We start from the raw sequence: 115631 nt of genomic DNA, 5'->3' as shown, positions 1-115631 counted from the left end.
TGCATCCTAATACTTTAACATAGATCAGTGACAGTGACAAACACTTAAGAGCACTGGCTACATGTACACAGAGGGAGTCGTGTAATGTAACTGAAAAAGTTCAGGTGAGATGATGGAAGACCGTGAGTGGTAGATCTTCCCCTTCAGTTGGGAATGTGGTTTCTTTGCTGGAGTTACTAGTGCCATATAGTGGAAAGATTTATTTGACCATAGTATGCAAGATACAGTCAAGGAGGGAGAGACTGGAGTCAGATTTGATAAGAAATTTGATTTCCCTCCCCCAGTAGTTCAGAAATTTTCACAAAGCAGCTTGGATGCTTTGGATAGGAAAAACAATTAACAAAGTTTCGACATAACTCAGGAACAAACTACAAATTAAGGTGTTTTTTTTTTTCTTTTCTATCTCCTCCAAATATATAGATGCTTTTGCCTCTCTTGCATTCATTTTACCCTTTTCTAGGACCAGTGCCTTGGTTTTCTTTCAGGAAAAGTACCCCTTCACTACTTAGTCCATTGGTTCAAATGGGGTTGAATAGGCTCCAGGAAAGGTTTGCGACTTAACCTAGGTCAATTCTGACACTGTCAGACTTAAAGAGATAAAAGTTTTCCGCTACCATTGCTGACTTCAAAGATGAGGTAAGTCCAGAGTTGCATGGGAAAATGACTGCCTCAGTGCCTGACAGAATAAAGCTCACACAAAGAGCAGAAATGAGGGGAGAGAGGGACAAACACCTGATGATTGCTTTTGTCTCTCTGGCTCTCCATATATTTTTTAGATATTTAAACCAATACTTTTCCTGTCTTTTACTTAAGACAGTTTCAATTGGATTTCTGCCACTATAGCCAGAAAAGCCCTATTTGATAGAAGGTTCTACCTATGATGTCTATGCCAGAAGTTACTGGAACATTTTTAATAAACTTTAAAAAATTATAGCATAATAAGCATTTTTAAATAGTGCATATATCTTGAGTATGTAGTTTAGTGGATTTACCCAGAGTGAACACATCCAGTGTGAAAACATTACCTGACCCACAAGAAGTTCTCTTCACACCCCTTCCTGACCTCCTTACTACCCCTTCCCCCTTTGACTTTCAACTCCACAAATTGGGTTTTTTGTTTTCTAGATTTTATAGTATTTATTCATTCTATTGAATGAATAGACATTATTTCCTGAATGGGATTATTACAAATAATACTTCCATGAGCATTCTGGTACTTGTCTTCTAGTGTGTGCATATATGTTTTGGCGGGGGAGGGGGGGGATATTCCTAGGGATGGAATTGCTGATCCATAGGTTATACATGTGTTCAGCTTTAATAGATACTGTCAATCAGTTATCCAAAACTACTCTAGCAATTTGTGAGGGTTCCAGTTGCTCCATCTTCTTGCTTAAGCTTGGTAATTGTTTCTCTTTCGTCTTTTGAGTTTAGTCATTCTGTTGGGTATGATGATCTCTCATGGTTTCGTGGTTCCCTACAGGCTGTCATATAGTTACTAGCATTAGAATATTTCCCTTTTGAAGAATATGTTTCTTTTGCCTATCTTAGAGGGGCTGGGGATGGGGGGTGGGGGATATTATCTGCCTTGTTTTCATGACCTGAATGATTCTTTATATATTCTGGGTAGGAGTTGTCTTTTGTCTTTGTAAGCAACCTCTCTTCCTCAATGGCTTGCCTTTTCCCTCTCACTCATAATGGTATCTTTTAATGAACAGAGGTCTTGCATTGTTATAAAGTTAAACAATCAAAAGTTAAAATTTAAAGTTCACTTCCTCACTTGCACTAGACATTTGAAGTGCTCAACAGCCGCATGTATCTAGCAGCTACCATATAGGAAAGTGCAGATTTATAGAACACTTCTGTTGCAGAAAGTTCTGGACAACACTCTTCTAGAAGCATTATTGTTTACTTTTCACAATTAGATTTACCATGCATCTGGAATGAATTTTTCTATGTAGTATAATATGGAGATGAAGATTTATTGTTTCCCATCTGGGCATCAAATAGGACTCATCAGTGAATGAAAACTTTGTTCAAAGTAAAACCATAATGAATACCATTGAACATCCACCAGGAATGGCAAAAATGTTTAGACACACTACCGAGTGTTGGTGAGGATGTGGAGCCAAGGTAAGTCATATATGCTACCAGTGGCAGATGACTGGTACAACAATTTAGTTTTACCTAGGAATATTGATGCTGCACCTTATCTATAACTTGTGTTCTTCCACAGATGAACCAGCAATTTTCATAATAGTGTTTTTCATCAAGCTGGAAACAGCCTCAAATGTCTATCAGTAGTAAGTGAATCTGGTATGTATATATACACAATACAGTGAAAACACTAGAGCTATAGGATGAATATAGTGTGAATATATACAATTATGAATTTCAGAGTATTGTAAGTAACAAAAAGTAATTATCATAGTTTAAAAAAAAAAAAAAAGCAAAATAGCGGCTCCTGGGTGACTCAGTTGGTTAAGTCTTAGATTTCAGCTCAGGTCATAATCTCACAGTTTGTGAGTTTGAGCACCATTTCAGGCTCTGCTGACAGTGCGGAGCCTGCTTCGGATCCTCTATGTCCCTCTGTCTCTCTGTCCCTCCGCAGCTTGCATGCACGTGTTCTTTCTCTCTCTCTTTCAAAAATAAACGTTTAAAAAAATTAAAAAACAAAACAAGCAAGGCGTGCCAAGGTGGCTCAGTCAGTTAGTGTCCAACTCTTGGTTTCAGCTCAGGTCACGATCTCACAGTTTGTGAGCTTGCAGAACCCGCATCAGGTTCTGCACTGACAGCTCAGGGTATGCTTAGGATTGTCTCTCTCTTTCTCTCTGCCCCTCCCCCACTTGCTCTCTTTCTGTCAAAAAAATAAACTTTAAAAAATTTAAAAAAAAAAAGCAAAATTATACTGTGTAGAGATACTTGGGTAGGTAATAAAACTAAGAAAAAACAAGGAAATGATGGTTAAAGTCAAGATTTGTGATACAGGAGGGGTACACATGGGGCTTCTAGATATTGACAATATTTCATTTCTTGATGTGGATGGTTGTTACTTGGCTGTTTGCTCTATTCTTTCAATTGTAAATATGTTTTATATAATCTGTATGCATAATACATCTCACAGTAAACACTTTTGTAAAAAATTTCTAATATATGAATCAGAGGAACTATTGGCCATCCTGGTTAATCTTAGTCATTTTTACAGGAAGAGTCTATATAGATGTTGCTTAATCGAATGGCTTATGCACAGGGCTGCAGTATTTGATAATGTATTATTTGGGCTAGTATGAATAAGAGATTCATTAAATTTTTTACTAGATATGTTCTTTTAAATATGTAAGTTCCAAAACAGTATACTTAAATTTTGTGAATTGATGAATAGCTGTTCCTCAAACTCAATTTTTTTTTCTCAATTTTTTTTTAAAATTTGTTTTTACATTTATTTATTTTTGAGAAACAGAGTGAGACAAAGCGTGAGCAGGGGAGGGGCAGAGAGAGAGGGAGACACAGAATCTAAAGCAGGCTCCAGGCTCTGAGCAAGAGGTCAGCACAGAGCCTGATGCGGGGCTCGAACCCACGAACTGTGAGATCATGACCTGAGCCGAAAGTCGGACGCTCAACCGACTGAGCCACCCAGGCGCCTCTCTCAATTTTTAACAATACATAAATAACTCAAGATGTTTTCATTTTCCTTCTCCCTCCTCCTGTTTACTCTTACTCCAATCATACCAAATACATAGTACTGTTTCATGATAACTGTGCCTTCTCACAGACTTGTTGCTTTGTCTAGAACTCTACCTATATTTCTACATATTTTTATTTATTTAAAAAAAATTTTTTTAACATTTATTTATGTTTGAGAGAGACAGAGCACAAGCAGTGGAGGGGCAGAGAGAGAGGGAGATACAGAATCCAAAGCAGGCTCCAGGCTCCGACCACAGAGCCTGATGCAGGGCTCGAAACCAAGAACTGTGAGATCATGACCTGAGCTGAAGTCTGATGCTTAACCGACTGAGCCACCCGGGAGCCCCACTACATAACAACTTTTTTTTTTTTTTTATTAAAAAAAATTTTTTTTTTTTAACGTTTATTTATTTTTGAGACAGACCATGAACAGGGGAGGGGCAGAGAGAGAGGGAGACACAGAATCTGAAACAGGCTCCAGGCTCTGAGCGGTCAGCACAGAGCCCGATGCGGGGCTCGAACTCACGGACCGTGAGATCATGACCTGAGCCGAAGTCGAACACTTAACCGACTGAGCCACCCAGGCTCCCCCATAACTTCTTTTTAAAACTAACCTGAGGTGGCATTGCCTCCAGAAAGGCTCTCTTAATACCCCTCATCACTTCAACAACACCTCTGTTTCCTTCACGTGCTGTGCATTATAGTATGATGATAGGATGTTAGTTGTCTGAGGACAAAGATCTAAACTCAACTTTATATGCCTAGTGCCTACTATAATGCAAAGTTTTTGTTTCATATACCTTAAGCATTTCTTAAAATCAGAATTTTAAAACTGGAATGACCTAACATCTAACATAACCCCTGCAATTTAAAATGTCTGTAAGGCACAGGGCACCTGAGTGGCTCAGTCATTTGAGCATCTGACTCTTGATTTCAGCTTAGGTCATGATCTCACGGTTTGTGAGTTCGAGCCCTACTTAGGGCACTGCTTGGTATTCCCTCTCCCTCTCTCCCTCTGCCCTTCTGGAGCATGTGTGCACTCTCTCTCTCAAAATAAATAAACTTAAGAAAACTTTTTTTTTTTTAATGTCTTTAAGGCATCATGTTTAAGAGCTGAGACTTGGAGGTCTAGGGTCTACTATTTATTAGCTGCATAACCTTGGACGACAAGTTTAAGTTCTCTAAGCTTCAGTCTCTTCATTTGTAAAATGGGGATAATAAAAGTGTGTCTTTCTTAAGACTGATATAAAGATTACTTGAAACAGTGCATATAATGCTGTGCCTGATATTAGTAAGCACACAGTAAATATTCATAATCAGTTATGTTATGACAACCCATGAGGAGTTGGGGCCAGTGAAGTTGAGTGACTTATATAAGGTTACTTAGTTTGGTGGTTGCTGAGAAGAACTTGAGCCCTGTCTCCTCAATCCTATCTGGTTCTTTCCACCAGTGCAGGAAAGTTTTTTGCTTTTGGCAAAATATATGACACCTATCATACTTATGATGAAGGGAAAATAGGCCAGATGAATGACATGAAATATGATATGTTTTCATGTATCTAGCAAATTGAGGCCTTTTGCCAGATGTACTAGATTCTTGTTCATTGTGTTAAGAAGATAAAGTCTAAAAGAAGAAATAAGGAATGATTAACAGGAAAGGTTGTGGGTTGGGAAAAAGTTTAGAAATATACTTTATCACTGAAGTGTCTCCCGTGGAAGATGCTTTCTTTTTCCAAGCCCTGACCATCCCATTATACTGCTAATCCCTTTCCTCACTTTGTCACTTAAGAAAATATGATGGCTTTTTAGGCTATAATTTTAACTATTAATGCAAATTGATACTCTCCCCTTTTGATTATCCCTTCCCTAACTAGTCAATCCATTAAGTGGTACTCTGAAAGGTAAAAGCTCTCATGGCCCAGAGCTGGGGGTCACTCCAACACAACAAAGAAAAGAACTATGTAGGAGTGGCCTACACTTTGTGTCAGACCAAATGAGGGTGAGGGGTAATTGTGCAGAGAGGAGACCCCTGCAAGAGGTTGAGTCCAGGTATGGTGGGGAAGGCATCCACTGAGTGGGTGGCAGTGGTGACTGCCCAATAAGCATTGTCAGCCTGAGCAAGGTGAGAAAGACATTAGTCCAGAGGACATCCCATCATGAGGTGTCAGAACTTGAATGGGATAAGGAGAGCAGCAGCAGTAGAATATTGCTCATGTTCAGGGATACTGATCAAATAAGTAAATATATTCAGGAAAATGGGAGCCATTGTTTCTCATTGTCCTAGAAAGACTTATAAATACAGAGAAAACTAGAGAGAACTTTGCAGTGTTGGGTTAGAGTTGGAAATACTGGGTGTGAACTCATAGTTTTCACAGTACAGATCAAGAAATAATTATGGATGCAAATGTGTGTGCACAGATATACACACATTTACACACATACTTTCATTCTGTCCAATGAGAGGACTTGGGATCAGTGACAAGCCATTAGTAGTGATCAGGCCTACCCCCTAAATCTTGGTTTCTAAATACATTCTTCACTAAAAGGAACCAGGGCTTCTTAGAGAAAAAGCTGTGGCAGGGCAAGTACAAGACGATCCTGGAACATCTTACTCCAGAAAGTAAGGAAGTGTTCTAAATGATAGGCACATGTCATAAGGATAGGAGCCAGCTTGCCAGGACTCTCACTGGCTAAATGTGGGATAATTTGAGCATCAAAATTAATGATTATAGTCCACCAAACAAAATAAGAATCCATGAAAAATAAATGAATAAATGTTAGAAGAGGAAGAGGATATTTGCACAGTCTCAGAGTTACTTACTCCCTACAAAATATTAATTACAAAAGAAAATAAACTTTACAGTGGAAAATCTGGTAGACACCACCTTATTTGGGTAACTGATGTTAACATCACTAATATGGGACAGATCAAATTGTGTTTCACCCGATAGAGGAGCATCCGGTGAAGATAGAGAAGCATGAGCACCATTCCTGTGATATTTGCCAAAAATACTTAGCCTGAATCTAATCATGAGAAATCAATCATCATCAAACATCAAACTGAGGGACATTCTGCCAAATATCTGACTTATAATCTTCAGAAGTATTGAGGTCATGAAAGTCAAGGGAAGACTGGGAAACTTCCAGCCTAAAGGAAACAAAAGAGGCATGAAACTAAATGAAAACTGTGATTCTGGACTGGATCCTTTTGCTAAGAGGATGTCATTAAATGAGGCCTGAGACTAAATGGCACTAATGTATCAATGTCACTTCCCTGATTTTGATGGTTGTAATGTGGTTATGTAGGAGAATGTCCTTATTTATTGAAAATACATCCCTCATGATTTTCATTTTTGAATTTAGATCTATGTATGTAGGTTTCTATGGATGATTTTAAAGATAGCATGCGAATAACCTTTGGCCTGGAATCAGAAAGCCTAGGTGCACATTTTGTCCTGGAACTTGTCAGCTGTGAACTTGGGCAAATTAATTAACTTCTTTGAGCCTCAGGCTCCTCATCTGCAACACTAGGGAAATAACAGCTGCCACCCAGAGCTCTGATGATCATGTGAAATGATAGATGTGAAAATACATTATAAACTAAAGTTCTGCACAAAACACAAAGAATTGTCATAATTTAGCTTTACCGAAATTTAGTATTTCTAATTGTAGGTAGTTTCGATACTAAATATTTGCAAATGACATGCAGTAGTGTTTGGGAATTGTATAAATGTTTTGTACAGTTAAGACTGAGATTAAAAAAAAATTTTTTTTAATGTTTATTTTTGGGAGAGAGAAAGAGAGTGTGTGTGTGTGTGTGTGTGTGTGTGTGTGTGTGTGCAAGGGAGGGGCAGAGAGAGAGAGGGAGACACAGAATCTGAAGCAGACTCCAGGCTCTGAGCTGTCAGCACAGAGCCCAATGTGGGCTCGAACTCACAAACCACGAGATCAAGACCTGAGCTGAAGTCAGATGCTCAACCAGCTGAGCCACCCAGATGCCCAAGATTAAGATTTTTTTTTTTTTAATGTGTATTTTTGAGAGACAGAGCAAAAGCACGGGGAGGGGCAGAGAGAGAGGGAGACAGAAGATCCAAAATCAGACTCTGTGCTGATAGCAGAGAGCCCAACATGGGGGCTCAAACTCACAAGCCTCGAGACCATGACCTGAACCAAAGTCAGATGCTTAACTGAGTCATGCAGGGACCCTAAGATTAAGATTTTTATCTTAACCTTAAAAGTTTGTAAGTTTTGTTTCTATTGTGAGACAAAACAAATCTATATATCGTAATGTGAAAAGTTATTACAGTTGACAGTTCACAACATAATGCATTTGCTGACATCTCACATTTAACTTGGACCATTTACAACTAAACTGCCTAAATGAATACAGGGGCATGCTATGAATCTTTAAGAGGAGACTACTTTTATACAAATAAAATGTAGTTTAGTTCTGGGGTTCCTGACTGGCTCAATTGGAAGAGCATGTGACTTGATCTCGGGGTTGTGAGTTTGAGCCCTACATTGGGTATAGAGATTACTTAAATAAAACTTAAAAAAAATTAGTTGTGCCACTAAAGTTTTAAAATAATTATGTTTCATGTAAAAAAGAACAGTGAGAAATTTCATATTACCACTGTTGACAGAAGTGAGGAAGAAATTTACTTAATTGTAATATTTATTTATTTATCTTTGAGAAAGAGAAAGGCAGTGAGTGAGCAGGGAAGGGGCAGAGAGAGAGGATCCCAAGCAACCTCTGTGCTGTCCGTGTGGAGTCCGATGTGGGGCTCAATCTCACAAACTGTGAGATCATGACCTGAGCTGAAATCAAGAATCACACACTTAACTGACTGAGCCACCCAGGTATTCCAGAATATGCTTAATTTTTGCTGTAGGTAATGTGGGAGGTGAAGTAAAGATGAGGGGGAAGAAATACCATTTGTATATAACTCAACCATAATCTAGAATTTGAAACACCTCGCTGATATGTCCAACACACAAAGTATCCTGAAATTTTGTTCGTGAGTTAAATCATATTTACACTTGATCTTAGCCAAAGGCCGAGAAGCAATAATCAAATCATATTTTAAATAACATTGGAGAAATAACTAAATTCTTAAGTCCCTAATTTTATCTTTTAAAATATGCATTTTCCATATATCAACTTTTCTTAAAATAAGGTGTACCTGTAGATTAGAGTTTGAATAAGAATCATGTTTCTTTTTCAAATACCTTTTTTTTCTTTTTAAGATTTTATTCTTGGGGTATCTGGGTGGCTCAGTCAGTTAGATGTCCAGCTTTGGCTCAGGTCATGATCTCATGGTTCGTGAGTTTGAGCCACTGCATTGGGCTCTCTGCTGTCAGCAGCACAGGGCCCTCTTTGGATTCTCTGTCCTCCTTTCTGCCCCTCCCCCATGTGCAGTCTCTGTCTCTCTCTCTCTCTCTCTCAAAAAAAAAAAAAAACAAAACATTAAAAAAAGATTTTATTTTTAAGTAATCTCTACACATACCGTGGGACTCAAACTCACAACCCTGAGATCAAGAGTCTCATGCTCTACTGACTGACCCAGATAGGCACTCCCAAAATGACATTTTTTTACAAAAGAAAAAAAAAAACAAAAACCAGAAATGCTGTTATTTGCTTATAGTATTTTAGGTATTTTAGCATAAAGGTGAGATAACTTTTCCTCCCCAAATATTTGTTGTTTGGGCTGTCACTGGTTACTAACTCTTAGAAATAAATTACTATAATTGGAGTCTTCAATTTTAGAATTGAAGGACTGCTATAATCTATTCTTTCCCATAAATGATAAGATTTAGCAGACATTAAAACTTTTTTCTGATGAGGTATTCAAACAAATACAGAGTTTCCAAATTGGAGTTGGCCAGTGAAGACAACCTATTGTGATGGCTTGAAACAAAACAAAACAAAACACTAAAGACGAACTTGCACTGGTGTTAGAGCAATTTGGCATGGATATTGTGATGTGTAGGTAAGAGAAACACCATCTGAAATTCCAACTGAAATATATTGTGAATTATTTTTTTTAAAGTCTTCTCTTGAAAAGGTGAGTTGTTTTGAAACACCTAATTTAGAAATACTAAGTAGATCCCAGTTATATGAATCCAAAGGAGAGACAATATTTAAGATTCCATCCTAAAACGTTTATCTTTTCCATTGTGGTAAATGCCCACTAAAACAACTGAGAGGAGTATTGTTTCATTCTAGCAGAGGAAATAACCTCACCTTCATTTAGAAACTTCCAGAACCCGGGGCACCTGGGTGGCTCAATCGGTTAAGTGTCCAACTTTGGCTCAGGTCATGATCTCACGGTTTGTGAGTTTGACGCCCGCATCGGGGCTCTGTGCTGATGGCTCGGAGCCTGGAGGCTGCTTTGGATTCTGTCTCCCTCTCTCTCTGCCTCTCCCCTGCTCATAATCTGTCTCTCAAGAATACATAAAACATTTTTAAAAATTTAATAAAAAAAGAAATTTTCAGAGCCCAAAAAGAGCAGAGAAATTAGGTAGATCACCAGGTTTGCTCTGCCTGTACTGTGGTTACCTAAACCTTAAAATATTGTTGTCATTAAAATTTAGAGAAAGGTAAGCAATGAAGGGGAAGTAAGAAAAGAAAAAGTTAAGAGATTTGAAATACTCCATCCATGGAACTAATCATGACAAATTTTAATAAAGATCATTTACTTATCTCTGATACTGGAAAAAAAAAGTCAAAAACTAAAATATTTCATGTGAACCAGAACAGCTTTCTACAGTTTAGGGATATTCTCTGTTGTAATGTTTCTTTTTCCCACACTTGGATTTACTAGCATCCTTCTCAAATAAGCACTTTATAAGCTCAACTTTTTTTTTTTAATTTTTTTTTTAAACATTTATTCATTTTTGAGACAGAGAGAGACAGAGCATGAACGGGGGAAGGTCAGAGAGAGAGGGAGACACAGAATCCGAAACAGGCTCCAGGCTCTGAGCTGTCAGCACAGAGCCCGACGCGGGGCTCGAACTCACAGACCGCGAGATCATGACCTGAGCCGAAGTCGGACGTCCAACTGACTGAGCCACCCAGGCGCCCCTAAGCTCAACTTTTTAGTTAAGAGCCTTTTGTGTAACTCACCTTGTGTTTTATTATTTTTTTTTAATGTTTATTATTGAAGAGATTGTGCACATGCACAGGAGAGAGGCAGAGAGAGAGGGAGACCAAGGATCTGAAGGGAGCTCTGCGCTGACAGCAGAGAGCCCCATGCAGGGCTTGAACTCATGAACCATGAGATCATGACCTGAGCTGAAGTCAGATGTTTAGCTGACTGAGCCACTCAGGTGCCCCTCACCTTGTGTGAGTTCCATGATGACTTTAAACTATGTATCTCTTCCCACTTAGCATAAGACTATTTTGCTTTTATTGCATTACTTATGGGATAACAGGTTGCAACATAGTCTCTCTGAGGAAACTACTGCTTCTCTTCCCCACCCTTCCCTAACCAAAAAAAAAAAAAAAAAAAGAAAAAAGAGATGGTGGAAAATGTCCTCTGGTTACTGCTATTTAATGAAGACAACCATTCTGAACAATTCTGGTGTCTTAAGCATCAGTTGTTGATTTATGAGTAAAGAGACTTGCTAAGAAAGGAACCAGGCTTCAGTTGTATGATTTTGTAGCTAAGCACTAAGATATGTGTAAGAACACCACAGTGAAGCCATTGCATTCCATAGTTTTAAGCTTTGCTTTGACAGTGAACGCCAAATCAATTATACAAGTAGAACATATCAGGTCACTCTTTCCTACTTACCAGGGAGAATATGATCCTAATTCTAGAAGAATAATCTCCCTTTTAAGGCTTGGGGGGTGGGGTGGATAAGTTAAATGGAAATTCATATTTAAGCTTAAATTTTGAGATTAGTGTCATCAAATTAACAAGCCTAGTAAAAAGGATGGTGAGGAGTGATTCATCTCACCAAAGAGCTTTTTTTGCCTTATTTTGAGATTTCATTATTTGATTCGATTTTCACGATTTGATTTTGGAGCTATTGTATAGACTTTGTGCTTGTCAGGTTCTTGCATCCATCTCCAGATGGGGCAGCCAGGGCAATGAATTTAGGTTACAAGTCATATGCAGTCTGCACAACAAATGGAACGAATTTTAAATGGGTTAAGTTTTCTGGAAGAGTGATGAATTCTTTGGCTTCATTACTTATCAATATAGGAAACAACTTTAATCAGTTGAATTGCCTCCATGCCTTTGTCTTGTGTCTTGCCTATTTCTTGGGTATTTCTTACTAATAAAATCACAGCAAAAAAAAAAAAAAAAATTAACATCAGTACTTAACTTTACAATTCAATTCCATTTTTATTTTTACTTTTATGTAAATACTACATTAAATGTAAAAGATCTTTAAAAGATTGTTTTAAAGTCCATCTCCCTACTTCTACGTTTTCCTTTAAAAAAAATCCACAGTAGTACTGATAAATAGGGATCAAGGAAATGCAAACTATGCAGAACAGAGATTTTTTTTTTTTTTTTTTTTTAAGTCCAGTGAAGTCTGACAACATTTCAAAATGCCTATATAATTCCCTCAATACCTGGCTTGGCCAACTCTAATTCTGTTTGAAAAAGTGCTTTTTAAAAAATAATATCTTTGAAGCATGTATAAGTGTGTGTGGGATGGAAAGAATCCATATCTGAATATCTTTATAAAGTAGTTCTTAAAATTTGCAAAGCTATTTACCACTGAGTACGCTGCCACTTATACAATCCCTCTCCTTTCAGCTTGAAAGAAAGCAAAGAAAATGGAAATACGGTAGCATGAAGGAAGGAAAGAGTGAAGATAATGAAGGTAGGTCAGTGAGGGACATTTTTTAATCCCTCTTCTCTTTTCCTCTAATATTTCGGGAAACTTCTCAGCAGCTCACATCTATAAGGAAAATATCCCGCCGAGAAAGGCAAAGAATCAGAAATAGGATGTAGGGGGAACACAGGAAGATGGCTGGGGCAGAGATTGTTGGGGAAAGGAAGCCAAGAGAGGAAGATCTATAATTGGATAAAACCAGGCCTCTGCTATATGGGTCTTCTTTCTATAAGGTTAGAATCAAATTTGATTTATATAGAGGAGTGAAGTAATATGGGGCTAGATGAGTGAGTCCTTTTATCATTGACTAGGCTTTATTCCCTTTAAGATTTTGATGAGGAAATCTTATACAAGGTGAATTTGCTTCTTTACTTACACATCTGAGAGTCACAAGCCACAAAAGGTCAAGTTTACTTGATATGTATTAAAGGCTTTATGTGAAATGAAAAGCTACTGATTTAACTGACCCTTTTCCAATCAGCCTTACTTAGTTTAGACTCAATCTTGGGAAATTATCTGGAGGACTCACAGTCCTGATTGTCACCAGGAAGGGTTGGGGGAGTTCCATTTAAGGCTAACCCAAAGTCTCCAATTACTTCTGGACTAAGGATGACCTTGGTTATAGTCAGGGTGCCAGACCTATATATCCTATAAGCAAGAATTGGACTTATCCTCTTCACAGAGCAAAGTAACCCAGTCATTTGAAACAGAGCTTAAACCAGATAGTTAACTGAGCACTGAAGATGCATTTGTCAGTATCCATCTTCAAAGCAGTTCATGGCCAAGCCACAGTGACTGATGAAATAGGCCAGATTTGCCTGTGGAATGTTATCCTGAATGTTTAGCTGGCAGAGACAGGAAGATGGCAATGAAGCGCAGCAGACGCTGAACACTGACCCATAAAGGAAGGTGTGTGGCTACAGTAGTGTCATAGGAAAAGGAGAAGGTGACAGAACATGTGTAGCAGTTATACCCTTATAATAACATACATACACATTTGAGTAGGTAGAATTTGTTAATGTAAGAAAAATTAAAGGAAATTCATATAGTTTGGAATGGGCCCAAAGTATTGGAATAGAGATAAGGATACACTGAAACAACAGTATACACAGACACACATGCTCACATGTATACATTATTTTTCAGTTTAGTTTCTACATCTTCCTCTCCTGACTCCACAGCAGCACACAGGTTAAAGGGTTCTAGTAGATTCCAGCTACAGAATTCTATGCTATTCAGAAAATATATGGCTAGCAAAACAGCATCCCTGTTTTCTCCTACGTGGTTTATGCATTCATGACAGTGAAACCTTTAGAAGCAAATGGATGTCACGATGATAATAACAAGAAATGATACATGAGACTTTTACAAACTTGATTCTAAACCTAATCCTAACTGACTAGATGGTGGTTTTCATCACCTCCATACACACCCTCGCACATCCAAAATAGTCCAGTTCAGCTGTGTCACAGAGCTAACGTAATATGTCGGGGAGATTTCACAGAAAGAAGTAGTTGGAGGCCATTACAGTCTGGGCACCATAGTCTTTGGGACTGTCTCTCCATGAAGAAGGCCCTTCCATTGTCAGGCTTAGCTGGAAACTCTGACTCAGAGGGGAGAAGGCGAGGCATGACTAGTCAGAACCAGAGGAGAGGTTGTTGGGAAGCCATTTTCCTCTCATTGAAGTGTTTTATATGGCGTTCAAGTGGACGTCCCCATAGGGAATTTCTGTTGGTGTTTCGGGAGTGATACCTTTAATGATACGCTGTTGAGAAGAAAATATGATGTTATAAACATTCTTATAATTTAACAGTATTGCAAAAATATTTCAACCTTAGTATTGAAACATTTAAATAGCATGTTAATGGCATTTAATAGTAAGTTGGAATAGTCTCATTGACTTTCCTTAAGAAAGAAATTCCCAGGGTGCCTGGGTGGCTCAGTTGGTTAAGTGTCTAACTCTTGATATCAGCTCAGGTCATGATCTCATGGTTCATGAGTTGAGTCCCATGTCGGGCTCTGCGCCTGACAGTGTGGAGCCTACTTGAGATTCTGTCTCACCCTTTCTGCCCCTCTCCCACTTTCTCTCTCTCTTCAAAATAAATAAACATTAAATTTTTTTTTAAACAAAGGAATTCCCAATTTGCTCTCAAGTATAGATAAAAATGATATATTCAGGGAGCAACTGGCTGACTCAGTCGGAAAGCATGCAACTCTTGGTCTTGGAATCTTAAGTTTGAGACCCATGTTGGGTATAGAGATCACATACATACATACATACATACATACATAAAACTTTAAAAAATGACATATTCAGGAACTATAACCGTCTGTAAACTAAGAATATCACTGTAACACTAATGGGAGAAAATAATGAGCTTTCAATAGAACCCTCCACTGGCCTATAACATGCTTTTGATGACCTGGGTAAGGGCATCTTTTTCTCTGGACAGAGGAGGCCTGCTGTGGCCACACAGGGCCTGGGGAGCAGAGTGAGTGCTGGCCTCTGTCCCCCAGCTCCCTCACCCCTCAGCCAGCCTCCTTGTGCCCGGCATATACACCCCAGGCATGGTGCACAGTGCCAGCAGTCACTGTAATGGCTGGGCTGTTACTGATTTAATGAATCTACCTGTGAAGGAGTACTGGTTAATTCATACAAGGGTACAGATTATCATAACTAAGTTGAAAAAGATGTGACCACTTAAGTCATTACTCCTAAAGCAAACTCATGTTGACATAGAACTCACTATAGGGAAAAGGTTGAGAGTCTTTAGCTTAGAAACAGCTGAAGTACACAGAAGCTTTAAGACAGATCTAAAATATGTTTGGGCTTGGGTATGAAATATACAGCCCACCTTTTAAAACTTACCATCAAGGTGACATGAAGCAGCTCAGGGTTGTGAAGAAGGAAAAACAGCACCACTTCAGAGGCTTAGAAAAATCTTTACTGAGTGGCTTAGTAAAATTTTTGATGGCCAAAAGTCTGTATGTATAGGAAGTGGGCAAAATTGGATCTGAAAGTAGTTTTTGATTTACGGATTTTAGGTGAAGCTCTGCTTCTCGTCCTTTAGATTTTGGGTTGAAAAAGTATGTAGTCCCCTCTGATCTTTTTTTCTTTTTTGAGTATAGTTGATACACAATGTTACATTAGTTTCAGTCCTTCAATCTTTTTTATTCTTATTTATTTATTGAGAGAGAGAGAGAGAGAGAGAGAAAGAGAGAGAGAGAGAGAGAATGCACACAAGCAGGTGAGGGGCAGCGGGAGAGAGAAAGAATCTCAAGAAGGCTCCACATGGAGCCCGACGGGGGTGGGGAGCAAGGGGCTCCATCTCAGGACCATGGGATCATGACCTGAGCCCAAATCAAGAGTGGGGCACCTAACTGACTGAGCCAACCAGGCACCCCCCGATTCAATCTTTTTATTTCCTGGTTCTGGGAGTTCTTTAAGGAGCAGGGCCTATAGAATCCAAACAGTTCTAGCCGCACCATTAATGAAATTAATAAAATTATGTATTTTGTGTTTCTAATGACCTTACCATTCAAGCATTGAAATCTCTCACTAGAAATCCCCTTAAAAAGGAGTTGCTCCAGTCCTCATCAGCTACCAGGACGTGTCAAGCCATAGAAAGTGAAGTTTCACAAACCATCCTTCCCCACAGACGAGTATGTAAATCATAACTGATTAAACAGAATTATGTCTTGGTAATTTGGAACTGGACACAGATAATTCTAACTACTCTTTAAAAATTTTTTTTAATTATTGTGAGAGAGAGAGTGCAAGTCGGGTAGAGAGAGAGGGAGGGAAAGAATCCCAAGCAGGCTCTGCACTGTCAGCACAGAACCCAACACGGGGCTCGAACTCACAAACAGTGAGATCATGACCTGAGCTGAGATTGAAGTCTGTTGTTTAACGAACTGAGCCATCCAGGTGCCCCAATAATTCTAACTACCTTAAGTGGAGCTATGTTGTGCAGGGAGAGAAGGTGTATGGTGTATACTAAGGTGCTTGGTAGAATGGTGGAATGAACAGCATTGTAAAGTAGAATTTTGGCTTTTGTATTCTAGTCCCTAGCCACCCATTCTGCTGCCCTTCTGGTTGCTGATATCCCAAAATGCCAGGTCTGCTTTTTGCCATAATTTGGCAGCATTCTAGTTGCTGGACTACCATTGCTCTCAAAACTTGCCAGGCCCTGGCCTTTTACAAGATGATAATCTAAGAAAACGGATCACTATTGACGTCTTCATGAATGCTTACTTATTAGGGGACATCTTCCCAGGATCTTTGTGTAGTTTACTGGAGGTTTTTACAACAATGACCTAATCTAGTTGAATGACTCCAAACTTGAGACTTCCAGGATGCAGGTGCATATGCTGTCCTCCAAATTCCAGGTGAACAAGTGGTAGACTTTCCACATAAAGTCCAACTTTTGATCTGCCTAGGGTCCTAAAGAGTTAAGAAATTTACCTTTCTCTTAGTCTTTTTTTTTTTTTTCTTAACTATACCAAAATTGCATATGAGGCCTCCCTTATAGGTAGAATGTTATGGACCAAGGTATTTTGGTAGCATAATGAGATAATATACATGAAGACGCTTTGAAAAATATACAATCTTATATAAACTGTAAGGTTCTATGATTAAAATTAATTTTATCATTTTTTTTAAGTAGGCTCCACCCCTACGTGGGGCTTGAACTCACAACCCTGAGATCAAGTCACAACCCTGAGATCAAGAGTCAGATGCTCTACCAACTGAGCCTCCCAGGTGTCCCTAAAATTTTAGAGCACATTATTCATTACTGTATTAATATTACTATAATGGTAAGTTGTTTTTACTCTAATGCCTTAAGCTAAAACTACTACATCCTTATTTAGTGATGATTTTCAAAATAGCACTCGTCATACTGCTGTTAGAAAAATGGCCATGGACATTTTCCACCATCATCTCTACTTAAAATTCACATACTGCTTCAGACATGACAGATCTGATGTCCATGCCCAATGGCAAGCAGAAGGCAGAGGAGTCATCTGATGAGTATAGAATGCTATACACACCTCAAGCTGTGTGCTGTGGCGCATGCAAATAACCAGCTCACTCTTTTGCCACTGTATCTGAGGCTTATGGAGATGCCTTTTAAGGTGACAGAGGCAGCCGTCACAGGTCTACACCATGGTGTAGGTGAGCTTCATGTGGTGGACTCATCTCTTTCGAACAGAGCATAACAAGAAGACCCTTTTCTCCCAAAACGATTTAACTACTCTGAACACACACACTAGCACCTACCTCTTTAAATGTCCCTGGAGTGATGATCAGCCGATACGTTATATATGTGGGGATGCAGATAAAAGACGAGGTTCCTATGCAGTAACCCAGGACGATACTCCACTGAGGATAATTATATTGGAAAAGTCGTAGCTGTGGTGGGCTCATCAAAAAACTGCAAATGATGAACTAAAACAGAAATACCAAAAAACATTCAAAATCTTAACAATATCCGTGCAGACAGGGACAGTTCTGATACCATGAACACCAAATGCTAAGGCTGAGATCCTCTTGGGAAATTCCCCAGATGTGATCTATCCTGCACTGAGCTCTGACACATGGGATCCACAAATTTCTGTGCCTAAGCAGCAACAATAAAACAGGTGCTTCTATTGATTTTCCTTTCCACCCCCCACCTTAACCCTTAGAGCAGGGACACCAAGCCTCAGAAAGTTGTTTCTGGGGGAATTACAGCAACCCCTTCAGGGCAAAGGGGAAGAGGCCAGTATCTACTAAGAGTGGTTTGGGGCCTGTCCTCCCAGACAGTGAAGACTAAACTGGATGACCTCTCCACGGCTCCTGCCAGTCCTAAGGCTTCATACTTCTCTGCTTTATTCTCTTTTCCTCCTTCATTTCTCAGCTGTGATTATTTTTGGTCAGATGGAAGTTAGCTTTGTCCAGGAGAGATACTAAGGTTCTCAAGTCCTGTAGAGGACTTGGGCTCCTGGGTACACGTTCCTACTTTTCCCTTTTCTTGAGCTCTCTGCTTTCTGCATTGAGCACCTCAGCCTGGGGTTTCAACAAGGATGGCTTGAGGCATCTGAACAGTGGGTGCCCACCTGCCCCAGGCCCTCATCGCGAAAGGAATAATGGAAGGAAAAAGTAGCTTAATATACTTTTTACTTGAAAACTCAGTGAAAATTTCTCCCAAGAAAAGTTCTACAGTGTGTTCCCAACACTCCGTTTATAAGTTTTCTTATTTCAGTTTGGTTTCCAGAGAGAGCGTAAATATCAGTTTTTGCCCAGTAACCACTGGGCCGAAATCGTTATTGCTCTTGATTTAATTTTATTTTATTACTTCATAGTCATAAAGAAGACAGTAATGTAAATTGTGTGGTTAAACATCTATTTGTATCTTTTTTTCTTTGTCTGCAGGTAATAAAATGGGAAGCTGTTAAACACATATCCATCTTTCCAACAGTGTTGTCCTAAGTCCAGGAGGAAGCTTTCAAAACAGGAGCCTGGCCAATTACAAACCTTTCTCTGGACTTACTCTCCTCACCCCAGACCCAGCTACTAAGGAAGCCAGTTTTGGAACATGGAAAGATGGATTGGATGCAGTTAGGAGCCCTGATCTCATCTTGATGTCAGGTGTGTGAAATCCAGCACAGTTCAGAGGGGCCTCAAGCTCTTGGGGCAGAGCCAGTAAGTGTTGCTCCAGACACACCTTTGCAGGGCCCTCTCTCCTTGCTCATATATAATATTTTCTCTTTTTGTAACTTGGCCTCAGTGAAAAAGAATATTTTTAGTAAGCTACTCATTGTTTACTGAAAGCAGCCTTAAAAAACCCAGGGCAAGGGCTCTGTTAAGTAAACCCAGAAGTGGAAGACAGACTTGCCTCCTCTTAATTGGGCACTGGAGCACTTGCCTTTAGAGGAAGTGAGTAAAGCAAACATCACAGGAATTATGAGTGATGTGCCTGAACACAGATCTGTGCAGGGGTTCTGCTGGGCACAGAAACTCACTGACTGTACACCAAGTATTCACCCAGTCTGTTAGACGACCAGAGGTTCAGAGAAATTAAAAGTACTAAGAACCCAGAGCCAGGACTAGGGTGGAACATGTGAGGCACTCACCTTGGGCACAACATGTAAGTAAATTTTAGCAATCAAGAAATAATACTATGGTGCAATAGTTTAAATAGACAAGATCTGACAGGGCCAGATTAGGGTAGGGTGGGTGAAGTGAGACATGCAAGCACAGGGTCAGATCTTGTGTTTATTTAAAATGAAATCTGTTGATTAGGGACTTTTTTTTTTTTTAATGTTTATTCATGAGAGGGAGAGAGACAGAGCATGAGCCGGAGAGGGGCAGAGAGAGGGAGACACAGAATCTGAAGCAGGTTCCAGACTCTGAGCTGTCAACACAGAGCCCCAACGCGGGGCTCAAACTCACAAACTGTGAGATAATGACCTGAGCTGAAGTCAGATGCTTAACCGACTGAGCCATCCAGGTACCCCAAATGGAGACTTTTTTTGCATTAATTTTGGTTTTTTAGAAAATATTACATTAAAATGGTCTTTATCTTGATTACTGAGTTTTTCGGCACCTCCCCCGCTGAATTTTATGCCTGTGGTGAGTGCCTCACTTGCCTCTCCCAAATCTCAGCTCTGGACATCATCTCCTCACTGTGTAGGAAATACTAAAGTAAACAAACAGACATGGCTTCTTCCCTCAAGGAAATAATGCAATGTCTCCAATTGCTTTGAAAAACAAATGAAAGGATTTAAGTAGATTATCTAAAAGCATTGGTAATAATATAAATTAATAATCCACTTATGTCAGAGTTTATGCTTCTAGTAATGGCAGGCTAGGTGGTTCATGCCAACACCCTCACTGAAAACAACTGAAACTTCTGACTTAAAAAAAAAGAAATATATATATATATATGTTTTTTTTTTTTTTTCAACTTTTTTTTTTTTATTTATTTTTGGGACAGAGAGAGACAGAGCATGAACGGGGGAGGGGCAGAGAGAGAGGGAGACACAGAATCGGAAACAGGCTCCAGGCTCCGAGCCATCGGCCCAGAGCCTGACGCGGGGCTCGAACTCACGGACCGCGAGATCGTGACCTGGCTGAAGTCGGACGCTTAACCGACTGCACCACCCAGGCGCCCCAATATATATATATGTTTTTAATCTACCAAAAAGCACCAGTGAGCTGATAAGGTAATAAGGAACTACCAGGCCAAGATCTAGGGGAACATACCAGAGCCGCTGGGCCCTGAGAATTATCTGCTGCCTGGGACAATAGTTGGCTTTGGTTTTTAGAAAACTTCAGGGTCCAGGGGAATGGAAGTCAAGAAGGGATCCTGGGGTAGAGAGAGACACAGGCAGCATCACAGAGGCAAGAATGAACATTCATCTTCTATGTTACTGTCCAGATGTATGGGTATAAAATGCCAAACAAAGGACTGCCCAGAGAAAGTCAAAAGAGAATACAAAATGGTTTTTTGTTTTGTTTTTGTTTTTAAAGACAGGAAGTAACAGCTATATGCCAAAGGCAGAGATGTCCCAGACACTCCTAACAAGCTGGAGCTGGATGGAAGGACCAGTCCAACAAACTTTCTTGGCTCTAAAAGATTTTAAAATTTCCTCCAAAATAAAGTTACAGATAAATGAAAGAACTGGAGAGTAATTTGTGCTGATGTGCACAGAGTCACTTTACCCCACACTACCTCAGAGCACACTGGGGATGTCAGCAGGGCACTTATCCTCCTTTGAGCAAGTTACCTCCTTCAGAGGGATGCCAGGAGGAAAAGCAGAGGCACGTGCTATAAGGAAGGAGTGAGTGCTGAATGCATCCTGGCAAGTAGGTAACCCTTGGAACTGAATGTTCTCACCCAGGTCCTTTAGCAATAAATGTATTCTACTTCTGACTCAGGTCCATGCTTGAGGACTTGCAGGGGTATTTTTAAGAAAATGAGCCACCTGGGTGGCTCAATGGGTTAAGCGTCTGACTTTGGCTCAGGTCCTGATCTCACAGGTTCGTGGGTTTGAGCCCCACATCAGGCTCTGTGCTGATGGCTCAGGGCCTGGAGCCTGCTTCAGGTTCTGTGTCTCCCTCTCTCTGTGTCCCTCCCCCGCTCGCATTCAGTCTCAATCTCTCTCTCTCTCTCTCTCTCTCTCTCTCAAAAATACATAAACATTGAAAAAAAAAATGAATACAAAATTACAAGGACCCCTCCCAGGACCTTCAAGAGCAGCTCAGTAAATCTTTCCCAGGTCTTGAACAGGTCTTACTTGTCATGTGACCTGGGACCCTTTAAGGCTTCAATTTCCTTAAATGTAAAATGGGGCATTAGAACTATTACTACTTCATAGAATTGCTGTAAGGATTAATAGAGCAATGGGTGTAAGTTTAGCACAAAGTCTGGCCTGGCACTTAATGTTCAATAAATGTTATTTATCATTATCACTGAGTTGGGGAATGATATAATACATGCAGCAGGGACCGAAGCCCAGACTCCTCTACAGTGTTAGAAGTCAGAAAAGGGGGCGGGGAAGTGTGGGGAGCACAGTGACTGGGAGGGGGCATCAGAGGGGCTTCTAGAGTGCTGGTTGTGTTTTTGTTAGCACAGTTTTGGCTACAAAAGTGTGCTCCATTATAAAATTTCAATGAGATGTACATTTAAGATTGGCACACTTTTCCATGTATCTGTTACACTTCAATAAAATTTACTTTTTATAAGTGTTTGAGTGGGCCATTCTTCAGGGCCAGAAGGAGAGGGAAATGACAACTCACCAGGAGAAACAGAGGGCTGATGGCTACCCAGCAGATCTTCCAAAACCATCCAGGGCTGAAGCCAAGCATTTCTTTCACATCACTGCAAAACTGAGTGATGCCTAAAATCACCCAAAAGAAAAAGAGATTGACTGAGGGAGGACATAGGCTGTTCTGTCCCTTGATTCTCAGAGACAGTAGCAGCTCTGGAATTTCTCCACAGCAGGAGCTCAGGGGCACCCATCTAGTCTGAAAGTGGGACAGAGGACTTGTCATAAAACTGCATTTGATAGCAAGCAACTTTCTTTCTACACAGAGTGGGAGTGGGAGGATAGGTGGACATTTGGGGGGGACCTAAAACCCCCCCCACTGGTGCCTCCCCACTTGGGACCCACACTGCTTTTCTAAGATCTCAGCATATATTTGATTTTACTGTAGAAAAGAATTTTCTAGGAGGGGCGCCTGGGTGGCTCAGTTGGTTAAATGTCCCCCCTTGGCTCAGGTCGTGATCTCACGGTTTGTGAGTTTGAGCCGCCCCTCATCGGGCTCTGTGGTCTCAGTTCAGAGCCTGGGGTCTGCTTCAGTTTTTGTGTCTCCCTCTCTCTCTGCCCCTCCCCCACTCATGCTCTGTCTCTGTCTCTCAAAAAATGAATAAATGGTAAAAAAAAAAAAAAAAAAAAAAAAAAAAAAATTTCTAGGAATTGTGAACCCATTTGACAGAGGCTGACTTCAACCCTTTGTTGGAAACTTCCAAGAGAAAATTTTAACCACGTATTGCCCATCTCCTATGCCAGATCAAGAGCAAGGTTCTTCCATAAAAAGTATGTGAAAGTGAGTATTGGTAAGACATCGAGAGGGGCAAGGCAGTTGCTTCCCTGAGAGACCCAGCAATACCTGGGGCAGGTCTACTGCAATTCACATACTCTGAATCACTGAGGAGGTAGGGAGGGCTTCTGTTTTAAAAACTGGCCTCATGTTTAAAAACTGGGCTGGAAATTTGGGGCCTCCCCTTCTTCATATTATGTGTAACAACAAACATGCCAAAGCTGTTTTGTTACCATAGAAATTAGAGGGAAAAGTCAATACATTTTCAGAATAAAATAATCATTTCTTAATTTTATAAAGATGAAGAGTGGTATCTCTGAACCTGGTTTCCTTCATGTCAACTCCTAGGTTACCCCCACCCCCACCCATGGATTCTTAGAACCCATGTTAGCCCACTCTCTGTGCTCCTGCTAGTTTCACCCTTATCAGAATCCATCCCAGGATCAGAGGGGGTGAAGTGGGGATTTCACCAAGGCAGATAATACAAACAGGAACATTCTTGCCTCTTCTCTGGAAAATAATCTCTTGAACTCTATCTCAGGGCTTTGCAGGGAGCTCTTGCTTGCAAAATTTAAACTTGGGGCTACTCTATAAAACAGTGGGATATTGTATACTCTACAAATGCACTCACTATGCACTAGTCCATTGTTCAATTCTTAGACACAATCAGTATTTGAAGCCTCCACTATGGATGAGCTATATGGAACTGCTTCAGCCTGTCTCCACTGGGTGAACATTTACACTCAGAAGGAAAAAAAAAAAAAAAAAATCCTCCCAAGAGTAAGGGGAATCAGTGTGGAGGAAATGGTGACCTGTTTCTGAAGAAGGCACTCCACTGAGGTTATTTTACAGACCCACTGGGAGGTGACGTACCCTGCCCTGACTTTCTTCAATGAAATCAGCCCTTCTCTACTCTGGTGGCTGCAGGCTGGTGTAGATCATGAGTGTGGAAGGAAGCATCTTACCGTAAAACCAATAGACAGCAACTGCTTCTATAAGTACAACGGTGAGCACTGCAGGGCCTGTGGCATATTCCTCCAGCAGCTTTACCACGTACGCCCCTCCCTGGAAACGACATCATGATCCTGAGTGCGGGCCCTCTGAGGCACTACCTTCTCTTTACGATTAAAGCCAAAAGCAGCTTCTTAACTTAGGATAATTCTAGAAAAGTCCCACCTTGGACCTAATATAAATATCCCAGAGCCTGCCTCTTGGACTGACCCTCACTGTATGGGCCAGATTTCATCCCATCAGACGCCTCTTCCTGTCCTATGGAGCACTCTCTCCTTGGTTTTTATCCCACTAAGTTTTAAGAGACAAACTCAAGAGAGCCCCTGGATCTTTTTTTCAACTTTCTTCAATTTACTGAATACCTACTGTGTACTCTACCCTAAAGAATCCTCGTCCCTCAGGGCGCCTGGGTGGCAAGTGACCAACTCTTGATTTTGGCTCAGGTCATGGTCTCACGGTTCATGAATTTGAGCCTGAGGTCACTGCCACTGACAGTGCAGAGCCTACTTGGAATTCTCCCTCTCTTTCTCTCTCTCTCTGCCCCTCCCATGGACTCACTCTCTCTCTCTAAGTAAAATAAATTTTTAAAAAACCTAAAAAAAAAAGAATCTTGGTCCCTGAAGACTGAACCTGGGAGAGTTTGTAATACCAGACCCACTGAACACAGTGGCCATGGGTTTGCCTTCTATCTTAACTCACAAATCCTTTGGATCCTCCTCAGGGCCCCACCACCCTGACAAAGCTACCAGAGCCACTGGGGTCATAGCTTGAAGATTCAGATCTTCAAAATCTGCCTTATGTCGGGAGGACACAAGCCTAGGATGCCTGTGGGCCCTGATTACATTTTACAATATGTGCTTCAGCTACAAAAAAGAAAAAAAAAAAATCATAGGAGAGAGGGTCTGACTTCCTCACCACTGCAAATTCCCTGGAGGAGACAGGGTGACATGACAAACATGAGATGCCAGCCTTCAGATATTCTGCATATGAGGACATCACGGCAATAATCCCATGAAAGCAGCCCTAAAGACTGGAAGAACAAATCTTAGTTTTTCTCCAGATACCCTGCCAAGCCTGAAATCTAAATTGGGTCTAATGTAAAATGCTAAGACCTCCAGATACCATGCACAGATTCTACAAACAGATGCTGCCAGAAACAACTTTTCTTCTTATCCTTGGTGACATTTTAACAGCAGTGACAACCCCTCTTACTTTAGCCCCAAAGCCAGGGCACCATGTGGGGTGGAAGGAAAGGAATAGCTTCTTGTGCTGTTCCACTGCCCCGGGGTAGGCTGGCTCACAGCTGAGGGCCGTGGTACTCACAAAAGTCAGGGTGACGAGGGATCCGAAGAAGCAGGTAATGACCACGCCAAGCACAAACCACTCTCGGCGCTCGGACCAGATGTGCGGAAACTCATCTATCACAGCTGTGATCACCCCCTCCAAGCCTGCAAACTGAAAGGGACACACAAGCAGTCACAGGGGAAGCTCAGGACAAGTCTGTCACCTTTGAGGACAGTGAACAGGAGGGAGTGACCGTCAAGCTGGTCATGACCAGTTCCCCACCATACACCAGACCTCACTGGAAATATATTACCCTGTTTCACAATCTCATTTAGAACCCAACCCTAATGACATCAAGGAAAGAAAATATAGGACCTGGACAGGACTTCTTTATGTGATGTCTCTTGGGGTAGACGCTGGTTGCACCAGAAAGGCCAACTCAAAGCTGAGACTCATTCCACCCTAATGAGTACAAGGTGCTGAGCCGAATGTGGGGCAGCAGGGTACTGAGACAAAAGAGTGACCTTGCTCTCACCTTAAATACTGCCATCTGGTTAAGGGACGGTGCCCAGTAATAACAGGTCACATATGCTGAGCCCTGGCCTGTGCAGACACCTTACCCTCATTAGCCCATTATGACCCTCTAACACACTAGAGGGCCGTGAGCACCAGCAGTGAGGACTGAACAGGGGCTGAGAAAGCACCGGGAGGGAGCAGCCAAGACCGCCTGGGGTGGCCAGGATGTGAGGGGTGGGGGATAGGTGCAGCTCCCCCTCCCTCCTGCTCCCCTTCCCCCCTCCCCTTCCTCCCGCTCCCCATTCCCCTCCTCCTGTTCCTCTTCCTCCTCCTTAGAGCCAGGTTTCCCTCTCCATCCACTCACGGTGCTGTCCAGGCCCAGTGTGATTAGCATCAGGAAGAAGATGATGGCAAAGAATGTGGACGCTGGCATGTTGGCTATGGCTTCTGCATATGTGATGAAGAGGAGGCTGGGGCCTGAGATAGAGAGGGAGAGAGGAGGAGGTAGTCCCTGGGACCTGCTCTGCAAAGATGTCTCAGGGGAAAACTCAGCCATACCAGCAATTATAATTCTTTTTTTATTTTTTATGTTTGTTTATTTCAAGAGAGAGAGGGGAAGGAACAGAGAGAAGGAGAGACAGAATCTCAAGAAGGCTCTGAACCACCAGTGCAGAGCCTGATGTGGGGCTTGAACTCAAAACTGCGAGATCATGACCCAAGATCAAGAGGCGGACGCTTAACGGACTGAGCCACACAGGCGCCCCAACAATTACAATTCTTGTCACAAGACCTTACATGTGAATTAGGCTTGGACACCCACCAAATACTTCCTCACACTCCACACCAGCTCACCAACCCATGCTGACATCCTGGGAGGCAGGCAGGGAATAGTATCCATCTTGGAAAGTGTGAACTCTCAACTAATGTGGGGAATGGAAACAAACCCAAGACCCTAAGACTAACAAAACTGCACACAAGAGTAAGTTTCCACCATATAACAACTCAGAGCTTTTTTCAGGGCCAGGACTGATATCTCTAACATTTCACAACATTTAGCTCTCTCTGATCGCTTTAGCTCCAAAACAGTCGGAGACGTGAAACTGAAGAGTCATAGAAGCTTTGGAATAAAGGCCTCCCGCTATTTTAAAGTCCCTTTTGATAGTGTGAGGGACTTGTCCTCAACCTCTCACGAGCTAGATAGGGGTGCCTTAGTTTGGGGTACAGGCATGATCAGAACTATGCATCAGGCCAGAGACAGAAGCATGTTGGCAAGCATGTTGGGATTCCATCCAGGAGATCCCACTGCCACTTTTTCAATATCTGTCACTCCTTTTCCATGAAAGCCTCATAATACAATAGAGTGACTGTGTCATCTACATTTTATTTTTCTCCAAGGGGAAATTCTAAGGATCATTTGCTTACTAGACTTGTACCCATCACTGGACCCAAACCTACTGGTTTAAAAAGCCCTCAGCTAAGTCATATTTCAAGCCTATGTGTGTTGAAGGCCCCAGAACTGGGTGCCAGGGGAGCTACCCCATCCCCACCAGGGTGGAGTACATGGGAGGCAATAAGTTTCCCTAAAACTTTGGAAAAATTTTAAAGGAACACTTAGAAATAATTTAAAAGTTAGATATTTGTAAAGATCCATGGAGCAGCCAAGCAGTTCAGTGAAGAGTAAGGGACGTAAATGGAACCCACATTCCCACCTGCATCTTTAGCCACCTCAGACACCTCTTCGTTCCTCATCTCTGCCATATACCCGAGCACCGTGAAGATGACAAATCCGGAAACGAAGCTCGTCATGCAGTTCACCCCACTGGTCACCAGGGCATCTCTGGAGCAGAAAACCCAAATGAACCTCAGTTCACCAAGCAGAGGGTCTAAAGAGCATCTGTCACCAGCCAAGGCAAGGACGAGCAGGCTGAGTTCACAGGGACCTCAGGCCAATCCTGGTGTCCCCTCCGCCCCTCCCAGGCCCAGCTTCTCAGACGGGAAGGTGGCTCGAAGCACAAGCTGCCGTTACCACCATGCACAGCATGGCAGAGCAGCAGGTCAGGACTGGTTTGAAGAGATGGTGCTGTTGTGAACGGGAATAACACAGACCTTTTTATTTCAAACAAGAATTGCTCGGAAACAGGGCCTGGATTGGAGTGGGAGCCAGGAGGGGGCCTTGGCCTCACATTTGTGAAGCCCTCAGATTCAGACTTTTGAAATTATGTGCAAATGAGGTTACAAGAGTGTCACAGAGATATCCTGACACTTTTAAATTAAAAAAAAATTTTTAACACTTACTTACTTTTGAGAGACATAGAGCCCCAGTGGGGGAGGGGCAGAGAGAGACGGAGACACAGAATCCGGAGCAGGCTCCAGGCTCTGAGCTGGGGCCCGACTTGGGGCTCAAACTCACAAACCATGAGCCAAAGTCAGATGCCACTGAGGTGCCCCAATATGTTGACACTTTTAAAAGAACACCTCATCATACAACTTCAGGCAGGGGTCCCAATGCAATGCCACATTGCTTAGGGTACTTGTGAATTCCTTTTTAAGAATAAAAGAATTCATTAATTATCTTATGAACAAGCACAATTAGAGTGCTGGACACTGCCATCTGTGGTGGAACATTAAAAAAAAAGTTAACTCTAAAGATGATGAGTGGGGGCGCCTGGGTGGCTCAGTCAGTTGAGCATCTGACTCTTGGTTTTGGCTCAGGTCATGATCTCACAGTTTGTGGGATGGAGCCCTGTGTCAGGCTCTGCACTGACAGCATGGAGCCTGCTTGGGATTCTCTCTCCCTCTCACTCTACTCCCCTGCTCATCTCTCTCTCTCTCAAAAAAAGTAAATAAACATTAAAAAATAAATAAATAAAGATGATGAGTGATACTGAAATCATAATTGGTACAACACTCACTGTTTAGTCCAAATTTCTGATTTTGCCCCCAAAATTATGGCATTTTGTATTGGTCAAAATAGTCCAATCATCATACTTTTGTGCATATGTACATAAGGAAATTATCACATTACAACTGTTGTTCAACACATTAATAAGTGAAATCTAAATATTTAATATATGTTGCAATTTTTGTAAACCTGCTTTGGCATTTCTTTATTTTTTTTTGATATACAGAGACTTAAAAAACGGAAGTGGCCTGGGGCTCCTCTCAATCTCTGAATGGTCTGGGTGAGGCTTCGACCCCAGGGGGTGCTCTGGCCACAAGGGAACTGGTCAGGGATCTGTGACACACCTGAGCCCAGCCAGGCTTGAAGCCATTAGTTCTATCCCCTTCCTCCTGGCCAGCTGACTTATGCTCACCCCACTTTCAGGCTTTACTTGGGGTGGGGGGCAGATACTCACTGATAACAGTTGTTGTTGAATTTGTTGTAGCTAGCGAAAGCTAGTAAGACCCCAAAGCCAGGACCAAGAGAGAAGAAGATCTGTGCGGCAGCATCCACCCACACCTGGAAGGCAGCAGAGGTGGGGGTGAGGGCTGGGCCCCGGGCCTGTACTCTGGCTTCCAGCTGGCTACGTGCAAAGTGAAAACCCAGCTCTCAAAGCTCATGCCAGGGATGACCACATACCAAGTGCCAACAAATGTGGTTTCTCCTCCTAACATTGAAGCACAAACCAATCTACTGGTCTCAACTCTATTTTTCATGCTTCTATTTCTGACTTAAAGCACGACTGCAGACTTGCCATTGAACCCAAATTTCAATAGTTGTCCCTACTCGGGGGGACTAGCTTCAGTTAGTAAAATGACAGACAGGGGCACATCGTTTTCCTCATGATCTTACCCCTGTCTCCAGGAGTTTCTGCCAGTTGGGTTTCAAGTAGAAGAGAATACCCCTCCAGGCTCCGGGGAGGGTGGCGCCTCTTACCAGCAGGACTGAAAGGATGATGTAAGGGAAGGTGGCTGTCACCCACACCACCTGTAAAGAAAGGGGTAGAAACACAGGTTGTCAGCATGTGGTTGTTTGTATCTTTTATTCTCGAAAATCTCCAAGGAAGGAGATGTACCTCTTCTTTTCTGTAACTATAGAAGGCAGGGTGGCGTTGCAGAAATATCAGCAGCTTTAGAATCAGTCAGTGATCTGATTCACAGCTTGCCAATACCACCACAAACCCACTTCCCAGCCGTCATATGGGAAAACACCTAGCAAAAGATGATAAAGTAGCCAGTGTACATAAAGCACTGATCATGGCTCATCATGGGTTTTCAATAAATTATTGTCACTATTAATAATTGTGACACTACCAGTGGGTTAAAAGAATTTTTTAAAAATCACATAATGGTTCCTGGGATTGGCCCGTTTCTGGAAATTTTTTTTAACACATATCCGGTAAAGAGAAACTGAGCATCATAAATTGTGTTTGGTGTTGAAGGAAACATTGTCCCTCTGTCTATAGCGGTCCAGGCTACTGAGTTCTGAGTTTGAATCCTCTGGAGCCCCTTGGCAGGCCTGGGTCAGCAGCCAGAGTCCTCCTCACCTTGCCAGACGTTTTGACACCTTTCCAGATGCTGAAGTAGATCACAGTGAAGATCAGCATGATGCAGAGAGCGAGCTGCCAGCTGATGCCCCCCAGGTCCTGAAGTCCCTTAGACCGATGGATCTGCAGGATGTGGCGCCTGGAGACAGCGAGAAAGAAAGGCCCATGAAACGGCCTGAGCAGTAAGCTGAGGATACCACCTGCAACACCTCCAGGGGGGGCCAGAGAAGAAACAGACACCACACTGCAAGGACCAAGCAGTCGCTAGGCCTCAGGAAGTGCTGGGTCTGCGGGTCCTGATGGACAGGGCAGTACATTCAGCCCACAGACCCTAGAAGAGCACGCAGCTCCCAAGGCAGACTTCCAGGCTGGGGCAGCATCTGTATGTGTGGGTAGCATCTTCTCCACCCCAAAATTACTCTCTCCTGGGCCACAGCTGCCTGAAATTCCAGCATTAAAGAATACTACCCACCCCAGGCATCTTCTTCCAAAGGATAGATTCCACTTGTGAAGTGAACACATGAAACCAGAAACCCTGGATGGTTTTAAACTATTGAAGCAACGGGAGGCTCTGATTCCATGACAACAGAATGAGAGCAGGGCCCAGGAGGAAGGGCGGTTTTGACACAGGCGAGTAAGTTTGTAATGTGAATGAAGGAATCACCCTGGGCACATTGGGACCGCCTGGCCTGGCACATCAGGAAGGAGGGGGCAGGGTTGCTTGGGTCTGTTATATGTCCGACTCTTGGTTTCGGCTCAGGTCATGATCTCACAGTGGAGCCCACATCGGGCTCTGTGCTGAGTGTGCATTCTGTCTCTCTCACTCTCCCTCTGCCCCTCCCCTGTGCTCACTTTCTCTCTCTCTCTCTCTCTCAAAATAAATAAATAGGGGTGCCTGGGTAGCTCAGTCTATTTTGTGTCCGACTCTTGGTTTCCTCTCAGGTCATGATCTCATGGCTCATTGGTTCAAGCCCCAAGTCAGACTCTGTGCTGACAGCGTGGATCCTGCTTGGGATTCTCTGTCTCCCTCTCTATCTGCCCCTCCCCTGCTCTCTCTCTCCCCCTCTCTCTTTCAAAATAAACATTTAAAAATCAACAAACATTTAAAAAAGCGTTTAAAAAAAGCAAAAAAAAGAAAGGAGGGGGATATCACAAAGGGCCAGATTAGGGAGCACTCAAAGCAGAGTCTCCCAGCTCCAAACCTGCCAGGGGCGCCCTGCCACTCCCTCACTTACATTTACTCACCCTGCCCTAAGAGCTTCATCCCTCAGAAATCTGTCAGGAAAGAGGTGAAGCGCCCCTGGCCCCTGCCTCCCTCCTAAGAGGCCAACCCCCAGGGGTGTGGCCTGCTTCTAACAGACCACCCCCTCACTTACATGCACTTACGTGTAAAATTCTTCTGCAGGGGACGTTGAGTGGAGCGTCCAGGTGACGTTGTCCTCGGAGAAGTAGTTGGTGCAGTTGCCAGTGTTCCACGAGTTCTTGCAGCTGGTCCAGGGCAGCTGGTCCGTGAAGGAGGAGATGAGGTAGTAGAGCGCCCAGGCCATGATGGTGTTGTAGTAGGAAGCGATGTAGAAGGCAATGATGCAGATGGCATACCCGATCCCTGGGAGAGACGGGAAGGGAGGCCAAGTCTCAAGGACAGCCCAACGGTGAAAGATGGCCCCGGGTCACCGGAGGGCCCTGCGGCTCAGGTGAGGGAGAAAGGTGGGGCTGCCATTCACTTCATTCCCCAAGACTCTGGGAGGCCGCAGAAAGGTGGCAATGTGGTAAATTCCTTAGATGTTTTTTGCAAGATTATACATTTTAGAAACTAGGTGCGTGTGCTGTTAATGCTTTAAACGTTTTTTTCTATTTCGTTTGCCTGAAAAAATATTTTTATTTCAGTGTAGTTGACACACAATGTTACATTAGTTTCAGATGTACAACAGAATGACTGGACAAGTCTGTATGTTATACTGTGCCCAGCACAAGTGTAGCTGCCGCCTGTCACCACACGACGCGATTACAGCACCGTTGCCTGTACTCCCTATGCTGTGCCTTTTATCCCTGTGACTTACTCTTTCTGTAACTGGAAGCCTGTATCTCCCACTCCCCTTCACCCATTTGGCCCATCCCCCCACCCCCTTTCCTTCTGGCAACCATCAGTTTATTCTCTTTACTTACAGGTCTGTTAGGTTTACTTTTGTTTATTTATAAGTTTACTTTTATTTATTGATAAGTAAAATGTTTACTTTACTTTTATTATTTTTTTAAGTTTATTTTTTTTAGTAATCTCTACATCCAATGTGGGGCTGGAACTCATGACCCCGAGATCAAGTGTCACATGCTCCACCAGACACCCAGGTTTATTTTTTTTATATAACATTTTTGAAAGTTTATTTATTTATTTTGAGAGAGAGAGCACGCACGTGAGCAGGGGAGGGGCAGAGAGAGAGGGTGAGAGAGAGAATCCCAAGCAGGTTCCACATAGAGAGCCCCATGTGGGGCTCAAACTCACGAACCATGAGATCACAACCTGAGCCGAAACCAAGAGTCACTTAACTGACTGAGTCACCCAGGTGACCCCTCCAGGTATACTTTTAATTGCCATTTATTGTTTCCCTTTAACAATCTCATACCACTTAAATAGTCAAAAACTTCATTACTCAACTTATCTCCCAGAGATACCTGAAGGCCTAATTGATTCCAGAAGAGGGTCCCTAGCTTCCATATGTGGACAGAAATCACCTCTGCCCTGCAGGACCCACTCATACACCCACCCACTTAAGCCTTCCAGTTACCTTTGAAAATTGGGCAGATTTTCCTCCATATCGAAATGCATCCGTTTCGGTGGTATTGGCCTAGTGCGAGCTCCATGTAGAAGAGCGGGATCCCCCCAAAAACAGCCATGATGGTGTAGGGTAGGAGGAACGCTCCTGCGACAGATGAAAGACAATTTTATTCCCTGCCCACGTCCCTCCCAGGACAGCCCTACTGACTGGGCTCACACCAAGATTCACAGGGCCACCTGAGGCTCGAGTGTCATGAAGCCACGGTGTGCCGAGGGACCTCACATTGTGCCCCCCACCCCCCTGCTCTTAGTGCTCTACCAGAGCGCCACAGTGAACGGGGGTTTCAGGGAGTGCACGAAGGAGGCAGAGAGTGCGTGGAAAGGAAGCTGGACTTGGGACTCAACAGACCAGGTCCCAGAATTAGTCCCACTTCTAACCACCGGGAGGACCCTGAGCCACCTCTCCCCTCTGAACCTTTATTTTCCCTCCCCTATAAAAATGACAGAGTCGAGGGGTGCCTGGGTGGCTCAGTCAGTTGAGAGTCCGATTTCGGCTCAGGTCATGATGTCACGGTTTGTGAGTTTGAGCCCCGTATCGGACTCTGTGCTGACAGCTCAGAGCCTGGAGCCTGCTTCAGATTCTGTGTCTCCCTCTCTCTGCCCCACCTCCATTCACACTCTCTCTGTGTGTGTCTCTCTTTCTCAAAAGTAAATAAAAACATTAAAAAAATTTTTTTTTAAATGACAGGGTTCAGGTGGGCTGAGCTTCCCCAATCCAGCCACACGTAATAATCATCGGTGAGCTTAAGAACACACACCCACCATCCCCCTGAAGCAGAAATTCCAGATATGGTGTAAGACAAAAACTCTTAAGCTGCTCAAGTGATTCTGATGCAGCTGGTACACAGAGCGGAGTTCGAGACCCTTGGGACAGAACACCCATGACAACCCGTACAACAGTGGCAACAATCACCAAATTAGTATTTTTGTTCATCCGTACGTACTATCCCTGGCTCCAGATACTTGCTATTGATATTTGGTTGTAATTCCATAATTCTGCTGTGCCGGAATGCTCCCCTCCGGGCCACCTTTACAGATGTGGCTGAAAAGGGTAGTTCGTCACAGAATGAGGAAGTGTGGGGTTGTTGTGTCACTGGAGATGCTGGTGTATCTTGGTTCTCATGGCTGACGCAGAATGTGGAAAACCTAGGTGGCGACTGCTCACCTGCAGCCTGAGTTTTAGCCCACAGGGTGGGTCAGCGGTGATTTTCCCTGATAATGTTCTCTCCCGTAAAGTGCTCTGAACTCAGAAACCTGAAGTCAGTGCAACTCAGAAAGGTCCCACCTGACTTAGAATCATGCTGGGTAAATCTGGCTTGAGAATAAGAACCACGTTGTGTTCTCAGGATGGCATCTGTCCAGCTTTATAGTGGGGAATTGATGTAGAAGAAACGTCACCAGTGACCCAACCCCTTATATAAAGCTCAGGCTAAAGGTGAGCCCTTGCAGGCTGGAGATAAGGTGACTCCAACTTCTGCTCCTCCCAGGCAGGGGGTGCTGGCCTTCCCCAGCCCCCACCCCACCCCTCACCCCTGAACTGCCTTTACAGCTGCAAGGACCAAGGTCCTTAAAAAATGTGGCAAATCCTGGCCACTCTGCATCAGGCCATCGGAAATGAGGAAGGACACTAATGAATTCTCCCCCAAACCTTGTTTTAGCTGCCCTACCAAATCAGAGTCCAGAGCTTCTGTCAAAATTAAGATTGACTGATTTGACCTCCATTTCTCGTCCTTTTCCCACTTTGATAGCAAGTCCATTGTCAACACAGAGGCCCCATACCTACTCACTCTTTTCCACTCTCCTCTTTGGGGCTCCCATATCCATGCCTCCAGTCAGCTACTGGTTTTGATAATCTACAAGTTAACTGCTCTGAAGGTAGAAGGAGGAATAAGAAGTAGTCTCTAGCCTCAAAAATGCAGCACAAAAATGTAGACATATCCATGTATGATTTAGGTTAGCAGCAATGCCATGCTGTGGCTGGGTTCAGCTCTAGATCATGCTCAGATTCTAACTCCAGACTCTGGACCTGGGCTGACACCCTTCTCTGACCCGGGAGGGCCTGGGACCCTGGAGCCACTTCCCAACGTTTCCTTACACAGACGTAACCTCTCTGGACTCGCTGCAAGTGTGCAGCTTGGATGATGCAGGGATGAGAAGGGGGCTCTGCCACAAACGACGCACTAAGGAGGCTGAAAGCCTGGCGAGGTTGGGTTTGGGAGAGCTTTTACCCAACTTCATAACCCAGAGAGCCCCAGACATGCTGACTTAGCATTTTGGCTTCCTGGGGACTTGTCTTTTGGACTAGCTTGAAAGTCTGAGCAATCATGTTCCCAGATTCCTCAGTTAAGACAGAAAAGACATGATTTCTGTTCTGGCCTCCCAAGAGGATTTACAGACCATCCCTCGGACACAGCCTCTGCTCGTAGCCCATGATACTGACCCCCTCCATTCTGGTAACATATGTAAGGAAAGCGCCAGACGTTGCCCAGGTCCACGGCATAGCCAATGACCGAGAGGAGGAAATCCATCTTCTTGCCCCAGGTCTCCCGTTCCCCTCGATGAGCCTCAGCCACTAGGGAGGTGGTGGCAGCCGGAATGGAGTGCTGAGTGTCATCTTCTGCACCAGGGCTTGGAACTGCTGAGTACCCATTGGAGATTTGGCCAGACTCCACCTTATCCTCGGGGACAGGCACACCCTTCTGTAGAACTCCATTTTCCTGACAATCGTCTTTATCCTTACAGGCTGACAGCTCCTTCTGGGAATTTAAGGGCGTGGTATCCATCCTGCTGGCTAGGAGATGATACTGACACCCATCTGCCGAGGACCCGAACCGAATCCTCAGTGCTCAGATGCGTGGGTCTCCTCAGAGCTTTATACCAATGGGATTGAGAGCTCTGTTGGAAAGGCACAGACAGCACGGAATTATGCATTTTACTCATCTTTGGTATTAACATCAACAAACATCTTAAACCGCATTAACCAATGGGATTACAAATGCCTCTGTCAAGCATGAAACGTTCTGTCTGCTGTAGGATAGTCAATAAAATCAACTACAGTTTTCAACCTACATGAGGTATCAAAGCACAATCAAGTAATTTGGGAAGGAAAAACCAAAACAACAAAACAAACAAAATATACAGCAAGTCACCAAGGTCTTGCACAGGCTCTATTTAAGAACAAAGTACTGACATCACTGAGGGGCTGGAATTGCATCCTGGGGTTTACCAGTAACTCGGAAGAGTGTGAGAAGAGGGCTTGCTTCGACAAAGCTTCGCAGAGCACTTACCTTGTCCTGGACGCGGCGCTGGGAAAAGAATAACAAAGAAAGAAGAGGTTTTTGCCTGCAAATAGGTTAGGACAATCTTCTCCGTCTTTTAAGCTGAACATGCCATATGTTTTATATAAATTGTAAGTATGACTTTGAAAGGAAAAGAGCAAAGGCACGAGGTGAAAAGGCCACCCTGTGGGAGGCACCACTAGCTCCTTAGCTCTGGGCTTGTTCACTCTTCCTGCAGCCCAGCTCTTAGAGATGCCAGCTGCTTCTGGCTGTGTCCAGTCCATCAGCGCTCCGCTGTTCACGTTGTGCCTCTACAAGTCCGACAGGCTTGAAGCGGCGCCACTGCTCACCATTTATTCTGCCTGCCTCTCCTAAGGTGAGTCCACCTGTTACTTCGAAGCCGTGGGCAGGTGGGATCACTTCTCCCCTAGGCCGGAAGAGCCAGGGAGAACAGCATGCAGGGTAGAGATGCCAGCATGACTGGTGTCTCTGTCCCCAAGCGCCTCGGTGGAGAGGGCTGGCCGGGAACTCTGCACCACCATGTCCCTGCCCGGGGCCGAGGTGTAGAGAAGTCAGCTCGGCAATCCAGATCGAGGCCTCACACGTCAAACATGGGGTAGAAATCTGAGCCCTTTTGGACTTTAAACCTATGACCTGTTATAAAGTAGTACGGAGCCAAGACCTTCCATCTAACTTCATTTCATCTGGGCCTGAACGTTTCAAGCTCTTGAAATGGTCTGGGACTTGAAACACATTTCTGCTTAGCTCAGGTCACTTTCTACCTTTCTAGATGCCTGGTATCACTATTCACAACTGAAAAGATCTGATATTACCCCTTCAGAGCCAACAGTTGGAGGATGGCTAGAAATTGGTAACTAATAAAAATGGCTGAGTATGTCTCCTACCTACTTGGGGCTTTCAGGGACTAGAACTTAACTATCCACATGTGGGAACGTGAAGACGAAAATGCAGTGAAAAATTAGAACACAAAGTAGTAGATTCACACCGATGACGACATACCTAAATACTGGCAAGGATTAGAAATGAACACGAGAGGATGCAAGTAATTAGCGTTTTGTGTTCATTGGGTTCTTTTTTCTGTAAAGTAGAAAATTTTAAAGGGATTGATTGTTGCCAAAAATATTACAGCAACAAGAGAGAAACCAGCTCCATAGATCTAGGGTGTGTGTGTGTGTGTGGATGTGGGTGGGTGTCTTGGGTTCTCCCCTATCCAGCTACTCGGTCCCTACCCCCTGACCCTATCCGGGGCTCACAGATGCAAACACCACTCACCGAAGAACATGAATTTCTGACCAAGAGTGTTCTAGGTAAAACCCCATTTGGCTCATCTTGACGCTGTTCTCCAGCCTCTCCCTGTCCGCTTCTCTGGACTTTTAAAATTAACCACACATTCTCTCATCCACCATAAGTAACCATGTATCAGGCTGAGGGATTTTTTTGAAGGTTCATTTTTTTCCCCAGGTCCCCTGGTTGGCTCAGTTATTTAAGCATCCAGCTCTTGGTTTTGGCTCAGGTCATGATCTTACAGTTCATCAGATCAAGCCCCACATCAGGCTCTGCACTGACAGTGTGGAGCCTGCTTGAGATTTTCCCTCTACCTCTCTTTCTGCCCTTCCCCACTTCCGTCCCCCCACCCCTCTCTCTCTCAAAAATAAATAAGTAAATAAACTTATTTAAAAAAATAAAGTTCTTGGGGCACCTGGGTGGCTCAGTCGGTTAAGTGTCTAACTTTGGCTCACGTCATGATCTCACGGTCCGTGGGTTCGAGCCCGCATTGGGCTCTGTGCTGACAGCTCAGAGCCTGGAGACTGCTTTGGATGCTGTGTCTCCCTCTCTCTCTGCTCTTCCCCCACTCATGCTCTGTCTCTGTCTCAAAAATAAATAAACATTAAAAAATTTTTTTAATAAAAAAATAAAATAAATTAAAGTTCTTTTTTTTTCAAGAGAAAGATGATGAGGTGTCAGTGTATTTAAACACACAGCTAAATTAAACCTGAACTTTGTGGTCCCTGGCTGTGTTGTTTGAAGAAGGTCTCTGTACTTCCCTTTGGCCTATATCAATGATGTGTTCTCCACATTAAATACTGAAGAACTTGAAGATCAGATGACAGAGATAAAGAACTTTACCATGTGCAGCCAGATGATACTCAACAAACAAAGCCAGCCCATCACTGAGATTCCTTTTTCCCCCAACTTCAAAATTGTACCCCAAATTTTCTGCAGGAACTTCTTCCTATCTTTAATACTCCTCTAGTTTCAATGCTCCTCTAGTTTAAACTGCCACTCATGGCACCTGGCCGGCTCAGTCGGTGGAGTGTGTGACTCTTGATCTTGGGGTCATGAGTTTGAGCCCTACCGTTGGGTGTAGAGGTTACTTAAAACAAAACAAAACAAAAAACTGCAGCTCAAAGATCTTCCTCTGGCGCATCCACCACGGTCTATGGGACGGAAACATCACCCATCTCCGAAGAATACAGTGGCAGAGGGAATACACACTTTGCCATCCTAGCAACTCTGTCGCCTTTCTGATGTGAGAGTCAAGTGATTTGTTCTAGATTTCATGTAATCTCTCCCTTGGGGCATTCTGCAGGGGAGCTGGAAGATGTGTGTGTGTTAGTGAACTTTTTTGGACAATGTATGTTCTTCAGTACCTTCCCCTAAGGCAACCAATCTTGATTTCTTGGCATCTGTCATGAGCAGCTTCTAGACAAATAACGTGCTCTCTATTTTTGTTCTGAGCATTACAAAGATCTTGTTTCCTGAAATATCCCCCCGCACTTTTTTTTAATTGCATCAACAGCCTGAAATGGTTCAAGTTGTAAGAAAGCCTGTTAAGAGCGATCCATGACTTCAGGTGGTCTCTCTGTCCACCCAGCTCTGCTTTCTAGGGTTCTTCTATTGTGCTTGCACCCCCAATCACTTATGTGCAAACATAAGTTACAGCCACCCAAAGCCACCAGACAGGTGGGAGATGCACATCTCCTTTTCTTCAATTCATTCCTCTGCCTCTCCCAATTGGAAGAAGCTCCTCCCAGTTACTCACCCAGTTGGCCAGGAGAAGATGGCCTGGCCTGGACCCCCTTCTGCCTGCAGGATGCTCCTACTTGTGGGTCCCACTCTCCCTTCCTACTTTTCTGATTCGACAGAGCACTGGCCACCCTTTTCTACTGAGATCAGCAGGTAACAGTTGAGAGCAAGCCACCCGGGAACACAGAAGTAAGAGTTAAGAATATTGGTTTCTAAGAATGTTCCCTTAAAAGCTTTCTTTTTACAAGATATTTTTATCCTGCTGGGTAGAGATTGCAAACGAGGTCAATATGACAGCTGTGACCTCCACTCAGTAGCCTTTGAGTTTCTCCGTGGCCAGAAAAAGCCCCAGAAGCCCTTCCTCTGCACCTCGAATGTGTGCCCTTGTGCCAGGCTGAGCAGGTGACAGGCTGTGGGTGGTGCCACATAACCCCAGTCCTCAGTGGGATGACAACCTCACATGCAGGACTCTCATCCCCATCTCTGCACACGGGCAGCACAACGGTGTCATTGACAGGCTGGCAGTCAACTTTCTGCTCACACCCCGCTTCCTCCCAGCCTAGAGGGGGGGCTAATTCACTCCACCTCCCCAACTCTACCCCAGTATAAAAGGGATTGTTTCCATTTAAACTTCTTCTGATCAAATCTCTATTCCTCTTTTCACAAACTCTGTCTCTGTAGCCAGGGGAACCAGTATGTGAACAAGTGTGTAATTATAGTGATTAGTCATGAAACCACCCAGACCTTTGGAAATGTCCATGACCCTACTTGTCTGTTTGACATACATCAGCACATTCTAAGCAGAAACACTATAGAAATGTTGTACTTTGACTTCACTTGTGGAGATCAAAGTGAGTTCATTTCTCAGGACGCTCAGTTTTCATTTCCAAAAACAAAACAAAACAAAACAAAACCCAATGTGAATTATGGGTTTACCACTGAGATAAGATTAATTATAGGTCATATAGCCAAGTGGCAATTTGCATTCACTATTCAGAGAGAGAGTCTGAAGTTCCCAAGACACCTCCCGAGGGTGACAGGAAAGCTCTGGTGTCTATTTATACGAGGGTGACAGGAAAGCTCTGGGCCGGCATGGAGCCGGGCCCTCTGCCACACAGCAACACTAATTCTACAAAGACACACCGTGTGCCTAGTACATGCTAGGCTCTTCGAGGCAAGGCAGCCACTGTCCTGCCTTCACGGAGCTCACGGCACAAGGCCAAAATCTGACTGTGGGAGAAACGGTACTTCTGTCTAAGGAGGGAGAGGCGGGCGCTGCTCCACAGTGCTGCTGTGCACCCTTCTGTAAACAGAGGTTTCTGCCGACCTGATGCAGCATGTTGAGATGCCTCACACTGCCAGCTCCAAGGTGCCCTCAGATTTTCAAAGCCCTTCTTTTGCTCCTTTGTGCAGCTTCTGTCCCAGAACCCCAGACTGTAGTCAGTTCTGGCTCACAGTCTCCACACTGTAAGACGGTGGTTTGTATTTGTATCTGCAGGGACTCCTGGCTCACCTTACAAACAAAACAGACTTCAGGATGTGAATGGAGACAGCAGGGAAAACCTGCTTGTTTCTGGACAAAGGGGGTAGACATGAACTCCACTATCCCAACCAAAGAATTCCTTATGTGAGACAGTCGGACAGTTTAATTTTCTGGAGAGGAATTAAATAGTCTAAAACCAGGGTGCCTGGGTGGCTCAGTTGGTTAAGCCTCCGACTTTGGCTCAGGTCATGATCTTGCGGTTCATGAGTTCAAGCCCCACATCAGGCCGTCTGCTCTCAGAGCAGAGCCTGGAGCCTGCTTCAGATTCTGTGTGTGTGTGTGTGTGTCTCTCTCTGCCCCTACCCTGCTGGCACTCTGTCTCTCTCTCTCTCTCTCTCTCAAAAATAAACATTTAATAAATAGTCTAAAATCCTTAGGGCTGTTTGAGCCAGTTACCATGAGAAAGGACAAGGGTCTCTGTCCAGAACTTTCCCTGCCTGGGACAGAGTAGCTGTGAACTTCTCTTTAATAAAAGAAATGGATTTGGCATAGGTAGGCATAAATAGCCCTCCTTTAGTGAACATGAGTGGCTGAGCCTAGACTAACCACCGTCATGAGGCATCACATAACATTTCTTGTGTCCACACCTCATGGCTCTCCTGTGGAATCCGCAGTGGAATCCCAGATCCACCACTTACTGGCAATGTGACTTGGGGCAGGTCACTTAACCTCTCTGAGCTTTCATTTCCTTATGTGTAAAAGCAGGCCATTAAAATTCTCACTTCCTAAAGGCTGTTGTGGGAAATGAGGTACGACAAATGTTTAACTTAGTGTCCAGTGCATGGAAAGCATCAATAAATGAGAGTGAATTGATGGTCACAATGCCACCACATATATGCAACCCATTTTACTTTTCAGCTTCACACCCCAGTCAAGGGAACTGAGGCCCAAAGGCTAAGTGACTCCTAGCCCACAGCACAATGGAAGGAAAGGCTTCCGGCCCCTTCCACGCCTCCCTGGTTTGTGCTTGCTCCTCTCCATCAGTTACTCTCCTTGGGGTCTCTGGGAAACTGGCAAACAGCAGATTCTTAGGCTGCTGTCCCAGAGATTATAATTCAAGAGATCCATGTGGGTGCTGCATGCTTTACAAGCACCCAGGTTATCAGGGGCAGGTGGGCCACCGAGCATGCCCAGTGCATCCCTACCCTGCACCCTTGCTCCCCCCCAATTATGCTGCATCCCTTGAGGCCTGGCTTAAGTTTCTATCTACACCCTCCATGAAGCATTGCTTACCACCCCAGCCCAATTACTGCACAATTACCAATGTGTCGTTTATCGATGGTTGTTATGGACCATTAGTTATCCTTCTATGTCTATTTACTTTGTATGCCCCGGAACCAGGGGCCATGGCTTACACATCTCTGTGCTCAAATACTCGCTGACTGGTGTGCGCACTGTGCAGCTCCCAGCGAGGAGGCGCTATTTCAGGTTTCCTGGGCGCAGGCCCTAGGGAGCCACAGCCTCCATGCCGGCAGTTTTGAGCCTCAGGAGAGACACTCCTCTTTCTTGCCCCTCTGGGGCCCATTCTCAGGGGCCTTGCCCCTCCTCACCCATCAGGAAGATATGCTGTGCATCTTGGGGGCAGAAGGAAGACTGTCACAACAATCGTTTTAATGGACTATGGACCAGAAAAGACTGACATGTCTGGGATTAAAGAAGAGCCTGGGTTGTGCTTTTAGACTTTGAAACAAGTACTAGCAGGCACGCCCGTCAACGGTCTGTGTTCCAAACACTCACTTGTGTCTTGCTTGTTTGGAACTTGCAATGTATTTTCTACCTACAGAAATAAATCTTGTTAAGTGGTGGTTAGCCTCCTGAACTAGCTTACAAAATCCTAGTTTAACTGTCAAATACTGAAACACCTAAAATGTAAGCTATGGAACACAGCCCTGCCAAGTCTTACAGAATGGGGTGGGGGGACAGTGAAAGTGATTACGAATTACTGGTCATCTATCACCTATCTATCTTTTTAAAAATTTAATTAAAACAATTTTTTAATGTTTATTTATTTTTGAGGGAGAGAGAGACAGGGCATGAGTGAGGAAGGGGCAGAGAGAGAGAGAGAGAGACAGACAGACAGACAGACAGACAGCAGACAGAATCTGAAGTAGGCTCCAGGCTCTGAGCTGTCAGCACAGAGCCCAATGTGGGGCTTGAACCCACAAACCTCAAGATCATGACCTGAGCTGAAGTCAGATGCTTAACTTTTTTTTTTTTTTTTTTAATTTTGAGAGAGAGAGAGAGAGCCATGGAAAGGGACAGGGGACAGGGAGAGAGAATCCACACTCACTGCAGAGCCTGATGCGGGGCTTGATCCCAGAACTCTGGGATCACGACCTGAGCCAAAATCAAGTCAGATGCTCAGTCGACTGAACCACCCAGGCGCCCCGATCATCTTTCTTAACATTCTTTCTGATTCTTAAGAAACTCTAAATGTAAGGACAGGACAAGGAAGTACAGAGACTCCCATGCAGATTCTGTGGAGGTGTCTTTCAGGCTCCTTTATTAGAGCTGTAGAAGGTGATGACACAATTTTGTTATTACATTTACCTTCACAATTTACAACTTCTTGTGGAAAACAAAATTGCTGCCACTGTGTTGCAGTGTGACCTAGGCTGGGAAAGGAGTTGGGAAACTCAAACAGGTGATGTGGTTAGGAGGGATTAGGAGTGTTGCTGACACCTTTATTGTTGTCATAATGCCATTTATGCAATAAGTAGAAATCAAGATTAAAAAAACATTTCCAAACACAGGTTTTCTCTTCCTTGATATGAAGTCTTGCGTTAAAACTACTTTCATGTAAAACAGACATGATTAGACCCACAAAGAGAGCCAAGAGAGAGACTGGCGGGAAAGAGACAAAACCAGCCCCAGGGAGGGGGTATTATGAAAGGAGGGTGGATTTACCTGTGGCAGCTGAACGAAGTGGAGAGAGAAGGCAGGAGAAAGGGATCTGAAGTGGAATTAAGTACAGTGTGAGTGATGGAGGCAAGAGGGAAGGAAGAGCTGGGCCCATTTCTTTGGGTGGGGCAGGGAGCGGCGGTGGGGGGGACACACAGGGGAGAGACATGGGGTCAAGCAGCAGAGCAGAGGGGGCCGTAGAGGCCACAAGATGTTTGTGACTCAGGTAACGCTGCTTGAAGGGGCCTTTACTCTTAGGTCAAGAAGTTCTGAAATGCGCTTTACAATGTGTCACACACAGTTTGGATTCATGAAAATCCGTTCAGCATTACACAGCACTGATCCAGTCCTCAGATGCACTGAGATGAGGGCAAGAGGTTCCAAACCCTAGGAGTTTGTGGTTTCAAGACGTGACCCTCTGCACTTCCCTTACTACTGAGATAGTAAGGGAAACTTAAATATGGGCTGTATAATTTGCAATGACATCTATGGAGCTAGAGTGTATTTGATAAGCAATATGATTTCACTCCTCTGTGAAATTGAAGAAACACAACAGATGAACATATGCAAAGGCGGGGAAAGAGAAGAGAGGGAAGCAAAACAGAAGAGACCCAAATACAGAGAACAAACTGAGGGTTGCTGGAGGGGTGTTGAGTAGGGGATGGACTAAATGGGGGATGGGCATTAAGGAGGGCACTTGTGAGGAGCACTGGGTGTTGTATGTAAGTGATGAATCACTAAATCCTACACCTGAAACCAATATTACTCTATATGTTAACTACCTAGAATTTAAGTAAAAACTTGAAAAAAAAAGAGGAAAAAAATAAACTGAAATTAAAATAAATAAATAAAGACTATATATTTGATAAAAATATATTATCAACGTTGTTTCCCAAATGTGATAATAATGGGGCTCTGCTTATGTAGAAGAATCTCCTTGTCCTTAGCAGACAAGAGAGGACATATTTAGATGTCTGCAAATTCTCAGAGATTCAACCAAAAAATTATATAATATACAGATCGTATAATTATTACATGAATTATATCACATATTACAGAAAGTGTATTGAACTATATTACACATGCAAAAATTAGAGAGCGTGCATGCACAAATGTGACAATATGTTAATAGCTGGTGACTCTGGGTGAAGTTTCACTGGACCATTTCCCTGACTTTTCAGTTGAAGTTTTTCAACTGGGGGGAGGAAAGAAGTTCTAGCCCTGGGAGGGCTGGGGAACCTCTGGTCAGTCAAACCTCCCTGCGGGCCGGGCTGGAGCACCCAGAATAGCTTATCTCCACTCTCCCGGCAGTGCCTACCCGCCCCTTTCCTCCGGCCCAGCTCCTTTCCTCTGAAGCGAGGAAAAGAGCCAGCTAACTTGATTAGTGTTTAAAAACAACACACCCAGGGGGAAAGGAGAGAACAGAAGTACAGGAGACTCAAGTTCCTGGATGGGCTTGAATAAGCCACGGGGGACCTGGAGCACCTCCAGCTCTGCCCCTCCCTAAATTCGAGGGAGTCCCTTAGTTAGAGGGAAAAAGTCTGTTTAGTTTATTTTCATTCAGCAGCTTAGTAGTAACGGAAAAAAAATGTTCTTTTTCTTTGAATAGGCCCAGAAAAATCACACAAAACTGCAAGAAGGCAAAGGTCTGCTGACTTGCTCCCTCCTATCCAGCCCACCTACCAGCCACCCCACCCCCCACTCCCCTCTGGCACAGCACACAACTGACTTTTCCAGATTTGCCACTTGGCCTTGTCACAACCTCCCCCAGGCACCCACCTCACCTCTTCCCTCCCTATCTCAAAAAAGGACATAAAGAACTGGACCTCAGGATCCCGGGAGACCTCCCCCATGCCATCAACCACCTGGCAGTGCCTGGGGCCCAGGCCACTGGGCTGGCTCTGGGACATTGCCTCCTTGTCTACACATTGCTGGGGTTCATCTCTGTTCTGCAGGCTAGGGGGCTCTGGGGTTAATGAAAGGATATCCACTCCTAGCTTTTAAAATGCCTATGGCTTAGGGGCACCTGGCTGGCTCAGCTGGTGGGGTGTGTGACTCTTGATCTTGGGGTTGTGAGCCCCGCAATGGGCGTAGGGATTATTTAAACATTCACTCTTAGGGGCGCCTGGGTGGCTCAGTTGGTTGAGCATCCGACTTTAGCTCAGGTCATGATTTCTCGGTTTGTGAGTTTGAGCCCCACATCAGGCTTGCTGCTATGGTCATCCTGTCAGCCCACAGCCAGCCTCAGATCCTCTGTCCCCCTCTCTCTGCCCCTCCCCCGCTTGCACTCTCTCAAAAATAAACATTTAAAAAATAAATAAGATCTTAAAGATAAAAATCAAATAAATTAATTTTTAAAAAAGCCTATGATTAAATACCCACTAACAAGTACCCTAGGCCCAAGGTTGGGGTGGCAGCAAGGAAGCTGCTGCCAGGTGCCAGGGGAGCCAACAGGAAGGAGAAAATGAGGCAGACTGCCCCACACTGGCCTTCTCTCTACTCATTCTGTCACCACATAGATACAGGGCTGAGGAATCACTCGCTTGCCTTAAAAACATGCTATTGACATCAGTAAATGAGCATTCATCCTCCCATTCACCAACAGCCAACGGAGGTCAAGCTTGAGGGAATGTCCCTGCACAGAGACATTCCTCAGAGATGGTTTCTGCAAGCGGGCCCAAGTCAGTACCATGAGCTCTGCCTAGAAATAAGGGGGCCGTGTCAGCCTGTGGTGGGTCTTGTGCCCACCCCAGAAAAGCAGTTCACCATCTGCCTAGGTTTCTTCTCAAGGCTGGTTTCATCTATTTTCCAGCTGGGTCCCTCCTAGGATGAATTTTCTTTCCTTAGCGTGCCTGTTAAGGTTAAGCCCAGAAACGGATTCACCACAGGCGTGGGGTGAGTCAGTTTCACTTGCCCCAGGAATGGAGACATGGGGTGACTTATTGTATCTTTGACTCCACACCCAAGCCTGTTACTGTTACATGGGATACCGCAAACCTCAGAGGCGTACAGCCGACTGTCCACAGCTCCGTGACTGGAAAGAAAATCGGCACAGCCCAAATCTGTACTGCCGAGAAGCTGTCTCCACCACACCGCGCCCTGGGCGTATTGCAAAAGGGAGGTGGGGAGCTGGGAAACTGTGGCTTGTTTGTCATTGAGGTCTGGGACTTGGCTGGTGCACGGCAGCATGTGCCTTAGAGTGAAACCTGAGGTGTCCCCAGTGGGCCCCGATTTGACTGCAACATCTGGGTAGAGTCCCAGCACTCCGGGCATTTCCCACTATCGTTTCAAGTCCTGTTTGCTTAAAGCAGAGAGATTAGGGTCACAGTCACAGAATGAGTTGGAGGGGACTCAGACCTCATGTTAGGCAGGGCGCCCCCTCCAGCCCCTCACTTAGAGCCGAGGACTGTGACACCCAGAAGGGTTGATCTTCGTCAGGAAGCACGAAGTCTGAGGTACCTCCTTGGACAGAAAAATTACCGCATAATTTTCCCTTTGGCTACACAGACATCTTTCTTTAAAAAGTCAAATCATGACCATATCCCACTGATTCATTAAAGCCAAATGAAAATTAAACGTCTTCAGGCAGCCCTGCCTTTGTTCTCTCAAATAAAACCATTTGATGACTATGAAGGAGAAGGACCGGCCACTTAGTGACTGAATTTCTGGAATTACCTGTGTTTCTCTTTGGAAGGGAACATCAGGGATGTTTCTGCAAGCCTGCCATTGGAGACAACCGCCTCCAGCCAAGCACCCCTCTTCCGAGGCCACATCGCCCATTAGTGAACTCTTTGACATGCCTCTCCAGGTTTCATCAAAATGCTCAGACGACTCTAAAAAGCCCCCAAAGAGGAATTTCTGAGGTTTTGCTAAGTCCGTTAAAACTGCAACATTATTCTGTCTTCATCCTCACCCCTCTGCCCACCCTCAGTGTATGTTTCTTAAGAGGCTGAAAGAAACAGGTTTGAGTATCTGTGCTGCTGTTACATTCCTGAAATGTCCCACATGGATCACCAAAGTGCTGAGGGGACTTTTGATTAATTGCGAAGCAGTCTCAATCCGCTCTTATTCAGCTTTCGTGAAAAAACAAAACAAAACAAAACAAAAAAACCATGCACGAAAAGGCTTGCTTAATTTGCAAAAGCCCCTTAAGAACCAGACTCTCATAGGCGCCCGGAAGCAGCCACCCCCACCCCAGGTAGGAAAACCACCTTTGGGCATCAGTGGCCACACAAAAGCAAGGAATGCGACAGAGTCAAAGCTGTGTGTTTCCCTCCACTCCTAAAAACCCTAACACTAATGCTGCCATAGTGCCCCTCCGTTTAATTAAACACAAATCCCAACGTTGCTTTCTTAGACATTTTTCCTATGTAACTGAAGGCAAAACACATTAAATATTTGATCTAGTCTTACCATGATGAGAGCTAGCAGGCTCATAAATAATCCATTGACCTGGTTCATTTTTCTGAGCAAAAATGATCACAAAAATACATATACACAAGCGTTTGCAAAGTCTGACTCTTAGAAATTCTACCCCTCTCAAGTTCTTCAGAACCCCAGCGGAAAAAGAAATTCTTTATGCAAAAGACCCAAAAAGGAAACTGCTCCTCGGGGTTCTTTAGCTCCAGAGAGTGTTTTCACTTAGTTAAATGTACAGTTATTTTTTTTTTTTTAAAGCAATTGATGGTTACACCTTTCAACCATGTAAAACAGCTCGTTGGCGGTTGAGTTTCCCATAAATTCTGAATGGCCTGTGAGCTGTCTGAGCGTGCATCAGCTCTGCCAGTTAAACAACCCAAGCGCAGGGAGACTCATCCCACTTAAGAGTCATTCAGAGATTTCTCTAGATGTTTGGGCATTTATGTCAACCAGAACTCACCCTGCCGAAATGCCTTTGCACAAAGCCACCTGCACACCACAGCGGTAAGTAAGGATCAAACAGAAGCCGTGGGTTCAAACTAAAGCAACTTTTCCCAACGCGCAGGACAGCACTTAGCTTAATATGGTCTTTACAGGGTCTTGCTCTGGTGCTCAGGACATCAAAACAGCCGCCTGCGTCCGTAGACAAAGGAGCCCTCCAGGTCCCCTCGTCCGCTCGGCGCTCGCTAGTCCCGGGCGCGCCGGCTATTCCCACCCGTCCTCCCCGCAAGGGCAGCGGCAGGGCAAGGAGCCCACCGCGCGGCGCACGCCCTCGCCCTCGCCCCGGGAGGCACCGCGGGCTGGCTTGCGAGTTCGCAGAGAGGAAAGGCGAACCCACCTGCCGGGAGACCGTGGGGAGGCTGGTCCGGGGCTCTCCGAGGCGGGGCAACCCTCGCGCCCTCGAGGCACCGGGGGCGCCGCTGCCTGTACTGGAGCTGGCGCCCAAGCGGCCGTATTTGTACTCTCGTTCTCTCACATGGTCTGATCTCTAGATATCCGCCGCCAAAGAGCTCTTTAAGAATTTTTGCGTCACTTTGAGCCGCAGAAACTTTACGGGTGTCCCCGGTCGTGCCTCGGCCTCCCACCTGGGGTAGGGGTGGCCGCCCGGGGGCTCGCCGAGGGTGGGGGGCTGCGCCGTACGGGGGAGGGGCAGCAGGGGGCGGGGCCCCGGGGGACGTGAGGGGGACACGCTTCCTAGGGGGACGGTGCTCTAGGAGGCGGGGAAACCCTGGGGTGGTGGGGGGCTGGCAGAAGGCGGAGCAGAGCAGAGATTCCCAACTTGCTGGCTCTAACCTTTCGGGGGAGGGGGCTGCTCCACAACCGACAGGTGTATTTCCTTCCTCACCAACTTCTCCCCGAACTGGGTTTAGGTTTCTGTTCAAAGTCACTTATTCAGCAATCTTTCTAGACCACGGACACCTCCCCATCACCCACGTCCCGAATCCTGCTCTGTTTTTCTTTCCTAGGACTTGCACCTGGCATTCCCGAGTTTATCTGGCTCCACTGTGGGATGTGCGCTTGGCCAGAAAGGCCCTTGTCTAATTTCTGGCTATCTCCAAGAACCCCAGCAGTGCCCAGCCTGGTGGCTCACACTAAATCCTGGCAGACAGAATGAATGAATTCTTTCTCGTTTTGCTAACCCGCCACACATCAGAGCTGTCTCAGAACAGATAGTATGGGTGGTGATCTGCAGAAGTGGATATGCCTGTGGTGTTGCTGGGGTGGATAAATTACTACAATATCTTAATTATCTCAAGAGGTTCAACAGGAGCTTATTGTTTTGAATCATATTAATATACTCCTTTGATAACTTTTTTTTTTTTTTTTTAAGTTTAAAAATGAATTTCAGGGGTGATGGGTGGCTCAGTTGGTTAAGCCTCCAACTTCAGCTCTGGTCATGATCTTGCTTTGTGGGTTTGAGCCCTACATCAGGCTCTGTGCTAACAGCTCAGCCAGAGACTAGAGCCTGCTTCAGTTTCTGTGTCTCCCTCTCCCTCTGCTCCTCATCCCCCTCTCAAAAATAAATAAAACAAAAAAAATTTTTTTAAATGAATTTCATGTTATTGGCTGTATTGTCTTTTCAGCAAAATTATATTTTACATTTGAAAAGAATAGACGGAGTACTTGCTTTGGGATGTCCCTGAGGAAGAGATGAGAGGGGAGGGGAAACCACCTCCCTCCTCCCAAAGGGGGCCAGGGATGGGGCAGAGTAGAAGGAAGAAAGGAATTACAAGCTTGCAGCCCCTATGTGCATGGAGGGACTGAACCCACAAAGCAGAGCACGCACTGAGCTGAGTGGAGCCTCCTCCCAAAGGGGGCCAGGGATGGGGCAGAGTAGAAGGAAGAAAGGAATTACAAGCTTGCAGCCCCTATGTGCATGGAGGGACTGAACCCACAAAGCAGAGCACGCACTGAGCTGAGTGGAGCCAGTGTCAGCGGGAGCAGGCGGGGTCCCCAACCTGGGAGGAATCAGTGTGAGGCTTTGGTGCCACCTAGACGTCAGGGTGGCGATTGCAAGGGGCCGGGGCTGCTCTGGTGAGCCAGCTGGCATCCAGGGCGGCAGAGCCAGGCTGGTGATTCCTGCGCAAGATTGGGAATTTCACCTCAGGCCAAATCCCCAGGAGGCAGGGGCCCATGTGAGCACCTCCCCCTTTCAGATGAACAAGTTGATGCACCCAGGGCTCTGCTTGGCCTTCTTAAACTCATGTGTAAGCACAGTATGAACAAGGGGCTACACAAAAGTAGGGCGCCCGTCTGAAGAGGGGGAGAGGCAGAGCTAAGGAAGGAGGAGACCAAGAGTGGGACCACAGGCTGTAGGAAGCAGTGGGGGTGCCTTCAGCCTTTGGCTAAGGCTCTACCCGATCTGTCCTCCACCTTGGTTCCAACGTGGCTTTTTAAGACCACTTGATAGTCTCGCGATCCTGTTGACCCCACCACTCCTGGCCTTTTTTCTAGATCCTAATACCCATTTCTGCTCAGCCACTCCAGGCCCCTCTTGGTACTGCCTTCTTTGGTGCTATACTGGCCTAGAGAGTGGGAATCCCATGGATCTGGGTTAAATCTCGGCTCTGACCCTCTACTGCCTGTGTGGGTTTTTTCCCATGCAGGGTAAGTTCCTTTACCTCAACCTTCTGGCCTTTGAGTCCCTGGTCTGTAAAATAGGGATTCTGTGAGTGGTGGGCACCGCCCACTGGGGGGTGTGAAGGGGGGAAGGATCCCTCCCACTGTGCACTTCTCCTCCCCAGGGAGACTTCCCCCATCTCCTCTCTGGCCTTGGACCACCTTGGACCACCCAGGCCTAACGTCTCTCCTCTTGCTCCCTGCCTGAGGGTGCTACCAGAAAAAGCTATTAGACTTATACAGACTGCACCCTTTCCTCGTTCCTTCACTGCCTCCCTGGCAGAGTCCATACAAAATGTCCCAGATGGTCCATCTTCTCTCTAAACACGTGCTTTCTCTTCCTCTTGTCTCTGTGGGTGCCACCAATGAAACATCACTTAGCCTCAGCTGCCCCACCTTCACCTCAACGAATCTGAATCCAGCCCCTCTCTCTTCCCTAAAGCGAACTCTTCCCTGTCCTGCTTCTCACCCTCACTGCCACAACTGCCCAGTCATCCCCAGAAGCTGACACTCCCCTGTGAAGATCCCCCAGTTCTGGCACCCTATTCCCTCTGCCTGTGGAGCTCCACTCCACTGCCCATCCTCCTTCCACATCAGGGCGAGTGGACAGATGTCATGGTCTATTGCCAAGCCAGGGCAGCCTGTACCCTTCCCCATCGTCCATCTCCATCACACAGCACCTTCCTGACCTGGGCACCTGCTCCATGCCAGGCAGAGGAAGACAGGAGCTGTGCCCTTCGGAGTCAGGCAGGAGGTCTGTGCTGAACACAGGAGGCAGCAGGGAGACTGGAATGGGAGAGGCATGAGGAAAGCGGTGTTTCAGGGAAGGATCCCATGGCTCCTCCAACCTGGGCTAGAGGACCAGCGGGGCAATGGGGGTGCTGGAGGCAGACAGGTTCCTTAGCAAGTAAGGAGTGAGGCCGGGAGGCACTAGTACAGACAGGGAGGAGGTGGAAGTGAGAAATCAGGAGAACCTGTGAAGCCCAGCCACTGGTTACCCTGTTGCCAAAGCGATGGGGCTGTCAAAGACTCCGTGAACCTGAGTGAACTTGGGTGGCTGGGTGAGGAGCCCTGCCAGGCAATTGTGGTTCAGCAAGAATTTCTCTTACTTCCGCTAGCACTAGCCTAGAGATAGCGGGGGCTCCACAGAATAAACACAGCCCCCTCTCCCTCCCCACACATAAACACTGCTACCAAGAAGACCCACTTTCTGGGTGTCTCAAGGCTCAGCAAACCGTTCTCCTGTGGAGCCAGACCAGAAGAAACCCTGTAAGTCCAATCCTCTCCCTCCAGAACGCCAAGTGCCCTCTGTGTGCCCTGCTCTGTTCTGGTTAACACAGTAACGGAAGATGAGGCCCACCCCTTCTTGTGGGCCTTTCCCCAGCCTTTCTAGCCTTTATGGTGTCTGTCTGCTCCATCCCTTCCAAAGCACCCCACCCCTTGATTTTTCAGGGAGGTGACACAGTTTTGGAGACTCTGTTCATGTTCAAGCATGTGCAGAAGACAGCACCTGCAGGGCAGGATTTGCTGCTACTGTGAACCCCCAGAGGGCTGGGCAGGCATTCCCCTGCACCAGGGCCTCCTGGATCCAGATGAAACAAGGAAAGAGGATGGGAGGGGCAGCCCCATCCGGAGTGCCAGGAGGGTGACCTCGCCAGGGCTCGGGCAGGAGTGGAAGGCTGTGTCAGGCTCAGTCCTGATAAAGATGCTTTGGTCACCTTTCCTGGCCCCATTCTCTTTCATTCCTTTTGAGCCTCCTGCCTTTGCTAAACCACCCTCTTCCCCCACAGTTTACAGTGATGGTGACTACCCCATGCTCTATCTGTAATATCTTTGAAGCAGGGTTTTGATGTTTACTTCCTTCCTACAGAATTTCCTCCTCTGACTGGGGACACCCTTAGCCGGGGCCACATTCTGGAGGACAGCTGTTTTTTCGCCTTCTACCTTGGCAGAGAAGTGTCAGTCGGGAGAAGGGTGGAGTCCCAAGGGAGGGCCCCCACAGCCCTGTGTGCACCTGGGATATAGCCCTTTGACCTCTCCGACATGCCCACCTCTGAGGCTCTGAGTTCCCAAGGGAAGGGCCTTTCTACCTCTCTCCATGTCTCAGCACACAGGAGGACCCGCGAGCACAGGTGCTGCCAGTGAATGACAAGGAAATGCTTTTTACTCTTGACAGACTCGGAAGTGCCATTAAAACCAGGGCCCTGGCAGCTGGCAAGGAAATCCTGACACACCCAACAACAGAGTGCCCCCCAGCTGGTGGAAAGGGTGAGGCAGATTTGTCTGGGCTGTTTGGGGAGGTTCACAAGATTTATTGTTTAACGAGAAAAAAAGCAAACCACCGAACAGGTGTTACTCAGTTTGCCGAGCAGGGGGAAGCTGATGAGGTACATTGAAATCTAAGTATATACCAGTGAAAAAGAAGAACAGGAGGAGGGGGAGAAAAGAGAGAAGGAAGGAAGAAAAAAGACAGACAGAAAGAACACAGGAAGACATTCTAGAAGCCCCAAGCCTTATCACAGAGCAGGGCAGAACCTGAAGGCTTTCTCAGGGGCGCGGCTGCACCTCACCGGGTATAGACGGTAACTTCCAGGCCAAGTTACTCAGCGCCATTGTACTTTAGTCTGTTCCCTCAGGAAGGGGGCATCTATTTGCACTAATTTACTAGCAAGGATGCGGTGAGCCAAGAAGTGAAGTTTAGGGCTTCTCTCAGGATTAGATGAAGAGGGACAGAATTGTTTTTAGAACTCCTGTCCTGTGCATCAACCCCATGAGGTCAGTCCTCTCGCCTGGAGTCCTACTGTCAGTGCCCCTTTGCCAGCTCACGATTATGAAACACTCACCCTTCCTTTGGCTTTTCTTCCCTTCCAGGAGCTTCAAGATAATGTGTGCCTCTTTGTAGTGGGAGGTTTCCCCTCAGTCTCCTCTTGGTGTGCTCATCACCCTCATCCTTGAGGTCTGTGGTCACTGTGGTTTTAATTTAAAACCAGTCAGTATTTCTTTTCTTTCTCCAACTTCAAGCCCTTTTATAACTGTTCTGGCACTTACTAGAAGAAAGACCTCATTCATAGAAAGTCACCTTCTTTTTCCACTGGCTCATGTATATCCATCTTACTGTCCCAGCAAAATGATACACTCCTAGAGGGGAGGGAACTGTTTGGACCCCAGACGGCCAGGCACAATACTGGACATGGAGAGGCTCTGTCAGAAGTAGTTATTAATAAAAGCTACCATTTATGGAACATCTATCATCTACCAGAGTCATTCTACACATTGTCTTTTGTCCTTCTCCTACTGTAGGTAATACACAGCAAAACTCTTTGGCTGCATTTTGCTATAAATGGTTTTAAAAATAAATGACAGACTCCCTCCTTTTCAAGTTGTGAGTCTGCATATTTAATACATTTTAAAAACTTTTTAATTAAATTTTTTAAAGTGTATTTATTTTGAGAGAGTGACAGAGGAGGGGGAGGGGTAGAGAGAGAGGGAGAGAGAGAATCCCAAGCAGCCTCTGCACTGTCAGCACAGAGCCCTATGCAGGGCTCAAACCCACGAACTGTGAGATCATGACCTGAGTTGAAACCAAGAGTCGGACACTTAACTGACTGAGCTGCCCAGGTGCCCTTCATATTTAATACATTTAAAAATGATTTTTCAATAAAAGTGCTATGGATACTGAGGCTCAAAGAGGCTCAGTAACTTGTCCATGGTTATACAGACTCCAAGCAGCAAAACCAGCCTGCCTGTCTGAGTCCAAAAGCCCTGCACATCCCACTGTGCTGGGCTGGTTTGAAATGAGGAAGGTACAAGCAGTGAGAAAAGCAAACTAAACTGTGTGGGTTTTCCTTCTTTTTTCGACTCCCCTTAAGTAAGTCACCTTCATGAAGTCTGGACCTTTCTGTTAAGCACTAAAATGAGGGTCACAGAGGCTTTGTTCTCCTGCTACTCGTCCCTATTGAGCAAGTTACAGGAAAGGAGACTTCAGATCTATGTATAAACTTTTAATTGAGCATTGCTGTCTGAATGTAGGGCACTTTCAATCAGCCAGCCAATCAGTATTTACCGTGAGCCAGGCTTGTGAACACTGCGGTGAGCAAGACAAAGCCCCTGCCCTTGGGGAGCTGACAGTGAGTATTGACTTTGGGGAAAACAGACAAATACATATAAATAAATAGGATAATTTCAGAAAGTGGTAAGTGCGGTGAGGAAAACAGACCCCAGTCACGGTAGAGAGGGATGGGTGTGGAAAAGGTAGAGGCAGTCAGGGGGTGGGGTGGGGGGAAGCTGGCTACCTAAGTGAGGTGCTCAGCCATGACCTGAGTCATGAGAAGCCAGCCATGCAAAGACCTGCGGGAAGAGCTTTAGGAAGAGGGAACAGCAAAGAGGCGGGAGTGAACTTGGTGTGTTGGAGGGACAAAGGAAGAAGAGAGCAGTTAGCAGGAGCAGAGCAAACAAGAAGGAAAGGGAGGAAGTTGAGACTGCGGAGGTAGGCATAGGCCATAAGACTCCTGTCACTGAACGTTCCAAGTAAAACTCCAAGGATTTCTTAACTGTTTTGGACAAGTTTGGATGAGTTAACGTTTATGGTCCCCGGCCAGGTGAGATGCAGGGAGGCTAAGCTGTAAGTCAAACACATGCTGGTAGTTCCCACCATATGCCTACCCTGCCTCAGCTCCCTGTTCTGCTGAACTGCAGCTGATTTTAAAAAATAAAATAAAAATGGAGCACATGGGTGGCTCAATTGGTTAAGCATCTGACTCTTGATTTCGGTTCAGGTCATGATCTTGCACTTTGTGAGACTGAGCCCGTGTTGGGCTCTGCGTTGACAGTGCAGACGTGTTTGAGATTCTCTCTCTGCCCTGCCCCTGCTCACATTGTTTCTCTCTCTGTCTCTCAAAACAAACAAACAAACAAACAAACAAACAAAAAAATAACTTTGAAAAAACAAAAATACCGTCATGGGGCAGCCTGAGAAATGGTTCCAGAGAGTGCTCCGTCACATCAAGAGGAGTTATGGAACTAGAGGTTTTCTTTTTCTTTTTTCTTGGAACTAGAGTTGTTCTAGAGGAGTAAGCAAAGTGAAAAAGAGCAGTTAGTATTCAAACTGCACTGAGAGAGAGGAGCACAGATGGGCTCACCACCTCCACAGTCCTGTTCCCAAATAACTGCAGCGGGTAGGAATTGAACATTTGCTCCCTCCCTTTCTTCTTTTCCCTTTGTGGTAATGCAGAGAAGGCTAGGGGTTTGAAAAGGGAAACAAAGACTCTGGCTGGTTTATTCCTAGTTTTCAATCAAATTGTATCACAGGCCACAGGGAGGAAGAGTCAGCGTCAAGAGCAGCAACAATGGTTCAGACAAGTTGTCCTAAACATGGGAATGCTCATCTGGAATTACTTAGAGAAGTCCCACTTGACCGAGGCCTACGGCTGGAGTCAGCAGCAATGCTCACACACACCATGTGACTGAAGGAATTAGAGCACAAGGGCCCTGGCTCTGCCAGCAGCAAATTAAAATTAAGCTGCTCTTTAAGGACAAGCTGGATCAAGCAGATGGGTCCTCAACCACATCCTGAAGGCATGTCTCATTATCAGGTCTTGGCTTCTTGGAAGTGTAGGGTCAGCATGACTCTACATGTCTCCAGAGTCATCCTGGCTGGCAAAGACTTTCCAGAGGTCAGAGTATCAGTTAAAGAGTTCCCAGTCACACCTTCCTATTTCTGTGCTCAGTGGTCACCCAAACATTAGCAAGTTCCTCCAATTCAGGTCTCTGGTTAAACCTTTGGCTCATTTCCCTTTATCTCCAGCAGAGAAGACATATGCAATGCTGTTTGTTCCACCCCACTTGATCCTGATTTTATTTGGGAAATCGCTTTTATTAAATATGTTGTTATGAAGATTATTCTTTTATATATTGCAGATTTGGTTTATAATTTGTTTAGGACTTTTGCATCTATGCTTATGGGTGTGATTCACATGTAATTTTTTCTCTTACTATCCTTGACAGAGTTATGCCAATCTCATAAAATGATGCTTTATGCCATAAAATACTTCTTTACGTCTTTCCTTTTGGGCTAATCAAGATTCCCCAGAGAAGATTTCCAATCTCCTGGGCGCTAGAGTTCTAGGAGTCCAAGATGGCAGAGAACATTCAGAATGTAACTACTCACTTAATCCCCTTATGGTACTTTCATCCTCAGTTATGTTTCTGACTTCCAGACCATAAACCGTTTTTCTCTCTTGAGAATAAATCTTGAATGGGCTGAGAGAGCAAGGGAGGGACAGTCACCAGCTGCCCAAAGTAGGGAGGGGATCTAACAGACACACCCAACCTTCAGTAACCCTTCTTTCACTCCCAATTCCCTTAATGGTCATCTGGAACTACCATATTGGGGAATTACACAATGTAAATTGGTTTGCTTAGCACTGGCTGTCTCCACCATTGGCTCAGGATTCAACTTTTTCAGCTCTGCTAAATTGTTCAGTGCCTCTGTGGGCTTTCCAGCTTATTGTTTCTCCTCTTCTGTTGCTCCCAAGTTGTGGATTTAGGTCTTCTAAACAAATCCCTCTACTGTCACATTTAACAAAGTTAAGTGTATCTTCTAGTTTTTAAATATCTGCAGTATCTATCATGGTATCTTCCTTTTGATTTCTTGTGTATGTGTTTTAATTAGTCTTGCCAAGATCTGTTAATTTGTTTGTTTTTTTTGTTAAGACTTAACTTACAGCTTTGTTGATCCTATCTTTAATTTCTGCACATTTTTTTAATGTTTACTTTTTGAGACAGCACAAGTTGGGGAGGGATACAGAGAGGGGGGACAGAGGACCTGAAGTGGGCTCTGTAATGACAGCAGCAAGCCCGAAGTGGGGCTCAAACCCACAAACCGTGAGATGACCTGAGCTGAAGTTGGACGCTCAAGCGACTGAGCAACCCAGGTTCCCCAATTTCTGCACACACATTTTATTTCCTTCTATTTTTAGATTTTGCAGTTCTAATTTCTTGACATAGATGCTTAGCTCAATTCTCAGTCTTTCTTCCATTCTAATAAAATTTTAATACTATAAAATTTAAGTACTATTTTAGCTGTATCTGTCATTTTGATATGCAGTATTTATCATTGTTTAGGTTAAATTTCCTTTATGATTTCTTATTGGACCTAGGAGCTAATTTCTAAACATATAGGAACCTTCTAGTTATCTCTTTAGTTTCTAACTTAACTGCTTGGAAATTTGGTGAGGTTGACTCTACTTTCCAGCGTATAGTTAATTTTTGAAAAAGTTCCATGTGTGCTCAAAAAGAATGGACAGTTATTCGATGCAGTGTTCTAAATAGATGTCCATTACACCAACCTTACTAAATGCTTAAACCTTTCACTTGAGTTTTTGGTTACTTGACCTATCAACAATTAAAATCTTCCATTATAATACTGGCTTATTTTTCCATATAGGTATGTTTTTGCTTTATATTTTTTGAGGTTATTAGGTACATACTAATTTATAATTTAGAATCTTCATATTTTTCCAGAGAATCAAGTAAACATATAATTATGTAGTGACTCTATCTCTAGTAATGCTTTTTGTTTTAAAGCCTACTTCCAGGGCCATTGTGTTGTACAACTCCAGGGAGGCTGTGAATAACATACTCTGGAATCAGTCTGGTTACTCAGAGTAGCCCTAATTTGGTAATTATTAGTATAGCCACACCAGATTTGTTCTGGTTAGTATCTGCCTGATATATCTTTCCTATCCTTTCTTACATCCCAGGGTTGCTGATGTCTCTTATAATCAGCTTATGGCTGAATTTTTTTTTTTAAAACTCCAGTTTGACAGTGTCTTTTTTCTGGGACATTTAACACATTTATATATAATTATTGACACATTTAGATTTATCTCTATCTTATTTTGGACACTTTGTCCTGCATTTTTTTTCTCTCACCATGTTGTCTCTTTATGGATTGATTATATTCTTGCTTAGAAACTATATCCTGCTTATTTTTTAGTAGTAATGTAGAAATATAGATATATTAAATAGGTATATAAGATATATAAATTTAGAGGGGCACCTGGGTGGCTCAGTCGGTTAAGCGTCCGACTTCGGCTCTGGTCATGATCTTGTGGTTGATGAGTTCGAGCCCCGCGTCAGGCTCTGACAGCTCGGAGCCTGGAGCCTGCTTCGGATTCTGTGTCTCCCTCTCTCTCTGCCCCTCCCCCGCTCATGCTTTGTCTGTCTCAAAAATAAATATAAACATTAAAAAGATATATAAATTTAGATAAACATTTTATACATCTAGATACAAATATTTTTATACGTTTTATATAACTAAAAATAGATATACAAATCTAGAAATCTAGGATGTTATTAACATATCAAAGTCTAAAGTTAATCAATATACTTCTACTTGAATGATATAAAGAATATGTTTAGTCCAATCACCTCCCTAATTACAATTATCTGCTTTCATGTATTTTAGTTTTGTCTTTCTCTGAACCCTATTAGACTTACCTACACATACTTTTTGTTTAGATGATCCACATATTTATCATATTTCAGATCTTTCATACTGGAACACTTTCCTTCTCCTTGGGCAAGTTTTTGACTGAAAATGTATTTTATTTCATCTTTGGAAGACAGTTTCATGGAGTATAGAATTCTAGGCTCACAGTTAACTTCTCATAGCACCTTGAAGAAATATTTCTCTTTCTTCTTGCTTATATAGTTGCTGATGAGAAGTTAGTTGTCAATCTAATTGTCTTTTCTTTGGAGGGAGGTAATCGGTGTTCCTGGATGCTTTTAAGATCTGTTCTAGGGTTTTGCCATGATGTGTCTAGAAATGGATTTATTTATCTTGCTTGGAACAGGAATACTAGAATATTATAAACACTTTGATTAAAACTTGAGCCTTTATCTAATGTTATCTTGGAAAGTACTGTGACAGACAATATCCCCTGCTAGGACCGAGAAGATTCTTAGAAAGTCAGAAAGGTAGGGGGCTCAGGCACTGATGGAAATGTTGATTAGGATGCTACACTTTTTGCTTTCAGTGAAAGGGATGTCCAGTCTCAGTGAAATACATAGTCTTCAGCCAATTCCGAGGCTGGACCTAGCAGAAGCCAGTGAGGATCAGCGTAGACTGGGAAGGATCATCTATCCCATACAGAAGCTGAAGCAGGGAAGCCCTGAACTATCTTGCTGTTTTCTATTTTGAAGAACATGAGTCACCTGGCTGCTTTCCTTTGTTGCTAAAGAAACTCTTAGATCAAATAAGCCACTTACTCTCATTTAGCAAAGTGTTTTATTCAAAAGCTTCTCAGCACCATCTAGTTGTCAGAAAGAATGGTATCACTTTTTCCTGCCCACCCAACTCCCAATTCCAGAGGCAGAAGGTAAGCCATTTGGCCAAGCTCCCCTTAATGATTAGAACTCAGATCATGATATAGTTTTGGCTGTTTTCACACTCCTCTTTTTCTCTAAGCCTCTACTTAACCCTGACTTGAGTAGAGCTGTGCCCCCCCCCACAGTTCCAAACAACAGGAAGGAATCATGTCAGATCTGATCAACCTCCCATTCCTGGGCTATTAGAGGCATATAAAATTACCTTGAAAAAACCTGAATTCAGTGACTGCCATCTAGGAGGGACAGTGATACTGTCAGGCAGCATGCAGTTTGAAAGCTCAAATCTTAGGACAACCCTCCCCCAACTCTACTCTAGAAACACGGAGCATCAGGTCCATTTTCTCTCCATATTCTACAATTGCTCATCCTCTCCTGTCTTATTAAAACAGACACTAAACCAAACCTTTTTGACAGACTTAAGACACACAATTACATCTGATTAAAATGCTAAGAGATCCTGAGCTGTTGGAGGTGAGGAGAGTACATAGTGTGACCTGATCTTTCCCTTTAAGAATATTTTGTTTCATCATAAAGCACACTTCTCCAAGAGGTTCCTGGAAGAGCAATCCAAGTATCTGACTGTGTCCTGTGGGAACCCGTGTAACTTTGGCTTCAGTCCCTGGGTCTGTCCTTTGTAGCCACTTCAGGTCCCATGGGAGGAGGAAAGAGCTGCAGGCAGCATCACTTGGCCAAAGCCCCCATGGGGTCCCACGCTGGCAGGACAATGGGTTCCTGCTCTAACACAGCTAGCACCTCTTCAGGGACATGCTTCCTGTCCACAACCACTTCGTAGACATATTCAGAGAACCATTCATCTGTCATGCACAGGTAACCTGGAGAAAAGAACAAAAGCCTCATGAATCCAGAGGGCAAGGGGAAGAGAGCAGAAGCCCCACAGGCACTATAAAGAAGTTTGCTACAAAACTAATATTTGCACATGTTTTTCAGCTTTCTCATCTGTAACCTCACTTAATCTGTCTTATTAACTATTCTGTGAAGCAGACAGGCCAGGCAAGGCTTTAGTTTTATCAGTTAGAAAACTGGGGCTCAGAGTAACTAAGTGACATGTCCCAGTCACACAGGTGAGGTTCAGACCTGGGCCTTAAACCTAAGACTGTTACCAGATCCCATGCTGTTCCATTGCCCAGGCTGTCAGGGCTAAAGAGAGCATGACCCTGAAAGATAGGTGGAAATGCTTCTTGTTCATACAGCCACACCACGGGGATTAATCTCCATCTAGGGTCAGAAGGGCAAGCACACAGGGTCCATTCTTACCTACCTTCTCACCATCACTGGCTGTTCTCCTACCTTTCTCGCTACTGTAAATTCCTACAACTAGCTAAGCTGGAGAGCTGAGAGGAGACCCAAGGTGGCCATGTCGTCATTCCCAGGAGCCCCTTTTAGCAGATGATACCGTATAGGTCAAATGATAACAGTCTTTGTTGGCCTCCTGGGAAATCTGATGTGAGATCAGGTAGAACTGGAAGACTGAGACAGCATCCTGACCTCTCTTCCTCAGGAAGGCCCAAGCGTTTCTGGACCTCCAGTGGGCGGACTGGAGACCGGCACAGCTGTACCGGCACCCAGGCTGGGAGCTCAGCTGAGAGAAAACATGGCGTTATCAGCTATCCAGCCATCTTAGAAATCTGCCCTTTCCCATTGGGAAGATTAACCCATATCTTGGGCTCCACTAGAATGAAACAAATTCCCCTTCAGGAACGTATTCCAACAAACTTAAACAGCAGGAAAACTGCTTCACTTGAGTCACTGATAATATAAAGAGCAAAATTAAAGCGAGACTACAGTGTGTGTATTTGAAACAAGAATTGGCCAAGGAGAGAGCAGAGAGCACAGAACTGTGAATATACACAGGGGTCCTGCTCCTCCCATGCAAGGACTCACAGGAACTAGCGATCATCTTCGTCATCATCACTATCGTCACCATCGCCCATCTTCCCACGGCACCTGTTCTATACCAGACACTTGAGCCATTTTTTTCTCAAAGTGTTTGTGCAAATCTATATGCTGTATCCTTTCTCACTACAAAGAACCAAGAGAAGGAAAGCAGATGTAGGTATTTCTCTCAAGGAGGTCCTCTGGTGTGGCAGTTATCAAACTTCTCAGCCCTGGACCCAAACTGTATGTATTCTCTTAAAATTACTGAGGATCGTGAAAAGTTGTTTATGTGGGTAATACTTACTGATACCTACCGTATTTGAAATTAAAACCTTAAGTTAAAAATACTAATTCATAAGAATCAAAAAACATGAATGTAAATAACATATTTTTAGGAAAAAATAATTATATTCTCCAAAACAAACTAAACTTCAGTTAGAAAAGTGGTTTTGTTTTACAATTTAATGTCTGGCTTCATGGAAGACAGACGAATTCTTGTATCTGCTTCTGTCTGCAATCTGTTGTTCTGGCTGAAGTAGAGGAAGTAAAATCTGGCCTTATACAGATAGGCTGCTGGAGAAGGGAAGACCCTGCAACCTCCCTCAAAGGGAGGTTGACAACTTTGACAACTGCTGCTCTAAATGCCAGACTGATTTAAGTAATTAAAATGCAACATGAAGGTAAGCTAAATGGTGCAACAGAAGACATTATCTGACATAAAACCACAACTATTTTGGTGAGGTCACCCTGTGCCCAATTCTCCTCTTCACCTCTGACAGAAGCCAAAGACAGCTCACTCTGATGTGGCACAGGGTATCTGATCTCGTAAGAAAACACCCCAGAGAAGTGCCCAAGGGCTCCTTCCAAGTCACGTGAGGGAACACATCTTTGTTCGCGGATGCAAGCCTCCTGATCCGGCTCTCTTCTTCTCGGCAGGGGAGACAGGAGAGGGGAACACAGACAAACGCTGTAGCCTGTGCTGTTTCTGGTTTCTGTCTTAATTATATTCTCCAAAGGCCCTGCTTTGCTTGCGTCAGCCAGTCAAGGACCTGGCCCTTACTGTCACCTGCACCACTGCCAGTAAGTTCTATCAACGGACAGATAGTTCTATCAACTGACATCAACTCTCAACTTGGTCAGCTGAAGGGCCAGTACTTGCTGCATACTAAGTAACTGCTTCCTGAGAAATTCATTATCTGCCCTCTCCAAAAGGAATTTTCAGTGGGCATGGAGACCAGACTACTGAATACCACACCATTTGAGACACCAGTCATCCTCCTGCCCCCACATAATGCAGGCTAAATCAATCCCTAGCATAGCTCTGGACAGTGAGGCAGGTGAAGGACAGGGGCAGATTCATGTAATAAAGTTCTGTGTCCTTATGACAATACTATCATCACACAATCAAATGAGTCTTCAAAGAATGCACAGAGAAAATGGACAATAAGTACATCTACACTATCTTGTTCCAAAAGCAGATCAGATTAAGTCCTCACAAATTAAAACTCCTATCAATTGCAATCCACCCTTAGGACCTGCCTGATTAGTCTCTCTCTTCAGGATATGAGTTCTCTGGGGGCCTACAAAAACCTCACAGTCTAGGTGGCCTCCAAGTAATTGCACCCTGAGTAGATAATGAACTTGGGGCTGCTCTAACTGTTGTATACTGTGTGTCTTGGGAGTTTGAGATTAGGATCAGTATGTCTGAAACCCAAGTGAGTGCTGTGTAAGGAAGCAGCAAAGTACCCATTCAGGCAGGTTTAAAGTGGCCATTTTGACTTGAACAAAGTTGCAGCTTCTAGCCCTTAAGCACTTCGGTAACTAGAACAGGCGTTCCCCAGGGAAAACGGAACAGAAAAATCTGCAACAAGGATCCCAAGGTTATATTTTGGGAAACAGGTAAATAGATAAAGTCAGCTTTAGGAACGAAGGTGAAATTAAATTTTGCTTAAACTTTAAAGTGGTTGTTTATATGCAGTGAGAAAGAAATAAGTTAGTCCCTCAAAAAAACTGGCAATGTTTCTGTATTTGTTAAGAAAAAGGGTAGTGTTGGTCTGTAAAGAGAAAAACCGTGTCTATTGATACAGCTCTAGACGGATTAGGCCAGATTCACTCAGAAACAGAAAAGGTGTGAATAGGTTAGTTTAAGGGAAAGAAGATCTTTACCTGAGAAAACAGTTTTCTGAAATTCTACCAGAAATCTAACATTTAACCTCTCAGACTTAAGGGGATAAATACACCATCATTCATGATTAGGTCAATTTTCTATCTTGTGCTGTCTTTGGTCTACGAGGTACTTCACCTCACTAACAAATGATTTGTGGTTAACATGGGGTGGGTTTTTTAGGGCTATTTTTGAAAAGAATGTGACAAAATCAAGTTTCTGTTCTGCTCTGATGGATGTGTCTGGCAGCATGGACCTAAGGAGGCTGGACTGTCAAGGCCTCATTAAATCACTGCCAATCTTTCACCTGATGGTGACAATGCAAGGTTGAAGAAAGCCTCCGAGAAAGGAAAGCAAAACCTCACTGGCATTGTTCTATTTCCAACTTCCTAATAAATAGTGAGAAACAGCTTCATGGAACATAGCCAGTCATTTAAAATGAAGTTGCAAAGGCTATGTAGCAACATGGGAAATATTTAAGTGATAAAAGTAAAGTATATTAAAAATGATATACCCTATATAATTACAACCATGTTACAAATCCAGATACACAGGTGAAAAAAACTTACAAAAAATAACAAAATAATTTTATACAACAGGGTAGGTGATTTTCCTATCAAAATTTCTGAATTCTTATATTGGTTTTTGACTTCAAATACTAAAGATTACCCAAATAATTAACGCATATTAGAACAGATTTTGGAAGCATGGGAGGAGGAGGAACAACACAAGGAGGAAGAGGAAGAGGTGGATGAGGAGAAGAAGAGAATAAATTTAAAAACAGCCTACAATCCCACCACCTTGGGATAAGCCCTGTCCACATTTCACATATAGCCTTTGATAGTTACTGAGGGTAGACTCTACACATTTAATAAAATGAGACATCATACACACTCTTTTATTACAAAGTACCACACAAGCTGTTTTCCAATGCATCTCTTTCCATATTGATTAATAAAAAATACATCTATCTACACCATAGTTTTTAAGCGCTGAATTTGTATGAGTAAACCCATTATGATCAATCCCCTACTGTTGAAGTCTGGATTGTGTTTTCATGCTTAGAAACAACATTGCTATAAATATTTTTGCAACTAAATCTTTGTACGCATCCTTAATTATTTAATTTTCTTATGTGTGTTTGCTTGCTATTTACAGTTTTCTTTTGTAAAGTGCCTGTCTGGCACCTCTGCCTATTTCACCTGGTGTGTTTGCCTTTTTCGTAGTGATCAGTAATAGCACACTATATATTTATATATTATAATGGTGGCATACATTTTTTCCTATCATATAATTTTCACTCTAATTTAGTGTAGGATGCTTTCTAGTCAACTAAAACTTTTTATTTTCATGAAATCAAATTTATTAATCTTTTCCTTTATGATTTCTAACTTTGGTGCTATGCTTAATAAACATTTTTCTACTATTATAATAAAAAATAAAAGAAAAAAAGAACGATGAATGGTAAGAAAACATTATAAGCATAGTCTAAATGAAAACCCACCACTCGCTTAAGGCCTTGGCACAGTCTAGTCTCCAATTAGGAACATATACAATTTCAACAGATAATTACATGGTGATAATCTGTCAACCACTTTTGTTGGGTACCCACTGTATAAAGCCGTCGTAATACCTTACATTTCTATTGAGTGTGTTGCAAATGTGCAAAATGACACAATCCCTTGAAATGGAATTTGGCAATATCTAGACAAATTTCAAATGCATTCACCGCCTTCACTAATGCCATTTCTGGGACTTTATCCCACAGACACACAATACTTGCATGAACATAGTATGTATTTATGCATGATAACTAATACTTTTTTAGCACTTACTATATGCCAAGCACTGCTCTAAGCATTGTGCATATACTAACTCACTGCAATACTGTTTGTAATAGCAAAAAAACTGGAAGTACCCCAAGTTCCACTAGTAAGGGAACTGATTGAATAAACTATGGTACATTCAGACAATGGAAAATAATGAAGCTGTCTCGATATGGAAACATACTGATATGAAATGCCTCCAAGACATGCTGTTTAGAGGAGTGAGAGCAAGAGGCAGAGCAGGGTAATACGGCGTGTTACCTCTGCTGCACTAAACCACACTGCAAACATACAACGAAACTAACAGAAATGGTAACCTGAAAGAAGGGAAGGGGAAGGGAGTGGAGAGTGACAGAAATGGAAAAAAAGCCTTCTCTTTATATGCTTTCTGGTAATTTGATCTTGGAACAATGTGATTTTATCATTTGTCAAAAGAATTACACTTTCAAAAGCAAAACGAAACAAAGGCATATGCATAAATCTGTAGGAAGCTTCACTTCACAATGCAGTTTCACATCCACTGCCCTTGTTTTGATTTTAATCCTAAAACAATGCTACAAGGCAGGAAGGGTTGGTATGAATTGTCTAAAGTCCTGTAGCCAGTAAGTAAAGCCCGCATTCAAACCTCCGTCTTCAAATTCAGAGTCTTTTCCATGAGGTTCAGCTTCCTTCTAGAGAGTGCTCAGAGGCCAGGTAGTTACGGCTTAGGCAATAAATAACAGCACGTAATCTAGTTCAGGCAACTGAACTTCACCTGCTCACACATTCCACATCAGCAGTCATGTGCCCAGTTTTTGTGAGGTTTGCTTATAAGGTATTTTGTATCTTTAAATCAGAGATGCCATGTGTTCCCAGGGCATGCAGTGAGAAGACAGAGAACAGGTTGGGGTGGATGTTTCAAAAACAAAAGAGAGAGAGAGAAAGAAAGGGAACCGCAAGTGCCATTTATGAGACAAACATTGGACACTGATATGAGAAGAGGCTTCTTTTCCCTCCAGAGTTAACACAAAAGTTTGGCTATACGGTGAGTTTGGCTATTCAATTTCCTGAACCTTTCACTGATAAGAGAAAGGATACTCTTATAGCTTGGTATTACCTGTGGCTTTTTTTTTTTTCCTTTCCAGAAACAAAAGCTAGAGAGCTTACAGAGTGAAAAATATGGTAGGGAAAGAGGGCTGTTTTGGCTTGTGGGTTGTGTTTCTTTAAACCATCAAATCACAACCAAATTTAGTTATAGCAGAAGCACAGGCTACTAAAGAAGTGTCCTCTGCTAAGGAGTCCAGAAGAAGCCTGTCTACCTCAGGGCTGAGGAGAAATGGCAACGTACCAACCAGTCTGATTTCTCCTTTTCCTGGACCCGTGAGCACGACCCAGGCGAGCCTGAGAGCACACACAATTCTGCCAGATCTTGAACGATGGACAGGAGAGGCAAGTACAGATTTAGGTGTCATCCAAGGGTCTATTTTCTCACTGAAACTCAATGACTTCTCTCTGACCCCAAAACTATCATGACTCCTGTTTCAGGCAAAGCTTGCTTTTCAATCTCGAAAGCTCACACTATTTCTTGGCCTCATTCCTCAGATGTGCTGAAGCACGCTCCACATGCCAAGACCCCTCCTCAGCTACCCTTTCTCTGGCTGGCCTCCCACTTCCTTCCCAAAAAAAGTCGCAACCCTAACACCTTTCTTCAGACTCCACTCACCCTTGAAGACTCACTAAGGAGCCTTCACAGCTCAGTCACTCACCAGCCACCTTACAGTTTACCCCTAGAGTATGCTGCACTTCATCCCTATAATTAAAAACTACATGTGCGGCAAGATTTACAACCTCAATCGTCCCAGCTTCAATCCTCCTGCCCTCTCACTGCACCTAGCATTTGAAGGGATTAGTCCTGCTGCTGATGTGGCAGAACAGCATCCCCATCCCTCGTACAGTTTCCAAAACCTGCCTAAAGGCCTTTTCCCTGGACGCATCTTCTGACTGCTCTGCCGCAGCACGATTTACCACCACGTTCTCCCGGATGCCATCTAGTCCCTTGACTCCTTGCTAACCCCTCACCCACCTCAGCTTCAGTGTCTTCCTCCTGTCTCCCCTTTGTGGGGGCCCTCCCCAGTTCCCATTTCTCCGTCATCTGCCCCTCTTGGAGAAATCATCTCCTTTTCCTTTTCTGGGTCTACTTATCCTATATCTTACAGTCTGAGGAGCACACCATGAGTGCCGCTTCTGTCACATCATGGCCCTCTTCAAATCCCCTTCCTGCATCCCTGATGAAGAAGTATAAATTCCTTGGTGGGCCAGACATTCACTCCACCGTGGTCTGAGCACGGTTCCCTGCACCCCATCAATAAATGTGAGGTGATGCTCCTGCTAATGGTTTTTTTCCACAGCACTAGGTTTATTCACCTCCACTGCTTTCTCTCACGAAACTAAGCCCACAAGATGAGTTACTCATCCGGTAAACTGGTGATGTAGCACGATGGTTGCACTACAGTCCTGAATTCTTAAGAGGTCTGAAACTGGAAGCGAGGGCAGGTTAAACAGCTCTCCTCTAGAAGAGAAAGTTTAAGGGGCCTTCTTCTTGTTCTGCCTTCATTTGTCCATAGGTAATAGTAGCGACAGTCACAATGACAGCTAATATTCCGAACACTTCTTATATGCCTGGTACAGTTGTCGCGACAACCCGAGGCAGGTATGGTTATTATCCCTACTTTATAGATGAGAAGCATAAGGCTTAGGTAGGATAAATACCATGACCAAGGTTATACCGCCAATAGGTGGGACTGCCAGGACCTGGGCGGTCTGGCTCTGGGTTCTGTGCTTCACCTTTATCCTTCTGAAACTAATGCAAATACACCTTGGAGACGATCAGGTGAAAACAGTAGAAAGCAAACACATGGCACAAAACTCTACGATGAATATGAGGATATTTGTCCCTGAAACTTATGCCTGGTTACAGGTCAAGAGGAGCCCAAACTGTCCCATAGTTTGTCCCCTCTCACAAATGGTAGCCCTTCTTAGTCATACACTTTGATAAGGAAGCAGCGGTCGATCCGAGATCACAAGCTTCCTTTGTTTCACTCACTCACATGTACTATTTTTTAGCCCAAGTCATGCAGCCTCTTTGGTTAATAAAGATAGAGGATGAGAAGTCCCTTTGAAAGAACTCTGATACTTGGTAACAGCAGCACTTTTCCCAAGCTAGAAGAGACATGAAAACATTGCAGTGCAATAACAAATTTGTATCTTGCCCCCTTCCAGAAAGTCAGAAGCCTCTGTTTTTAGCTCATATAATTTTCTCGTTTCAGTATATTCAGCTCAATATTATCTATAATTTACATTACTTGTGCCAGAAATACAAAACTGAATTTCAAATAGGTCTGCAAATAACAGGTTATCTTTTATAGGTAATAAACATTTTTAGGAAGCTGCCTCTGTCAAACTAAGAAATCTGAGTCCGAATTCTATCTCTGACACAGTGCAATCCAAGTAAATCAAAACCTCTCAACAAGTTTCAGTTTTTTCACATAAAACATGGGCATAATCACCCATACTCCTATCCTGAGTTACTCTACCTTGATACCAGGAGGAAAAATAAATACAAACGCATCAGCAAATTTTGAATTCTTATGAAGCAAGATGCTATGAGCTACATATACTGAGTACCTCTGACAGAAATACAGAATACCCATTAAACTCTTCAGAGTTATGTAATAGCATACAGTTTGAAAAATGCTTTCATACATTATTTCATTTGATGGGTATATACAAACTGTAGGACATCATAAGGAAATAGAAATTACATGTTACTGATAGAGGAATGTGAAACCGTAAGGACTTAAATTACTTTCCAGGATCTACAATCAAGAAAGTAGTCACTGTCTCTCCTGGTTCCACAATATGATATTAGATGAAGGATATGAGGACTTTTTTTTGCCTAGCTTTGGACATACTGTCTCCAAAATCATATGGGATAGTTTGGCTGGTGAGGCTGGTTTTCCAGAAGTAGGAGAAGTCCAGATATAATCTGAATCAGCCACATAAATTTCTTTCTAGAGTAATCTCTAATATGCCGAAGTCTCTTTAATTGAAATCACCAAGAGACTCTCTTTTAGGAGAAAGTCTGAAAATTCCATTAAAATGAAATCAGGAACAGAGAGGCTACTTGTAAGAAAAGATGAAGAATATAGGTTAAAAACAAATTCAAATGTTCATGTATCTGAAAGGCACAACAGGAATTTGAAAAATGAAAAACTTAAAAAAAAAAAAAAAAAAAAAAAAAAAAAGAGGTTAGAGTGGGAGAGAGCCAAAGCATAAGAGACTGTTAAAAACTGAGAACAAACTGAGGGTTGATGGGGGGTGGGAGGGAGGAGAGGGTGGGTGATGGGTATTGAGGAGGGCACCTTTTGGGATGAGCACTGGGTGTTGTATGGAAACCAATCTGACAATAAATTTCATATATTAAAAAAAAAAGAAAAACTAATCTTGGTTCAAAATGAAAACTAGGAGAGACAAAATTTAAAAAAAAAATTTTTTTTAACGTTTATTTATTATTGAGAGACAGAGCATGACCATGGGAGGGGCAGAGAGAGGGGGAGAACCAGAATCCAAAGCAGGCTCCAGGCTCCGAGCTGTCACCACAGAGCCCAATGAGGGGCTCAAGCCCACAAACTGATATTATGGCCTGAGCCAAAGTCAGACGCTTAACCGACTGAGCCACCCAGGCGCCTGAGGAGAGACAAAATTTTTAAAAGAGATATTTTCTTTCAGTGACCACTGCAGGATGAAAATAATATTCTCCCTACCCTCACTTAAAGACTGTGTTATTTAGTATATTGAGAAACTAAATAAGAACCATGTTATGACAACTCCATGTTCAGAGCTCTGCTGTATCAGATTTTAAAACTAGAATACCATTTCATGACTAAGTGAACGCATTGGAGAAGTAAAGTTCCATAATAAGACTGGCTCATTAGGAGGAACATCCAAGAATTCAATTTATTGATGATCAGAAACACCTTGTTATATGCATGACAGAATGCCAATAATTATTGAAGCTGGGTGATGGGCACGTGGAAGTTCCTTAGTACTATTCTGTTTACTTTATATGTGCTTAAAAGTATCCATGATAAAAAAATAAGAAAAAGAAACAAACACACACATTATAAAGCAGCATGGACAAAATAATTCTGGAAAATTTGGGATATTTACATAGTTTTTTACTTGCTCAACTCACAACGTGCTAAATTTGAACATAAAACTTCACAAGATACCCCACCCTGCTCCCTTATTATTCACATTCCCAGCCATAAATGGTGCTCTAGGAGCCCAGTTTCCTGACATCAGCCATTTACATGATGTCTCCAATCCTTTATGGTTTTATATGTTCCCTCAACCACTAGTTTCCGATCACCAAAGATCATGAATTGTTCTGTTGTTCTGTTATTCCATGAGTGGAATAGAAGCTACAAGAACAGAGAAACTGAGAGGAAGTAGAGTTCAGTGGTTAAGAAAACTGGCTCTAGTGTCAGACTTTCTGGGTATAATTCTGGTTCTATCACTTATTATCTAGATGACCTGCCGCTTATTTTGGCTTGAAGAGCGTCCTCTTTTCAAGTGATTTTCTGACTAAGAGAAACACCAAAGGTTATTTCCTCTATTTTAAATTCTTAAATACTTTACAAACCATTTTACTCTAATAAGTCTACCAACTTCTCCAAATGGTAGGCAGTGTAACAAGTCCCAAGGTCTGTTCCCTTATCCAGTTGTGAAATTCATTTCTTTTTCTTTTTTTTAAGATTTTAATTTTTTTAAGTAAACGCTACACTCAACGTGGGGCTTGAACTCACAACCTTAAGATCAAGAGTCACATGTTCTACTGACTGAGCCAGCTAGGCACGCCCCCGCCTTTTCTGATACGATCCATAAACATACAAAACACACAGCTAAGTATTTTAAGAAGCAGGTGCAAAAAGAAAGCCTTGTTGGTAATACAACATGTTAGATATGCATCCAATTTTCAGTCCAGCTGACTAAGAATACTGGAATTCACCAACATGAAGTAACCCAATGGGCCCAGTAAGACAAGAATGAATTTCTCTTTTTATATCTCTTGTGGTCAGAAAGTACTTTTGTTCACTTGGGGAAACAGGACCGATGGGGAAGACCAAAGCCAGGACTGAGGAGAGGGCAAGGGCAGCATGCCTAAGTATCTCTGTTCTGTTTACATCTGGCTTGTATTATCAACACTGCTTTTTCAGAAACCATCAGTCTTAACAGGCAGAAATCCCAAAGAGAATAGTAACAAACTGTTAACAATGTTATCTACAGAAACAAAATCCCAGCATTGCTGTTTAAGGCTGTCATGTCTCCAGAGGGAGCACAAACAGAGCTTCTGCTTCACACATGCCAGCCAATGCCCACCAGGATGCCAGATAGGAGGGCCTCACTGGGGTAAACACATATTGCCAGCATAACAACATACTATACACACTCTCCTAAGGTCAGGCCAAGTATGCTAATGAAGTTAGATTTATGTTTTCTTTCCTTCCTTCCTGTTAAGTAAAAAAGAACATCACTAAGAAACACATGAAAATAATTTATTTATTTTGGCTTTGAATGAACTATTCCTTATTCCCCACTCCTCAATTTCTTAGCTTTTAGTTCTCCACTGAAATGCTTTGCTCTGCATAATCTCAGGCATTTTAGTTATTCAAGAACAACAACAAAAAAGTTAGTTTAATCTTAACTAGATAGCTGAAGATTTCACCAAGGATTACAGGCAGATCACAAGGATCAAGACCTCAGTTCTCTCAACATAATGGAATAAGTTAGCAAAAATAAAACTTTTGAGTAAGTAAAGAGGTATAGTTGAATGGGAAAAAAAATAATAGTGGCCCAGAATCCTCGTTAAGAGTATTTAGGTCCAAAGTAATAAAGGCAATAACTCACACTACACAGAAGAAAGCACTTGTCTGACTTTATGTGTTTATTCTCTCTTAAATGGATACTACCATGTAGTGTAAACCCTGAGAGGTTTGTTGTTGTTGTTGTTGTTGTTGTTGTTTTGTAATGCAAGTGCCTGACTTAGGCTTTGATTGCAATGGCATCCACTGCCAAGATGTTTATCTCAAATAAACACATTGTCAGCCACGTGACTAGAGAAAGAGCCAGGCCACCTCCCCCAACTGAGGCTCCTTTGTTTTAGAAATCCTAGTTGATTTCAATAACTGACCATTTAGGCCACTTGCTTCTTCTCTTCCCACGCTTTAAGTTCCTGCTCTTATGTTTTAAATTCACCAGTAAACAGTGAGCCTGCAAAACCCTAGTTTCCCATCCTCAATTCTATTTAAAGCAGAACCTCAGGCATGTGCATGCTCTCTGTCTACCTGTGACCTCAATGTCTGGCCCCACGTGAGCTGTGTAATTTCCAGGTTCTGTAAGCAATAAACTTTTACTTTTTCAAAGTTTCCTGATGGTTACCACTTAAGGGTATCCTGTAATCATAGTAAAAACCACAAGGGCGGTCAAGCCACGACACCGGCTATGGACAGGCTGAGACCAACAAAAAACACTACTATCTATAAATTGAGTGACTGTGACAGATGGAAAAATATCACAGAAGCAAGCCAACAGGTCCAGGCTCATCTAAACAAACCGTAACTTGAGTCCACTTCCTAGACACTAACCATTATGGACACAAGCCCAATTACAAGGGACCAAATTAGACCAAAAATGAAACAGAAGCTACAGAGGTCCATCTGGAGCAGTATCTTATGTTGTAAAATGTTACAAATATCAAATCCTTCCAAATTAAGACAAGCTATTCCTCTGCATCCATTTCTTAACTACTACCAATTTGCAGATGTAACTGAATTATGAGTGTCCGTTACTTTCTGCTAGGTTTGTTCAGGTTTCTACTCCTCTCCATCTGATCCCTATGTGTGTTTGTCTTAAAACAAAATTCATCATATAAGGAATCACCAATTTTAAAATATGCTGCACTTGGGGGGGTACCCAGGTGGCTCAGTCGGTTAAGGGTCTAATTTTTGATTTCGGCTCAGGTCATGATCTTGCGGTTCATGGGTTTGAGCTCCGCATTGGGCTCTGCGCTCACGCTGATGGTATGGAGACTGCTTGGGATTCTGTCTCCCTCTCTCTCTGCCCCTCCTCTAATATGCATGCTCTCTCTCTCTCTCTCAAAAATAAACACTGAAATATATTATACTTTAATTCACACCAGTTAATTTAATTAATAAGTGCCCACAATCACAGAATAACAGCAGGGAGATATGCAACTATCTGATGATGAACTGCACTAACAGCCCTGGTATTTGTTTACATATAAACACCGAGCTGCTGAGTTTCACAGCAGATCCTGGGGATGGTTAGTCAAAATCTACCAATGATCCTATCACGGGGAGATGAAAAGACTTGGAAAGACAAATTAAATGGCTTCCAGGTTTTGGCTGTCATGTATGGGCCCATGCTGCTGAATCACAGCACACTCAAGTTTAAAACTCAGGTTAACAGACTCTTCTAAGACAGTAGTTTGAAAATATAAATGACTGACGCCCCATCTGCTCACTTCCAAACCTCCACACCCTTTCTTCTCCATCTTTTACCTTTGGAAATCCTACGGCTCTGAAAAACATAGCTGGGAAATCACTATCTAAACATACAGGGAGGCAACAGGCAAAGAGCTGCTGAGATCTCTATTTTCTTTTTCAATAAGGATGTTTCTGGCTGATTCCTGATTGGTGGGATGTATGCTGAAGTTTGATTCTAAGTGTTTGGGTATCTACTGGATTTCCTACCTAATTCTTCTCAGTCTCCTAACTGGTCTAGTAAGCTGTGGTTATGATGTTTTTCCTAACCAGAATCCACTGACTAATGTTAAGAATATGGGCTGTGGGGGGGCGCCTGGGTGGCTCAGTCGGTTAGACATCCGACTTCAGCCCAGGTCACGATCTTGCGGTCTGTGAGTTTGAGCCCCGCGTCGGGCTCTGGGCTGACGGCTCAGAGCCTGGAGCCTGCTTCAGATTCTGTGTCTCCCTCTCTCTCTGCCCCTCCCCTGTTCATGCTCTGTCTCTCTCTGTCTCAAAAATAAATAAACGTTAAAAAAAAAATTTTTTTTTTAAAAGAATATGGGCTGTGGGAAAGAGTGGCTACAAAATGCCACCAGCACACACGTACAATACTTTATGGTGGGTTGCCACTTTGGGTTTGAAACCCTAAAAATTAAAGCATAAAAACACCTTAGAAGGCTTTGATTTACTATGAAAAACTGTCTTGAAATATATGGTCTCAAAAATTTGCAAGGATATACCCTAAACTGTTAGTCAATGGTGATCTCTGGCTGATATCACTATTAGGAATTTTTATTTTCTTCATTTTGCTTATATATCTATTTATTTTTCTCCAACTCATATTACCTATTACCTGTTAGCTTTTAGCCTAATTACTATAATGTCCTTATGACTTCTGCCTGGGTTTTGATTTGTCAGAATAGAGCAGTTCTAAACGGTAACCAGAGAGCTCCTCTGCTCTTTGGACTTCTAAGGACTCTCCAATAAATGCCTAAAGTTTCTTGCCAATCCTATTCTCCCACTCAGAAGGCTTTAACTTTCTAGAGAGCGCAGTAGGTGAAAATACACCAAATAGCATTTGGTCATTGGTCAAGTGATTCTGGTACAAGATCTAGAAGGGTCAGCATGGTTTAGAATGAATGCTAGCACATATTGGTGTCAGAGATAAACTGTGGGTTCTGGCACACCATGCTGGTCACAGGGATCGTGGGGGCACACCAGATCCTTAGATTTTCCATAGAATAATCTAGCTAATAGACTAATTACTGAAAAATACTCCACACTAGTGCAGCTTTTTACTCATATGTCTTAGGAGGCAGAGTAGCACCGACTCCAGTCAACCCCGAGTTAGTATTATCAGATTAAGCTCACCTTTGTGGCCATGATCTTCACCCCATGAATTCTCCACTCTCCATTTCACAAATGTACCATCCTGATCATCCTGCAAAAAAGTGGATAACAGTGTATGGTCTGAAACTAGATCCCTCCTGCTGAGGTGTCACATAATTTTAGCTCTTCTTCAGCCACTTAGAAGAAACAGCCTTCTCTATACAGCCATGATCTACATGACCAGGGCCAAATATTCTCTACTATAACTAAAGGGATACTCTAATAGAAATGGGGTTTAACTCTCGAGGTAAAAATGCAAGAAATCTAATAAATACTATTTTCTCCATTACACTGTAGTCTATACTAAAAATAAGCATAATAAAATGCTCCTTGGCTGAAAATACAAAATATTAAATTACTAAAAGTGGTGAATACCATCTGAAGACGGGGACCCTTGCTTTTAATCAATTAGCATTCTTTGTAAAGGCTTCCCACTATATTGATTATAGAAATGATTCTAAGACCTAGTCAGAGTTTTAAAAAGAAAACAAATATATTTTCATCATACAGCCTAATTTTCTCCTTAGGGGAACCAAGTAATGATACTCTCCAAATGTGCACTTTTACTGATTCAGTTACACAAGTACTGAATTTAATACAATACAGATTGAATGGCAAAGCAAAAGGACTATTTTCATAAAACAAAATCCAGATGGTTCTACCGTTCTCCCTCCTCTATCTTCATTAATAAAATAAACTCAATTATAATCTTCTTAAAGGAACAATGACACTTACCATGATAACCTTCATTTATAACCTTTACTATAGTGACACAGAAAGGGACAAGAGGAAGGCTCCATTTGGGAAAAGACTTTATTCTTTTATGTTTACCCAGGGCATTTGCTGATGTCAAAACAACTTAAATCTTTGTAGCATGAGAAGAAGAGTTGGCTACTGCATTATCTCCTAATGATTTCATCTGTCAACTCCCACTTGCATATAACTGCATGAGTCTCAGCTACATGGGATTTGACTCTACTCTTGGCAGTTTTCTTAGATCTCAGTAATTTTCAGTCTCAGAAATAGCCAAAAATCAAATCAACAAGTTTCAAACACCCTTATCTGTACTACCCCTGCATCGCAGCCCTAGGTACCTTCAAAACCACATAATTAAACTCTACATTCTGGGGCTCGCCTATTAGATGTGTGTTCTGGTTTTCTACCCCCCTCACTGTAGAATATATTTATTTTCCTTTTAAATATCTGTATTAGATCTGTTAGAATCTGTATTACCTAGGGTCATTTATTACAATGAGTCTGCAAATGTCTCCTCTCCTTTCCTTTGCCAATGAATTCCTGCATGGCCTACATACAGCTGTTCTCTATGTCATCTACAAATATAGAATAATACCTGGACCTCCCTCATAGGGATTCCAAGAAATCAGCAACAAGAAAGATATCCCAGAGTGTAGCTACTAGCGCTTATTTTTGTATAACCGTTCAAATGCAGTGCAAACTAGTTTTGGCAGTCAAACCCCAAATTGGAGGGAAGAGAGAAATCTCAATATAAAATTCCAGTTATGATAATATAAATTCTGCTTTATACTATTAGCACATAAAGTGGCTCCATTTCCCTGAGGAAAAAATGACATCTTAATAAACCATACCAATCAAAGAATGGAAGTTCCACAGAAAATGACATAGTATGTATGATTTTTATTTCTGAGTAAGTATGTATGATTCTTAGTTCTGAAAAACAGGAATATCACACAGATGGAAACTGATAAAAAGCTGAACCTCTCCTGGAAATTACAGGCTTTTCATTTATTTTTGTCCTTTAATAATCCTCTAAAAAATTTAAAAATTTAATTTAAGGAGCTTCACGAAATCCACCTTTATTTATAAATCCACTAAATTTTACAATATAGCAGTCCAAACATACAAATATGAACTCAATATTTTATTCTAAGTATTTTAGTATTTTATTTAATTTTGTATTTCATTCTATTTTTTATAGTATTTTATGAAAAGTTCCTTCTAATGTTTTGCTTCTAATGTCAAGGTAGTTATTCTGTGACTTTCCAGTGATTTGGCTACAAAAAGAACATTTCTGCTATGATGGTAAAGAATTAAAGTAGTTTGAAGCCTTTTTTTCCTTTGATCACTAGCACAGGAGTAAAATATACACTTTACAGCCTAGAAATGGGTGAGCTTATTTGTGAAAGATAAAATTTCAGTTACTGTTTCCAACACTGTGTCCTAGAAATAGTGACACTACTTTTCACAGTATTTCATAGGAAATTCTAAATACTTTATATTTACATTTTCCTGAATAGCTGTGCATAAATCCAGTAATGGGCACAAAATCCTCAAATTACTGTTCCTGAAATTTTACTGCAGAAGAATCTGAATGACAAATGAAAAGAAGGTAAGTCTAAAAACATAAGTCATCAAGATATGAACATAATTTAATTCCTTATAAATAGAAGTTATTTTATTTATAAGTTAATTCCTTATAAATAGAAGTTATCTTCTCCCCCAGGTTCTCTTGCTGATTTCTCTTCACACCAAGAACTTCCAAAGTCACAAAAAAGCTGTTCCTTCCCTACTCTCTTTGACCCAAATTCTGCTCCTCATTGAAAGTTCCTATTTTTATTACCTCTGAGCAGGCAGCCAAACCCCAAGTGACGCGAGTACAATGTTTTACTTGGAAGTTAACTTTTAACAGAAATCACATGAATGAAGCTCTCTTGGATAACAGTCTACAGGAGAATGTAGGTCCATCTGTGCAAACACTGCAGTAGGCATGCTGAGGGTCATACCTTCTCTGAGACAGCAGTGAAGGTCATGGCGTGGGTCATAAGTGACTCACCAAAAGTCAACCTCTCAGCTTTATTCATGTTCTTCAAGGAGACACCAAACACTAACTCATGATCATAGCTGTAAAAAGAATGGTAGTACAGAATAAAGACAGTACAATCAAGGGGGAAAACCGGCTTTGGGATTTAAAGGAATACAGAAGAAACTGAAGGGGCTCAACAGTTCCAAATAAATATGGGCTGTAGCATTTCAGAGAATACACATGCAGAATTTAGTCTCTCGATGGGATTCCATTCTCTATGTGTCACAAGAGTACTGAGAAAAATATGAAGTAAACATATTACTTCAATATGTTGATATTAAAATATGAAGTAATTAAACATATTACTTCAATATGTTGATATAAACATTCCCCATATCAAAAAGCTGACAAGATGAGTTTGTAATGGTCATTTTGGCAAGAAAAACTGTAAAAAAGCCTTTTTTTTTTTAAGTGTTTGTTTATATTTGAGAGAGTGCGAGCAGGGGAGGGGCAGAGAGAGAGGGAGTCAGAGGATCCGAAGTGGACTCAGCGCTGACAGCAGAGAGCCAGATGCGGGACTCAAACCCACAAACCAGGAGATCATGAACCTGAGCATAAGTCAGATGCTCAACCAATTGAGCCACCCAGGAGCCCCGCCCCACCAAGAAGAAACAAAAAAACAAACTTTTGAAGTAACTTAAAAAAATAAAAAAGATCTCTTCTGAGCTGAATTCATTCAGTTTCTGAATTCATTTAGATCACTGTTGATGGTGAAATTTAAATAAACAATGTCAAAAATATTCAAGAATATTGTCAAAGTTAAAAAAAAAACATGAATTCTCTCTTTTAGCAGATTTCTTTCCTCTGTTGTTAACTGTCAGCTAATTTCTCAACTTTTTATAAGTAACAATAAGAAAGCATAAAGGGGTGTATTTTATAATAGTCAAGGAATTTTGTATGATTTAGTTAGCAAATGAATCTTCACTGTCATAAACAACCAGGAAAATGCTTTAAAGCATACATGGAAATTAGTCCTACTTGTCATAAAGACAAAATACATAAGGCATCAAAGAGAAGTAGTTAAGGATGAAATAGCGAATAAGAAATCTAAAAAAAAACTTTCATTACATCTTAAATGCACTGAGCAGACTTAAAGAGCAAGTATTTTTAAAAATGCTTTTCTCATATAGGATGGCTTTTCAGGAACATGCAATAATTTCAACTTAGTATGAAGTATGATCTTGACTTCCCAGGTTAGAGCATGTATGTACGTGGAGGTTCTGCTATGAGTCCTCAAACTCTACAAGATGGAAAGAGAGAGATCCACCCTTGACCCTTAATCTTTGGGTGAACCTCAGCTGAGTCATTTCATACCAAGAGTACACTCCAATAGTAACAACCCACAAAGGATTTTTTATTTTAAATTTCTTGTACTCACACATTCATGTCACTGAGGCCCAGCTTGCCACTGAAGTGTTTTCCAACATCGCAGCCAAACCACACAGCCTAGAAATGGAGGAAAGAGGAAAAAAAGAAAGTCAACATAAATCCTATTTTCCTAATACACCAAACAAGTGGAGGTTTTAACCCCAATGTGGAAGCACAGAAACAACACCAACCTCTCCATCTTTGATGGAGGCTGCAACCATCTTCTTCAAGAAGTCAATGGGCTGGTTGTTATATAGAGTTTTTCTCCCGCCAACCATATTGCTTAAGTAGTCCACTGTGTAAACTCTGTTGTACTTGTGCTGGGGCCGAGGGTCATTCACTAAACAAATCTATTGAGATCAATACCACGTTGATTAGAAAACCAGGAATGTGAAACAAGACACACACACCTCTCCTCTAAGTTCATATGTGGGCATCAAACTCATCACCTCTGCCTACAAGAAAAAAACATTACAAATACCTTGTGTTAAATAACAAAGAAACAAAAAGTGAGTCATGTGAGAGATTCTTGCAGAATCCAGTTGGGGACACCCTTTGGGAGCTACATCTACTTGTTTTTCCTACTGGCAAGAATTTCCCCAAAACTAATTCTGAAGAACTGTATGCAAGGGGTATCAAGGCAAGATAGAGATGACATCTCTAGAAGATCCTTGCTCTCAAGTTACAAGACGAGCTCAACTCCTGGCAATACAGCAACCAAGCTGGGATTCCACTGATAATGTCATTTGCTTATAAGAGGGTCAAGATACCAACAAAGTAAGAGGCTCTGGTCATCTTGCTAAATTGGTGGAGAAGACATGAAGAGAGCAGAAAAAACTAGGAGAGGACAGTGCTCCCTTGCACGAGAGGGTTCCTAATGAGCCCACAGTACAGAGGTGCTCTGAACCCACAGTGAGAAACACCTAATCTCCTTTTATGGTCTTGCACTTGAGATTGATTCTGGGCCCAAATCATGGAAGCATGTGCGAGTTAAACTGACTGCTGGCCTAAAGTTAGAAAAGTCTCTGAAGAGGAGCACTGAGGAAAGGTGACAGATCCTGAGATGATCAACTTTATAAGTAAGTACATAAAATATGTCAGAGGAAGGGGGAAAAAAGTGTGTTTAGTGTCTTGTTTGATGATTGCATGTTAACCCAAGAATCTTATGCCCTTCCCTGTAGTCAACAGGTATCTGAAAGTAAATAGCCAGTGGCTGCCAGTGCCTGTCTCCAACCTTATTTTCCATATTGAAGAGTGGTTTGACATGTTCCCTGTAAAACTCCAACGGTGTTATGGGGCCAATCTTCTGATAATTTTTATCTTTGTCTCGATACTCCCAGGTAAATGTCTCTGGTGGATTACCCAAACAAATGCACACCACTCGGAATATCTGGAAGAAAGGAGGACAAATGAGCAATGGCTAGGGAAAAGTGTTACCTCGTCATTTTCTTCAAGCTTGGGAAACACAAGAAATCAGCAGCTTATTTAAGCCAGAAGTTTCACAGGAAATCTAATACTTCCAAAAATTTGAAGGCTGATGTCTAGGACTTGAGATCATTCAACTTGTGAGTTCATAAACACTCTAAACAATACAATTCTGAAATGTTAATAGTTAGTGCTTAGGATTTTCCCTGCAAATTATACTTCTTTAGCCAAGAAACCGCTCACCACTGATACCCAATAAGATCTGGGTTGCTACTCTGGTGATTATATTTTAAGTGACAAATAATGATGTATTTTACAAATGGATTTCCTTCCCTTTAGGCATCTAGGTTTTCCATTGATTATGACAGGGATCTCCACTAACAGAAAAGGCATTAACTTTTCAGTTGGAGCTTGGATAATGCCTATTAAAAGTATTATTAGAGCAAAAATAACTTCTAGTGGAAGGTACCATTTTTGGGGTCACGAGACCCTAACATATTTTCTAATGATGTCACACCTTTCAAGTTATCATTATAATCCAAGGATATATTTTGCATTATTTTCATCTTATAAAAAGACAAAAATAGAAGCATAAAGAAATATGTTGTATAAGGCCTGCTCTATCAAATTTGCTATATCTTTTTAAAAATATAACATAATCTCTACCCCACAGTTACCACCCTGATCCAATTTCATCACTTATTATCTGCATTATTTGTACTACACATTTGTATACTCCATTACATTCCAGAGAAATGAATATTTATTGAGTGTGGCTATTTTATGTTAGATACTAGGTATCTGCTAGGCTTTGTTAATTCTCATAACACTCTCTCAAGGTATAATTTCCCCTCTCTTTTTTTTCCCCCAAGAGATTGAGACTCGAAGAAATTAAGATCTACTTAAGGTCACATAGCCAATAAATGCCAGAACCATGGTCTGAATTAAGGTCATACGTTGTTTTTTTTGTTTTGTTTTGTTTTGTTTTTAAAGCTCTATGGGTACAGGGTTTAAGAAAAGGGAACATTTACTGAATGTCGTGCTGTACTATAGTCTTTGAATATCACATCTCTAAATCTTCTAAACAAAAGTAGTATGTTATTTCCATTTTACAACTAGAGAAACCAATACTCAAGGGAAAACTAATAAGGGAAAACTTCAAGGGAAAACTAACAGAAATCTAATAAATGGCAGAATTAGGATTTGAATTCAGATCTGATTTCAGTGCTGTTTCCAAACCACCACGAATCAAGCATTTGACACTGTAACTTTCTCGGTTTCATAGAATTTGTCTCCTCAAAAGACCATAAACTTCTTAAGGATAAGGACCAGGTCATGGATATTTGGTCTCTCCTACAGCATAGCATGTAGCACTATATCTGATCTAGATATAATAGCTGATCTGAACACTGTTCTATTCTCCACATCATTAGAGGATGAGTAATTTTAGAAACATTAGTTTCTTCAAGTCATTTCCCTGTTGAAGATTTCATAATGCTTCCCTATTACCTCCCACAACAAATCTAAATTCCATGACCTTATTTACTATTCTCACTTTTTTTACTGAGACATAACATATATTCAGTAAGTATATAAAGTACACTAATCTGAAATATACAGCTCTATTCAACTTTTTACATACACACATACCAATGTAACTACCATTTATATCAATATACAGAACATTTCCGGGGCTCCAGAAGTCCCCCGGTCCCTTGGCAATCAATAACCCATACCTCCCCCACAGTAAGTACCATTTTGACTTATATAACCATTGATTAATTTTGCCTGTTCTTTAACTTCATATAAATGGAATCAGGGGCGCCTGGGTGGCTTGGTTGGTTGAGCGTCCGACTTCGGCTCAGGTCATGATCTCACGGTCCGTGAGTTCGAGCCCCGCGTCGGGCTCTGTGCTGACAGCTCAGAGCCTGGAGCCTGTTTCAGATTCTGTGTCTCCCTCTCTCTCTGCCCCTCCCCTGTTCATGCTCTGTCTCTCTCTGTCTCAAAAATAAAATTAAAAAAAAATTTAAAAAAAATTAAAAATAAATAAATAAATAAATGGAATCATACAGCATATTTTCTTTTGCGTCTGATTCTTTTGTTGACATAATGCCTGTGAGATTCACTGGCTGTGCTGTGGGTATTACTAATTTGTTCTTTATTGCTGTATAGTAGTCCACTGTGTAAACATATTATAGTTTATCTACTCTCTTACAATTTGAGACATGTTGCTTTGTTTTATATTATTTGTTTACCGTGATTATAAATTATCCAAGCCAGTTTGTAACACTTCCAAGTCAGTTTGTAATACTTTGGAAAGAACAGTTGGCTCCAAGCAAACTAACAATAGTTACATAAGCTCTAACTTAAAAAAAATATTTCCAAAGTATAATCTCCAGAGTCTGTGACACTGTATCTTCTTGATAAGAGGCTCTGCTGTTCTGAAATAACATTCCCTGTTCTCAAAGGTACCACTGACAGAGAGCTTTAGATAGCCAAGTCTGCTCTCTGGTGGTCAACCTGGGAATGTCACCTGCTTCTCACAAGACGCACTTGGCATTCAGGACGAAAGAAAAATACTAGTCATCGAACACAAGTCATTATACACAATTGAATAAAGTAAGACTATAACCATATACCTCAGATTATAAGTACATATGAAAAACCGTAATTATCCATTTAGGAAAATATATTTGTGACTTCAATTGAAATTATCCACTCCCCATCCCAGCACTTGCCATCTTTCCTTTATTTTCCTCCATAGCACTAACCTTCTAACATATTACACTTTTTACATATTTTATTCATCTCTATTAGAAAGTAAACTAGGGGCGCCTGGGAGGCTCAGTTGGTTAAGCGTCCGACTTCGGCTCAGGTCACGATCTCACAATTCGGGAGTTCTAGCCCCATTTCGAGCTCTGTGCTGACAGCTTGGAGCCTAGAGCCTGCTTCAGATTCTGTGTCTCCCTCCCTGTCTCTCTGCCTCTCCCCCACTCACATTCTGTCTCTCTCTCAAGAATAAATAAACATGAAAAAAAAATTTTTTTAAAAGAAAGTAAACTATATGAAGGCAAGGATTCCTGTCTGTGTTGTTCACTGTTACATCCCAATGCCTAGACAGTACCAGGGATATGTGTTAAAGAAATACCTACTGAATAAATAATTTGTAAATGTGATTTTAGACTAAACTTAGTATAAGAACCAACCCGATAAAAAGGTGTTAAAGAGAGCCAAGGGAGTGGATTCAGGGAATATGGGCTCTCTAAAACACTAAAATACTGAAGGCAGAGAAATATGGGTCTCAATGACACATGGGAACTGAAAGTGCTTTTTCTCTAACTTCCCAAACTAATAACAAGGTGACCCTGTTGACTCTGAATATAGTTTAAAAACTAAACAACAACAAACCCCAGAGGAATCCAATGTTTGTAATTATTCCTTAGAGATCACCAGAGAATGTTGTCTTAAAATTGTGACATGAGCCAAATATAAGACGGCAATGGTATGCCAAAAATTTATCTCAGTGAAGGATTCACCGAGATCCTTCCCTTGCATACTTTGGGGAGCAAAGGGAAGCTATGCTGAGACATGCTGCATCTATACCTGCCTCTTGTGGCCAGCTGGCTTCTATGATTTTATATCCTTGGCTAATTAAAATTATTGGGAGTTTATGGAGTGCCTGGCTGGCTCAGTCGGCAGAGCATGCAACACTTGACCTCGCGAGTTCAAGCCCCACAGTGAGCACAGAGGCCAATAAATAAATAAATAGGGAGTTTAAACTAACCTCAAGGGGTGCCTGGGTAGCTCAGTCGGTTGAGCGACCAACTTCAGCTCAGGTCATGATCTCACGGTTTGTGAGTTCGAGCCCGGCGTCGGGCTCTGTGCTGACAGCTCAGAGCCTGGAGCCTGCTTCAGATTCTGTGTCTCCCTCTCTCTCTGCCCCTCCCCCACTCATACTCTCTCTCTGTCTCAGAAATAAACATAAAAAAAAATTTAAACCTCAAAATGCGGATATGTGTACCAACCTATAATCCATCAGAAAAGCTTCGACTGGTGTCAGAATGGCCCACGTCCTATTTCCAGTTTATATCCATTTTGTACTATTGCCTATGTTTCTTATTATATTGTCTACAAGTAGGAAGAATGTAAATTATAAAGGGTTTTGCCTCTTAAGTCTAATTTTATAAAAAAAAGATCCATTATAATGGGTCTCTAGAAAAATTTCTCCAGAGAGATCTGTTCATTTTCAATGATCTGCTGAAGTCTACATGGCGAATGATAAAATCAATAAAGGGAATGGAAAAAAGAAAAAAGGACAAAGAAAGCATGAGGCATGCAACATGGAACAGGGAATATGTGGATCTCACTTTAAAGACAAAATGATGTGGGACTGAATCAATTCCCATAGCCCTGGCTCAGTGGGAGACAGACATCAAGTGAGAGGAGGAAGGGAGGATGTAATAGTTGACAATCAGCTATGAACACTTACCAGGGCAAGAGTTTAAAGCCGGCTACAGGCAGACACAGGATGGAGGAAACCATGGTAATTCGAAGGGTTAGAATGCAAGGTAGTTCAAAGATATCAACCTAACTACACTAAATGGAGAAAACTGGTAAAGCTAAAAGATTTTGGTGTCTAGAACCACTATAGAAGTGACAGAATCTTCATTTGTTTTTACAACACTGGGTTGCTGGGAGAGTGGACAATAAAGTCTAATGAACTATAGAAATATTAGTTGCTTACTGCTATAAAAAATGCAAAGCTACAGTGCCCTTAAGAGATGACCTACTCCAACTTACTGATTGAGGAATTAGGCTCAAAGGTAAAATGACCTATTGATCACAGAGTAGAATGGCCACAAGGACACAAAAGGGGTCACTGAAAATAGCTGAACTTTGAAGAAAGTTCAGTGTAGAGGGTAAATAAGCTATTTACAAGAGAGAAGGAGCAGGGCCTTGGGGACTGCTGATAATGCCAAGAAGACAGCTCTCTACTGCTTTCTAGTGGGGAATGAAAGAAGGGCAACAATCTGTTAAAAAGAAAATCAAAAACACTCACCTGTGCCTGCAAGAGCAGACAGAGGAGATACTTTCTGGAGGCACTGAATATGTTTTCAGGCAGAGAAAGACATTAAAAAGTACCCTGAGGGGCGCCTGGGTGGCTCAGTTGGTTAAGCGTCCAACTTCGGTTCAGGTCATGATCTCACGGTTCGTGAGTTTGAGCCCCAAGTTGGGCTCTGTGCTGACAGCTCAGAGCCTGGAGCCTGGTTCAGATTTTGTGTCTCCCTCTCGCTCTCTACCCCTCCCCATGCTTGCTCTCTGTCAGTCTCTCTCAAAAATAATAAACATTAAAAAAAAAAAAAGTACCCTTAAAAGGTATGTGCCTTTTCTGTCATGTTAAAGGAAATGAGCTCATACAGAGAGCTGATAACTAACAGTCAAATGATGATTTTGAGGTTACTTCTAGACCAGTGTTTGAATCAAAGAAATAGTTAGAAATGCAGACTTTCCAGCTGCATCCAGACCTGAATCAATCTGCATTTTAATAAGATCTCCAGTGGATTCATAAGTACATTGAAGTTTGAAAGCACATTTACTCTTTCCCTCCTTCAAACCCTTATTCAATTTTTATTTATTATTTTTCTCATTTGCATTTGCTATCCTTTTTGACATGCTGGTTCCCTCACACTGCCCTAACTGCCAAAAGACCGTTGCTCAAATCTGCAAGCCCTCTCCTTCAAGGTACCGTGACATCACCTGATTCTTCCTTTTTCATTGTCCTCCACATGAGCAAGTCCTGACAGCTTCATTTCTGAAATATATTCCAAAATGTATTTATTTCTCTTCAGCTTCAGTGTCACCAACCTGATCCAAATCACTATAACCTCTCATTTACATGACCACAATAGCCTCCTAATGGTTTTACAATCCATTCTCAAAGCACTCAGAGGGATTTTTTTTTTTTTTTGAATGTTTATTTATTTTTGAGAGAGTGAGAGACAGAGCATGAGCAGGGGAGGGGCAGAGAGAGAGGGAGACACAGAATCTGAAGCAGGCTCCAGCCTCCAAGCTGTCAGCACAGAGCCCGACACAGGGCTTGAACTCATGAGCTGTGAGATCATGACCTGAGCCGAAGTCGGACGCTCAAGCGACTGAGTCACCCAGGCGCTCCAACAGAGGGATTTTTTTTTTTTAATTGAAATGTTACCTCACAATAAAATGCAAAATTACCACCATGGCCATATATAAGCCAGTTCTCAATTCATCTCTACAAGACCCATTCCACAACCATTCCCACCTTTGCCCAGCTCAAGCCACATTGCTTTCCTTTGTTCCTCAAAAGTACCAAGCTTTCTCCCATCTTAGGGCTTTTGCACGTACTGTCTTCTCTGCCTGGTATGCTCTGTGTCCACTTCTCTGCATGGTTGGTCTTCCTGTTACTCCTGGCTCAGCTCAAATTTGACCTCAGAAAGGCTTTCCCTGACCACCTCATTAATCACCGTATTATATGTTCTTCCAAGTACATATCACATTAGATAGTTTCTTGTTCATTTATTTGTGTATTGTCGGTCTTCCTCCACTAGTATGTAAAGAACATGAGAGCAGGGACCCTATCTGTCTTGGTCGTCACTGTACTCCTAGTGCCTAGAAATGCTTAATATTTGTAGGTATTCCATAAATACTTGTGGAATTAATGAGTATCAATTTTTCTCCTTCTCTTCATTGCCCAGATTCTTGAAACTACCTTCCTTTTCTTGCCATGGTCTGACTCCTCTCCATCTAGCTCCTTCCCTTCTCCTTTCTACTAACACTATTCTATACACTTGTTCAGGAAATCAGCAGCCTTTTCTCAGTCCTCATATTCTCTGACCTGTCTACAACATCTGACCCTAACGATTGGTGCCTACATCACAACATAGTTCTGGCATTCACTTTTATAGAAATAGGTATCTTCCAGAATTCTCTATTCAGATCTATTCTATCCCCATGTAGATAGCTAGATTGAGTCACTCATGTCAAGCAGGGACTTATGTCAAGCAGTGTCATAAGGAGTCAAGGGGGTTGCAGCTAAGACCAGATATTGCCAAAACCAGCACTGGTTTCTGATGACACCCAGAACTGATAGGCAGCAGAATCAGAGGAAGCCTGCAAAGGCCCACGGCTGATTAAACTCTAAAAAGGAAGATTTCTGCAGCAAACTGTCAGACCCTCCAGATGCTGACCTTTTCACATCTCCCCACATCAAAAAGGCAGTGCCACTGAAGGCTCTGCCTGACTGATCTCTGAACATAACAGATTCTCCACTGCTTGAACATAACAAGCAGCACATGCTCAGAGCTTCATCTCAACTATGCGCCCATGGACTGGCTTTGCATTTGTTAACTTCTTACCTTGTTGTATCTTGTTTAATGTATGACTTTGTATTCTGCTTTGTTTTCTGTGTCACGTATGAAGCCAAGTTAAACGTGCGGAGAAATGTCACTGAATTTGGAATCCTGAACCTGCTTTACAGTTATTTTAACGTTGATTTATGATTGCATAAAGCTTGATATTGTAGACACAACTTGTGCGTGTCTTTGTAGCGCGCTCACACCTTCTATTCTCCTTCAAGGATTTCAATCATCCCCAAGGCTTCAGCCATTTGTACTATCATCACTATCACTTTTCTAGATTATTCTCCTTCTTGAGTTCCAGAATTGCTCCCATGTGCTTGAAACCCATTTCCAACTGGACAGTGTCTTGAGACTAGGCACTTTAAAGCCAATGTTTCTCCTCCTCACAGTGGTCTCTGAAAATAATTTCTCTCACTTATATGAACCACAGCAGCATTCGCCCAGCTACCAGGCTTAAAACCTTATTACTTCTTTATTTTTATTATTTTTTTTAATGTTTATTTATTCTTGAGAGACAGAGACAGAGTGCAAGCGGGGGAGGGGCAAAGAGAGACGGAGACAGAATCTGAAGTAGGGTCCAGGCTTGGAGTTGTCAGCACAGAGCCTGATGCGGGGCTGGAACTCATGAACCACAAGGTCATGACCTGAGCCAAAGTCAGATGCTTAACCAACTGAGCCACCCAGGCACCCCTAATCTTATCATTTTTTTAAAAATTTTATTTGAATATAATTGTAACCATAACACAGTGTTACATTAGTTTCATGTGTACAACACAGTGATCTAATACCTCTGTATGTTATGCTATGCTCACTGCAAGTGTAGCTACCCTCTGTCACCACACAACGCTATTACAGTATCACTGACTACACTCCCTACACTGTACTTTTTATTCCCGTGACTTATACATTCCATAACTGGACGCCTGTACCTCCCACTCCCCTTCACCCAATTTGCCTGTCCCACCAACCCCCTCCCTCTGGCAATCATCAGTTTGTTGTCTGTATTTATAGACCTGATTCTGCTTCTTATCTTTATTCATTTCCTTAACATAATTTTTACAATGGATAGTTGGCAGATAAGCTGCCAAGTCATACAGATTTTTCCTCTAAGATCTCTCTCAATTTCTCTCCTCTTTTCCATTTCTATTGTCACTATTCTTGTTCAGACCAAGTTACTACACCCTGAACTGCTACAGCTTCATAATTGATCTTCCTAACTCTCCTCCCTCCAGCTTCACCTAACTAAATTAATCTCCTAAAGTGCAGTTGTATTTTAATTACATCTCAAAAATCTTCCTAACTTCTCATTTCCTGCTAAATTAAAATGAACTCTCATCCTAATATTCAAAACTCTTACAATGTTAGGTCTAATTCTAACTTTCCACTTATTCTAGCTTCAAACTTCAATATACCTCATATCATTAATTTAATGCAGATTATAGGGGCCAGCCCTAGAGATTCAGATTCAGTATATTTGCAGTGGGACCCAGAAATTTGTATTTTTTGACAAGCTTTTGATGAGTCTTTCTTGTCTTTTTTAAAAAAATTTTTATACATTGCAAGTTTATTTATTTATATTTGAGAGTGAGTGTATGCACACACACAAGCAGGGGAGAGGCAGAGAGAAAGGGAGAGAATCCGAAGCAGGCTCCGTGTTGTCAGTGGGGAGCCCAACAGGAGGCTGGACATCACAAACCATGAGCTGAAATCAAGGGTCAGAAGCTCAACCGAGTCACCCAGAGGCCCCCAAGCTGCTGATGCTTCTAACGCAGATAGACTTCAGACTAGTTTTTGAGACATACCATTCTAGCTCCTCCCTAAGACTCTAGGTACTACCCCACCCATCACCCAACAAATCTGCCTTGAGCATGTCTAGAATGCTTTTCACTCCAAACTCACTTCATTCAAACCACATCTCAAATGCAACTTTCTCCAGGAAACCTTTCTTGATCTCCCAAATAAGACACAGCAATTCTATCTTTGGAGTTAGATATGTTTGCACATCTCTTAAGACATTTAGTTTGCTTTGCTTTGTAATTTATTTTATTCCCCTACTAAACGTAAGCCACTTAACATGTATTATCTGTAACTCCTTCCACATACCAGGCACTGAGAAATATTTGACTGAATCCTGTGTAGCTCCAGAATGCTTCACACAATATGCCTCCTGGGTGCTACTATCACAAAGAGAATCTTGGGGCGTCTGGGTGGCTCAGTTGGTTAAGCATCCGACTCTTGGTTTCAGCTCACATCATGATCTCATGGTTCCCTGAGTATGAGACCCATGTCAGGCTCTGTGCTGAGAGTGTGGAGCCTGCTTGGGATTCTCCCTGTCTCTCTCTCTCTGCCCCTCTCCCATTCATGCTGCCTTTGTCTCTCTCTAAATTAATTAATTAATTAATTAATAAGGAAGGAAGGAAGGAAGGAAGGAAGGAAGAAAGAAAGAAAGAAAGAAAAATAGAACCTTGAACCAGATGGATCGAAGTCTGACTTAGCAAGCAATTTTGAACATTCTTTCAAGTGAAGAGGAGGACTAAAAGTTGTTGATCCACTTTAAAAAGAAGAAAGCATGTTCCCGGGCTTTTGTCCTTCTTTTCATAATATCCACTAACTAAGATAGAAGAAATGTAGGTTTATTTTCAAAATAATTCTGATCCTCATTGGGCTAAAAAGAGAAATGTGACTTGAGATCCAATAAAGATATTTAAATGATGACAGTTCACAAAGCTAAGGAATAAGTCATTATATTTGATTTTCATGATAGATAACGTTGTAAAAATGTATTTAGGGTTGTAAGCAAACATGATACACAGTTTATCTCCATTTTAACTAAGGATTTTATATTGTTTGGAGATGTGAAATTATCACCTCTAAAGAAATATAGTCAACTGACTTTCAGCTCAGAATACTTAAAAGAGACTGCCTGAATTTACATATTTAGTTACTATTACTTGAGAATTTTAACTATTAAAGAGAGTCTTTATTTTTATTTTTTTTAATGTTTATTTATTTTTGAGAGAGAGAGGGAGAGAGAGACTGTGAGCGGAGAAGGGGCAGAGACAGAGGGAAACAGAATCCAAAGTAGGCATAATGCTGTCAGTGCACATCCTGACATGGGGCTTGAACTCACAAACTGTAAGATCATGACCTGAGCCCAAGTTGGACGCTTAACTGACTGAGCCACCCAGGTGCCCCAGAGTCTTTGGTTTAAGTACTTATTGGTTTTCCTGATTATGTCTATTTAGTAAAAAGGGACACATAGTATGTGAACATTATCTGTTTCCTTTAAGAACTAATGTGAGGTTAGTCCCTTACTCAGTGTCAGAGATGTCCTCCAAGGCCATCAAAATAATAATTCCCTTTTCTCTTCCAGAACCCAGAAGAGAAGGCCATACTAGAAAATGTTATTTCTTTGCAGCAGTGGATCTTAACCAGAAGCTTTTAAAAGTACAGATGCCTAGGGGCACCTGGGTGGCTCAGTTAGTTGAGTGTCTGACTTCAGCTCAGGTCATGGTCTCGCAGTCTGTGAGTTCGAGCCCCACATCAGGCTGTGTGCTGACAGCTCAGAGCCTGGAGCCTGCTTCCGATTCTGTCTCTCCCTCTCTCTATGCCCCTCCCCCCGCTCATGCTCTCTCTCTTTGTCAAATATAAACATTAAAAAAAAAATTTAAAGTACAGATGCCTTAATTAGATGCCAAATCAAAATCAGCCAGAGAACAATAAGAATGAGGTGGAACTAGCTTCACAAATATTACAACACCATTAAGAAGCTTCAGTAACTAAAACACAGAGTTATTAGCAAATGAATAAACAGACTAATAGAACAGGACTTAAAGTCCAGAGGCTTTAGAACGATAAAGCATCTCAAATTAAGGGGTATAAAGAGATGGAGTATTTCAGGAAAAACGTGGGGAAAAAAAGTTAGATCCATACCTCATACCCCACACCAGGATAAGTTCTAAATGGATTAGAGATTCAAATACAAAAATCAAAACCCCGTAAGTATTAGAAGAAAAATGGAAGAATTCTTTTATAATTAGAGTGAGAAAAGCCTTTTTTTTAAATGTTGTATTTATTTTTGAGAGAAAGGGAGACAGAGTACAAGCAGGGGAGGGGCAGAGAGAGAGGGAGACAGAATCCATGAAGCAGGCTCCAGGCTCTGAGATGTCAGCACAGAGCCTGACAAGGAGCCCAAACCTGTGAATCATGAGATCATGACCTGAGCTGAAATTGGACACTTAACCAACTGAGCCACCCAGGCACCCCAAGAAAAGCTTTTCTAATTAAAAATGTAAAAGCTTTCAAATTTGATTATATACAAGTAAAAAATTCTGCATAACAAAAAAGCATATCATAAATAAACAACTAGGAAAAAAATTACAATTCATATAAAAAAGGGCTAATTTCTATAACATGTAAGGAGTATCTAGAAATTGACAAAAGACAGAGAAGAAAACAAGTTAAAGATATGAATTGACAGTTCACAGAAATGATGCTTAATTCCATTCAGAGTAAGAAAATATAAATTAAAACCAATGAGATAAATATAAATTAAAACTCCTTTTACCTATCAGATGTTTACCTATCAACTATTTACCTATCAGAGTGGTAAGTATTCAATTGATCGATATATTGCCTTGATCTAACTAAAGGGAAATAAGTTCTATCAGATATTGCTGATGAGAGTATAAACTGGTATAATCCCCAAAGAGGATAATTTGGCATATTCAAATTACAAACAAATGTGTCTTTTTTCTGACCCAAAAATTATTCTTGGGGCACCTGGCTGGCTCAGCTGGTAGAGCATACAACTCCTGATCTCAGGGTCATGAGTTCAAGCACACACTGGGTGTAAAGTTATCTTTAAAAAAATTCTAGGGGCACCTGGGTGACTCAGTTTGTTAAGCATCTGACTTCGGCTCAGGTCATGGATCTCAGTTCATGGCTTCAGGCCCCACATCGGGCTCCACTGAAGTGTGGAGCCTGCTTGGGATTCTCTCTCTCTCCCTCTCTCTCTGCCTCTCCTGCACTTGCTCTCTTTCTCTTTCTTTCTCAGATAAATAAACTTTAAAAACAAAACAAAAAAATTCTACTTCTAGAAATATAATCTACAAGTATACATGCATATATGCAAAATTATGTAAGCACAAGATCATTTACTGTATTTTTAATGGAAGCTTGAAAAATCAGAGCGTCCGTTACTAAGGACCAAATAAATTAATTATGGTACATCTATTCAATAGAATTCTATGCAAATACTTTTTAAAATGCAGAAACTCTTTATGTATCAATATAGAAAGATCACCAAGACGTATTCTTTAAAAAAAAAAAAACAAAAAAAAAAACTGTGTAGAACAATATGAGTAATATACTAACATCTCTACAAGGAGGAGGAAAATAATATAAATTCATGGATTGTAAAAAAAAAAAGATCTCAGTCAGGAAGGATAACTGACAGCTAATATAATAACAGAAACTAATAAAACTGGTTGGGAGGTGTGTGGGAACTAAAAGGACGGAGAACAGAATGGGAAGAAGACTTTTCACTGTACACCTTTTTATATTTCTGATTAAAAAAAATACTTTTTGGGGCACCTGGGTGGCTCTGTGAGTTGAAATTCTGACTCTTGATTTTGGCTCAGGTCATGATCCCAGGGTTGTGGGATAGAGCCCCGTGTTGGGCTCCACACTGAACATGGAGCCTGCTTAAGATTCTCTCTACCCCCACCTCTCTCTCTTCCCTCTCCTCCACTAACACTCTCTCTCTCTCTAAAAATAATAATAAAATAGTAAAAGATTAATAAAAAACGTTTTTATTCAAAGTAGTCTTTAAAATAAAAAAATAAAAATGTAGATAATTAGGCTCCAGCCTCAGGGAAACTGATCTCTTAAACGTCTGGAGCAAGCCCAGGCCTATATTCTACTTTTTTTCTTCAAAAAAAATTTTTTTTTAATGTTTATTTATTTCTGAGATAGAGACAGAGCATGAGTGTGGGAGGGGCAGAGAGAGAGAGAGAGAGAGAGAGAGAGAGAGAGAGAGAGAAACACAGAATCCGAAGCAGGCTTCAGGCTCCGAGCTGTCAGCACAGAGCCCGATGCGGGGCTCGAACTCACAGACCATGAGATCAAGACTTGAGCCAAAGTCGGACACTCAAACAACTTAGCCACCCAGGCACCCCAACCTATATTCTGTTTTTAAGAGCTGAGAGCCACTGCTATAGAATTTCTTAGGTGAATCATAATGGCTTCCTGTCTCTTTTCATGGCATTGATAAATACTGTTTCTAGTCTTTGTTTTATGTTTTATTTTAAACAGAATTTTGGTGAAGAGTATGTTAATAATCCTTAGGATATCTGGAGGCTAAAAGAATGAGTAGACACACCAAGAAAACATTGCAATGAAGGTGACTACATTTCCAAAATGGGTCTGCCGTGTCTGTCATCACAACAAGCAACCTGCACTTCTCTAAATAATGCATTTAGCATAAAAACATTTCATTCAAAGCTATCTGAGCTTCATGGTTGTTGATTAAGTCATTATTTTGATGTGCCTACAAGGCTAGGCAAATCACAGGTACTAATTTGTGGTTTTAAAATCATAGCTAGACTCTTCATTACCAAAGAGTCAGGATCAATAAAAAGGGGGTTGGGGGATTGTAAAAATCTAAAGACCTACTACAGAGAATTCTGTAGTCAACAGTTTACGTAGAATCATGAGGTAAATAATCTTATAAAACATCCACACTCAGGACTCAGTAAGGTGGTATTTTACTCATTTTCTGAGGTAGGAGCAGGGAAAGAAAGATATGTGAAATATATCTGCCCTAATTCTTATCAGCCAATCTCAGGGTCATGACATGAATCTTAGATACATTATTTAGAAGATCATTAATACAAACAACAAAAGCCAATAGGTTGCTTATGATCTATAAGAAATATTATCTGGGCTCTTTTCCATAACTATTTACAGAATTTTCATTCTTACTATACCCCACCATTTTACTATAATCATAAATGGAAAGCAAATTATGCAGGAAATATGGCCTCAACAAGAGAGATCATTCTAAGCTGGAAGGGAAGAGAACTAACACTTACTGGACAACCGCTGTGTGCCAGGCACTATATCTTGCATTCTTGTATTTAATTCCTTATTTGATCCCCACAAAAATCCAATGAGGAATACATTTTGAATCCCAAACTGAACCTAAGACAGGTTACTGTGTTAAGCACTGGGTTAAACATTTTACACCTGAACAGATTTGAGAGCTAAAGGAACCTGTTCCAGGTCACACATCTGTTAAATAATGAAAAGATTAGAACTCAGACAATCTGACTCCAGAGACCATGCTCTCAACTACACTTTTCCACCTCTCTAAAATTCAAAGGAGGGGTGCCTGGGTGGCTACGTCAGTTGAATGTCTTGATTTTGGCTTGGGTTGCGATCCCAGGGTTGTGGGATGGAGCCCCCCCGTCAGGCTCCACATCAAGTGTGGAGACTGCTTGGGAATGTCTCTCTCTCCCTCTGCCCTTCTCCCCAGCTCGTGCTCTCACTCTCTAACATAAAATTAAAAAATATACAAACAAACAAATAAATAAAATTCAAAAAAAACCACAAGTGAAGTATTAGTTTTATCCATGGCAGTGAAAAAATAAGGCCATTTTAATTCTACATAAAATTTTGAAGAGACTATTAGTTGAGTGATTCCTAGTAATGTTTGTTCTTTTCTCAAAGTAATTCATACTTTTACACATATTCAGCTGCATTATGTAATTAAAGATTAACATTAAGTAGTAAAGATTAGCTCTCTTGACAGTATTACCACCTAATATTCGTTTCATGCTTTTTAAGTTTACTAAAACGTTTACACATACATTATTTTAACTGATATAAGCATCAAGAGTTTCCCATCTTTACTCTTACAAAGTAAAGCCAAAAGCCTGGCATCTACCTAAGATCCCTCATAGCTCTGCCTTTCTAGCTTAATTTACTACCAATCACACTCACAAAAGGTTATGTTTCAGCTATGCTACTCTTTGAAGATTCTACTTCTGTTCATGCCACCATACATGCAATTCTCTTTGTCTGGAATGGTCTTCCCAATTATCCATCCAGTAAATTCCTACAGCTCTTTCAAGAGCTGGTTCAAGTATTTTCCCCATGAAACCTTCTGCTCACTGAATTAGTCACTCCCTCATTTAGGACCACCAAATCCTTTTTTACACACCTCTAGCATAAGATTTACCATAACTATTCATGTGTTTCTTTTTCTAACAGATTGAGCTTTTTGTACAGACTATGTCTTCTCTATTTTTGTATCCCTAGTGCCTTATGAAATGAGTAAAAGAATGAATTATAAAGAATATTAAATTGAGAATTAGAAGATACAAGTGAAAGTCTCATACTAAAATGCAAAGTTTACACCTCAGTTTTTTCAGCCATAAAATAAGCAATTTTCTATTCAATTCTACATTTACTGCAACGGTTATGCTTCCTCATCAGTTTAACAGATGGAAATATTCTGAGAGCTCTTTAGAATGGTACAAAAAATCCAAATAATTGTTTTTACCTCCTCCATCATGACATCCTGTGTGGCTGAGATTTCTCCTTTGGTTGCTCCACTGTGTACCAGGTTCCGTAGTCGTATACAGAATTCTCTCATCTATGACAGAAACTTATTCAGTACTCCAAATCGTTACCCAACTTCAACTGTGAATGAGCCTAGCAGATCACTGCTAGTTCTTTTAAAGTGTAAATAGGTCAAGCCCCAGAGCAAAGTTCATAAACACATAGATTTTTCCCCAACCGGTCCACTTAAAGACATAGACAAAAACACTATCCCTAAAGGGTAAAAAAACATGGATTATTCCCAAAGAATTCTAGATGCAACTGTTCCTGCTATGCAACTGATGGTACCCTCTGTGACAGTATGTGCCTGGATGAGGAACACATCTGATTCCATAGCACCTATCACCCTTAGGAAAAGCAGGAGACTTAAGACGATTATGCTACTCAGTCACTTCAGTAGATTTTTATTTAGAATTGTACAGATTATTCACTTCTCTTTCTCTGCCAAACTGTTATAACAATGGCTATGCCAACCACCCGATAGTTTTCATTTTTGTTGTTTTCAATTTTGAAAGTACCTAAGATAGAGGTGAGTCTTAAATCTAATCACAGTGCTAAAGAGGATCTTGCTCTCCCCTAAAATGAAATTCAATGATATACTATTAAGGATCTTTTAGCCTGTGGATAAGAATCCTCAGTTTCCTGGGTGGAAAATAACCTACTTCTAATATTGGGGAAACACATCTATATTTTAAAACGTCATCTTTCTCCCAGGGGTGACAAATCCAATTTCGGCCTCGTAGATCAAGAGAACAGATTCTTGTGACTCCCAGTTGTCAAAAAACGATGTCTGGTAGAGTAGCATCCCTGTAAGATTTATAACCATCCTTGGGGGGGAGGGGGACGCCTCGCTGGCTTGGTCAGCAGAGCATGCGACTCTTGATCTCAGGGTTGTGAGTTTACTCAAACGTATATGTATGTGTAGGTATATATGTATATATATAACCCACCTTGGGAAAATGGGTTATGTAGAGAGGAAAATGATTCATTAAGATAACTCATGCAATAAAAAGCAGTTCAATGACTACATAAAATCTTTAGTGAGTAAATACACTGATGTGGTTTGGGGATGCCTCAGAACTCCACATAGTCTTTAAGAAAAGTCTCACAAATACTTCTTTTTTGTCCCAGCCCACCTCCAATAGAACCCAGTGGACTTATAGCCCATATTAAGCATAGATTTTCTTTCCTCAGTACCCATGAGAAAATATTTAAATCAATGGAAATAAAAGTAGAAGGTTTTTAAAAAGAAAAAAATAAATAAAACAAAACATTCTAAACTCAATTATTTTTAAGTTAACATGTAGCTACGTTGCCTTTGACAGACACAGAGTAGCTCCTTGTACACAAACTGTGTACACTGAAATGCCCAGGAATCGCCCTGGAAAATTAGTTAAGAGCTTTAAGGTATGTGCACTAAATTCAATCCCACCCTGCTCCATATGTTGCACCTTGTGATTCAGAATGTCATTCATCCTTCTGGTTGCCTCTGTTGTATAAGATTCAGGGAAGCACTTCTTAGGGACGACACCATATTTTTCTAAAAGAAAACAAATTTTGGTGTTCAGTAAGGTAAAAGCATACTCCAGCATTAGAAACCTTGGAAAAATAACCACTGCTTTAAAGAATAGGCCATATTTTGCCATTCTAAATCAGAAAACTTAACAATTTTATACTTCATATTAATAAACAGGACATTAAATCTGCATATTTATCCATATATCTGAGACTGAATTCTGTTCTTTTTATTTATACTTTGTAAAACACTCAGCATGATGAGGTTTTCCCAAAAGACAACTTTTTGAACGAGAATACTTTCTAAATTTTTTTTTTTTAACGTTTATTTATTTTTGAGACAGAGAGAGAGAGAGAGCATGAATGGGGGAGGGTCAGAGAGAGAGGGAGACACAGAATCCGAACCAGGCTCCAGGCTCCAGGCTCCAAGCGGTCAGCACAGAGCCCGACGTGGGGCTCGAACTCACGGACCGCGAGATCATGACCTGAGCTGAAGTCGGACACTTAACCGACTGAGCCACCCAGGTGCCCCGAATGAGAATACTTTCAAACAGTTGCAGTTTCAAAGTTTTATGATCACATCAATGGACACGAGATAAACTTTTTCATAGAAAGTCAGTTCTACTTAATACAACCATTCCATCTCCAACCAGCTCTTCACAGTATCTACCTCCTTACCTCTCATTTAAGAAAAATACTTAATAGGTGAGAGTGTAAGATAAAGGTTCTTAAGCTAACTGTATACCCTTCTGGGAGACTAATTCTACTCTGTACATAACCACCAAAGAAATGGCCCACGCCCAACTACAGAGCCTTGTTTGATCATACGGACTTTCAGTTCCATTAGAGAAATGCTCTTACCAACAATATTGACAAGCATATCCCACTGTCCACCATCATTTGCGGGATTCATAAGCAAATACTGCACCAGCCTACCATCCTCGGGCTCTTTTTTCTGGGCCGTGTCCACAAAAGCATTTAAGAAGAAATAACAACGTTCAACCTGGAGTAAAAGAAGTTAAATAAAATTAAAGGAAAAGAGAGCTAATACTTTTATTGACATTATCAACACAACAGGATTTTTGGACCTAACACCATAATAGGTATTTTTAAACTAAAGTTGGTAATTAAGTATCAGTATCTGGCTTCATATTTAAAGTTTCCTCGTATATTTCTGTAGATACGTTCAATAGTTTATCCAAAATAATGCACTATTTTATTTAGATACAAAATCTGAAACAAAGTCTTAATCAATAAACATCTAATGGATGCTTATATAACATACACTTTAAAAATTAAAAAATGAAATGAAATTTTTATTTACTGTTTTTCTAACAAGTATTACCTGGATGGGAAATTAGGCCATAGAAAGACCAAAGAACCTAAATAAAGATGCTCAAAGGGGAAATTATTAAAAACAAAATAAAAAATTTTAAATAAGCTAAGAAAGAAACAAGGAAGCATCAGGGTGAGTCAGTAGACTTATTATTTCATTGCAAAGAGTAGCCACCTACCAACCAAAAGCAGTTCTGTGTTTGAAGAGAGTCAACCTTTGATACTTTGGAAATCAGAATAAGTGGTGTCCCATCTATAATGGAAGGCAGACTATAACTGGAAAAGCAAGAAATGAAGAGATAGTCCCTACCAACGCTGATACTGAAAAAAAAAGCCTTGCAAGATCAATCCCATACCTTGTCCCAGAAAAAGAGATAAGATTGACTAAACTCAAATTCTTCAATATTTAATTTTTTCATGAATGGAAGTCTCATAACATTCAGACAAGAAAAGATCCAGCATCGCCCTGTAACAAGAAAGCAAACCAAGAAATTAGAATGAGTGTTCACATAGATTACATTGTTCTATCCCTGTTTCCTAAAACTGAATGCATGACAAGATCTTCGACAATTTAAAACTAAATCAGAAAGAACAGAAAGATTAAAACAAGGGGCGCCTGGCTGGCTCGGTTGGAAGAGTATGTGACTCTTGATCTTAGGGTTGTGAGTTCAAACCCCACACTGGGTGTAGAGTTTACTTAAATAAATAAACTTAAAAAAAAACACAAGAAAGGTCAGAATTAGTATTTGAAATATATACGCAAAGGCTTAAAGTCCTTAACATATGAAAAAAACTCTTTACATATCATTTAAAGAACCCAATACAAATCGCCTAAGAAAATCACATTAGAAAAAGAAAATACTGCCAGAGAGATGTGAGCAGAGATCATGAATAGATAGATAACTTAATGGCTGAAAAAGATATAAATGGCAAAGAAACATTTTTTGAAGTTTATCATAAGATACCTGTTAAGTTGGAATACATTATTTTTTAATTAATAATGCCCAATATTGAAAAGGATTTGGGAAACAGCATTATTGTACACTCTGGATATAGACCCAAACAGGTACAAAATATCTGAAAGCAAATTGGCAATATATGGCAAAAATTTTAAAAAGTCCCTACCTTTTTTTTTTTTTAATTTTTTTTTTTTAATGTTTATTTATTTTTGAGACAGAGAGAGAGACAGAGCATGAACGGGGGAGGAGCAGAGAGAGAGGGAGTCACAGAATCAGAAGCAGGCTCCAGGCTCTGAGCCATCAGCCCAGAGCCCGACGCGGGGCTCGAACTCATGGACTGGGAGATCGCGAGATTGTGACCTGAGCTGAAGTCGGACGCCCAACTGACTGAGCCACCCAGGCGCCCCTCCCTACCTTTTTTTAATGTTTTATTTATTTTTGTGAGAGAGAAAGAGAGAGCAAGTGCGAGAGAGGGCGTGTGCGTGGACACGAGTGAGCAGGGGGCAGAGAGAGAATGAGACAGAGAATCCAAAGCAGGCTCTACCAGGCTACACGCTGTCAGTGTGGAGCTCAAACCATGAGATATGACCTGGGCCGAAGTCAGATGCTCAACCAACTGAGCCACCTGGGTGCCGCAAAAAGTCCCTACCCTTTAATCTGGAACACGTAGTGTATGCTTCAATATAAGGTAACCCTAACATAAGTCAATCCCCATTCTCCCAAATTAAAAAAAGGTTGTTGGGACACCTGACTGGCTCAGTTGGTAGAGCGTGCAACTCTTGATCTCAGAGTTGTGAGTTTAAGCCCCATGTCAGGTATAGAGATTACTTAAAATCTTCAGGAAAAAAAGAAAAAGTTGTTTGGCTAACTGGATCATACAGACACTGGAAAATATAGACGAAATAGTAACTGTCCACCTATAATATTTAATTTAGTAATTTAAATATATACAGATATTTAAAATCATGTTAACAATAAATTGACGTAGAAACACTGCTTCTTCCACTTTCACATATGTCATTTTCACATTGATTCATATCTTCACTTGCATTTTGGCATCAGTGCTTTTGCCATCATTAGATGTACTCTTTCAATGGAACACTTCATCTTTCTTCCATCTAGTATGTTTGAGTCACAGCAATGTTTTAAATCTATCCTTCATGCTATCCCTGAAAACCGTATGCTAGCATCAATTATACAATCACATCTCTCATTTGTTCAGTAAGTAGATAATCACAAACTTTACAATGTCACCATTTCCTTAATGATTTAAGTGATCTTTAAAAGGTCTATTTACAATGATATCCAACATTTCCATGTGAGGTCACATCCTAGGAATATATTATGTTCAAATTTTTCGCATTTTAAAAAAAAAATTTTTTTTTTTTAACGTTTTATTTATTTTTGACACAGGGAGAGACAGAGCATGAACAGGGGAGGGTCAGAGAGAGGGAGACACAGAATCTGAAACAGGCTCCAGGCTCTGAGCTGTCAGCACAGAGCCCGACGCGGGGCTTGAACTCATGGACCACGAGATCATGACCTGAGCTGAAGTCGGACGCTTAACCGACTGAGCCACCCAGGTGCCCCAAATTTTTCGCATTTTTAAAAAACTGATTCAATCAAATGATCTCTACACGCATCCCAAACTAACACAGATTGAGGCCATTTCAGAGTTAAGTGCTTACCAAATTGTATTTTACTTCAAAATAAATTAACCACAAGTGTTCATTATGAGGATCTCTGTAAGGCCTCAAATATAAGGTAACTCTCTTTACTAAAGGAAAATTCAGGGGGAAAAACCCCTGACCTTTATTTGGCATAACTTTTTTTTTTTTTTTAAGAGAGAGAGAGAGAGCGCTTGCGAGCGAGTGCACACAAGTGAGAGGGGGAGGGGGCAGAGGGAGAGAGACAGAATGTTAAGAAGGCTCCATAAGCAGCGTGGAGCCAGATGCAGGGCTCAATCCCACAACCCTGGCATCATGACCTGAGCTGAAATCAAGAGTTGGACGGATACTCGCAGTGCCTGGGTGGCTCAGTTAAGCATCTGACTTCAGCTTAGGTCATGATCTCACGGTTAATGAGTTCAAGCCCCACATTGGGCTCTGCGCTGACAGCTCAGAGGCTGGAGCCGGCTTCAGATTCAGATTGTCTTTCTCGCTCTCTGCTCCTCCCCCACTCACTCATTTCTCTCTCTCTCTCTCTCTCTCTCTCTCTCTCTCTCTCTCTCTCTCTCTCTCTCTCTCTCTCTCTCTCTCATAAATAAATAAACATTAAAAAAAATTAAAGAAAAAAAAAGAGATGGACGGTTAACTGACTGAACCACCCAGGCACTCCTGGGCGTAATCTTTTTACTGCTATAAACGCATGTTCCCGCTATATTGGTAAATGAAAAAGGTAGATAGATAGTTTACCTAACAATATGTAAGGTATCCACCTATATTAAACACACACACACACACACACACACACACACACACATATACACACACACAGAATAAAGATCTGACTTTAAAAATATGTACCTGTTGGTATTTTGCAAATATTCTACATTGAAGAACAATAATTTTGTAACAAGAAAAAACAATTAAAAATAAATGACGATGGGGCACCTGGGTGGCTCAGTGGGTTGGGTGTCTGACTCTTGATTTTAGCTCAGGTCATGATCTCACAGTTTGTGAGATTGAGCCCTGAGTCTGAGTTTGTGCTGACAGCACAGAGCCTGCCTGGGATTCTCTCTCTGTCCCTCCCCTGCTCACTCATGCTCTCGCTAATAAACATTTTTTTAAAAAAAGAAAAAAAATAAGCAACTATAGTATTTTTCAAAAACCACTAATTACTTAGCTCATTTTTACCTTGGGTCTGTCTGTATGTCACCCCTCTCATATATACTGTATTATTTCCCAGTAAAAAAAAACCTGTATGTACTGTTAATGTGAAAACTACATAGCTCATAACCTATTTGTAACTCTTGTAAATAAAAGTGATACTACAAAATATAAGACTTGATCTATTCCAGAGGCACATTTCCAGGCTTTTCCCTAAGAGGTCACTGCAATCTAAACTGTGTAGGACCACTGTGACATTACTAACTGGATCACTTGCATCCCAAGCACTTCTTACTATGGCAAAACATTAATTATGGCAAGGTCATGGCCTTAACATCTAAAAATCACGGAGTTATGATTTCCATACAAGAAAATATATCCATGTTAAACATACACTTTGAGTTCTAACTGGCTCTCACCAAGCACTGATCTGCTTTCTGTCAAAATACACTGGAAGTAGTTTTTATTTTTTATTTATTTTTTAAATGTTTATTTGTGAGAGAGAGGGAGACAGAGTGCAAGGGGGCAGAGAGAGAGGAAGACACAGAATCCAAAGCAGGCTCCAGGCTCTGAGCTATCAGCACAGTCTGACACGGGGCTCAAACTTGTGAACCGTGAGATCATGACCTGAGTCGAAGTCAGACGCTTAACTCACTGAGCCCCAGACGCCCGACTGGGACTAGTTTTTAAATGGATAGACTTTTAAAAGTCCTTTTAGTACAGTTCTGCCATAAGAATGTCCTCCTTATTTAGATTCCTGGTTAACCAATCTTTCACATTGCTGCTTTTCAAACAATCATGCTAGACAGCAAAACAAGAGCTCTTGACCAGTAAGGCAGGAGAACTGAGTATTTTTCTGTATTACAAACTGGTCTATTGGTGGAAATTGAGCCCATTAGCACATTTACTCAAACTGTAACTATTGGCCTATTTAAACACTTGATGATGTTTTGATACAATTACGTTGTGTCTTTTCCACTCCATACATTTGTATATGGCCTTCAGGGCAAGAACATTTTGGAGTTTTCTAGAGCATGAACATTTTTGCATGGTCTGTTTCGTACTAAAAACATGTATCTCCAAGACACCGGGCCACAATCACATAACTTCAGGACAGAATACAGTGAATTACATTCAAACACATGACTTGTCACTTTAATGCTCAACGCCAAGTACACCATCAAGCCACAGAGGACCAAAGTAAGTCACAAGGTAACGTTCTTGGACCTGCCTTTCCCTGTGCCTGTTCCCTGGAAATTTACAAGTTCTTTCAATGCAAACTTCTACTCAGTACCATTCTTAAGACCTCAAAATGGGGCACTGTCAGGAAGGTTAAGTAAAGTGTGCAAGGAGTTTTGAGACCTCACCTGAGCTCTTTTGGTTGGTGACTGGCTTGCCTTCCTGAGTCACAGCGTGCTGGAACACATGCTGAGCACCCTGTACCGTGGCCCTCTTCAGACAGATGTCCAGCAGGTCGTGGGTGGTCCCAACATTCTGGGCAAGTACGAACTGAGGGTCGGAGTTCAGTTTCTGAATCAGAGCAGCTACCTTCTCCGAATTCAGTCCTGTTGGAAAACCAAATGGTATTGATAGTATCAAAAGGGGGCTCAAGAGGGCTGATCCGGGGCTCCCACAGCTTGGCCCTAACTTCGGAAGACCAGCCGGAGGTGACCCTTGCGGCGGACAGGCCCCTTACCGGCGACCTCCCCCAAGTGCTGTCTCCCACCAAGGCCGCTCCGGCCCGCCTAGAACGCTCCATTCCCGCCATCGCCCCCGGTCCCAGGCCCGGTTCTCTCCGCCGCCGGGCCTCTGGGGCCCAGCTGAGCCCCCCCGAGAGGACCCCGGCAGGGCCTCGGCGGGAAAGAGCGGCGCCTCACCCGCGTTGTTCATGGTGGCCACACCGCCCGGCAGGGGAACGGTAGTTTGGGGGTTCTCAGGGGAACGCCGGGGTTACACTGTGGCTCGCTGCCTCAGCTGCCGGACCTGCCACTCACACACCGAACGCCAGAAAGAGGGAACCGGCCCGGTGGCGGAGGAGAGCTGAAGCCCAGAGAAACGGGGTCCGCGGAGGGACAAAACTCCCCCTCGCGTTGCTGAGTCAGCGCCGTCTGGGCAGGCCCCGCCCGGGGGAGGGACGACCGGGCGGGCTCCCGACGAGCTCCATCCCGCTCGCGCCCCCGCCCCACCTCCGCGCGACCCGGGGTCGGCCCACGTGGCGCCAGCGCCCTTGCGCGTCAGGCTCCCGCTTCCTAGCCCTCGGGGCGCCCCAGCCGTTCCGTGCTGGACCCGGAGCCCGAATACTCTGGCCTTGAGGAATGGACCCATTAAGCCTTCCCGGAAGCCTAAAGGGCGCTCAAGGCAGTAAGGCGGAGCTGAGGGGCCGCATCATTAAGCCCAGGGCTTAGGGTGGGTGGGCTCGTGCAGACACACACACAAAATGTTCCCAAAGGCTCTACCCGGAGGCATCCTTAGCTGACCATTCACTGCGTTTTCGATGGCAACTTGTTGCTTGGATTCTAGTCAGGACCAAGTTCTTGTATTTGAGGGGAATTTGGAACCACGCTCTTTCCCACCCACTCAGAAGCTACTATCACGGTTCTACAAATAAGACATCTGCTCGTTCAAAGAAAACTGTCCATTCTGGGCTTCATGGAGTCAGTGAGTGTTTCCTGCTTAGCCCAGCATGTACTGTGGGCTTAACTAAGGGGGATGACAAAGGTCAGTCTTATGCACCAACACTGTTTTGCCAGGCCCTCTACAAAACTGCAAATGAGCTGCCCCCCTCCTCTCTGCAGGCTCTCAAGGTAACTCAGCGATTTTCCATGGTTTTGAGATTGTGATGCCCTTTAATATTGTTTTTCGCGCTATGAAATCTCAACCCATTGGGATGCGACCCACAGATGATAAAGCAAATACAAATATATCTGCCTCGTCGCTGAAAATCCCGACTCTGCTACTCAGAACACTGGGAGTCTATTGTGGAACCTGGACTCTAGGAGCTATATTGAAAATCATCACTGGTTCTACAGAATTCTATTATCTGGAAAAATCCACACTCAGATACTAGTCATTTGAGAAAGCACAGTCTCTTATGTCCCTACGGAGACCTAGCTAACATTTTGGGGATATGATATTAACTATCTCCAAAAGAGCCCATGGACTATCCTGTTTTGAGATTCTTCTGATGGCTGAAGAAAGGGAACAGGTGGAAATTATGCTGAAAGAAGTACTTTCACAAAATGATGCCCAAGCATCATGCCCAATTCAACTCAAAATTGTATTCATTATCTACAAGGTACCAGGCACGAAGCAAGCTGCTGATGATACGGAGACCAATAAAGCTTCAACTTCCCCTTAAGAAACTCACAGTGTAGTGGGGAAGATGCAAAATAACTTTTAGACAATCGATAGTAGCATACCAATAGTACTGCAGAAACAGTGATGAGAGAGCTGTTAATTAGGGCCAGAAGCTCCTGAAAAAAGAGGTGACAGGTGAGCATAATCTTAGAATGGATGGGATTTTATAAGGCAAAAAAGAGGAAGGGCACGCAAGGCAGCAGCAAAGGCACAGAGCATTAAGGCACACAGCAAAATCATGTTGAAGAAACTGTGCATCAGAGTCTGATGTGGTTAAGAGCAAGGAAGGGTTTGAGATCAGGGGCAAGGTATAGAACTGGAAAGGTAGCTTTGGTCGGGATATGAAGGGCTTATATGCCATGCCCCAGCATCTGTAGTTTAACCTATGAGTAATTAGATGCCAAAATTGATTTTTAAACAAAAGAACGATGTGCTCAATTCTGTGTAAAGAAAGAAACCCAAAGGCACTGAGGAGGGCGACTTAGAGGGGAGAGATTCTAGAGATAGAGAAACTAGTTAGAAGACTGTTCCAGTAGTGTCTTTAGAAAATGATCCTTAAATTGAGGAAAGGGAAGAGACACAGATAATCTGGAAGTTTTCAACTGAGTGAGAAACTGGATCGTGGTGTCATTAACCAAGAGAGGGAGTACAGAAAAATGGTATTTGGGAGTATGCAAGTAAGCAGGTAATGAATTCAGTTTGGGCCTTGGCAAGTTTGGGGCACCCACAGGACCCCCAAGAAGAGAAATACAGGAAGCAGATGAAAGGATGTCTAGAGATTAAGTAAGACATGCAAGTCTTGGAACCATGAAAGTCAACAAGGTTGCAGAGGAAAAGAGAGTAAAGCAAAAAAGGGATGAGGACTGAGGATAGTACCCTGGGCGGCAGCATGCGGTTTTATAGGGTGTTTTCCAAGCTCTGCTTGCCAAGCCACGCGCTCTGGCCCATGGCTGTCTTCAATCAGACTATGCTGCATCTTTTACAGGTCATTACAAGGAATCCATATGGAAGTGCCATTAACTCCAGTAACAGCAACATTTAAGGAATGATTGAAGACCGGGGAGCCAGCAGGCAAGGACAGAAAAGAGCAGACAGAGAGGTAAGAGACTTGGAGTGTTATGTCTTGGAATCCCAGGAAGGCAAGGAGAAGACGGTGAAAGGACTGAAAGCTACAGAAGAGTTTGGCAATTGGATCAGGGGCAGCCTAGAGAGGGCAGCTTAGTGGAAGGGTGCAGCAGGCAGAAGCCATGTTACAGTAAGTTGAGAGGGAAGAAATGTTAAGGAAGCTCCTTCGGGAGGAAAGGAAAACTTATGTCTACCAGGAGGATGAAAGGCAGGAACCAGATATCAGAGGGGTATAGTTGCTAAGATAAGAGCCTAGAAAAAGAGGAGCGATGGAATCAACAGGGTAGGTGGAGGGGACCAGTTTTACAGCTACTGCCACCCTTTTCATACCAATAATTACATTTCCCCACCCCATGCTCAGAGATTCCTATCGTCACTTTGCCAGGTCTCCTACTCTGCCCACATTGTCAGGGTGACACCCTTAAGTGCCAGCTTTCCACCCAGCAACTCACACCCATACAGTCAGCCCCCATATGAGCACAGACAAGAGGTGTGGAAGAAAACTGGCTTCCCAGTGGGCTCACCCCAAATGACCTAGCCAGGAAGACATACATGTCCCCAAAAATACAATTCTTAGGATCTACCCCTCTAGCTCCATCCAGAAGAGATGTTGTTGGGCCCAGTGACATCTCATGGAACGAAGCAACTAGAAACAATTCCAGTATGAAGTCCACAATATTAGAAAAGGAAATCTTTATAAACCCTGTGAAGTGGCATCACCTGCTGTTGCGGGTGTGCCTACTGCCTGTTGCTTCCATGGGCTGTACCCAGTTAAAGCCAACAGGACAAGTCTCTGAGCAAATTCTGCATCCAGGTTCCCCTTCTGCACTGTCCACCAGTCTTTGACAAGTGTCGGTTACCTGCTTCTACTTTGGCAGAAAAGACCAGGTTTTTATGTTGGATGGAAGTCTGGATTATTATCTAACACAAATATGAACACATATGAATGTTGCCTTAACACTGAGGTTTGCTTTGGTCAGAAAGCCTCCTGGTATTGGGGTGCCTGAGTGGCTCGGTTGGGCAGCCAACTTCAGCTCAGGTCATGATCTCGCAGTTCGTGAGTTCGAGCCCCACATTGGGCTCTGTGCTGGCAGTTCAGAGCCTGGAGCCTGCTTCGGATTCTGTGTCTCCATCTCTCTCTGCCCCTTCCCCAGTCCTGCTCAGTGTCTCTCTCTCTCTCTAAATAAACATTTAAAAATTTTAAGAAAAAAGGAGAAAGCCTCCTGGTATTTCATTACACCTGACAGTAAACTTCAGACATCACATATTGGTGTCCTGCTGGGCCAAATTCAGCTCCTAGATGTATCGTTTGGCCTACATGGTGTTTTAAAATTGTTGAGCCAATATTTAGGATTGGGACATTTTGTATACAAATCTGGGTTACTGGCTTCTCTTGAAAATATTGTTTCAAAAAAAATTCTCTTCCCCCACAATAGTCATTTCTCCATCAAAAGTGAAAAAAACAAAGAACACGTTAAGGGGGCCCACATAATTTTCTTTTTTAAATTTTTTTTAAATTTATTTTTGAGACAGAGAGAGAGACAGAGCATGAGCAGGGGAGGGGCAGAGAGAGAGGGAGACACAGAATCTGAAGCAGGCTCCAGGCCCTGAGCTGTCAGCACAGAGCCCGATGCGGGGCTCAAACTCATGGACTATGAGATCATGACCCGAGCTGAAGTTGGATGCTCAACCGACTGGGCCACCCAGGCACCCCGCATATAATTTTCTTTATATCGAGCTTTCTTGTTTCACTCATTTCCATTTATTACATTTATTTATATTTGAGCTTTTCATGCCCTGATTTTGGGTGGCCTAGGTGGAGTTTGGGAAGACTACTTCTCTCCTATACTCATCCCTACCCATAACCTCCAAATTCCTTCCTCCCTGAGATGTGCAAAGTCTGCAGGAGCTGACTTGGATAAGGCTTTGGATAAGATCAGATACTGGATCTTGGGACTTTTGGGGGCCCAAAGAAGCCCATATCCCTTCACTACACTTTTCCTCCAGATGTACCCATCTGAGTACAGGTAACTGGCAACTTCGGGACTTCTATCTTCCCTACTATTCCTAAACCCCATGTAGGCTTAATCCAACTCTGTTACCCCTCCTTCAGATTCAGATTTTAAGGATTTTACATATTTGACATCAATTGTAAATCATGTCTTTTTTTTTTTTTTTGAAACATTGTCCAATGTTCTAGAATGACATCGATATATCAGCAATATTATTCCTACTTCTGGATATGACATTTCTGCAACTCACTCACTGTGCTGGGTGCTAGCAATTCACAGAATATACAGGTAGAGGAACCAGCATATGCAAACGCAAAGAGGCACAAATGAGCTTAAGTGTGATTCAGGAAAAGTAAGAAAGTCTGGAGTTTTACGAATATTTTAATTATACAAATTTGAAGTAGTTCATAAACTATTTTTTAAAGTTTATTTTATTTATTTTGAGAAAGGGAGATAAAGAGCAGGTGGGGAGGGGCAGAGAGGGTGGGAAAGAGAGAAAATTCCAAGCAGGCTCCCCAGTGTCAGTGCAGAGCCCCATGTAGAGCTTGAACTCATGAACCATGAGATCGTGACCTGAGCTGAAATCAAGAGTTGGGCACTTAACCAACTGAGCCTCCCAGGCACCCCAATTATAAAACTTTTTTTTTTTTTTTGAGAGAGAGAGAGTGAGAGAGGTCACGAGTGAGTGAGGGTGGGGAGAGGAGGGAGAGAGAGAAAGAAGCAGGGCTCACCAAAGGGGGCTTGAGCCCACCTGAAGCAGGGCTCATGCTCACCCAATGCGGGGCATAAGCTCTCCTGATGTGGGACTTGAAGTCATGAACCGTAAGATGACCTGAGCCAAAGTCAGATGCTTAACTTGCTGAGCCACCCAGGCACCATTATAAACTATTAATAACACCTTCGTGTACGCACAAAATTTGAAGCAATGTGAAGCCTTCACATGTTTAACATTTGTCAGAAATGGCATATTTTCAAAGCTGGTGGTGGCTCAGTGAATCAGAAACTACTTATGCTATTGCCACATGGCGGAGCCATTTTAGCTAGTAAAATAGTATCTTCCCTTCAATAAATTTACATTTATCACTAAATAGTCTTGCTAAATAGTCTTGAATTATAGATGTTTTAAATTTTCTGTAAAGTTTTCAGGAATGTATCCCTTCTCTAAAATTCAGCTGCACTGGAATGTGGTGTGGCAAGACTAAACTATGGGGGTGGGGGAGAAGATATATAGGTGGTAAGAAATAAGTTTTAAAAGACTTTATATTCATATTGTGAAGCATTTGGAAGATCATGTGTCTTTTATTCATGGGGATATTACTATATCCACAAAATTCCCCCATAGGTGGTAAGGAGAGAAAATCATCTTCAAGTGATATTGCCCATAAAGGCAATAGGTTAGTGTTTTATTTCTCCCAAGTATTTCATTTCCCCCTCCCTTTCTTCCTTTCCTTTTTTCTTTCTTTTAGTCAACGGCTTGTTGAACATCTGCTGTTTGTCAGCAACTGTACCAGGTACTTGAAATACAAAAATGACAACACCTTGGTCCCTGACCTCAAGGAGCTTCAATCTAGTAGAGAAAATAAAAAATGAAAGTAATCATTATTTTTTGATTAATGCAAAAAATATGCATTGAGTACATACTATGTGTCAGGTGGGGCACCTGGGTGGCTCAGTCAGTTAAGCGTTCAACTCTTGATTTCCACTCAGGTCATGATCTTGTGATCCTGAGATTGAGCCCCTAATTGACAGAGTGTAGGCTTGCTTGGGATTCTCTCTCTCTCTCTCTCTCTCTCTCTCTCTCTCTCTGTCTCTGCCCCTCTCCTGCTTGTGCATTCTCTGTCTCTCTCTCTCAAAATAAATAAACATAAGAAACAAAAAACAAAACAAAACAAAAAACTACGTGTCAGGCACTGTATTAGATACAGAAATACACAGGAAAGCCAGACAGACAAAGTTCCTGCCCTCCTGGTGCTTACATTCTAGTGGGCGAGACAGAATAAACAAATGCAGATGATTCCAACAGTGATATAAAGAAAATAAGACAGCATGACTTGATAGTGACTGGTCAGAGATGGTGGTAGCATAAAAAGCCCCTCCGAGGAAGTGACTAATACTGAATGGCCGTAAAGATCTGGCCACGGGAGGATCTCTGGGGAAAAATAGCAAGAAAAGGGGAAAGCAAGGGCAAGGGCCTTGGGAGGGAAACAAGCAGTGGCCAGCAAGGTCATAAAGAACCCAGCTTCTTTCCGGCACCAGGAAACACCATCCACAGTGTTACTACCATTCTTGGGCTTGTTCCCCTGTGTTCCTTCTTCAAGTCTAGTGGGCGGAAAAAAATCTGGCTTTTTTTCACTTCCTTCTAGGAACTTCATTCACTTCCTTCTAAGAGTTAAGACCACCAGAAGCTTCCAGCAGATTTCATCCTGAATTGTATTGTCCACAATGAGGTCACATGTCTGTTCCCAAAACAGTCATTGGCTAGGGGAATGGGATTACCCCTACATCAGTCAGGCCTATCCTCATGCCATAGTTAATTCCCCAAACATCATTGCTTCTCCTGAGTGCAGGATGGGTGGGATGGCTGTTGGGCATCAAACACAATGTTCACTACATCATAGTAAGATGTTTAGATTTTATTCTAAGTGTGATGGAAAGGAGTGAGGGGACATGTTCTTGTTTATGTGGTTTTTTTTTAATCTTTATTTATTTTTGAGAGACAGACAGAGACAGAGCACGAGCAGGGGAGGAGCAGAGAGAGAGGGAGACACAGAATCCGAAGCAGGCTCCAGGTTCCGAGCCGTCAGCACAGAGCCAGATGCGGGGCTCGAACTCACAAACCGCGAGATCATGACCTGAGCCGAAGTCAGACGCTCAACTGACTGAGCCACCCAGGCACCCCTGTGGTTTTTTTTAAATGTTTGTTTTTGAGAGAGAGAGAGACTGAGCACAAGTGGGGGAGGGACACAGAGAGAGAGAGAGAGAGAGAGAGAGAGAGAGAGAGAGAGGGAGACACAGAATCTGAAGCAGGCTCCAGGTTTTGAGCTGTCAACGCAGAGATGGATGCGGGGGCTCAAACTCACCAACTGTGAGATCATGACCTGAGGCCGAAGTCGGTCGCTGAACCGACTGAGCCACCCAGGCGCCCCCTGGTTTATGTTAAGGATACACTGAAGATATTTGTAACATATTTTATTAGGAAAAATAGTATTAAAAATATACACAGGGGCGCCTGGATGGCTAAGTTGGTTAAGCATCCAACTCTTGATTTCAGCTCAGGTCATGATTTCACGGTTCATGGGATTGAGCCCCACATCCCCTGCTGATGCTCTCTCTCTCTCTCTCTCTCAAAATAAATAAACAAAACAAACAAAACAAAAAATATATGTGTATATACAAAGAAGGGCACATGGTTGGCTCAGTCAGTGGGTCATGTGCCTCTTGATCTCAAGGTTGTAAGCCCCAAGTTGAGCATACAGATTACTTAAAAAAAATCTTTAAAAAATAAAAAATAATAAAATTAAATATATACAAAGAATTCCTAAACATAAATAGTAAAAAGACAGACAACTCAGTAGAACAATGGACAAAACAGGCTTTTTACAAAGGATAGTGGCATTTCACCAGGCACTTCACAAAAAAAGAAGCATGACTAGCAAACAGTCATGATGGAAATGCAAAAGAAAATTGGGATAAGATGCCATTTAATATCTACACAGGTAAAAATTTTACTTAAAATTTTTTTTTAATATTTACTTATTTTTGAGAGACAGAACATGAGTGAGAGGGGCAGAGAGAGGGAGACACAGAATCCGAAGCAGGCTCCAGGCTCTGAGCTGTCAGCACAGAGCCTGACACAGGGCTCAAAGCCAAGAACGGGAGGGAGATCATGACCTGAGCTGGAGTCGGACGCTCAACCGACTAAGCCACCCAGGTAAAAATTTTAAAGGCAGACATTAAAAAGTACTGTTGATAATTCTTTAAATACTGCTTGTAGAAGTATAAATTAATATTGCCACTTTGGAAAACATTTGTTA

The 115631-nt window shown here is 42.4% G+C and overlaps 2 protein-coding genes and 1 long non-coding RNA gene across 4 annotated transcripts; 1 reads left to right on the top strand and 2 right to left on the bottom strand.

The window, feature by feature from the left end:
- Positions 1 to 12086: 12086 nt before the first annotated feature.
- SLC6A4 (solute carrier family 6 member 4) lies at positions 12087 to 54745 on the bottom strand. Its single transcript, XM_007076086.2, has 14 exons — positions 54406 to 54745; positions 35694 to 36148; positions 33204 to 33338; positions 31807 to 32026; positions 30421 to 30559; positions 29727 to 29861; positions 29290 to 29393; positions 27643 to 27770; positions 26298 to 26410; positions 25457 to 25588; positions 24088 to 24187; positions 22319 to 22419; positions 17816 to 17983; positions 12087 to 14299 (listed from the first exon to the last, which is right to left on the bottom strand). The coding sequence occupies exons 2-14, from the start codon at positions 36034 to 36036 to the stop codon at positions 14225 to 14227; spliced, it is 1893 nt and encodes a 630-aa protein (XP_007076148.1). The 5' UTR covers positions 36037 to 36148; positions 54406 to 54745; the 3' UTR covers positions 12087 to 14224.
- LOC122233503 lies at positions 52753 to 53825 on the top strand. Its single transcript, XR_006211053.1, has 3 exons — positions 52753 to 52831; positions 53433 to 53520; positions 53739 to 53825. It is a non-coding gene; the product is annotated as an uncharacterized LOC122233503 (long non-coding RNA).
- A 6087-nt stretch (positions 54746 to 60832) lies between the features above and the next one.
- Positions 60833 to 107208, bottom strand: BLMH (bleomycin hydrolase). Of its 2 annotated transcripts, none has more exons than XM_042966016.1 (12): positions 106981 to 107208; positions 106471 to 106668; positions 101673 to 101782; positions 100843 to 100984; positions 99918 to 100006; positions 98408 to 98500; positions 82257 to 82412; positions 81214 to 81372; positions 81033 to 81100; positions 79575 to 79692; positions 76795 to 76864; positions 60833 to 61785 (listed from the first exon to the last, which is right to left on the bottom strand). In XM_042966016.1, the coding sequence occupies exons 1-12, from the start codon at positions 106991 to 106993 to the stop codon at positions 61634 to 61636; spliced, it is 1368 nt and encodes a 455-aa protein (XP_042821950.1). In that variant the 5' UTR covers positions 106994 to 107208; the 3' UTR covers positions 60833 to 61633. The 2 variants fall into 2 exon arrangements, 1 of the variants encoding a protein (XP_042821950.1); XR_006211052.1 differs by lacking the exon at positions 60833 to 61785 and adding an exon at positions 79075 to 79158.
- Between the last annotated feature and the right edge of the window lie 8423 nt (positions 107209 to 115631).

Source organism: Panthera tigris, chromosome E1 (assembly GCF_018350195.1).
Source record: "Panthera tigris isolate Pti1 chromosome E1, P.tigris_Pti1_mat1.1, whole genome shotgun sequence".
NCBI lineage: Eukaryota > Metazoa > Chordata > Mammalia > Carnivora > Felidae > Panthera > Panthera tigris.
Note: the sequence above shows the minus strand (reverse complement) of the source record. Positions and strands in the feature narration are given on the sequence as shown.

What these genes read in the sequence shown, in the direction of transcription:
- SLC6A4 (XM_007076086.2), bottom strand. Translation starts at nt 36,036, where the DNA reads ATGGATACCACGCCCTTAAATTCCCAGAAGGAGCTGTCAGCCTGTAAG. An exon ending in TGAGGTGGCTAAAGATGCAG is followed by an intron (nt 26,411 to 27,642) that starts GTGGGAATGTGG and finishes TCTCTATCTCAG; the next exon opens with GCCCCAGCCTCCTCTTCATC. An exon ending in CCCTCGTCACCCTGACTTTT is followed by an intron (nt 24,188 to 25,456) that starts GTGAGTACCACG and finishes TGTCGTTTCCAG; the next exon opens with GGAGGGGCGTACGTGGTAAA.
- BLMH (XM_042966016.1), bottom strand. An exon ending in ATGACATTCTGAATCACAAG is followed by an intron (nt 98,501 to 99,917) that starts GTGCAACATATG and finishes TTTCTGTCATAG; the next exon opens with ATGAGAGAATTCTGTATACG. An exon ending in TGAAGATCATGGCCACAAAG is followed by an intron (nt 61,786 to 76,794) that starts GTGAGCTTAATC and finishes TCTTTTCTCCAG; the next exon opens with GTTACCTGTGCATGACAGAT.